Consider the following 139,400-nt stretch of genomic DNA (forward strand, 5'->3'; position numbering starts at 1 on the left):
GGACCCTCCTTTGCCTAGAACCCTCCTGCGGGTCCATCTCAAAACCAAGGTTGTCTGCATGTCCACAGATGCCCTGTACCTGGATGCCACACCTGCACCTGACATCGCACAAACTCATGCCACCATCCTTGCCTCAGCCTTGCCACCTGAGGGCCTTTGCACCTGCCACACCTTTGCCCTAGTCTCTGTGAGATCACCCTTTCCTTGCCTCGTGCACATCTTTGTTCAAATGCCTCTTCCTCACTGAGGCCTGCCCTGACTCCCCCAAGCCGCACCCCATTTCCTCCCTGTTTTAATTTCTATTGTAGAGAATGTCAAGCGCATCACCACTAATTTTTATCTCTGTGCTGCTGTCCCCCATTGCTCAAGGAAGACCTCAAGCAGCAGGAGAAGGAGGTTGGCCGTTGTAGGAACAATAGGTGGTTTGAAGATGTTCTTGAAAGAACAGGACTTGTTCTTGAAACTGACATCGCCAGAATCAAAGAAGCCCTTCTCAGCTGACTGCAACTCTGGAGGCTTAAGGAGTTTGCTCCAACGTCTTTGACTCAAGGCAGCCTGTTTGCATTTCTTAGTAGAAAATGACTTCGGAAAAGCACAAAAATGGTGACATCTGCTGAACGTTTTTCTTCCAACAAAAACACAAAGATGGACCTAGAGGGTATTATGCTAAGTGAAGTAAGTCAGACAAAGAAAGACAAATACCATATGATCTCACTTATATATGGAATCTAAACAAAATAAATAAACTAACAAAACAGAAACAAACTCACAGATACAGAGAACAAACTGATGGTTGCCAGAGGGGAGGGGTGTTGTGGGGGGCTGGATGAAAAAGGTGAAGGGATTGAGAAGTATAGATTGGCAGTTACAAAATAGTCGTGGGGATGTAAAGAGCATAGAGAATATAGTCGATAATATTGCAATAACTGTATATATAGTATCAGATGAGTACGGGAAATATAAGGGGGGATTACTTGTAAATTATATAATTGTACACCTGAAACTAAAACAGAAATGCAGAAGGGTTCAATCCAATTGGACCAATTTCTACTAATTCTGCCTGTCGCTTTAAAAGATAGTTGATAAAGCTTGGACTGTGGTGGCACAGTGGATAGAGTGCCGACCTGAAATGCTGAGGTTGCCAGTTGGAAACCCTAGGCTTGTCCTGTCAAGGCTCATGCAACAAGCAACGAGTGAACCCTCCTCTCTCTGCAAAAATCAATAAAGAAAATCTTAAAAAAAAAAAGTTGATAAAGGTATTTGGGAGGTTTCTCAATTCATTTATACCACGTTTGACTTCATAGGTTATAGTTTGTAAACATTAATCATTAATTGTGAGTTGAAAAAGTGACACTACACAACACCCCATGATTGGAAACTGCTATCTGCTCCAGCTTTATGTGGGTCTGTGTCTGAGGCACCAGTGTTCAGCATGCCTTAGCTCGAGCTGTGTGCACAAAGAGTCTGTCGCTGTGACTGTCGGGGTGCCAGCATCTCTGGGTGAAGTGTGTCTCTGGCCTTTTTCTCTGCTTAGTGAGCAGAAGTAAAGGGCACTGCAGGAACTCTGGGGCTGCCTGTGGGAAGGGACAGGCGAGTCCTGAAGGGGTCCAGGGCCAGGCTGAGCACAGATGTGTGTGTGTGTTTGCGCGCGTACACGTCATTGTGCAGGAGGTTTCCTTGTATGATTATGGGGGATGGGGAAAGGCTGCTTGAAAGGAGGTATAATAAGGCCTTTGAATAAAAAATTATGTCTCCAAAACCAAGCACTTGCTCAGCCTGCAGGACTCTGTGCTGGGGTATTCCACTCACACTTCTTCTGAGAAGGCTATCCTGGTGCCTGCAACCTCTCCGTCTGTCCTGCATGGGATTGAGGTGACCCCTCTGTTTCCTGGTGGAGTTAAGACAGGACCCTGTAAGGCTCCATGCCAGCAGTTACACAACTACATAGACGTTTTCAGGATCTGCTTCATCTCATTGAAATTCAGGACGAGGTTCTCCTGCTTTTGGCTTAAGTGCAGATTTGCTGAGCTTTTGTTCCTCTGTGAATAGTTGTTGCTGGAAGCCCCAGGCAGGATGACTGGGCAGCAGCGAGACCCTCACCCGGAGACCAACGCTGCCCCGCAGGCAGCTGTGAGGTGAGCCTGGTAGGTTCACGGCTGGGACCTGACACGGGGATGTGTTTGCCTGTCCAGTTACCACCTGGAGCAATATAAGGGCCGAGAGGAGCCAGTGCATCCTGGGAAGCAGGAGTTGAAAGGACCGAGGGCCAGTCTGTGGGCACACAAAGCCTAGCACTCCGCCCTGAATCCACACGGGCAGGTTTGTTTTGCTGGGAAAGTGGCTTTTTTCACTTGTTTATTGCTTGTTTTTTTCTTCAAACTCATGGTACTTCGGTATGAATGATATTTATTTTATTAAAAACAACTTATATATTTTCTTTTTGGGGGGAGAGGTGGTGGGTGAGGCAGGGAGAGAGAGACAGGAACACTGAGCTGCTCCTGTATGTGTCCTGACTGGGGAATTGAACCGGCAACCTCTGTGCTCTGGGACAACACTCCAACCATCCTGCCAGGGCTTATTATTATTATTTTTTTTTAGAGACAGAGAGAGGAAGGGAGAGGAGGGGACGGGGTAAGGGAAGCATTCATTTGTTGTTCCACTCAGTCGTACATTCGTTGGTGGCTTCCCGTGTGTTCCTGACCAGTACCCTCAACTTTGTTTTGAGACGAGGCTCTAAACCAACTGAGCTAATCGGCACAGACAACAACTTATTTTAGGAGTGTTTTCAGAGTGATCGAAGACACAGAGCTCTGGGCACAGCTGCTGTGTGACACTAAGATCAGTGTTGTCCCCAGCACCATGACACGGGAAGAGCCATGCAGGGAGGAGCTCAGCTATGACCGGATGCCCACCCTGGAGCGAGGACGGCCAGATGCAGGGAGCTACCCTGATGCCAAGCCCGGTGACCTGCAGCTGTCGTCACGGCTGCCACCATGCTTCAGTCACAAGACATGGATATTCTCTGTGTTGATGGGGGTGAGTAGCTGCACCAAGACCACAGAGGCATCGTCCCCATGAAGTGTCCCCTGGTTGATGTTGCTCCTAGGCCAAGTGAGACAGAGAAGCTGGTACTTTGCTCTGGAGGGCCCTGCAGGGCTGGGTTCTCCAAATCACTGCCCTCTGTTCACCAGTATCTATTGGCACCAGCCCCTCCAGCCTCTGAGTTCTGGCTGCTTTGTGTCTGCCATGGTTGGGACGGCCCAGGGTTGACCTGACCATCTCCAGGGTCATGCATGATGCTGGGGCAGCCTCCACAACCTTCAATTCCTAGGGAGAGTCTGGAATCAGCCTGCAGAGGTGGGGAGGAGCCTTTGGCAGAGTGGACAGTGGGACAATGTCCCAGGATGGTTGCCAGGCCCATGGAGACAGAGCAGGCCCGTTGGCCAAGGAGCAGGGTCAGCAGGGAGCTGGGGGTCAGACATGGTGGAGGACTAACACTTGAGGAGACTTGCCTGGGGTCCTGGGACATTGACCTTCAGATGTGCTTGGATAGGCCTCAGTGTGCACAGTCACCTGGCAACCCCAGGGCTCCATGCCACCCTGGCTGAGAACCGGGATCCAGGCCAGGCCCTCACAACCCCCCTAGGTCTCAGGACCTCCAGGTAGCACCCCCAATAGTCCTACTCACCCTCCCCTCAGCCATGACCCCATCCCACTGAGACTGGAACCCCTACTTGCGTGGGGCATTGAGGAAGCTCCTCTGCTTTCCAGCTCCTGGAGCCCTGGACTCTGCAACAACCCCAGCTGCCTGTGACCACAGCCCCTGATCCTGCTGCCCCCTCCTCTCACTTAGCTGTGGGTTGTGGTCTCCTCTGCCCCTCAGGCCCCCGGTCCCAGCACTGACATCAGAGTGGGGCATATAAGGCTCACTGCCCAGATCCTGGGTCCAAGTGACCTTTAACAATGATGTCCACTCTGTGAACTTTCCCTCTGCAGGGAGTTCCAACCTCTCAGCCCTGAATCAGAAAGGGCTTCATGCCTGGATGTGGGGATGGCTATCCTGAGGCCCAGAAATTGCACACATAGGAGTGAGGATGGTTTCTGGGGAGAGGTGCCATTTCTTGACTTAAATTTTAACAGGGCCCCTCCTTTTCTTCCCCAAATAAATGTTGAAATGCATTGTTTGACACTGTGGGGAAGGTGGGCCATGGCTGTCCTTCCAGCAGGAGTCAGGTCTGGCGGGATCCAGACATGACGTTGGTGCCTTAGCTCTGCTCCATGGTGTTCAGACAGCCATGCTGTCTCCTGAACTGTGCTGTGTTGCAGGGCTGCCTGCTTGTGACCTCGGGGTTTTCGCTGTACCTGGGAAACGTGTTTCCTTCTGAGATGGATTACTTACGTTGTGCTGCAGGTTCGGTAAGCAGCATCCTTGGTTGTGTCTTCTGGTACCAAAGTTTGCAGTTGAGCGTTTGGGTTTTGTGCTCTGAGATTTACCCATTGCTGTCACTCGCCATTCATTCGGAATCTCCTCGTGAGGTTTCAGCTTCAGTAGGGAGTATGGCTTTTGAAAATGACTGAGCCACCCCACAGACTCCAGGCTGGAACAGAGCCCTGGTCTCTGGCATCAGTGGCTTCGGGCTCTTTGTGACTTGAGGCTAAGTCCCTCCCCTCCTACAGCTTGTGCCCTGCCTGTGGGGGCTGCTGGTCATCACAGGGCACATCCTGGATTTTGGGGGGCCTCTCACCCACCTGCTCTCTCGCTCCAGCCCCATCATCATCCTCGAATGTCTGAAAACACAAACACAAGCTTTCCTCACCCCAGGCCCCAACTCCATGTTGCTGCCTTACAACAAAACTCCTTGAAAAAACTTGACCCACTCCTGCCGCTCTCTCGAGAACCTTCTAAGTGACCCTTTGTCGTCACCACTGGAGCAGCCCTTGTTGGCACCACAGTGACCTGACCTCTGACCCAGATGGCTCCAGGGCAATGCCCATCTAGGCTGGGTGTCCCAGCAAAATTCTTGGCAGTGCCCTTCACCCTCAGGTGACAGGCTGGAGAGACAGGCCATGGGGTCCCACAGGCTCCTTCTGGGCCCTCAATGGCCCAGCTCCCGCATCCCCTTCCAAATACTGCTGTGTGTTCTGTAGGTTCTGACCCCTCAAGTTGTGCTGCCCTCACTGTGGGGTCTGCAGGGGTTTGTCTCCTACAAGAGCAACTCCTGGTGTGACCCCTGAATTCCTCCCCCCCACTGATACCCCTCTGTCTACCACCTCACACCTTGACAGTCCCATATTTGCCCTTCCTTTGTGTTTCGCTCCTGTGGGGGTGAAAGTGGGGCTTCCCGACAAGAACCTCTGGGACTCTGGACCCCAGAGAGAGGGGGAAAGGGAGGTGTGGAGAAACAGATGACTGCTTCTCCTGTGTGCACTGACCAGAAATTGAACCTGGGCCTTCCACATGCTGGGCCAATGCTCTACCACTGAGCCAACCAGCCTGGGCCCCTTTTGGGTAATTTCTTAAGTGGAGATGAACCCTGCTCTTGAGCCATAGGAAGTTGCATTCCAGCTTCCAAGTGTGTCCACCTAGAATACTGTTCATTAGTAAATGTCTTTTTTACCTAGTCAGAAAAATTAAAACTTTTTCTATTTGTTTTTTATTCAATGGGAGGAGGGAAGGCAGAGAGACAGATTCCTGTATGTATGCACCCTGACCAGGATCCACCCGGCAAGCCCCCTACCTGGTGATGCTCTGCCCATCTGAGGTGTTGCTCCGTTGCTCAGCAACTGAGGTCTTCATAGCACCTGAAGCAGAAGCCATGGAGCCATCCTCAGTGCCCAGGGCCAACTCACTCAAATCAAGCTATGGCTGTAGGAGGGGGGGGGGAGAGAGAGAGAGAGAGAAGAGAGAAGAGAGAGAGAGAGGAAGGGTTGGAGAAGCAGATGGGCACTTCTGTGCGCCTTGACCAGGAATCAAACCCGGGACATTCACACACTGGGCTAACGCTCTACCACTGAGCCAACTGGCCAGGGAAAAACATTTTCCAGAATAAATTACTCTGAAAGACCAGGGGACTTTCAACATCCAGCAAAAATCGTGTCTCATGGGTCGGCAACACTGGATTTGCTGATGTGTCCTGGGCCATTGGGGATGGAGATTTACGGGACACATGGGTGACTGAGCACTACCCAGCAGACTCTGCTTTCTTTCCAGTGCATTCCTGCGGCTATTGTGAGCTTTGCTGTTTCCAGGAGGAATGTCAATGCGGTGAGTCCAGCCTTCTGTCCAATCTCTGTGCCTTGGGGCAACCACACAGCTCACGGGCTGTGGAGGAGACCCCAGGCCCTGTGCGCTGGCAGGCACACACATGTGTGTATGCACTCATGTATACTTGTGTGTGTGTGTGGGCGTACACACACGTGCCACTGCCCATAGCAGGAAACCCCCTGTGTCCCCACTGTAGGGCTTCCTGTGCCCTCCAGGAGCTCACAGGATACCTGCCCAGGTATTCTTATGTGTCCTAGTCTTTAGGATTTTTAATTAATGACTTGGAATTAGATTTATTTATTTAGTAAGAGAGAGAGACAGATAGGAACAGACAGACAGGAAGGGAGAGAGATGAGAAGCATCAATTCTTTTTTGCTGCACCTTAGTTGTTCACTGATTGCTTTCTCATATGTGCCACGACTGGGAAGCTCCAGCAGAGTGAGTGACTCCCTGTTTAAGCCAGTGACCTTTGGGCTCAAGCCAGCAACCATGGGGTCATGTCTATGATCCCACGCTCAAGCCAGCAACCCCGTGCTCAAGTTGGTGAGCCTGCTCTCAAGCCAGATGAGCCTGTGCTCAAGCTGGTGACCTTGGGGTTTCAAACGTGGGTCCTCTGCATCCCAGGCTGATACTCTATCCACTGTGCCACCACCTGGTCAGGCTGGAATTAGTTTTAATGTTGTCTTTACTTATTTAGTTACGCAAAGGAGAACAAAAATCTCTCGTCTTCTTTCGCAGATTCCCAATTTTCAGATGCTGTTTGTTTCCACATTTGCTGTCACCACTACGTGTCTAATCTGGTTTGGATGCAAACTTGTCCTGAACCCGTCAGCAATAGACGTGAGTCCCTGGAGCCATGTGGTCCCCAAAATGCTTGCTTGTCTATTTTCCCGGGGGTGTCTCCTGCTGAGGCTCTGCTGCGGGGTGCGTGGTTTGTCTCACCATGTGCCGTCTGTGGTGGGAAATCTGTAAATGAGTGTTGTGGCTCTCAAGTCTGACAAAGTTGGAGAATTTTATTTTTCCTTCTGAAGAAGAGAATTCTTTATTTTCATTGATTCCAGTGGACAGATGTATTGATAATATTTTAATGCCTCTTTCATAGCAGTTCTTAAAAATTAACAAGAGCATAGTGACGAATCACATCAAGTCTGTGATGGTGATGGCGGTGACATGCGCCTCTAAGAAAAATAGAAAAGCCTGTCATTTTCGTTTCAGAGGCAAGACAGGCAATCTCATAAAAGAGAGGACCTGATTAGAGACTCCTCACAGGAAGCTCTGGGTGCAATGCTAAACCACTTTGATTAAGACCAAGGAAATGATGAGGTGGCCCCAAAGAAGGCTGGGCCACGCTAACCAGGCACAGAAATGGACAGACATGCACGGTTCTGAGGGGAACCCCTGGCTGCCATTGTTTGCTATTTACATGACCTTAGGATTGAGGGCTCATACCAAGGTTGCCGGGTGTGAACATGAGTGTAAAACAATTGTCAGTGTTAACAACAGAAAAGTGAAAATGTAGTTTAAATGCAGATACTGTACTTGTAATTGTCCCCCTGACTCAACTCGACACATATGGTTAGACTAAATTTCCTTTATCACAGTTCTGGTCATATCACCCTCTCCCTTGCCCCTTTAAATACCCTCAGTGCCTCCAGGCCAAAGTGAAAACTCTAGAGCCTGACTCTCAAGCCGTCCACAAACTAATCCTAATCTACTTCTTATTTATTCTATATGTGGGATTCCCTTTTTTTTTCCTAACACTTTATAACGTGATCTTGTTCCATACAGTCCCACCCTCATGCCTTTGCTCAGGGTATTTCTTGGTGTCTCTTTCTTTCTAGCTCAAACCAAGTGCCAAATCAAATGCCATCTCCTTCCCAAGGTCCTCCTCCTGCTTCCTTCCGAAAGTGCTTCTCAACTTTTAATATGCATTGAGTCACTGGGGCATCATGTTAGAATGCAAATTCTGGTTCAGTATGTCTCAGTTAAGGTCTGACATTCTCCATGTCTAACAAGTTCTCTGTTGATGATAAGGTCCCCAGGGCACACTTGGAGTAGCGAGGCCCTGGAGAGAAGCATGTTTATTCACTAAATCAGGGGTCCCCAGACTTTTTACACAGGGGGCCAGTTCACTGTCCCTCAGACCGTTGGAAGGCCACCACATACAGTGCTCCTCTCACTGACCACCAATGAAAGAGGTGCCCCTTCCGGAAGTGCAGGGGGGCGGCAGATAAATGGCTCAGGGGGTCACATGCAGCCCATGGGCCGTAGTTTGGGGACACCTGCACCACAGGGCAAGATTCCAGAGAAGGGACTATGTATTATTCACTCACAACATTCTATAATCTTTAAAGTACCCATTTTGGCCTGACCTGTGGTTGGATAGAGCATCCACTTGGAATGCTGAGGTTGCCCCAATTCGAAACCCCCCTGTCAAACCCGCCTCATGCAAGAAGCAATGAGCTGATACTTCCAGCTACTCACCACCATCCCCCTGCCTTCCCCTCTCTCTCTCCTCTCTCTAAAATCATTAAATAAAACCTAAAAAAAAAAGTAAGTAAAATAAAGTACCCATTTTGTCTCCTCAAAAATAGGATTGGCTTGGCTCATTACTATTTTGGTTAAATACAGTGACTTGATAAATTTATGTTAATGGAATTGAATATGCTTTTTATATCACCTTTCCCCCCCCATGCTCTTTTTTTAGTTTAATTGCATTTCATATAGGTAAATATGTGGGAAGAAAGGGATCATCTGTAGGTTAGGATGCCCCAACATGTTTAGATAATGCTAATTTTGTTAAGATAATAGCTAGTCTTGTATAGCTGGGGTTCTTCAGTGCAAAAACAACCCTCCCTACCTCAAGCAGAAAAGCCATTTGTGGAAGTATATTAGGCAGCACATAGAATTGTCGAAAGGGTCAGAGACTACACAGCGAAAACAAGGAACCTGTTATGCCAGAGGACTCCACAGTCACACCCTTTGGGCATAGACTCTGCAGTTCACCATGTGCTTGAAGTCCTGAAACTTTGGCCACTACTGCTTCTGAAAGCTGTATGTATCTGCCACCACCCTTGCCACATGGAGTCTGGCTTCATTTTTCATGTTCGAATTAGTTTCCAGTACGTAACAAATTACCACAAACTGAGTGACTTAAAACAAAAGAAATTTATTCTCTCATAATTCTGGAGGCCAAAAGTTCAAAATCAGTATCATTGGGTGAAAATCCAGAAGGCATCGGCACAGCTACATTCCTTCCAGAGGCTCTAGGGGAGAATTTGGTCCTTGCTCCTTCCTGCTTCTAATGGCTCTGGCATCACTTGGCTTGTGGCTGCATAACTCCTCCTCAGGCCAGCATCTTCAAATCCCTCTTGGCCCTCTCATCCTATTCTTGTGTGTCAAGTCTCCCTCTGCCCACCTCTTATAAGGATACATGTGATTTCCCATACAGCCCACCTGGATAGTGCATGTTACTCTTTCTGGCTCAATAGCCTTGATTTAATCACACCCGCAAAGCCTTTACCATATAGGTAACAATCACAGGTTCCAGGTATTAGGGCCTGATATCTTTGCAGGCTATCCTTCAGTCTATTACAATGGGGTTTGCTTCTAAATTAAAGTCTCACCTGTGTACTTTCTGGTGGAGCCTAGTTCACATGCCTACTCCTGAGCTGCAAAGGAAGCTGGGAAGTGAGCTTATCTAAAAGATGTTCTGAGATGACAGGTGGCCAAAATATATGTCAAATATCAACTAAAAGTCTCCACAGCTCAAAAATGAACTTGGTGCCGAATATTTAAACCAAGAGAAGTTACCTACGGCTGAATGTTTGGGGAACCAAATTTCAAGCCATGCAACTATTGACAAGGAAAACTACCAATCTAGAAAACCATTTTCTTTGACTTCAGGGGCTTGGGATGGGTGGCAAAAACAGAACAAAACAAAAATGTCAGTATGGCCTTGGGGCTATGTTTCTCTTCTGATTACAGGAAAAATTTGCCCCAGGACACTAATATGGACAATTTAATTAGATCCTATACTATGGTACCTTGAGATACAAGCAGACCAACATATGAATTTTTTTTTTTAAGATATGAGCTGCGACTCAGTCTATATTTTTGTTCGAGATCCGAGCGAAATTCTTTTTTTTATTTAATATTTTATTTATTGATTTTTAGAGAGAGGGGAGAGAGAGAGAAGGGGGAGGAGCAGGAAGCATCAACTCCCATATGTGCCTTGACTAGGCAAGCCCAAGGTTTCGAATCAGCAACCTCAGTGTTCCAGGTCGATGGCTTTATCCCATTGCGCCACCACAGGTCAGGCCCGAGCAAAATTCTGAGATACGAGTTGTGATTCTGGAAGCTGCTGCTAGTTGGCGCGTTGGCACATAGATCCAGTATTGGCAGCACAACACCAGCATCTCGTTCTTTCTCACATGTTACCCACAGAATCAAGTCGAATCTCGTGCACTGTACTCGTTCTTGCATAATTTTTGCATTTTTTACTAACTATTTTTGTGTGCTATCATGAGGCCGAAGAAAGTGAGTGTAAAGGACAGTGGTGAGAAGAAGAAGAGAATGATGTCGATAGAAGTAAACCATGAAATAACAGAAAAACAGAGCGTGATGTTTGAGTGATTGAACTGGCAAGGCTGTATGACCACAATACACCTACAATTTGTACCATCCTTAAACAAAAGGATGCCATCAAAAGCACAAATCCAGGGAAAGGAACTACAATTCTGTCCCAATTAAGGACAAATATCCATGAAGAAATGGAAAAGCTTCTGCTGGTGTGGGTGAAAGAGAAAGAGCTGGCAGGAGATACAGTGATGAAGACTGTAATATGCAAAAAGGCACATATTATTTATGGCGACTTGAAGAAGAAGGAACCATCAACCTCAAAAGAGGCAGCAGAAGATACGTTTAAGGAAAGTCATGGCTGGTTTGAAAATTTCAAGAAGAGATCTGGCATCCACAGGGTGGTGAGGCATGGTGAAGCTGCAAGTGCTGACGTTAAGGTAGCTGAGGAGTACAGCGCACGTTTTGCTGTGCTTATCGCAAAGGAAGGCTACATCCCCCAACAAGCGTTCAACTGTGACACAACAGGATTGTTTTGGAAAAAAAATGCCCCGGAGGACTTGCATCACTGCAGAGGAGAAGAAGCTGCCAGGCCATAAACCCATGAAGGACCGTCTGACCCTTGCATTGTGTGCAAATGCTAGCAGTGACTGTAAAGTAAAGCCACTGCTAGTGTATCATTCTGAAAATCCTTGAGCCTTTAAGACTCACAAGATTCTTAAAGAAAAACTGCAGGTTATGTGGTGTGCCAATGCTAGGGCATGGGTTACACAGCAGTTTTTTATTGAATGGGTAAATCTCATCTTTGGTCTTGAAGTGAAGAAATATCTTCAAGAAAATAAACTCCTGAGAAAGCATTACTAATCCTTGATAATGCACCAGCCCACCCATCTGGTCTTGAAGATGACATTCTCGATGAGTTCAAATTCGTGAAAATCCTCTACCTTTCACCCAACACGACTTCAATCTTGCAACCTATGGATCAGCAGGTCATTTCCAACTTTAAAAAGCTTTACACAAAGCACTTGTTCCGCTGCTGCTTTGAGGTGACTGAGAATACAAATCTAACCCTTCAAGAGTTTTAGAAAGATCACTACAACATCGTGATATGTTTACGCATTATTGACTTGGCATGGCGAGAGGATATAAGAAGAACCTTGAACTCGGCATGGAAAAAGTTATGGCCTAATGTTGTTGCAGACAGGGACTTCGAAAGATTCAAACCAGAGACTGAAACTAAGGTAGAAGCGTTGGAGGAGATTGTGTCCCTCGGAAAGTCAATGAGTCTGGAGGTAGATGAGGGTGACGTAAATGAGCTCATCCAGGAACATGAGGAGAAACTCTCAACTGAGGAGTTGAAGGAGCTACAGATGATGCAACATACAGAGCTTCTGCAAGAGATTAGTAGTGAGGAGGAGGTAGAGTCGGAGGAAGTGATTTCTACAAGTGAAATTAAAGACATACTGGCAATGTGGGAGAAGCTTTCAAGTTTCATTGAAAAGAAACACCCAGAAAAAGTTTCAACTGGTCGTGCTTCAGCACTTTTTTTTTTTTTTTTTTGTATTTTTCCGAAGCTGGAAACGGGGAGAGACAGTCAGACAGACTCTGCATGTGCCCGACCGGGATCCACCCGGCATGCCCATCAAGGGGTGATGCTCTGCCCCTCCGGGGCGTCACTCTGTTGCAACCAGAGCCACTCTAGCACCTGGGGCAGAGGCCAAGGAGCCATCCCCAGCGCCCAGGCCATCTTTGCTCCAATGGAGCCTCGCTGCGGGAGGGGAAGAGAGAGACAGAGAGGAAGGAGAGGGGGAGGGGTGGAGAAGCAGATGGGCGCTTCTCCTGTGTGCCCTGGCCAGGAATCGAACCCGGGACTTCTGCACGCCAGGCCGACGCTCTACCACTGAGCCAACCGGCCAGGGCCTTGGCACTTTTTAATGACACTTGTTTGTCACATTTTCATAACATTTTATTTATTTATTTTTTACAGAGACAGAGAGAGGGATAGATAGGGACAGACAGGAATGGAGCATCAATCATTAGTTTTTTGTTGCATCTCCTCAGTTGTTCATTGATTGCTTTCTCATATGTGCCTTGATAGTGGGGCTACAGCAGACTGAGTAACTTTTTGCTCGAGCCAGCAACCTTGGGTTCAAACTGGTGAGCTTTTGCTCAAACCGGATGAGCCCACACTCAAGCTGGTGACTTCGGGGTCTCAAACCTGGGTTCTCTGCATCCCCAGTCTGATGCTCTATTCACTGCGCCACTGCCTGGTCAGGCCCATAACATTTTAAAAGGCAGGTAAAAGCAAACCTCTTTGGATAGATTTTTTATTCAAAAGTCCTGCAAGTGAAAGTGCCAAAGGTGCAGCCAAAAAGGCAAAAACAAGTGATGATTAAATGAAAAATACGTAATGTTAAGCTTAGGCTAAGATTAAAGTTAAGAAAGTGTATTTTTTTACAATTAAGTTTTTGTGGTTTCATTTTAAGTAAAGAAAGTGCAGTTTTAGTTTTGTTTAAAGTAAAGAAAATGCAGTTTTAGTTTACATTTAGTGTTAAGAAAGTGCAGTTTTAGTTTACATGTGTCTACAGTGCCTGCATCCCTTCCTCACTCCCTCCTCCTCCACCACTCACCTCCGTTAGCCGCACTCGTCAGTCTCCAAGGTAAGAATACAGTACTAAATAACACTTTTTTCTTTTATTTCATATATTTTATTATGCATTGGTAAAGTATGCATGTGTGTTTCTTAATTAAAAATATGTCTTTTTTCATAATTTAGGATGGTTTGGGGATGTTTCACAGGGCTGGAACGAATTAAATCTATTTCAGTTATTTTAAATGGGAGAAATTTGTTTGATATAGGAGTTGACTGACTTACGAGCTCATTTACAGAACAAATTAAACTCGTATCTCAAGGCAACACTGTACATTTTAGGGAAATAAACATAAAAAGTTCCCTGGGATAAATGTAATAAAAACCATGCAGGACTGTATTGGAGAAAATACCAACAGCTTGCAGAGGATGGTAACACTTCTTCTTGAAGGAAATCCTTACCACGTGGAGGTGGGTCTGGAGTAAACACCCCTGCTGCACCTGACAGGCTGAGGTGGTGACCAGGGCCAGGGAACAGGTCTCCTTGAAGAATAGGTTGGGGACTGGTTCCTGCAGCCTGGAGCTGTCACACAGCCATCCTGATGAGACAGGAGACAGGAGACAGGAGCCACCCTACGTGGGTCGGGCACAGCCGCCCTGCCCCTGCACACCCACTGCCACAAAGACCCAAACCTAAATGAGACCTAACCAGCTGAGGCACAACCAGGAGCGAGCGGTTTAAGGGCGTATGCTATAAGGAAGCCCAAATTCTCCCGGGATGAAGTGTCCCTGGGTGTGTGAAGGACCCTCCCTCCCCACTCAGAGCCACAAGAAAGAGTTACAGGCACCAGGAACTGGCTGTAGCCCCTCACCGAACAGGAAGCCACGCAGGCAGTCAGAGTGATGCTCAGCCTCATCAGGAGCCAGAGGAAGTAAATAAAAACCACAGGCAGAGGACAATTTCCAGCATCAGACAGGGAGAAGCCCCAGGGCACTAACCTCCCATCCAGGTGACACTGATAACAGGCTGTGGGCCTCTGGAAAAGTCTGGATTTTGAAGAAACATATGCACTGTGACTCAGTAAATATAACCCATGGTGCAACGCCTGGAAAAACTTGAACATGTGACCTGGAAGTGTGGATCCTAGCAGAATGTCCTTTTGAGCAAACACCCCAAACCAAAAGCAATAATCCAGTGTCCATTATCAAGAATGGTTTCCCCATCGTCACAGAAGGGGTTGATAAATTGTGAGAGGTACTTGACCACATGCTGCACAGCCCTCTAAAGAGTGGCTGGTGGGTCAGCAATATTGGTTTTATGTGGACAGTGTCCCTCTAGGCCCTCCCCCCACAGTCCTCTGTGCCAGAATCTGCAGGTAGCCATCGTCAGGTGCCTCCTGCCACATGGGAGTTTGAGCCATTCTAAATTGAAGTGCTGCCTGTTGTTCTAGGGTGTGATCCTGAACCACATGATCCTGAACCTCAGGACCATGATGTTGGGACCACATCATTTTTGGGTTAAAAAATAAAACACATCTGTCTGAGGACACACACACACACACACACACACACACACACACACACAGTGAAATAGAAAACCACAGCATGGGAGAGGACACACAGGAATGTGGCTCAATCACTTGTCCTGCCTGCTGGCACCTGTAAGCTGAGTTCCCTGTGCATCTGTCCCCAGGGCTGCCATTTGACTATTGGGCATCCTTTGGGGTTTGATTTACTTTTACTTTTCCCAAGTGGTGCTTGGTGGTAGAGCTGTCTGCTCTCTGCTTTCCCACCTGCACCTGAGGGTCTGCACCATGCCTGTCCCCACCCCCCACCCTTGGTGGCACTGCAACTGTGTCGACAGTGGGCACTGTATCACTCCTGCTTTTGTAGAGATGGATCTGGATAGGTCCCCTCCCACTGTCCACTCCTGCAAACATGCCAATGTGGATACACCCAAGAGTGAGGTTGTGGAGTCTACCTAATGCAACTTCACCGTGAGTGCAGCTCCATCCACACCCTCACCACCTTTCCTGCATTTGTCACCATCAGCCATGAAGGTTATGGTTTCTGGTCACCAGTACTTCTGAGCCCTCTCTACCTGCTCTTTCTTCTCGTCAGGTGCCTGGTCACATCTGTGAATGCAGAAAAAAAAAAAAGAGACATCTACTAAGTAGGGCTCCTGTTGGCTAACTGGCCTTTAAAGAAAACAAAGACAGACAGAAAGGAAGGGCAGAGCCTCACAGCCATTTCTACACTGGGGCATCTCACAGAAACTGCCCTACAAGGGAGGAGTCTGCACCTGCCCCCTTGCACTGTGTCCCTGTCAGCTGATCAGCCCTTATAAAGAAGCTCCTGGAGCCCCACTCATATTTCAGCTGGGACCTACTCCTAATTTAGAGCTCTCTTTCCTCCTTTTGCCAGCTTGTATTATGAATTTACCTTTGCCACCCAGCTTAGTGTATCCCAAGGTTCTCTTTACCAGGCCACAGTCACAGAGCTCCAGGGAAAAGCAACCTGGTCTCAACTCTCCAGGCAGAGGAGAACAGAAGCTCCATATCCACGCATGCTGCAAATGGTTTTTTCCAGTCTACCTGAATCATTACCAGCTAGCAGCAGCGGTCATTGGGACTTGGACATGAGCTGCAAAGTATAGAATGGTGACAACAATTCCAGTGCCATGCAGACTTTTCCTGTGGGGAACTTTCCTGGACTCCTGCTCCTTGTGACAGCTCCTAACAGACTGAACTGTGGTTGGGTTGCATTTTTCAGGGATTTGGCATGGTGATGGGGCCAACTTGGACTTGGTGAACATGTTAAGGACACTACTCTTTTAGGGATTCTTGCTGTATTGGCCAAGAGTTTGCTTCAAGGCTTTTAATCACTGTAAAAAAAAAAATAGAGGACTGGATGAAGAAGATGGGGCACATATACACCATGGTATACTATTCAGCTAGGAGAAATGATGACATCGGATCACTTACAGAGGAATGGTGGAGTCTTGGTAGCATTGTGCGGGGTGAAATAAGCAAATCAGAAAAAAACAGGAACTGCAGGATTCCATACATTGGTGGGACATAAAAGCGAGACTAAGAGGCATGGACAGGAGTGTGGTGGTTACAGGGGGTGGGGGGGAGGGAGAGGGGGAGGGGGAGGGGTACAGAGAGAACTGGATGGAGGGTGGCGGAGGATGATCTCTCTTAGGGTGATGGGTATGCAACAGAACTAAATGACAAGATAACCTGGAAATGTTTTCTTTGAATGTATGTACCCTGATTTATTGATGTCACCCCATTAAAATAAAAATTTATTTATAAAAAAAAAAAAAAAAAGAAGCTCCTGGAAACCCATTTCAACGAATAGGACAGAGGCTTTCTCCATCTGCACAGCTCTGACCAATCAGAGTTGCTCTATTGCGACCAATCAGGGACTAAAGGTGGGGACTCCTGTCTATATAAGCCAGCTCCCCTCTGGCTGGGAGACAACCCTTTCCATGAAGACTGCATTTTACAGCTGGAGCTGGAGATAAGCCCCAAAGAGATTTCTCCAGAGCAGAACAGACACACGCCACAGAACAGACCATTGCAGAATGGAGCTGCCTAGCTGAAGAGGGGCCTGGCCCTGGAACAGCCTCAGGGCTGTGCTCTTTTCATAGCTGTGCAGTAGCACTATGGAACTGTTGGTACTAAATAAAGGTTTCTTCTTCACTGAACGCCAACTCTGTGATTCCTGTTGGTGTTGAAACTTTGGTACCACCAACCATTGGTTGACACGTCCTTGGCTTACCTTTAATTGGGGTGACTGCACCTGATTTTACAGAGTGGATTAACCCTCCAGTGCAGACAGTGCTGCTGTTGTGGGTTAGTCTGTTATGGGCAGCCCCACACTTGCAATGGCTTCATTGTCTTCTGTCTTCTGGGAGAAGATCCCACCAGTTTGCTCTTCCTCACAGTTAGTTGACCTCTCTTATTTCAAATATATTTTAGAATAAGCTTACTGAGTTCCTTAAAAAATGCAGCTGGAACGTCATTGTGATTAAGTGCACAGAATAATTTTGTGAGAATTGATATTTTTATTATGTCATCCCATCTGAGTGCATAGACTGCCTCTCCACTTATTCAGATCACTATCTGTGTCCTTTACTACAATTTTAATGTTTTCTGTATTCTTTATTAAGTCATCCCTGGTTTCATAGGGACGAACAAGACAGGGGAGCAGGCTGAGGATGGGCTGTGTGAATAATGTCGGAGATCCAGCACAGGGGCTGCCCTTGGTTGTTGGGTACCTGTCCTCAGATGATGAGGGCAGGTGGAGGAAGGAATGGCTGGTTTGTACAATACATGGTTACATTGACTTTTTTTGTATATAACTATGTGAATATTAATTGACATTAAATTGGAATCTCTTAGGATATTACTCTATGAATATTAATATAGATGTAGATTCATGTAGCTGCCAACACAGGATATGGAATATTGCCCCCCAGAGTCCTCTGATATCCTCAATTATTGACAATAGAGCCACTATAGACGTGCACAGGTTTTGGGGTGAATATAAGTTTTCCTCTCTTCAGGAGGGGCAAACCACCAAGAATGGTTTAGATTGGGGCCAATAGCAGGGGCCAGCCCAGCCCTCCAGCTAAGAACAGTTTAAAAACAGATGCAGGTGAGGCATCTACCCCTGGACCCAGAACGCTGCTCGGAGCTGTGAGTTGGCATGGAGAGTCTGTGGTTAATGAGAGGAGGAAAATGAGCAGGCTTCACAGACCTTCGTTCTCCTTCCGCAGATAAATTTCAACCTGATTCTGCTCCTTCTGCTGGAGCTCCTCATGGCAGCCACAGTGATTGTTTCAGCGAGGTCCAGCGAGGCACCTGGCCGGCAGAAGGTGGGTGAGGCTGTGTGTGGACATTCCCAGACTGTGGGCTCATGCTGCCTCCTTGCAGGGCAACCCCCACCACCGAATGCTCACCTGCCCGAGGTGGGCTGGGCTGCCCCAGCTCTCCAGGATCTCAGAGGCTGGTGGCCTCTCCAATGCCCCTACTAGAAGTATTACACAGAGACCCAGTCTGTTGAAAGTGCCACCCTGGTGTGAAACTTCAGCACATGCACGGGCGCCTGTTTGAGCTTCTGCTCTCAAGTCTGATAGTCATGGCCGACTTCTAGCCGCTCCTATTGAGAAGACCCCTGGGGCGGACTGACCAGAGGGCAGAGGGGGGGGCACAGGAGGTCATGTGTCATTTCTTTTTTAGGGTTCCATCTCTGACAGCACCAACATTTTGTATGAGGTGACATTTCCTGCACGGGTCCTGAAATCCTATTCAGTAAGAAAACTTGCCTTCTTCCTTGTTATTTTATTTCATTTGGGGGAGGGGACGGTTCAGACTGGATTAGACTGGCACGTTTATTTCTGAAGATGACTGGGATATGACTGCATGGATGGTGCACATGTGTCAGGCCAAGAAATACCACTCTGATGGCAGCATTGGTGACAGAGCACCTTATCCTAGAAGCCGCCGGGTTCTTTCAGGGCCAAGCTTTCCACAGGTCATTACTGATTATGCTACTGGTGTGGCTATGGACATAGGTTGGAGAGGGTTACACACTGTCCTGGCTGATGCCTGCCACCCCTGAGGAGCCCTGAAGCACAATCCCTGTCACTCTCAGAAGTGTCCCAGTTTGAAGAATAAATTACATGGACACCCTCTCATTTAACCTGAAGTCCTTTTTTTAGGTCTGCTTGGGCTACAACTGAAAGCTGTTACCTCTCACTCTGAGTTGGCATCGTTGATTTCTCTTCCTGATTCTGTAGATTTCTGCTGTAGGATTTTAGAACCTGTGTTTTTATTTACAGACCAGTTTAGAATTGCTTCCTGGTGAATTTTTCTTTTCTTCTGTCATTACATAGTAACTCGATCTTTAGTAATGGTTTTGCTAAAGGTTTCAGATAAAATCTGTATCAACTGCTCTGAGTATATTAATTACCTTTGATTGCTGTTTGCCTGGTGTGGCTCTGTGCTTACTTTTGTTCTGGTTTGTCTCCCTGAATAAATGCACTGTCTGCCTGATTCCTAGCTCATCTGTCATTCTCTCTAGGGTCATTTGAGTTGAGCCCATTCCCTGGGAGAGTGACTGCGGGAGCCTGTGTGTATTTTCCTGTCCTTCTGTTTTCCGTCTGTGCCTTTCCCCACCTTGCCTGCCTGCCTTTGAATTGGTGAGAACATCTTCCCTTTCCCACTGATTTTGGGTTGGAAGGGATGCATTTTGGTACTCTTGAGGAGCATTTGACACAGTGTGCTGCTCCTTTGCTCCAGCTTTTCACACCTCCCCACCCTGCCTGCCTCATCAGCGACTCCTGTGCTCTGCAGCTCCAGGCACCCATCTGGCTGCCCCTGGTGACACTACCTCCACTGTCTGCCTCACAGGTTATTGAGGTGATCGCTGGCGTCTCTGCCGTCCTGGGTGGAGTCATCGCCCTGAATGTGGACGACACCGTCTCAAGCCCACACCTCTCAGTGACGTTCTTTTGGATCTTAGTGGCCGTGAGTATATCTAGTGTGGCCTTCATCCACCTGTCGTGGCTGGTTCTTGAGCTCAGTTCTGGTGGCACTCAGGCAAGAAAGCAGCGGAGAAGTGGGGGGGAATATGACGATTCAGTGAGTCAGTGTGGTAGCTGCTTTTATTTTATAGTTTTTGTTATTTTCTCCTGAAAATTACTTTGTTTTATATATGTAATTTCATAACCTGTTACATATTTATATTGTTTTATAACATACGTATTCATAAAATGTTTACTGTATGCTGTTATTTTATAGTGAGTACTACCATAGTAAATGCTTAGCACAACAGCCAGCACATAGTAAATGCTTAATATATGGTCAGAGTGGCCACGCCACATGCTGCCAGGCGCCTCCACATCCAGGAGGCATGGCATCTCCTGGGCTCCTGAGTCTGATCATGAAGAAATAGATGACCAGATGCTAAGGCCTGTGCTGTGGACACACTTCAGAGACATGTGTACCACGATGGGGACAGAGGCTGAGGTCTCCCTGCAAAGCAAAGCATGACCACTTATAGGGTCCTGAGCCAGGAGCAAGAGCAGCTGTGAACGTTGTTGGGGCAGCTGGAGAAGCTGAGCACAGCCTGGACCTGCGCTCATGCTGCTGAGCCGTGTTACGTGTCCATGTGCACTGCACAGGATGGTTCAGGACACGCATGCTCAGCCACGTACACGTGTTTGGGGCAGGCGTGGGCCGCAGAGAGGAAATGTAGGGGACGTAGTGATGCCAGAAGTTGCGCTCGGGGAGCAGAGCGGAGAGCCTCGGAGCCCGTCTTCTCCTGGCCACAGGAGGACGCAGTGGGATCTGACCTCTCGGCTTGTCCCCTCTGAAATCTTCCTTTTCTCTTTTCTCTTAGTGTTTTCCAAGTGCCATCGCCAGCCACGTGACAGCAGAGTGTCCCAGCAGGTGTCTGGTAAGTGAAGCCCTGTCCCCAGGGTACAGGGGCCCGCAGAGCAGTGTCAGGGATGGTGAGACCCTTCCACACTGCCCTGTGGGCACCAGGTGGCAGGCTGTGGGGCGTCTGTTGGGGGGACATGGCGAGTGTGTCCAGTGTGACTCAGGAGGAGGTGCTGACTTAACAGAGGGAGGAGCTTGCCTCTGGCTTCATTCTGCATCTGGCAGGTGGTCATTTGTTCAACAGTGACAGTTGCCAGGCCTGGGCCTGAGTGCCCCGCGCTGATGCGGAATGTGGCCCCGTCACTTGGAGTCACATGGCCTCTCAGGCTGTCAGCATCTCTGTATGGTGTGGGGATGGGTGTCAAGGCAGTGGGAGTGAGCCAGTGACCCACAGTATAGTTTTTCACCAGAGTGGACAGTTGTGCCCAAATTGAGAAAACTCGTGACAAACAGTGCAGTTGGGATTAGTGGGCAGAGCAGGGCAGACCCTTAGCAGGAGCCGCACACTGAGCAGATGCATGGATTCATAATCGTTGTGGTGGGCTTGGGCCGGGGCCCCGAGCGCCGTGATGGCTCCTTCTGCTCCTGCAGGTGGAGGTGCTGATGGCCATCTGCAGCCTCACATCACCGCTGCTCTTCACGGCTGCGGGGTACCTGACCTTCAGTGTGAGGAGAGCCGTGGACGCATTTGAGGGTTACCCGCCAGCCATCAAGGTGCGTGTTGTAATTTTTTTAAATTTTTTTAAATTTATTCATTTTGAGAGGAGACAGAGAGAAAGAGAGAGAGAGAGAAAGAGAGAAAGGGGGGAGGAGCAGGAAGCTTCAACTCCCATATGTGCCTTAGACCAGGCAAGTGCAGGGTATTGAACCGGCGACCTCAGCATTCCAGGTCGATGCTTTATCCACTGTGCCACCACAGGTCAGGCACGTGTTGTTCTTTTAAAACCATAGACACCTGTGCCTCATGCCTGGAGGTGTCTCTGGGACAAAGCTTTGCTCACCATCTGACCGCACTGGGGGTGAGGCCAGCTCCACGTACTTTCTGTGTGGACTGTTGAGTATTTGAAGCTCTGTGTCCTTTTGCCCTGGGGACCAGCACTGCTCCCAGCCCGCTGTGCTCAGGCTGCATGATCTCATTGTCATACCCCTGTGACATCCCTGCTGTCCTATTCAAATTCACTTTTCATAAATCATCCCAAGAATGTGGCTTGGGGCTGAGCCCCATCAAGGGTTGAACTTGCATTTGGCTGTAAGTCACAAAACAGTCTCTTCCCTCCCTCGTGCACTGACTGTTTGGAGTCCTGGCTGGATGGGAGACAATCCCATCTGTGAATTTGTTTTGTGTAGTGTCAGTGGGAGTGCAGGTGTGGCCAGCCAGCACGGTTCAGCAGCAGCTGCCAGGGGGCAGGAAGGAAGTAATGAGGTAGCAGGCTGGGTACCATGCAAACATCTTGTCCAGCACCTTCTCCTGAAGGTTAGCAGTGATGGCTGGTCCTGGCCTGGGTCATCCTTACATCAGAAAGTAAAACAGGTGATCCTTGGGCCTCTGCTCTGCCATCCTGTGTGGGCCAGGAGGCCTTGTGAGCCAGGATGCCTGTGTAAGGGGGCTTTTCTGTTGAGTACTGCTGAGATATTATTATTTGTACAGTGTTGCCCGTTATCCTCTGACGCCCAGGGACGCCCAGGGGCCTGCCATGATGCAGAACATGGTCGCGCCCTGTAGGCCTCTCCTGCAGACGCTCCAGATGCCCAGGCTCCCTGGTCCTACCCTGGCCCCTGTGGAGGGGACCGTGCGTAGAAGTTGAGATCAGTGGGCTGGTGGGCTCTTTCCTTCTAGGGTGCCACTGCTTCTATAAGCCCTTTCAGCAGACAGAGCTGAGAAGAGTGTGTACACAGGGTGGGGCAAAAATAGTTTTACATGGGTGAGAGCACATGAAACTCTGGTTTTATTCTTGTATTACTATTTATTAATTATTGTATTATTTTCCATACAAACAACTGTAAACACCAGCCTGTGTTAAAAAACCTCTCAAATTTTATATTCTTGGGTTTTCTGTTAACTTGCAGCCCTTTTCCTCTTACTGCAAAAGTCTTGTTTCTTGATAGTTTTGGGGCACTGCTTTATTTTACCTTGCAATGTACAGTTTTCATCGTCTCCTCCCCAGTGCTCACCCAGTGCACCCGCTGAGTCAGCTCCAGCCTGACCTCCTCTCTTACAGGCCGGGCCCCAGGAAAGGAAGAGCCTGTCTGTACTGGTAGTCGATGCGGTCACATTTAGCGGTGTCTGTTTATACGCAGCCTTAAAGTTTGAGGCATTTTTCCTTTTTAATAGTGTTTTTGAATATATGAAACCTTTACATGGTTCAGTAGTTGGACACACCCATCTTGCGGGAAATCACATGGGTCACTGTGCTCTTCTCTCCTTACAGAGCAGGCCACACACTGTGGTCACATTTCCACACCTGGCTTTTTTATTTTTATTTTTTTTAACTGAACAATTTTTTCTGGAGTTTCCTTGGACTCTGTTTGACACATGTCCTTCAATGACATATGTACAGTCTGTGTGACCCAGGTCACCAGCCAGTCCCCAGTGAAGGGATGGGCTACTTTGGGTCATGAAACTGTGATCCACTTCACAGGGTGTATCCGGGCTGTGTGTCCCTGGGACAGTTAGCCAGAGGGCAGTTGTGGGGTCAGAGGGAAGAGTTATCTGTATTATTAGATCCTGACAGTTACAGGGCAACGGGGGGTTCGTCCCTCCTACCGCTCGCGGGAGCAGCTGTCACCTGAGTTTTGAAGCAGGTGAGAGGGTCCCCAGTGTACACTGTGGCCACATCTGCCTCTCTTTCCCGTGAACTCTGTCCTCTGTGCCCTTCACTCGTGGGCTCTGACAGCACAGGGACGGGCCTCACACCATAGTTGTTTTCATTCTGCAAGTGGTGATTTCTGTCATTTGCACACTTCTGTGTGTTTGTGTAGTCACACTTACTGTGTTTTCCTTCATTGCGCCTGGACTTTCAGTTGTAATCAGAATGGCTGGTGCTGTGTCTGGAGCTTGTCCTAGAGCGAGGCGCAAACTGGGAGCAGGCCCGTCTTTCTCACATGGTCTTCCATGGAGCAGGGACCTCCCTGGAGGGCTGCCATGAAGGCGACTGGAGCTACTGAAGGTTCGGGTGGGTCTGCCTTCCCCGGGCCCTCCGTCACAGGTCTGTGCATGTGCACGGTCCTGCCCTGGACACAGAAGCTTCCAGCAGGCATGCCAGTGGCCCAGCGCCCAGTCACCAAGGGCTCCATTCTCAGGGCAACTTGCCAGCGGCCAGACTCTAGATGGCAGTGTAGCTACAGTTGTGCCCCCTGTCTGCAGGGACATGTCCCAGGACACCCGGGGAGGCCTGAGGCCACAGGCAGTGCAGACCCTGGACAGGCTGTGGTTCCCTCCCTGGTCAGCTCCTTCAGCTGCACCTGGGGTATTGTTTGTGCTAACATTTAGTAGCTTGTATTTCAAGGCAGAAGGACATCATGCAGGGTGGGAGGTATTGGGTAACTTGCATTTATCTTTGTAACCTTGGGGCTTCCTCTGTCCATGTGCCAAGTGCTTCTGTGCCCTCTGGTCCTGGCTGCTTCTCAGACCCCTTCTTCCCGGCAGCCTATGTCGGACCCTAGCCTCCAGCCTGAAGATGAGAAGAATTTGTTGGGGTGTCTGTGTTGCTCTGCCTAGGACCTTGTCCCTCTGTTTCCTCCAGAGCAGACTCTGCCAACCTTGAGAGCATGTGTCCAGTATACACACAACTGGTCACCTTCCCTAAAGGCTACCTCAGTGTGGCCACAGTGGTTTTCATGGCTCCCTCACTGACCCGTGTGGTGGTTGGGGTGCATGAGAGACTTGACCGTGAGCAGCCTGTGCTATCCACAGGGTTGTCTTCCTCTGGGTCATTGTGTGTCCGTTAAACTGGAACAGCAGAATTCAGCAGAACTGATACCTTCATTGGGCAGAGGGATCCTGCTCAGGTTACTGAGATGACAGTGAGATGGATGTCAGCTCGAGTGCCTGGGCCTGACGCTGCTCCATGCTAACCTGCTCGTGAGCTGAGGGACAGGCACTGGGAAGCTGGCTGCGTGGTCTCCTCAGCTGGCAGTGTCACAGGCTGGAGGTCATGGGGTGGGGTTCCTGAAAGCCAGGCTCTCCCCCTTCCAAAGGCCCCTGTGCTCAGGCTTGTTTCTGCTGCCAGCAGTCCTATGACGTGCTCCTGCTGATGCTGATGCTGGAGCTGCTGCTACAGGCCAGCCTGCATGTGGGCACTGTCATCCAGTGCGCCAGCTTCAAGGTGGCCAGTCCGCAGGAGCGCCCCGTGGCAGCCGAGGTGAGTGCTCAGAGCCTGTGACCTCCCTGTCCCGGCAGGACCCTTCCAGGGCCTGTGCTGAGTGACTCCCACCCTTGCTAACTTCTGTCAAGACCCCCGAAACATCTTGGAGAAGTAAAATATGGGCTTTTTTTTTTTTAAGCCAGCTAGGCAAACACAAACCTACCCTGAAAAAATATGCGAGCCCAAACACTTTCAGTTTTACTCCTGCCAGGATTCACGCAGATCACGGCAGTCCCCTCCCTGGCAGACGTGGTGGTATCCATAACCTCTGGCCGGTGAGCTCTCGAGGGTCATGCCAGCCCCTCGGCCAGGCCCAGGCTCAGGCTTCCAGGGCCTCTGCTATCCCCATACCTGAAAGTCTGGAGGTCTGCCTCTCCTCTCTGTGGGCAGCCCACCCAGCGCTGTGTTCATGGGGACACTGGCCCACTGCCCTTCAGGTATATGATGCCCTGTGCAGGGTCCTGCAGAGCTGCCCGGGGTGCACAGGACACTCCTCCCGCCTGAGGATCCTCATGGTCTCACATCCTGTGTTCTGTACACTCTAGCATTGTGTCCCCACCTGGATGCTCCTAGTCCTTGTGGGGGATTCGCTCCTACCTGTGGCCCCATCCTAAGTGACCCTGACCTTCTCCATCCAGTCTTGGTGCTGTTCCTCCCATCATACTCCTCAGATCCACTGTTCCCTGTTGTCACCTGGTTGTGGTCAGTTCCTATGGGGACGGCTCTGTCCCTGGGCTGTAAGTGCGATGGACCTGGTTCTGTGTCAGATGCCAAGGTGCAGGGATAAAGACTCAGAAGCTGGGCCCAGCAGCTGCCTCCCAGTTTCTGCTAGTCTGGGTGACCACTGATTTGAGCATCCTCCTTCTCTGGGTATCATGCCCCTGCCAATGCCGTCACAGTGCCTCAGGCTTGGTCTAGACCCCTCTTCTGTGGGGGTGTCATCCTCGGCCCCCTGTTTATATCTCACTGTGGTATGTACCATTCTCCCATCAGTGAGTATTTGTGGAGAACCTGCTGTGTATAGATGCTGGCCCCTGAGAACTGGAAGGAAGAGGCCTCATGAGCATGTGTGGGTACCCCAGAACCCCAGCCTCCTTGGCCAGCAGGCCAGTGGCCCACCCCTACCCAGAGCCAGAGTGTGGCCATGTGGAGCACTCACCTCTATCCCCGGCTACATTCCTACAGAGGGCAGATGCAGGAGTCTCCTTCCGGTTCTTGGGTCAGTGCAGCTGCCTTCCTCCACATGGGTGGTTAGAAAATTAACCTTTGCCTGCCTTGGTTGCAGGTGGCCAGAAGCCCCCTAAAGGAGTTTGACAAGGAGAAAGCCTGGAGAGCCGTGGTGGTGCAGATGGCCCAGTGACAGCGGGAGGGGAGATGGAGGCGTGGGCCGCTGGCCCCAGCATGCGACCGTGCACAGCCACTAGTGTCCTTGAACTACTGCTTTCTAACCCCTTTCCCATGATGAGGGTGGGCCAGGCTGCAAGGTGGACTTCTATTTCCTTCCTTCCTTCCTTCCTTCCTTCCTTCCTTCCTCCCTCCCTCCCTCCCTCCCTCCCTCCCTCCCTCCCTCCCTCTCTTCCTCCCTTCCTTTGTTTAAGTGAGAGGAGGGAAGATAGATAGACTCCTGCATGCACCCCGACCAGTATCCACATGGCAACTCCTGTCTGGGCTGATGCTTGAATCAACTGAGCTACCCTCAGCTCCCAGGGCCGATGTTTGAACCAATCAAGCCACTGGCTGTGAGAGGGGAAGAGAGAGAGAAGAGGGAGAGGAGGGAGGGGGGAGAAGCGGATGATCGCTTCTCTTGTGTGTCTTGACCAGGTATTGAACGTGGGACATCCGCGTGCCAGTTCGATGTTTTATCCACTGAGCCATGGATCAGGGCCGGACTTCAATTTTCAAATAGGCAAATGCAGTTTTGTGCTTATGGGTTAGTCAGTTCAGTGCCTGGGTGAGGAAAGGGCTCGTGCTGGGACTGGGCTCCAGGTGCTGGTTTAGGTGGGTTTCCTCTCCACTGTGACCTGCTGCCCCTCACCAACTCCCTGCTTGCAGACAGTACATACACACTGACTCAGCCCATTTCAGTGTTCCTCTTCTGAGTTGTGCCAGACTGACCCTTCACTAAGCACTGTTTTCTTGACCAGAGTGGGCCTGAGTGCTCTATCCTGTGTCCAGACCCTGCAAAGCTGCTGCTCCCTGGAGCGTGGGTGCAGGGCAGCCCACACCCACGCTTCTCTCACGCGATGTCTACCTGCCACACTGCTGCCCTCTCTCTACTCAATTCATGCATTGCAGAAGGACCCTGCCTGCTCAGGGCACTGGTCCATGTCCAGTCAGCTTATATTCGTCACAGGTCATTTCCAGCTCCTAAGCTCTTTGTCAGCACCACGTGGAGATTGACCTGTCCACTGGGTTCTGGCTCAGTGATCTTTGGGGTGGGGCTGCATAGAAGACCACATAGAACTGACTGGGTCAAGTCTCCATGTCTCTTTAGCTTCCGTGACCTGAGCCAGGCCACGCCCCTCCTTCCTGCCCTGTTGGCTCCTTTCTCCCCAGGCCAGGCTGCTGCCATTACCTTCCAGATAGACTGCCCCAAAGTCCTCGCCATCTTTTAACATGTAGTTCACCTTGATCCTCACTCCGGAGGTCTGGCTTGGGCTGGGGGGGTCTCCTCCTCTGTCACTGCTGCCCACCTGCCAGACTGCAGGGACAGATTGGGTGTAAGAATAACATTTGCTTTGATTAAAATCATGGTGAAGAAGCAGTTTATATGCCACCTCTGTCCCCGAGCACACCTGGAATTAACTGTTAGCTTTTCCTCATTGACATGGGCACCAATGAATCCCCATAAGGGGGGCACTGTCTCAAAGTGGGGGCATCGCTTATTTAGGAGTTGTTTTTAGGCCAGTACCTTCTCTCACAAGGCTACAGGTTCAAGGGGTTTTGTTGCTTCAGAGCAAGGAGTTGCTGGGAGAGTCTCAAGTTCCTGCTATCTTAGCTCAGGTACATCTCTCAGGTCCAAGGCTGACGGAGAGGCCTTAGCCACTGGGATCAAAGAACCATTAGCCCCAGGAAATGAGGGCTGGTTGGGGCTGGCCAGGGGTGGACCTGAGGGAGACGCATCCAAGCTGCCTCTCCAACAACCCCCTTCTGCTGTCCTGGGCAACTCTGGCAGTCAAGGGCAAGCAGGGACCTGTGGGCAATGCCGCAAGCAGGTGAGTCTCACCTGCTCCCATGTAGATCCCACCCAGCCACAGCCGCAGCCCGGGACACCTCCCCTCCCTGCAAAACCAGGGAGGAGGCCAGGTGGGGACGTTCTTGAGCTGGGACAGAAGCCACAGAGACCGCCCAGGTGGTGATGTCATCTTGGGTGTCCAGAAAGTCTCAGTCTTAGAGCCCTAATTGGGTGCCTGTGGACTTAATTATAATTTTATCAGTTTACATTTTCTTTGATAGTTAATAATGCCTGAGAATAAATATTAATATGTAAATGTGACCTGTGGCTATTCAATTTGGGGTGTCCAAGTGTCTTCTTGCTCAGGTTCTGAAAAAGCTGAGAGGTAAAATGTAGGTAGGCGGATGAGGTGAGAGCTTCCATTCAATTCATTCGTGATTTAGGTAACGCCTGAGGCCACTCTAGGGGGCGCTGGTGAGAGCCCAAGGGGGTGTGAAGGACCCTACGTCACCGAGTCCTCCACAGCTACTTCAAAAGCGGAAGCAGAACATTGCTTTGGGTTATCTTGGCAAGTTTAAGTACAAAATAAAGATGATTGAAAGACAAGTGAAGCTGACATCTAGGTTTCGTAAATTTACTGCAAGTATGGGCACTGGTGGGTAGGTTGGTCTTACCCACTCACTCTTCGGTCCACAAAGATGCGGGAGCAGAGAGGTGGGGACCAAGAAGGACACGAACTTAGGAAAGGAGTGCAGGAGGCCTGAGTGAGGGAGACCCTGGTGAGCACCGGCCCACGGGAGATAGACGCAGATGCTGCTCCGGGTTCCTCCACTGGACTGGGCAGCTGCCCCGCCCACACCCCGCGGGCAGCCCCCGGCTCTCATCCTCGCGTAGGGGCAGCTGTGAGCCTCACTCCCATTCCCAAGCCGGCAGCGGGACCCAGGGACGTCCCGCTGGGGGATTTGGAAGTAAAGTGAGTGGAGGCGAGAAAACCGCACCCAGAGAGTGGCAGGGCAGACCTTGTCTAGTCTAGGCAGCCCGGGCTGGTGCTGGGGGGCGGAGGCCGGGGGCCGGTTGTGACCCTTCAGTCTTTATGACTTGGGGGCGCTCTGCCAGGGAGGGTGTGTGTGACCCTAACAGCGGGCACGGGCGAAACCGCGTAGCCCGGGGTGGAGGTGCTGCAGCCACTCGCGGACTCGCGGACCCTTCTCCCAGAGGACACCATGGAGCGCTCGGCTCGGCGCCCCGGGCCCCGATCCGGTGCCAGCCCCCTACGTTCTGCTGACCGTCGCCGGAACCCCAACCCCGCCTCTGGCCCCGCACGCTGCCCACCTCGCCCCGGCAGTCAGAGCCGCTCCCATCGCCCCACACCCCCAGCGAGACCGCGCAGCCCCACGCCCCGCGCCGGCCGCCGTTCCAGGCGCTCGGGGCCCCGCCGCCGGCGCCGCCCGCGCCCCACGCCTGCACAATGCGCCGCGCAGCCCCCGCCCGTCTCCCGGGGCAACCGCAGGACGTCCGGCGGCGTCGCTGGGGGCGGGGGCCCAGCGCCAACCTTGGGGCCACTCCCGGGTGAGCGTGGCTTCCATCTCCCCAACCCGGCCTGTGCTCGCGGGTCCGGACAGGGCTCCGCGCTCCGCTTCACTGCGCTCGGAACTCCTGATCTGGCGTTCCCGGTGAAATTCCAGCGCCCCTCGCCCGCGGAATTCTAACCACGCCGGCTTGAAACTGCGGACCTGCTCTAGCCCTAGACTGGCCGGGGACCTCAGACCTGCCCCCAGCCTCACACGTACCCCCAACCCCTCACCTGCCCCTCCAACCCCAACACCTGATCCCAGCCCCACACTTGCCCCCAACTCCACACCTACCCCTGCTCCAGGCTTGGAATCATCACTGATAATCCCCCTCCTCACAGTGGCCAGAGCAAGAGGGAGGAAAGGCAAGCCGCTGGAGGCTGGGATGGAGCCTGGAGAAAGGAAGAGGGTCTTGTCTGCTTCATCTGAAGACTGGAGAGAAGAAAACAGTCAGTATTGCCCACCGGTTGTCTTTTCACCTGTCCCAGGGTGGCTGAGTCCACAAAGCTAGGACGCCCACGTTTCCCTGTGCCCGCGGTGTGTTTCTGTGAAAGTCATGTACAGGTGTCATTAGGTTTTCCATTATGTTGTACTGACCTGCTGCCATATTTTAATTCCAGTGCTTTGTAATGTCTTAATATTTCATGTAAATCTTATGATTTTGAACTTCAAGACCTGTTTAGGTCTTTTTGGACTTTTGCACTGCCATATAAATGTTAGTGTCAAATTGTTGATTTGCACGAATCCACAGACACAAATCCTGCTGGGGTTTTGTGATTGCATTGACTATAGATCTCAGTTTGGGTGAGAATTAACATCTTTAACAATATTGAGTCTTTCAACCCATAAACATTTAATTAATTCTTGTCAGCAATGTCTTGTGGTTTGCGTGAGGTACACAAAACCATTTCTGTTAGATTTGCTCCTAGATATTTGATGTTTTTTAATGCTGTTGTAGATGACATTTTTCAGTTTCAGTTTCTAATTGTTTCTAGTATATAGGAATACAATTGATTTCATTTTACTGACTTGGTGTTTGGTGACTTTCCTAAACACACTTATGAATCATAATAGCACATAGATTCCTTTGTTACATGAACTGTCATCTACAAAACTTTTCAGTCTTTGTTACTTTTTCTTGCATTATTGTTTTGGCTAGCTCTTTTAGTATAACATTGAATACAGGTGGGGTAGTGGACATCTTTTTTTGTTGTTCTTGTTCCCAAACTCCGGTGAAGTGCTCAGTATTTCACCATGAAGTATGATGTTGCTATAAGTCTTAAAGGAGATTCTCTTTTCCTGGTTTATTAACAGCTTTTAAATGAAGAGTTATTACATTTTATCACACGCTTTCTTCTGTAACTATTGAGATAATAATATAATTATTTTCTTTGGTCTATGGGTGTGGCAGATTATGTTGATGGATTGTTAAATACTAAAGCAACCTTGTTCTCCAGGACTAAATCCCGTCATGCTGTACTGTGTTTTATATGTCACTGGATTTGATTCACAATTTTTTTGTTTGAGATTTTTGTGAGGTGGGACCATCCTATGCACTCATGACCTTAGCATGAACATGTCTGGTGGAGCCTAGCAGACAGGGTGTGGAGAGAGGGCAACAGAGAGGTTGGTGGCAGGAGTGTGGAGGGTACAGCGGGGAGTGTTTTTATTTTAATATTTAAGATGTTTACTATGAAATGTGGTGTGTTCTGATGGGACTTTCATGGCTGGGGCCACAGGAAGGAACTGAGAGGGGGCTGGGCTTGGGGGGCTGGCACAGGTGAGGGGATTGAAGAGGATCCATTATGTGGCCGCAGAGCAGGTGGGGGACTCCATGAGGAGAAAGGGTGTCCCAAGGTCGTGCTGTGGGGGAAGGGGGCAGCATGTGGGGAGGAGGTTGCTGTCAGGGGATGGGGCTGGGGAGATGCAGGAGGAGGGAGTGGTGGTGAGAACTAGAGGTCATAGAGCTGGGGAGAGGGCATAGGGTGTGTTTGTGGAAGCAGGGGTGGGGCTGCACCTGCTGCTCTGGGTGGCAGGGCTCCTGGGTCAGTCCCTGAATTGAGGACAGATGGTGTGACAGGTGTGTTTGGGCAAGCTGGTCAGGGGTGGTAGAGGGGCTGGACCTCTGTGATTCCACCTGATGTCTACCCTGTTAAGAGCATACATTTGCCTTCATGTCTGTTTTCTGTTTAGCAGAATTAAAACAAGGAATTTCCCAAGACTTGTCTTCTTCCCCCAAATTAGACAGATTCAGAACAGCGAGACAACTGACGGAAAAGGCAATCAAGGTAAATGCTCTTGGGGTCTGGTTGGGAGGGGGCACTTCTTAAAAAATGGAAATTGAGAAGTGGTTGCCATGGGGAAGGGCGTAAAGAGGGACATATATATAAGGCAACAGAAAATGATTTTACTTTGGGTGATGGGCACACAACATAATCAATAGTTCAAATGCTATAGAGAGGTTCACTTGAAACCTATATACTCTTATTGATTAAAGTCAGTCTATTAAATTTATTTTTAAAATATTTTTAAAAATGGAAATTGATTTTGGAATTTGGGGAGTGAGTCCGGAGCTCTGCCGCCCAGCACCCCACCCCCATTAGCCTTGGTCCCAGCCCTGCCCCCCAAGCCTGACCCCCACGTGCAGTCTTGTGCCAGGTTTACTTTTTATTTAAGCTGGATGTTGGAAATAGGTAATACTCTCAAAATTGGGAACATGCAGACACATAAACCATAGGAGTCTGTCCCGTGTGCCACCGTGTGACCTTGGGCCGTGGGCACACTTCTGGACCAGGGTTCTACATCTGGGACAGGCTCATAATGACTCATGGAGTCCCTTGCATGGGTCCCCCACATCCCAGGCCCCATCCAGGGGACATAGTGAGGACAGACGCCTCCTGATCTGGGGGAAAGACTGTACTCTCTGTCTCTGTCATGCACTGATGGCCTTGCTCAGGAGGCCGGGACCATGGGAGCCCCTAGCAATTCAAGGCACATTAGTACATGAGCCCATGCTCAGCCCTTTCTCTTGAAGCACAACACACACATAGTCAGCCAGACTGCTCAGGTGCTTCCTGGGGGGTGGGGAAAGTGTGGGAGGCCTGTGTGTGCAAGGCCCCAAGAGGATGCAGACATGCAGCATGTGGGCCCAGCTGGCTCACATCTGGATATGTGTGTCCTTGGAAGTTCTGGGTGATTGTCATGGAGCAGGTCATGGGTGTCTTCACACCCTTGCCATCCATCTTATTGTGTTTTAAAAACTCCTCCTACAGAGAAAGAGTTCACTTGTTTTCAGTTCTTTAATTGAAAATACGCTCTCTCCTTTGAGGAAAAGAAGATCTTCTCCATCTATGGACACTACCCAGTGATCCGGGCTTACCTGCGGAGGAAGGGCTGGGTGGAAAAGAAGCTGCACTGTCTGCCTAAGGTCACTGCCAATGACAAAAGCGAAGGCGAAGGAGCCACTGGTAGATATTGAAGCCTTTGCCTTTTATGTCAGATGTGTATATGTCTGTGCTGAGGACCCGGATGTGTGACAGCCCCACCGGTTCTGTGATTGGGCCTCCCTTAGGGGTGGAGGACCCAACTGCCCACACCAGAGCTAGCTTCCGCCTCCATACCCTGGGTGTCCATTCACTGTGTGAGCATGATTATACCCTGGCTCTGGTCGCTTGTCAGTGTTTCCACTGTGCATGTCCTGACCATCTCTCCTCTGGCCTCAGTTACCACAAGGTCCTCAAGACCCATACCAACCCCCCCACCATCCTCAACCCCAGTGTCCCTCTCCACTACCACACCCCCAGGCCCTAACCCTGGCCCGTGCCTGGACTCTCAGATGGGTCGATAGCCTGAGCCTAACTACTCCCTGTTGCATCCCAGGACCCACAAAGCCACCTGCAGACAAGGTTGCTGGGAAGGCAAATACAGTCTGGCCACGGTCATGGCTGCGCTAAAGCAACTATTCATGCTTAGGCATTCGAGCTGTGATGCCCTGACGTCTCCCACGTTGTGTTTGCAGAAAGGAAACATGCTGAAGGCAAAGAAAACCAGGAAGTGGCCGGGGAGGAAACAGATGACATCTACGATGTGATGGTAGGTCTTCCGTGTGATGCCCTGGGACCCTGGGGCTGAGCCATGACCTCAGTGCCATCTACTGTGTCCTGGGGGCAGGGGACAAAGGCAGAACCACACCAGGCCTCTTGACCAGCCACTGCAGAGCCAGGCAGGATGCATGTGCATGTGTGTATGTCCATGTGCCTGCTGACACATCGTGCCTGTGATAGACTTACAATGGGGAAGGACCAGAGCAGCCCAGACTCTTGAGGAGCAGGTGGAGCAGAGGCCGTGATAGCGAAGGCTGGTGTGCTCACCGCACACCGACCACACCAACCACTGAGTGAAACTGAACCCCACAGGGCCAGTGTTGTGACCTTGACTGGGCCAGGGTAGCTCAGCCTGCACTGTGGGGCCTGAGAGCCGGTGTAGAGACATGAGGCGTTTACGCAGGGGAGAAACGAGCCAAGACAGTGAAGGATGCATGTTGCTCTGTGCCTCTGAGGATGGACAGATTTAAAGCAAGATTGTGAGCAGTCACTGGACACACCTGACTACGTGAAAGTGACCAGGGCCTGCTGCTCAGATGCCGTGAAGGGCCAGAGGGGAAGTTGGAGTGGGGAGCTCAGCAGACTGTGTGATGTCAGAGCTCTGACGCTCAGAATGTGGAAGGAATTCACAAATCAGTCCCAAACTGTAAATAAGAAAATGGACAGAGATAGCGGGCACATTGTTTGATTTGTTTCTGCAGAAGTTGACCCTGGGTGACACTGGTGACATGCATGTGCCGTACGGGGTGGGGTGGGGGCTCCAGGTCCAGGTGGCTCCGTTCTGGGTGTGGGTCTCACCCTGGTGCCTGAGTGGTCCTGTTTATACCTTGTCTGAGGCTCCACTACAAAGCCACAAATCCCTGCCTAAGCCCACACTCAGTGAGGGGTTAGGATGAGGTTAGGAAATGACCCTGAGGGTCTTCACAGGTCAGGGGTCATATCTGGGGGGTAGGATTTTGGAGACAGCTTTCATTTCCTTGAATCTCTTTGGTAAGAATTTTTGACCAAACACATGCTATTGTTTGTAAACACAGCATGGCCACCAAGGGCACCCGTCCAGCATCAGCCCCTCTCTTGCCCCGCTCTTGTGGGCCCAGGGAGAGGGTGCAGCCATATCAGCAAGCACTGCATTCACCTGACGTCCACACATCCCTGATCCCACGTGGACACCCAGAGGCAGGTTGCTCAAACAACACGCGCAGCCCCAGGTCCCCATCGGTGCCCCTGAAGCCAGAACCCTGAAGCCCCACCTCCCCTGAACTTGCTTCTTTAGAGCAGGCAGCTGTGTGCTCCCGGCTGCCCCCAGCCCCGCACACAGTGGGTCTCCAACACACAGCAGTGCGATGAGAAACGCACAGTCAGAATCTGCATGTGGTCATTGGAAGTCTGACTTCCTTTGCCCTCAGTTATATCCTGCCTGACCAAGGACATGGACCTTGAAGGCTGGGTCTTGACAAAGCTTCTCTTGCCAGTCCAGGTTGGTAAAAAATGAGGTGCCCTACTTCCTGTGGACGATCAAAAGGGACGCCATCGACTACCACAGCTTGAGCTGTGACCAGATGCTGAATCACTATGCAAGGACAGCATCCTTCACCACTAAGGTGAGTGGCAGAGGTGGGGGCGGTGCCGTGCAGGGCTGAGCCCCTTCGGGGCTCTTCCCCAGGAAGCCTTCTGGTTGGAGGCCACACCCAGTGCCAGTGGCCACAATTGCTAACCCTTGTCCCATGCACCTATCCCTGGGTACCCTGAGGCCTCCTCTGGGTACACAGGCCAAGCTTAAGACGGGCTGGGCCTTGGCTCTGCAGAACCTGTGTGTACCCACTGGGGAGAGGTTTGGTAGAGGGCTTCCCTGGCACCTAGGGGACCACCCCCTCAACAGGCAAGGATGACACAGGAAGGGGTCAGGGAGGAGGCTTACCACTGCCCCCATGGCTCCCTGTGAGGGTGTCTCCCCCACTATGTCCTCATAAAGCTTAGAGCCACTGGTGTCTTTTTAATGTGGCCGATACTTGTGGGTGCTCCAGTCAGGTTGGGCTCCCTGCAAAATCCCCATGTAGAGTGGTTGTGAATGTGCTCAGCTTCTTTCCAAATGAGGCATGAAGTGGACCCTGGGGTATAGGATGTCCCAATCATGTCCATGGGGCCAGAGTGGTGGGTGTCGGCTGCATGGTAACCCCTCCAGCTTGTTCCTGCCTCTCTGGACCTGGTCCCAGGCACCGTTATAGACCTGGGAGGCGAATACTGTGCCCACTACCCTGGGTGCCCTCAGATAGCCCTCTGCTCCTACCTTGGCCCTGCCAGGCAGCCCAGAGGATGAGCCGAAGGCCCTGGTAAGCACCTGGCCACCATGAGCAGCTTGCCAGAGGGTGGGTGGGGCTGGAGAGTGGGGAGAGTATAGTCCAGTAGATGCCTCAGGCATGCAGGCTGGTCCAAGGTTGTGCCTGACTCTCCACTGTCTCTGGAGATCGGGCTATGCCTGAACATGAGGACCCTGCCATGGTACATCCAGGACAACCCCGACACCTTCTTCCCACGCTGCTACGGCCTCTGCTCTGACAGTGAGAAGCAAGACTTTCTGGGTACGTAGCTGCCTGTGCACCAGGAAATCCGCAGGACCTCTGGGCTGCCTCCCTGCTGACGCACTGCTGGAGCCTTTTGAAGGGAGATGGGATGGGCCTTGGCTAAGGGGCCGGAGAATGGAGCCTGGGACTGGGCTGGGTGTTGGTGGAGTGTCTGATCCCTTCCCATGACCTGAGGGCTCAGTTCTGTGCATGTGGTGAGAGCTGACTGGAAATGTTCACGAGCAACCTGGGCAAGGAGGAGGGGCGCCTGGCGGAGGACACAGCTGACTGTCTGCGGCTTGGAGAGGACGGACTGGCCAGGGGGTGGTGCTGGGACTGGGTCTGAGAATCTTGGACAGTCAGGGGACCATGGGCTCCAGTCCAGGACAAAGAGAGGGTTCCTGGTCAACCTGCTGAGAGGCCACAAGACAGAAGGCGGTCAGGGAAGATGGGGATGGATCTACTGAGGGGTGATTGTGTTCCCTTAGCACCTAATATGGGGCTGTGGAGATGCGGCACATGCTTAGCACTCCTGCCCTGTGCCTTCACCCCACCCGGGCTCTTTGGAGCAAGTAACCAGGCAAGACCCATAGGAACTAGAGGTGACAAGTGCAGTGCTAGGCTGGCAGAAAGGGGACACTGGATGAAGCCCTGGAGAGGGGAGGGTTGCAGAGGGGCATAGGCCAGGAGCTGCCAGGCCAGCTAGGTATGGGCAATGTGTCTGGGTGTTCTTGGGCAGGGGTCGGGGGTGGTGTCTGAGCTCCCGGGTACTTGTTCTGAAGGAGAAGGAGGCTTGGGTGAGAGGCCCTGGGGCTGTGGGTGCAGCCAGAGGAGCTTAGGTTCTGGATGCTTCCAGAGAGGCAGCAGCTTCAGGGTGGGTGGACATCTGGTGGGATGGCCTCTGTTGAGGTGAGGAAGGAGCAGGTAGCTGGGCAGAAGGTGCTGAGACTTCCTGCCAACCCCAAGGAGGGCACAGGGCAAAGTCTGAGTGAGGTGGGGACAGGACTCAAGGCATTGGCTCACTCACCATTGTGCAAACCCTAGAGCTGCTTTCTGTGCTGGGTGGACACTCACGACCCCAGCCAACAGCACTGAGTGCTGTGGGGGCTGCATGGGCAGGAAGTTCAAAGAGACTCTAGAGGGGAGGGTCCTGGTGCTGTTCGCAGGGGGCTGTCCAGGAAGAACCCTGTGATGCAGGGCTGAGGACTCAGAAGCAGGGAGAGGCTGTGGGAGCCCTTGGATGGTGGTCTTGGGGTATGGAAGGAGGGCATGGCTTCTATCTCTGATCCTGTTACTGGGTGTGTTAGACCCCTCTCTGCAGAGGAGTGGGAGGGAAGGCTGGGGCTAGCGCCTGGCCCCAGAGGGCTGTGAGGGTGGGGCCAGGCCCCCCACAAGACGTGGGACGCGTGGTCTGTGGACAGAGGGCACTGGCCCAGGTCCCTGGTCCCTAGCATGGGCAGAGGGGCTAGGCCTCGGTGCCCTTTCAGATGACTTCCGGCGCACGGTGGCCTGCAGCATCCTCAAGTGGGTGGTCAGCCACCAGTACAGCCACAAGAGCCACACCTGGAACCAGAGGGAGGAGGTGGCCAGGGACAGCAACCCCGATGACCAGAAAGGTGAGTGTGGAACAGTGGTGCTCCTGTGAGCCACAGGAAGTCTGGTTCTCCAAGGATTTGGGACTAAAAACCCAAATAAAATCTTGGTGGTGGTGGTTCACGTAAATGAAGCAGTTTTAGGTTCACAGCAACATTAAGGGGAAGGTGCAGGGTCTCATAGGTCCCCCCACCCCCACCATCCGCACACCCCCAGGCAGAGTGGGTTGTCAGTTGTGACCGATTAATCTACATGGACACATCATTGTCACCCAAGGTCCATCGTTTACAGTGGGTCACTGTTGGTGTGGTATATCCCATGGGTCTGGACAAGTGTGTAATGATGTGTACCCATCATTATAGTATTGTATAGTATTTTCTGCCCTAACAATCCTCTGTGCTTTGCCTGTTTGTCCCTCTATCCCCAACCCCTGGCCACCACTGACTCGTCTCTGTGTCCATAGTTCTGCCTTTTGCAGACTGTCATAGAGTTGGAATCATACAGTGTACAGACTCAGATTGGCTTCTTTCACTCAGTCCTATGCATCTAAGGTTCCTCCGTTTCTTTTTATGACTTCATAACTCATTTCTTCTTCTTCTTCTTCTTTGTGTGTGTGTGTGTGTGTGTGTGTGTTTTGTACTTAAGTGAGAAGTGGGGAAGCAGAGTGCCAGACTCTCTCATGCACATGACTGGGATCCACCCGGCATGCCCACTAGGGGGTGATGCTCTGCCCATCTGGGGCGTTGATCTGTTGCAACTGGAGCTATTCTAGTGCCTGAGGCAGAGACCATGGAGCCATCTTCAGTGACCAGGCCAACTTTGCTCCAGTGGAGGCTTGGCTGCGGGAGGGGAGGAGAGAGATAGAGAAAAAGGAGAGGGGCAGGGGTGGAGAAGCAGATGGGCGCTTCTCCTGTGTGCCATGGCCAGGAATTGAACCCGGGACATCCACACGCCGGGCCAACACTCCACCACAGAGCCAACCAGCCAGGGCATAGCTCATTTCTTCTTATTGCTGAATAATATTCCACTGTCTGGATGGACCATGATTTATCTCTTAGCCACTGCGCAATGTCTTGGTTGCTTCCAAGTTTTGAGAATTTATGAGTAAAGTTGCCAACTTCAGTGAGGACATAAGTCTTCAACTTTTTTTCATAAATAGCAAGGATCAGGACTGTGTGTGCTTCGTTTTGTAAGAGACAGACAATTTGTCTTCCGAAGCGGCTGCGCCATGTGCCCCCCCCCCCAACCAGCAGTGAGCTGTGACTCCACGTCCTTGCCAGCATCTTTGTGGTCCGTGTTCCTCTGTCTCTTCAGTCTGTGTTTTCACCTTTGGTATTCTGGGTCATTTTTTGTTACAGGCCAAACAAAGTGTCCTGGGTAGAAAGAAGTGCAGTAAATAGGCCTTGGTGACATGGTGTAAGATATGGGGAGGGGTGTTCAGTGCTCCCACAGCTAGGCGGTGTTCTGGTGTTCCATGGGCCAGTGCCCTGGACCAAGGTTCCAAGTGCTTCTCAAACTCCCCTCTTTGGTGGTTCAGGATGGCTGGAGGGGCTGGAGCAGAACACTGCTCCTCCCCCAGGTTGGTCAGGCTCTGGCTAACCTGCCTCCCGAGGGCGTTTAGAGCAGGACTGTGTGGCTGTTTAAAGATAGCTATTTCTATTGAAGGGATTTTTGGTTGTTCCATGTCTTGGCCACTGTGAACAGTGCTGCAATGAACATGGGGCTGCATGTGTCTTTACGTACCAATGTTTTTGAGTTTTGGGGTATATACCCAGTAGAGGGATTGCTGGGTCATATGGTAGTTCTATTTTTAGTTTTTTGAGGAACCACCATACTTTTTTCCTTAATGCTTGTATTACTTTACATTCCCACCAACAGTGGATGAGGGTTCCTTTTTCTCCACAGCCTCTCCCAACACTTGCTATTACCTGTCTTGTTGATAATAGCTAATCTAACAGGTGTGAGGTGGTATCTCATTGTAGTTTTTTGATTTGCATTTCTCTAATAGCTAATGAAGATGAGCATCTTTTCATATATCTGTTGGCCATTTGTATTTCTTCCTGGGAGAAGTGTCTGTTCATGTCCTCTTCCCATTTTCTATTGAAATGTTTGTTTGTTGTTGAGGGTTTGTTTTTTTTTTGTATTTTTCTGAAGCTGGAAATGGGGAGGCAGTCAGACAGACTCCTGTATGCACCTGACTGGGATCCACCCAGCGTGCCCACCAGGGGGCGATGCTCTGCCCATCTGGGGTATTGCTCTGTTGCAACCAGAGCCATTCTAGCGCCTGAGGCAGAGGCCATAGAGCCATCCTCAGCACCCGGGACAGCTTTGCTCCAATGGAGCCTTGGCTGCAGGAGGGGAAGAGAGAGACAAAGAGGAAGGAGAGTGGGAGGGGTGGAGAAGCAGATGGGCGCTTGTCCTGTGTGCCTTGGCCGGGAATAGAACCTGGGACTCCTACATACCAGGCTGACACTCTACCACTGAGCCAACCGGCCAGGGCCTGTTGTTGAGTTTTATGAGTGGATAAAGAAGATGTGGTACATATATACTATGGAATACTACTCAGCCATAAGAAATGATGACATTGGATTGTTTACAACAACATGGATGGACCTTGATAACATTATATGGAGTGAAATAAGTAAATCAGAAAAAACTAAGAACTGCATGATTCCATACATAGGTGGGACATAAAAATGAGACTCAGGGACATGGACAAGAGTGTGGGGGTTACGGGGGGGGGAGGGGAGAGGGAGGGAGAGGAAGGAGGGGAGGGGCACAAAGAAAACCAGATAGAAGGCGAGGGAAGACAATTTGACTTTGGGTGATGGGTATGCAACATAATTAAATGTCAAAATAACCTGGAGATGTTTTCTCTGAACATATGTACCCTGATTTATTAATGTCACCCCATTAAAATTAATAAATAAAAAAATACGATAAAAGAAAAGATAGCTATTTCTCCTTCCCCTGGCCAAAAGCACAGGGAGGTTTTTCTTTGATATTCAAGCTCTTGGAGGTAAAAATGAAAAAAGTGTGTGTGTGTGTGGGGGGGGGTTACTCCTCAAATTGATCCCTTGAAGGTTCTTTTTTAAGTGAGAGGAAGGGAGATGCAGAGAGAGACTCCTGCATGCACCCCAACCAGGATCCACCTGTCAACCCCTGTCTGGGACTGATGCTTGAACCCACTGAGCTATCCTCAGCGCGCAGGGTGAACACTCAGACCAACAGAGCCACTGGCTGTGAGAGAGGAAAAAGGAGAGAAGGGGAAGTGGGAGGGAAAGAGAAGCAGATGGTTGCTTCTCATGTATGCCCTGACCGGGGATCGAACTTAGGATGTCTACACACCAGCTGACATTCTATCCACTGAGCCAACTGGCCAAGGCCAACCCCCTAGAGTTTTTGACACTCAGCATTTTCACTCTGAGCCTCTAGCAACCTGTCATTACAGTGCGGTCTCTATTGGGTCTGGTCCTAGAAGGCTCCTGCTCATGGTCAGCTGCCATCTGCTGTGCATCTGTCTGCTTGCCAATGTCTCCTGCGTTGGGGACATAAGGTGCCCTGTCACCTCACTCTTCTGAGGGACTCAACGAGAGTCATTGATTTCTCAGTTTCCTCAGTATTACTTGTTAAGATGGGCCAGTGACATCCAAGCTCCTTACGACCTAGACCAGGAAACTAAAGTGCCATTTTTCATTTTAAAATGGTCATTTTATGTTATTTTCCACCTTAGTACGGTTTTTAAATGCATGTTGTGATGTTCATAGCCAGCACTGGTTCAAGCCGAGCTGTCTCCTAGGGCAGGGCCTGGGCTGGGCCTGAATCACTGGAGCACCGGGTCCACTCCCCTCTGGGCTGCCTCCCACGCAATGCCTACTCTGCATGCGCTCAGGGCCTGACCCTGGGCTGCGCAGCTGTTCTCAGGCACCTGCCCAGCAGCCCTGTCTGGGCTCACTTTCCTTGGCTCCTGCTGGACCCTTTGACGGTTGCTGGTTCTCAGCCCAGTCCCCACATCTGGCTTTGGGCTAGTTGCTTTGGTGGCAGCCAGGCCGCCTGGTGAGACCCCTGTGGTGACCTTGACCCTGGGCTTCCAGAAGGACAGTGAAATGCTGAGTAGGGGCACACAGGCAGGGGGTGCCGAGCTCACACGTGTGAGCATTCTGAGAAGCACACACCAGAGCTGGCACACCAGAGCTGCTGCCACGACCCACTGGGCTTGCCAGTGTCCCTGGTGCACAGTATCACAAGCAAAGCGCTTACTCAATGCCAAGTGTGTGTTCAGAAAAGAGCACGTTCTGGGGAGAGTTCGTAAGAAGTGCCACCTCATCCCCACCCTGAGGGCTGAGTCTCCCTGGAGAGTATGAGGGTGCTGGGCATTCACTGACCAGTGGGAGGACCCATGGAAGGGGGCGGGTACCCACTCAGATGGGAATGGCACCCAGGTGGCTACCCAGGGAAGCATCACCTGAGAGGCCTGGCGGCATGTTGGCAGGCGGGGCCGCACTTCACGTGCCTATGCTTGGGTTTCAGACCCTGAGAAGGACTCGAAGCTCATGGGCCTGTCAGGGCAGCTCGTGGACACAGCGTGCAAGGTGTGCCAGGCCTACCTGGAGCAGCTGGAGCATGAGGACATCGACGTCTCTGAGGGCACCGCCAAGGGCCTAACGGAAGAGGAGTGGAAGGAGCTGACCCAGCAGTACTATTCCCTCATTCAGTAAGAGCACTAGGTTGGAGGAGATGACTGCAAGACTGGTCTAGGGAGGTCAGCCTCTGGGACATTGAAGGCACCTGTCTGAGCATGTGGGTTGCTGTCTGGATGTTGGGGTGCCTGAGTGTTGGGGTACCTTTCTGCACCCCAACATATGGATCACCGGATGGGTGTTGGGGCCCTCGCCTGTTCCTCAAGGCCCCTGTTGGCTGATTAGAGGATGACATCCCCATCAGGAAGCCTTTGCATAACATCACCTTAAGCACCTTTCACACCCCTTCATGTCTTTCACCCCATTTGAGCCCCTCGATGGCTGTGGAGGCAGGCAGGGCAGGCCTCCTAACTCCCCCAACTTCATTGCTCCTGCTGCCGGGACCCAAAGGCTGAGTCTGGCTTTCTTTCCCCGTCCTGATGACCAAATCCACCCCAGAGCTGAGGTCCAGTGTCCCCTTCACAGTGGAAGCTGGAAGGGGTGGTCCAGGTACCCCTGCAGGCTGAGCCCCTGTCAGCCAAGGGGACAAGTCAAGAAGCTTGGAGCCATTGTTTTGCAGGGCCTGCCCGAAGCCTACACGCACCACCTGGGGTCGTTTCTGGTCCTCCTAACCTTCTTTTGGATAAAGAATATTTTCTTTTCTTTTTTTTTTTTTTTACGGTGACAGGAGTGCATTCCTGCCCCTTCCCAGTCAGAACCCCTCGGAGGACACACCTGCTATGATCCTACCTTCTCACAATGACGGGATCCAGGCCAGTCATTGAACTTACATTCACAGGGTTGTGTCAGCTGCCCGCTCGCTGTGCGTTCCACCCAGGTCACCACGGGTGGGAAGCTTGCCCTTTCCCATGGCTGTGTAGGGTCTGATGTGTCCTCACGTCTTAGCGATGTTTCTGATGAAGCCTGGCTCTCTGATTTTTCTGTCCTGGAGGGGTGTTGAGAGGCCTGCTGCAGGGACCCATGCTTCTCACAGGTCACGGAGACTAGCTCGACAGCTTCTTCTGGAGGCCCCACTGGTTTTTCTCACACTTTTGTTTTTTGCGTTTGATTATCTCTAAGGAATTTTAGTGTGAGGTAAGAGACGGGGCCAAGGTGCTTCTTTATGGATAGCTATCTACTGTGAATGAAGAATGGGAAGTTGCTGTGGTTAATGTTTGATGCAGGGGTGACTGCGGTGTGTGCACACTCACTGGGCACATTCATTTAAAAACGTCACAGTTGTCAAGCTGGTTGCTCAGGTCCTCATCCTGACCAGCCACTTTATTAACTGGTCCTCTGAGATGTGGAGAGAGAGGCGTGAAGACATCTGAACTATGTCTGAAGTTTTGGGTCTGTTTTAGTTCCGTGGCTTTCTATATTTGGATGCAGGATTATTTTGTCTTCCTTTGAATGGACCCTTTTATCATTACAAAATTTCCCCTCTCTCCCTGGCCAGTTGGCTCAGTGGTAGAGCATTGCCCAGCATGTCAAAGTCCCAGGTTCGATTCCTGGTCAGGGCACAAAGGAGAAGTGACCATCTGCTTCTCCACCCCTCCTCACCCCTTCTTGCTCTCTTTCTATCTCTCTCTCTTTCCCACTCGCAGCCATGGTTCGAATAAACGAGTTGGCCCTGGGCCCTGAGGATGGTTCCATGGTCTGCCTCAGACATTAGACTATCTTGGTCGCTGAGCAACAGAGCAGCAGCCCCAGATGAGGAGAACATGGCTCCACACTGGTTTTGCTGGTTGATCCCGGTTGGGGTGCATGCAGGGAGGAGTCTGTCTCTCTGCCTCCCTGCCTCTCACTTGATAAAAAAAAAAATTTCCCTCTCAGTCAATACTGGTGGCCTTAAATTCTTTGTGGGGTGGTGGCATAGCTATACCAGCTTTTGGTTGGTGTTGGCAAGATCAATGTGTCCTTTCAGGCTTTTGCTTTGCTTCTGCTGGTTGCTTTGTGTTTTGAAGCAGATCTCGTACAAAGAGCATGTGGCTAGGTCTTGCCTTTGCCCCGTCTGTTTCTGTCAGTGGCTGCGCCCTTTTACCTTCCCACCAACAGTGCATGGTGGAGGGGTGCTCCAGGTTCTCTACGTCCTCGTCAACACTTGGGTTTCGGTAGCAGCTATCCTGTAGGGCACTAGGTGAGAGCTCACTGTGGTTCTGATGTGCATTTCCCTGATGACCAGTGATGCTGGGCATCTTTTCATGGGCTTGTTGTCCATTCATATATCTTTGGAGAAGTGTTTATTCAAGTCCTTGTCCGTTTTTGGATCAGATGGTTTTCTGTTGCTGTTGAGTTTTAGGGACCTCTGTTTATTCTGGATACTCATCCCCTGTCAGATGCACTATTTGCTGATATTTCCTCTAATTTTGCAGGTTGCCTTTATACTCACTTGATGCTGTCTTCTGAGACACAAATCTAAAATTTTCTCATGAAGCCCAACTTATTTTTTTGTTGTTGTTGTCTGTGTTTGGTGTCATATCCAAGAATTCATTGTGAAATCCAACATCTGAAGCTTATGCCTTACGTTTTTTTTATTTCTCAGAGTTTTATAGTTTTATAAGTATGTGTGTATACATATATGTATGTTTAAAACTTATAGGGTTATAAGTCTTAAAGTGTTTGGTCTTGTGTTTAGGTCTTTGATCCATTTTGAGTTAATTTTTGAATATGACATGAGATAAGGGTCCTTTTTTATTCTTTTGAATGTGGATATCCAATTTTCCCAATGGTACTTGTTTTGAAAAGATTTTTCCTTCTCGTTGAAATGGTCGTGGCACCATTGTCAAAGCACATTTGACTATATATGTGAAGGTTCATTTTTGGACTTTCCATTCTAATTCTGTTGGTCTACATGCTTTTATTTATTTAATTTAAGTGAGAGGAGGGAAGATAGTGAGACAGACTCCTACATGAACCCTGACCAGGATCCACCCGGCAACCCTGTGTGGGGCCAATGCTCAGACCAACTAAGCTATCCTCAGTGCCCCGAGGCCAATGCTTGAATCAACTGAGCCACACTGGCTGTGGGAGGGGAAGAGAGAGTGGAGGGGGGGAGGGAGGGAAGAGAAGCAGATGGTCAGTTCTGTGTGCCCTGACTGGGAATCAAACCTGGAACATCCATACGACAGGCGAACACTCTATCCACTGAGCCACCAGCCAGGGCCTATGTGTCTGCCTTTATATCAATACCATTCTGCTTTGATTAGCTTTGTAGTAAGTTTTGAAAATGGGAAGTACGAGTCCTTCAACTTTTTTCTTCTTTTTCAAGATTGTTCAAGCTATTTGGGGCTCCCTTGACAGTCCATATGAATTTCAGGATAGGTTTTTCTATTTCTGCAAAAACATCATTGGGATTTTGATATGTATTGCATTGAATTTTATAGATTGTTTTGGCTACTATTGCCTTTTTAACAATCCCCCAGGTCCTAGGTGGACGTGCCTGTTCTCTGGTGATTACGGAGGTGTCTGAGCCGTTACCATGGATGGCTGCATCACCTCTGCTGCATCCATCCACGGTGGGGCCAATGTGCATGGGGTGGGGTGGGGGGCGGGGTTCCCTGTGCCAGGATTTTATCATGTACTCCTGAGCTCTAAAGGCCACTCAGAGTTCTACCATCTTCCCTCCTTTATTCCCGTACACTGTGATGGCTTCTTGGGCTGGCCCATTGTCACCATCACTGTGCAGCCACCACCCTGACCAATTGACAGTCAAGCCCACAAGATATTAAGCTGGTATCCAGCCCACATTATCTTCAGGACACAGGTCAGCTTTCCCATCAGCAGGTCCCCATAGATGAGACACCAGCCTGGGCACCACCTACTGCTGGACTCATGGGCCTCCATGGGCCACACTGATTTGGGGTCCCACACAAGAACCCCACCTTTGTCTCCTTGCAGCCTTTACTTGGCCCAGGCATGGTACTCCTGGGGTGTATGTGCAGTTGAGGTCCACATGCAGGGTCCCCAGTTTTCACACACCCAACCAGGAATAGCCTTGCAATGTCGTGTTCCAGGTGCCCTCGGCACACAGAAGTTCTAGACCTGCTACCAGGGGACCCCAGGCGCTGCCCTCAGAACCTCACAAGCTTCCTGCATTTTGCTTTGTAGTGGTGACGCTTTCATCTCTGATTCAAGAAATCACTTTTCACAGTGCCAAGCTCTGCTAAATAAAATATCGTCTGTGAACCCTCAGACTGAGATCGACGGGCTTCAAAACATCTGGATTGTGAAGCCCGCAGCCAAGTCCCGGGGCCGAGGTGGGTCCCAAGGCTGCACAGCGCATCCTGGGCTGGGGCCTGCGGGACTGTCTGTGGGAGCAGTCTGTAGGGGCAGCCCGCTGGGAATGTGGAGTGGGCTGGATACCAGGTCTGTGGAGGCTCAGTTCTCTCAGGTAAATGGCAACCCTAGTCCCAGGAACAGGCATCTCAATAGGACTGGTCTTCCTGGCTTTTGTTCTGAGTTCTGCTAGTTAATTAGGATGTTCCCATCATATGCCCGAGTTGAACAGGTCTACAGTTTTCTTTTTCATATTGATCTTGACAATAGGCTTATGCTAGCTGCTGAATGAGAGGAGGACCACCGTCCTTGGCAGCAGGCGGGGTCCCCAGTTCTTTGGTATATTACAAAACCTATTTTGAGCCCCAAGCATGCTCAGAGGCACTGAAAAACTTGTAAACTCTGTTCATGGTGACCGGTGTGCGTGTTTCCTACCTCATCTTCTTGCGTCACAGCCATCACCATATCCTCTTTTTTACTCCTAAGGGTGAACATGGTGGGTGTTTTTTTGTTTGTTTTTCTTCTAAACAAAATTTCATATGATTGTCTAATCTTATTTGTGCTTCCAAAAAACCAATGTTTGGTTGCATTTTTTTTCAATGTTCCTATGAAGGACTTTTCTGCCCTTGGCTCTGACTTAAATGGCAAGCTTATTTATTTCCAAGCTTCCTTGTACAAAAAAATCTTAAAGGCTATGAAATTTCCTCTAAATATGGCCTTAGCTTCATCCTCTTTTTTTTTTTTTTTTTTACAGAGGCACAGATAGACAGGGACAGACAGGAACGGAGAGAGATGAGAAGCATCAATCATCAGTTTCTCGTTGCACGTTGTGACTTCTTAGTTGTTCATTGATTGCTCTCTCACATGTGCCTTGACCGTGGGCCTTCAGCAGACTGAGTAACCCCCTGCTGGAGCCAGGGACCTTGGATCCAAGCTGGTGAGCTCTTTGCTCAAGCCAGATGAGCCTGCGCTCAAGCTGGCGACCTCAGGGTCTTGAACCTGGGTCCTTTCGCATCCCAGTCCGACGCTCTATCCACTGCGCCAACCTGGTCAGGCTCCTCTTGTTTGTTATATAATGTTCTCATTTTCCTGAGACTCTAAAGTCTACTTTTCTTTTCATTTGTATTTTTGCCCCTTGAGTTATTTTTTCATTGTCATTGTTTTAAATTCAGTGGCTGGGTTGCTCAGTAGTTAAATGGTGTCCCTGTGCACCAAGTTCATGGGTTTGATGCCCATTCAGGGCATGTATGAGAAGTAATCAATAAGTACACAACTAAATAGAACAACTAAATGGAACAATGAATTGATGTTTTTCTCTCTCTCTCTCCCCTCCCCTTCCTCTCTCTACCTCTCTCTCAAATCAATGGAAAAAATATTTTTAAATTCACAAGTGGTTAATTTTTAGGTTATTTAAAAATATATTAATTCGATGTTACTACTTTCAATCCTAAACATCATCTGTCCTGAAATGTTCCCTCTCCTGGGCTGCTCTCCTCCAAGTGCTGCCCACCCAGCTGGGTCAGTGCTACTCCTGGGTCTGTCTTGAGCCCACTCCTCTGGACGGCAGTGCTGTCTGTTGGTGGCTCCCTCCTCCCATCCATTAGGCCAGACTTTCTCCCACTGCAGACACATGCATCCCACTGACCCACCTGTTCAACACTCAATGCATTGCTTTCTACCTGGTCTCTGGCTGTGCCCCCCTCATGCCCCTCCCTACTCTTGGCTCAGGAAAACTTCTGTGGTTTGTTGCTTTGTATTAGCCTTTTATTTCAGGACTGCAAGGTCTCACCTTCATGTAACTGGAGAACCTGGTCTTGTATTGTTGTGAGGAAAGCTCACCTTCTGTCTTGTGCTGTCATGTCTTCGGGTGTCTGCAGAGGGTGCTCTCCTCCACCCTCATATCTGTCATGTTGGGCCAGATTGTGCCAAGTAACCAGCAGTCCCCAAACCTCAATGGGCCTTCAACTAGGCCATGAACATCTCTTACCAAGTTCATCTTTTCTTATGCTTGCTGCCCATGCAGGTTGGCATGGGAAGATGGTGTGTGGGCACGGCTCTGCCCATCAAAGTCCCCCCACTATCTTGTGATGTGTTCCCCCATAGTCCCTTCAGGCTTCAGGGAAAGAGAGAGTTGCAGGGTCTCTAGGTGACATTAAATGCTGCAGCCCAGAGAGGTGAACATCGCTTCTGCTCAGACGCCATGGGTCACTACTAGTCATGTGGCCTAACTTTGGGGGCAAGCTTGAGAAATTGTAAACCCTCCTGCAGACTGAAAGACCAGTTGTGGGTGAACACTAGTGTACCCTAGTCCCGCCATCCCCTGGCCCACCCCCATTCATCCAGTCACCCTTGGGCATGAGGCCTCACTCGACCCTCACAGTTGGCAGAACACCCCATTGTACCTGCCTGCTTGTTTCCCAAGACAGGCCATGCTTCCTTCAGTCATACCCACTGCTCACAGGCTGCTTTCTGAAAGTGTCTCTGTCCCCATCTCTGTCCCTCCCCATCTTCATGTCCTCTCTGGGGCTGCACTGGCTATGCCTGGGCCAGAAGTCAAAGCCTTCCATGCCCTCCCCACCCCATGCTGCCGAGGTGGCCTCAGGGCTGAGTAGTGGCTTCTTACAGACATCATGTGCATGAACCACGTGGAGGAGATCCTGGAGCTGGTGGCTGCAGACCATCTCTCTGCCAAGGACAAGTGGGTGGTGCAGAAGTACATCGAGACCCCACTGCTCATCTATGACACCAAGTTTGATATCAGGCAGTGGTTTCTGGTCACCGACTGGAACCCCCTGACCATCTGGTTCTACAAGGAGAGCTACCTGCGGTTTTCCACACAGCGTTTCTCTCTGGACGACCTGGATGGGTCAGTGGGCATCATCTTGGCACTATGGGGCGTGGGCAGGGTGCCCAGGCAATGTCTGCTGTTGCCTATCACCATGTGAGGCATAGAGGTGTGACCAAGGTCCAGGGACATTAAATGAATTCCCTCCCCAAGGGATGGACCCAGGCCCGCTGCCCCTCAAAGCCAGTCCTCTGCACTCTCATAAAGTGTGAAACTTCAGAAACTCCCGGAAGCACCTCTCTTCTTGTCCCTAAGCCCTGAGTCTAGTCTTCATATGGGGCCCCTGCCCTCACCCCAGGCTGAAAGGGGTGTCCCTGAAATCATTTCTGAACAGGTGTGGCCCAGCTGGATGGGCAGTGTGAGCACTGGGGGCCACCACCCCAACACAATGGGTTTGGTGTCTAAGACTCTTCTATGTGCCTATATCTTGTTGCTTTTCTCCTTTGGTGTCCTACATAAGTAGTCGCAAGCGTGGGTGTCAGCACCTAGAACCTGATACAAATTCCCAGATACACGTAAATGAAAATGACCTCGAGAGGATTCATAGTGTTTTATAATCTATCAGTAGCTGTTATTCTGTTTCCTGTTTAGAATGTGGCCCAAGTCTAAATAAATTAACTCAGGGGTCCCCAAACTTTTTACATAGGGGGCCAGTTCACTGTCCCTCAGATCGTTGGAGGGTCAGACTATAAAAAAAACTATGAACAAATCCCTATGCACACTGCACATATCTTATTTTAAAGTAAAAAAACAAAACGGGAACAAATACAATATTTAAAATAAAGAATAAGTAAATTTAAATCAACAAACTGACCAGTATTTCAATGGGAACTATAGGCCTGCTTTTGGCTAATGAGATGGTCAATGTCCGGTTCCGTATTTGTCACTGCTAGCCGTAACAAGTGATATGACGCGCTTCCAGAGCCGTGACGCGTGAGTCTGGCGTCACCGGAGGTAGTACTGTACATGAATGACGCAGCGCTTTGCAGTGCCGTCACATACAGTACTCCAGGAGCACAGGATGCATCACTCACTGACCACCAATGAAAGAGGTGCCCCAACAGAGCGACGCCCCAGAAGGGCAGAACATCGCACCCTGGTGGGCATGCCGGGTGGATCCCGGTCGGGCGCATGCGGGAGTCTGTCTGACTGCCTCACCGTTTCCAGCTTCGGGAAAAAAAAAAAAAAGAAAGAGGTGCCCCTTCCGGAAGTGCGGCAGGGCCGGATAAATGGCCTCAGGTGGCCGCATGCGGCCCGCAGGCCGTAGTTTGAGGACCCCTGAGTTAACTGAAGAGTTTAGTTAGTGAGTCTTTATCATCAGACCAGCTCTTCAAGGACTCATCTCTATTTTGCTATGTACAGTGGGGAAACCAAGGCTCAAGGAGGTTGTTACTTGCTGGAGGCCCCTGGTTGGTGGCCTGGACTGGTGGGCAGTCCATGTGGCCTACCACGCAGGATGGGGAGCTGTCAGAACCCCTCCTGCATTGGCCTTGTGCCTGTGGCAGGGCCTGGGGTGGAGTTGGGTTGTGGGCTTGGGTCTGGGTCTGGGTCGGGAAATGGCCCTGGGGTGGCTGCTCTGACCATGCATGGCCTTGCCTCACAGGGCCATCCACCTTTGTAACAACTCCATTCAGAAGCACCTTGAGAATGACAAAGGCCGCAGCTCCCTGCTGCCGCACCACAACATGTGGACCAGTACCCGGTTCCAGGAGTACCTGCAGAAGCGTGGCTGCGGGTCCCTGTGGGGCAGCGTAATATACCCTTCCATGAAGCGGATGATCACCAACACCTTGAAGATGGCCCAGGACCACGTGGAGCAGCGCAAGAACAGCTTTGAGCTCTACGGCGCCGACTTCATCCTGGGGTGTGATTTCAAGCCGTGGCTGATAGAGATCAACTCCAGCCCCACCATGCATGCGTCCACGCCGGTCACAGCCCGGCTGTGTGCGCAGGTACAGGAGGACACACTCAAGGTGGTCGTGGACCGTAAGGTCGACCGCAACTGCGACATCGGCAACTTTGAGCTGCTGTGGAGACAGGTGAGGGGCAGGCGGGTGGGAGCACTGCGCATGCCTCTGCTGCCCGGCGCAGCCAGGGGACCAACATCCTGACATCGGGTGGGGCACTCTGAGAGCTTGCTACCTGCTTGCCACCGCACACAAGCTGAACACGGGGGTGGCTGGACTGGTGGATGTCCATGGCCTCCAGGCCCTTCCAGGTTGTTTCTTTCTGGACCTGCATGTCCTTCCTTGTCTCCTCAGGGAACACTGTGCTCTCCTTCAAGGGTCTTCCTGTAGGTTGGGCAGCCAGGCTGGGTGGTGGCTTTGTCACTGGTCTCTGGCTCTGTGGGTGGGACCCTGCACCCAGGCCTCCCTGGTGGGGGGTACCCAATGGGCAGCCCAGCCATCAAAAAGTGTGGCCAGTGCTTCTCTTTGAGGACATATACTTGACCAGAAGACCAGGAAAGTGAGGCACTGGTCTGTGGCGAGGGGCAGCCCAGCACCCTTAACCTCTCCCACCTGCCCCAACCCCCAGCCTGCTGTGGACCTGCCACCAGTCCATGGGTCTGACCTCTGCGTAGAAGGCGTCAGTGTGAGGAAAGCCAAGAAGCAAATACCACCCATTTCCAACTTAAGTTTCTCATCTACACTCATGGACATTCAGCAACTAAAAGCGAGAGGCCCTTTTGCCACGCCACATTGGGCACCCGGACCCTTGTGGACACCTCTGCAGCAAGACCGGAAGCTGAAAGACCGAAAAATACGCGCTTGCTCCATGCTTGCACCCCTACAGAGGCCAGCCGCTGGGAGCTGTAAGGTCAAGGCTGCTCACAGAGTGTCTGGCAGAAAGATACCGTTCTCCGTTTATGATTTTCAGCACATAGACAATAAGATCCCGAAAACCTGTCTTCCTGAAGCCGAGTCAGACAAACGCTCAGATACAAATGTGGTTACTGTGCACCCACTGCCATCAGTGCTTCCGAGCGTGAAGACAGTGGAAGGCGGTCTGTTTCAGTTGCCCAGGCCATCAGGTAACCGCAGGTGCTTGTGCCTGTCCTCACCAGCCTGCTCGGGCTGCCTGCTCTGCAGCTCTGGGGCCAGGTGGGGCCTCTGCTTGGGGCAGGGAGCCTGTCTTGATGCGGGTGCTGGCTTGAGCTCCTAGCAGGGGTTGGGGTACCCTGGCTGTATCCTGGCCAAGTTGTCGGGAGGGTAGGGGTTCTGTGCATTACTTTCAGTGGCCGGCCAAGCAGTAGGATCTGTTCCACAGGACAGGACCGGTGCGTGATGGCCTTTGTCTCACTGTCTCATGGGGTATAGTGCGAGTCAGGTGGGGAGGTGGGGGGTATTGAGGTCAAGATTTGAACCATCCCTGGGCTCTCGCATTTAGTTTTCTGCAGGAGCAGACCATGGGTGGCCTGGGACCTGTCCCAGGCCTGGGCTTGGAGCATGGGTAGGCAGAGCAGTCCGATACTCTGGTGCTGGCACACAGCAGTTGCCCAGAGAGTGCATGTGACAGGCACACCAGGCCAGGCCCTGGATGCTCTGCCCACTGCGCTCACCTCCGTGAACACACTGATACCCACACCTGCTATGCAGGGTCTGGTGGCTCTCGCTTTCTCTCTCTCTGACATCTTTCTCTTTGCTGGTTGTCTGTCTCACTCAAGATTGTAAGCTCCTGAGGGCAAGGTTCTTTCTGCGCCCAGCACCTGGGACTGTGCCTGCACACAGCAGGTCTCAGTGAGTATTGTAAGATAAACTCATGTGTGACGCTCCACCCAGGGCTGCCACGTGTCCTTGGAGGACAACTAAGTGTTGCCTGCCCTCCTCACCCCACGTCCACTCTGTCAGCAAGGCCTGGCAGTCCTGCCACTTAGCAACTTGCCTCTGGAAACCTGGTGGTTTCCAGATTTTTTGCTATTTTGAAAGTGTCTCCCTTTCCACATACATGATGCAGCTTTGTTCAGACATCTTCCTGGGAGCAAAATGCCGGTCAGCCAGGTGCACACAGCATCGACATAACTGGATGCCTCAGCTGCAGACGTGGCAGTTCTCATGACAGAAAGTGCTCCTCTCCCAGAGCTGGCAGCAGGGACACAAGGAGCCACAGGGCCACTCTCTCTCAAAGGCTGCAGGGAGGAGTCCTGCTTGTCTTCTGCGGCTTCTGGTAACCACTAGCGATCCGTGGTGTCCCTTGGCTGCTGGAGACATTGCTCTACACTCTGTGTTCATGTGTGGTTATCTCTGAGTCTAGGTCGCCCTCTTGTAAGGTCCCCATTGTTGGGTCAGGGCCACCCTCCTGCAGGTCCCCACATCTTAACTTCACTAAGTGTGTAAACACCCCATTTCTAAACAAGGCCATGTTCACAGATTTCAAGTGGCTGTGGATTTTGTGGTGGATAGGGCATACTGGGTGCTCTGAGGGATACCATGTGGACCACAGTGGCATGAGTGAGTGGCCTATGGCTCACTATCATAGACACTGGGCATCCACAGCCACCCGACGTTTGCCTCGGGAGAGCGTGGCAAGGTGCTTATTGGCGTTTTTCTACTTCCCTGTAAAATGGCCAGTTTCCCCATGTGTGATGACCATTTAGGTTTTCTGTCCTGAGAGGGACAAGTCTCTTTTCCAAGTGTCCTGGCTTCACAATCTGTCTCTTGGTGTGTTGGAGGGACGCCCATTCTGGAGCCACCGCCTCTCTCAGTGACCCGTGCTGCAGGCACCTCGACCACGTGTGGTTTGTCTGTGCACAACTTTGTGGTACCTTTGGATGTAAAGCCACCTTCACGATAATAAAATCAGATCGGGAAGCCTCTTCCTCTGTGGTTGGTGGCCTTTATGGCTGTGACCCCACCTGAGATCATGAAGATAACCTCCAGGGGCATCTCCTCGAAGCATCATTGTTGCGCATCTGTTTGGGTCTTGAAACGGATTGTAAGCTCCTGAAGGCAGGGTAACTTTGGTAACTCCCTGCTTGAAGAATCAATTTGGCCAAGTGCTGTGAGATGTGGGTGCCCAAGACCTCCTAATGGGAAGGCCCTCCCCACTCCTCTGGAGGTGACCACTGTCATGTGTGGTATCTCTGGGCTTCCTGGTCGGCTCTGTTGCTCTGTCATCTGCTTGGGACCAATGCTGCTTGTCTCCATCACTGTCACTCTGTAAGATGTCCTTGCACTGGTCCAGCAAGTCCCACAACCTTGTTTCTCTTTTTTGGAAATGACTTGGTCCTTCTTGACCCCCACCCCCAGCCCTTCACAATACTTCCATTCAAGTAGTATAATTGGGACAAGAGAGTCTCTAAAAATAAATAAAAATAGAAAGGTGTAGTTGGATAGGAAGTTAAATTCATGTATTGGTTTGGGGAGAACCGACTTCTTTACACTATGGAGTCACAATCTATGAACATGATCTGTCCGTCCATTTGTCTTGTTGTTTATTCAACTCCTAGAATTTTTTTTGTATTAGTCTTGTATGTTTTAACATAGATTTAGTTCATGTATGTTTTCTTTTTTATTCTATTTTAAATAGTATCAAAAATTTAATTCATTTCTACAAGATGTGGCCAGGAATAATGTGAAATTGTTTTTTAATGCAGCCGTCCAGTGAACATTTCTATCAATTCTGTTAATATGTTTCAAATTCTTTCAAGATTTTCATGGATGCAGTTGTGTCATCTGAGGATTCTTCTTCCTTGAAATTATTAGACCTTTCTCTTCTTTCGCTGGTTAGGACCTTATTTCATGCTTTTGTCATCTTGTTGGGTCTCAGGTGCATGTACTCTGAATTCATCATAATCCTTGGTTCACGACAGTCTCGTTGTTTGTCCTTGAGTGGCTCACCTTTATTCAGAGAGTTTTATTTTATTTTTATTATTATTATTTTTTGTATTTTCTGAAGTTGGAAACGAAGAGGCAGTCAGACAGACTCCCCCATGCACCCGACTGGGATCCACCCGGCATGCCCACCAGGGGCGATGCTCTGCCCATCTGGGGCGCCGCTCTGTTGCAACCAGAGCCATTCTAGTGCCTGAGGCAGAGGCCATAGAGCCATCCTCAGCACCGGGGCCAACTTTGCTCCAATGGAGCCTTGGCTGCAGGAGGGGAAGAGAGAGACAGAGAGGAAGGAGAGGGGGAGGGGTGGAGAAGCAGATGGGTGCTTCTCCTGTGTGCCCTGACCGGGGATTGAACCCGGGACTCCTGCACGCCAGGCCGACGCTCTACCACTGAGCCATCCGGCCAGGGTATTCAGAGAGTTTTAATCATGCAGTTAGAACCACACACGGTGACCCGCATCCCTCCCTGACCCCTATCTCCCTGTAACACTCCCTGAAGTAACCATTATCCTTAATCCCATGTTTGTCAGCCCCTTGCTTTTATTAATTCATTTTTTTTAGTGAGAGAGAGAGGGATTTGGGCAGGGAGTTGCCAAAGTTACCAAAGTCTAAATTTAAGGAAGTCATACTTCTACCTGTTGCACCCAGATGACATGATGACCTAAAGGCTTGTAAACTTGATGTCCCTGACTCCGAGTCTTGCCAGTGTCGTTGTGCAGTTTAAATGGAGGTCTTTAAACCCCAATAGACATTTTCATGACCAGAGCTTATGCCATGGGTGATTTTTAGGTTTACGCACACACGTCTGTGCCGTTCACCCCTGCACGTGTCTCAGACCATCAACGAGGGATCACTTGAGTCCTGCTGGGGACATGCTCTTGAGAGTCTCCCTTGGTGAGGGGGCAGCTGGTGGCACACTCGGATTAGTTTCCGGTCTACAAATGTCTTTTCCACACTTATTTCTGGAAGGGACAGATTCTCTGAGGGGAGTCCAGGGCAAGGTCATTGCTCTCAGCACCTGAGTCACCTGCTCCTGTCGGGCTTCCCTGCTGCTCTCTATGCAGGAGCTGTCTGTCTTGTTTGCCCGCAGGTCTGGGGTGCGGTCCACTTTCATTTACTCTAACTGGGGTCCTGTGAGTTCTCCAATCTGCGCACTAGGTCATTAATCAGTTATGAGAAATCATCAGCCATTCTGCGCCTCACCTGCTCCTTCCCTCTGGGACAGACTGGATGTGCCCTTGTCTCTCCCGTATCCCTGACTGTTGCTTCCTGCGTGGCCCCCAGTCCCTCTGTCTGCACAGGGGCCCAGAGCACTACCCATCCCATCTTGGAGGCTTTAATTTTAGTTAGACCAGTGTCATGTCTTTAGAGGGTCCATTGAATGAAGCTTTTGGTCACCTTTGTGTTCCTCTCCCTTGCCTGTACTTTCTCAGCAGCGCTGAGGTTTTACAGTTCGTGCGTGGTCAGTGTCTAATTACGTTGTACAGTAACACTTGATGTCCTGTCATGCTTGTGCTATGGCTCTGCTGGCACACACACTCGCTTTCGTGTGAACAGCTTGTCTTCCGTACACAGTCAACTGGGGATTCTTTATTTTATTTTTATTTTTTAAATTTAATTTATTGTGTTTACATAGATTCTAGTGTCACCCTGAATGCATCCTGCCCTCCCCTATAGTCCCCTCAACATCCCCCTTGCCCCCTTCCCAACATCTCCTTCCCCCCTTCCCTTCAGGTCTATCTCATCCTATCATCCCCTTTCCCTCTGTCCTCTTATCCTCTAGGGATTCTTTGTGTTCCTTCCAAAGTGCAGGTCTTTGTCCCTCCAGGCCCAAGGAAGGCGCTCGGCGTCACTGAAATCCACACCAGACACTGTGTCCCAGCACTGGGACAGGAATCTGTCCTGCACACGTGGGCTAATCAGCTCGGACTTCTCTGGGGTTCACGGTGTTGCTCAGCATGGGGGCAGTCCTCTGACCCCTGGGCAGGGCGGTGTAGCTTTCCAGGTTGCTGCTTCATGGAGGGTGGGAGTCTCTCCCCGTCTTGGGCTGACTCTGCCTGCACCTAACCCCAGGCAGGGAATCCTGAGCTCCAGCCCCCAGGTGGGCAAAGCCTGGGAAGAAGTTGGGGGGGGAGGTTCCTCGGGGCTTGTGTTCCTGTGTGTTCCTGCAGTGGAGACCGGGCCATTCCTTATTCCTTGCTCTTTGCCAGCATGGTGTTGCTTTAAGAAGATGTTTTTCATACGTTATGCCTGGGTTTGGCAGTTTTCTCCAGAAGGTTTGTTTGGATCCCAGAGCACCAGTTCCTGCACACACCACACCATACCCACCTGGTACCGCCCCTTTTACCCCAAGATCCAACACAGTCCCTAACGGGACCAGGGCTCGAGCTCCAGCCTTTGCTGCCTCCATCGCACACCCTGCGGGCACCATGTGTGTGCAGCTAAGCAGGAGCCTTGACTCGAGCACATTTGCTGCTCTGAACACTGGGGCCAGAGCCGATCTCCTGGGTGTGGAGCTGGCCCAGCCTCAGCCCTTCCAGCCCATGGGGGCCCTGTTTAGTGCACTGAGGGACAAAGAACTGCCCCGCTGAGCTGCCACCCTGGGCCTCTGTGCCTGCTACCCCCAGACTCAACCTCCCACCTAGCATCTAACCCTGGCCCCAAGCCCCTGCCTCCCACACCTTCCTGTGCGCAGGCCCTGGGGTGCCCACAGGGAGGCCATTGCCAGGATCTGGCTCAGCGTCTTCTCCAGGCTCCAGGAAGTTGCAGGCTGCTTTGCATAAGCACCCCGTGCCCCACAGCCTCCCTCTCCACCCAGACCCACCTGAACCCCAGGGAACATGACTCAGCCAGGCCCCTGGCAGAGGGTAGCACTGGCAAGAGTGGAATCCAGACCCTGCCTGAGGCACTGCTGGGATCTTGCTGCTGGGGCGTACCTGGGCCCTGAGGCCGGATGTCTGGGGAGCCCCCGTTTCCTCCACCTCCTCTTCCCCCATGGGGGCCTGAGCAGCCTGAGGAGGGGGCTGGGCACAGGCCCACCCCATTCTCTAAGGAGGGTTGGCCAGAGACCTGGGAGGTGTCCTGGAGCAAAGGCAGCGGGCAGGGTCAGAGGATGAGCAAGAGGCCTGTGGAAGGCTGCCCAAGGCCTCGGCTTCTAAGGGCCCAGATCCCATCTGCCTGCAGGCCAAACCTGCCCCGGGTATATGAGGAACAGTGTGGAAGTCCTTGTGAAGCAGCAGCTCCCATCTATCCACTAGGCATGAGGCTGGGGCAGGGTGGCTCGCCTTTCAAAGCCTCTGCTGGGCTTCCCATTGCATTGCCAATGGCCACAGCACCCTTACCCAACAAGGGCCAACACACAGCCGATTCTACGCAGCACACCTTCTGCAAGTGCCTCCCAGGTGGCCAATGGGCAAAACAGCCTTGTGCTGGTGCCAGTGGGGATAGGCCTCAGCTCCAGGGGTCTGAGCTCAGGCACAGCACCACGTATAGGAGCTGGGTTTTCCTGGGTGTGTCCTGCCTTAGGAGGGCCAGGGTGGGGTCAGGGCCCCTCTGAAGGGGGCCAGAGGAAGAGCTGGAGAAAGTGGCATCAGTGGGAGAGCCCAGGGGATGGTCTGCAGGCCTCCTCTGCTCTGGCCTCCTAAACACAGGTCGAGGCACAGTCCAGGGACACTGGGTGGACACTGCTGGGCCCTACTCCTGAGGGTGGACACCCAGGTTGGCTTTGGGGCAGGTTTACAGTGGTAATGAGGCTGTGGTATCCAGGGAGTTTGAACTTGCTCATTGTTTCCTACAGGGAGCCCCCTGTCTGCCTCCCCACAGGTAGAGGAGCAGCAGGACCAGGGCTGCTGCTGTGCACCCAGCTGCTCCAACTGTTTGGGACCATCCACAGCATCAGGGGTGGGAGAGCAGGCAGAGGACAGGAGGACAGATGAGCAGGGTATGAGAGACCTCCCTGATCTTACTTACTGCCTTTACCCCAGAGACACAAGGCTCCAGTACCTTACCCCTTGCATTGAGTGGAGGTTGGGGTTTTCTAGCGCTGGGGAAACCAGGGTGAGGTCTGTGTGGGAGTAGGTGAGCTTGGGAGTCAGGTGAGACTATACTTCAGCCGGTCCTGGCCTTACAGGGGATGAGGGTGACCCTGTGAGTGTGGGGGACAGGTGTCCTCTCTGGGGTCAGTGGGCCTGGCCTGGGATGGTGGGAGTGGTGTTAAGGACTGAAGAACCAGAGTCTGGGGCTGGGGCTTGGCCTTGGTAGTGTGATCTGGGCAGGTGGGTGTGGTGTGGGGGAGGAGGACACAGCCTGGCAGGTGTGCAATGTCTCAGGCCTCTGTCTCTCCCCAAGGGCTGCGGAGGGACCTGCCTGCACCATGTCTAGTGTGCTGCAGCCAGCTGCTGCCTGTCCAACCGTGCAAACGCTGCTGCTCCTTCTGTGCCACTGTCCTGCAGGGCACTTCATTCCTGCCTCTCGGCCGGCGGGGTGGCCCGTGGACTTCATGATGACAGGGACCCAGATGTGGATGGATGTGCCCAGGCCCGTGGCCTCCAGAGTGTGACTCATTTTTTTGGAAACTTAAACACAGATGAGGACCCTTGTATACAGAGCTATTTTAGCGAAACAGTACAATCTGAACCATGGTATTTCTTATGGAGTCCCACCCAGTCCTGGTGCCTGCATCCCACAACCCACCCCCTCACCCTGCGTCAAACCCATACCCACACCTCTTCCTACCTCCCACACCTCTCACCGCTACAAGACCCAGCCAGATGAGCGTGAGTCCTTCCCAAGAGCCCACCTTGCTGGAAGCCCCCAGCGCGCAGCCGGAGATCTCAGAGAGGCAGCTGCTTATTCCCTCATTTATTTGATGAAAGGTTTGCTGCCTGGTGCAGGCTCTTTGTAGCCCCCCACCCCCGTCACCTTCCAACCTGGTGCTGAGCGAGGGCTGACCCCTCAGATGCCATCACAACTGGACTTCTGGGTCCTCTGGCATCAGTGGGCAGTGCAGACTATTGAGACCCAGAGCAGGGGAGCTCCTGAGGACTCTTTGGGCTCAGACCCAGGTGTTCCATCCCCCTAAGCCCACACAGGATGGGGGGCTGCGAGGAGAGCTCAGGGACCGTTCTTTGTGGACATTAGGAAGGTCTGGAGCCACCAGCCCTTAAAAACAAGACAGGAGTCCTGGAGGTGAGGGGCCTAGTCCCACCATGTTTCTCCCCCACAGGCCTGTCCCTTCATGAAGTCATGTGGATGGATCTGCTGTCCACCTCTAGCCACACTTGGCACTGGGAAGCCATGTTCCAGGAGCAGCAGTGTCACCTGGCGGGGTGGGCCCATCCTAGGGCAGCCATGGTGGGGGCCTTCGGGTATGAGTGGGCTCACTGGGTGTCTCAGATCATGTGGGCCGCCTTTCTCTGAGGAGACTGTGCCCATACAGTCACCTGGTATACTGTCACCTCCACCCCCGCACTGTGGCCACAGGTGAACACTGCATGGGGTGGAGGCTCCATCCCCATTTGCTTTGCCTCACGGGGGTGACCGCAGACCAGGCGGGGGCTGGGTTGGGGCACGGGCTCTGGAGGGAGGTTGGGTGGGTCTCTGGCACCTTGGCCAGTGGCAGAGGGGTGAGGACCATGCCCTGGGTGAAGTCTGCTGAAAGGACCCATCTTCTGCAATAACACCCCTCAGTGTGCCTCAGGTCAATCCTGCTGGGGCCTGGTCCATGTCATGAGCCCTCATGTGAGGAGGGACACCCCAGGGACCTGCCTTGCCAGGTGCCCGGCTAGGGAATGGTGCCCCTCTCAGTCAGCTCTCCTTCCCCGTGGGGTGTCCTACTGGGGTTGCAGGCAGATCCCTAGCCCGCCAGCATACCTGGGGGCTCCCCAACACTACACCCCTTCCCATGCCCCCAGTCACAGGGCAGTGCCTGCCTGGTGCCAGAGGAGCTCACACCTGCTGGGGAGGGAGAAGGCCGTGGGGCCCAGAGCCGCAATGGGCTCTCTCCTTCCCACAGCCCTGCTCTGGCCAGCCAGGCAGAAGTGGACTATGCCATGAGCCCCTGCCTGGAACTTTTTACATGCACAGGAAGAGTCGGAAGCAAAAAAGAGCCCGGGGTGTTTCTGGGGCTGAAGCCAGACCCCAGCATTACAGGCCATGGAGCACTGCCCTCTGGACTGAGGGACAGTCACTAGAGGGCCCAGCAAAGGGGTGCAGCCTGTCGAATCCAGAGAGGTGACAGGGGCACTTGGACCTTGGGGTAGACCCAGGTCCCACTCCAGGAGAGAGCTAACCCATGGGAGTAGGAGCTAGCAAAAGCGGTTGTGGGGTGCACATGCACCCCATCAGGATGGATGTCTGAGAGACGGGGGTACACTCAGGAGCTGAATGGTGGGGGGATGGCTTGCTGGTCTCACAGCCTGCAGGTTGCCCTGCCCCTGCTGCTAGCCTCAGGGAGAACCCAGTTACCTGGGATGCCAGTGACTCAAGTATAGGAGTCTGACAGCCTAGAAACCCCACGGGCGTCTGGCCAGAGTCTGCAGACCTTCACTGCAAGCAAGGATAGGCGGAAAGCAATGGGTCTGTGGTTTCAGCCTGCCCATTTGGGCTCTATTCCACCGGGAGTCAGTTAGCGGGAGTGTCCATTCCAGTTTCCTTTTGGGGCTAGACCTGCAGCAGGAGTGGCAGGAGCAGCTGCCACAGGGCACCCTGCAAGCTCACCCCATCCCCTCGCGTGCGCGCGCGCGCGCACACACACACACACACACACACACACAATCTTTTCCACATGAGCCATGCTCGCTGGGCAAGCTATCACACTCCTGTCCCTGACTTGGAGCATCTACCAGAGCCTGGCCATCTCCCAGATCATGGAATGTGGCCTCTCCTGTTCTCAGGTGAGCCTGTTCCCTCCAAGGTTCTCATCCTGAGGGGGCTCCAGTTCCTCCACAGGTAAGCACTGGCCTGGCACCCTGAGCACACAAGTAAGAGTGACAGGTGGGGGTGCAGGGCCCCAAGGGTACTGAGTGATAGGAGGCTGAGGGGGACATAGGGATCCCTGTGAGGTGCTCTCCTGGCGCTGCAGCATTGGTCCAGGAGATGTTTGCTGAAAACCCTGAGGGGCAGGGTGAGCTGACACAACTGTGACCCTGCCTGTCTGAAGAGATGAATTAGGGGCAGCCTGGAGCCCAGCCTCCCAGAGCCACATTGCATCATTCAGGGCACTAGCTCTGGCGGTGTTGGGCTTGTGTGGACACTGACAAGGAACTGCTTCGGGGAAGAGGCCCATGCCGGGAGGGAAGGGGCCGTCGGGTGAGGACACAGCTCAGAAACGGTGGTTTCAAGAACATACTGTCTTGATCGTGATCCAACCCAACTGGTTGTTGGTTTTTCATAAAGCATACCCCACTCTGTGCTCCTATCCTTCCATCGTCCCTGGAGATGTTGGTAGCAGTGTGGTCTGGATACCTGAATCCTCAGATACCAAAAGAGCACAAGATATATACTAAAGTGAGGTGCTCACTCTCAGCGCCCCAGGAATGTGGCTTGTCAGCACCTGTGCAGCAGGGGAACCCATACAGACAAGCAGAGGAAGCAAGGAAAGCGAGAGCAGGGCTACCCTACTGCTGTGGTCAAAGGGAGGGTCGGCCGCACTGCCAGCACCAGGACTCACCTCATGAGATGTTCAGACAGAGAAGCTTGGAGTGACGTCAAAGCTGAGCAGAATAAGGATGAGAGAGGCCAGAAAAACAGAGGTTCAGACAGACGCGAATGAGAGGAACAAGCTAAGAAACTGGAAAAGCCAACCACCCTGTTTTCAAACACTGCACAAGAACAGAAGAGGGCGCACTGTGCAGTAGAAAAGTTGCCAGAACTAAGCCACCTGCCCAGAGCTCAGGGAGAGGACATTCATACAAGTACAAGCAGTGGCATAGAGTTCCAGACCAGTAATGACAATGAGAGAATAAGGCATAGAATCACATCCCGACAGACAGTGGACATGCACCAGCAAAGCATGCTAAACAAACCCAGGACTTGTAGCACTTCACTTCAAAATGGGTTAGAACAGTCAAGAAAATGATGCAAGACATTAAAGAATAATAATATGAACAAAAGTAGATTCAGAAATGAGGCAACAACACTCAGAATTAAAGGAAAAAACCATTTTAGGAAGACCACAGAACACAAGAGTGAGGAGACCCATTATTGAATGCTTTTAAGACAAAAGGAAGATGAAAAGAAGGAAATTATTGAAATTTTTTGAAAAAGAGATTAAAATGACATGTGAGAAAAGCTAACGGCTGCATTAGGCAAAAATGTCGTCCCAAAACAGATATTCATGAAGAAACCAAAGCCGTAGAACAAATACTAAGAACCACTGTTCAAGATTATTAAAAAATTTTTAATTTAAACTAGACACTTGAGAGGGCAAGCAACACGTTCGAGAAGATCAACCCTGAATACCCAACCCCAAAACACATTCTGGTAAAATCACTGGATTTTTTTTTTTTTGTATTTTTCTGAAGTTGGAAATGGGGAGGCAGTCTGACAGACTCCCACATGCACCTGACCGGGATCCACCCGGCACGCCCACCAGGGGGCGTCGCTCTGTTGCAACCAGAGCCATTCTAGCGCCTGAGGCAGAGGCCATAGAGCCATCCTCAGCACCTGGGCCAACTTTGCTCCAACGGAGCCTTGGCTGCGGGAGGGGAAGAGAGAGACAGAGAGGAAGGAGAGGGGGAGGGGTGGAGAAGCAGATGGGTGCTTCTCCTGTGTGCCCTGGCTGGGAATCAAACCCGGGACTCCTGCATGCCAGGCCGACGCTCTACCACTGAGCCAACCGGCCAGGGCCTAAAATCACTGGATTTTAAAGAGAGAAAGAAAGGTCTTTTGGCATCTAGACAAAAAGTATACAGTTTATAATGGAAAGAAAAGTGTATTATGTCAGACTTTACAATAGTGACATTTTTTGTGTGTGAAAAAATGGGACAGCAAAGCTCTAACGCACAGTATAGTGAATATAAACAATGATATTGTATTATAATCATGAAATTTGCTGAGAGACCAGGTCTTAATTGTTGCAACCACAGATTTCCAGCCCCATCTTTTCAGCATGACTGGCTGTAGTTCATGCCTGTCAGTGTGTTATGGGAGGACTCTGTGGTCAGCTGTCTCCGCTGGGTCTCCCTTTTGTCGACCCTCTTGTCCTCTGCCTGCTCAATGCCCTTGAAGGACGATTCTTGGAGTTCCCTGAGGCCTAGGAGGAAGGAGCCTCCCCCAGACTGGGTTTATCTTTGTTCCTAAGTGGTTCCCAGTATAATGTGTGACTGTCAGGACCGTTCCTAATGAAACCACAGATTAAGGTTTCTTGGATCACCACAGATAGAGGTGCAACCAGTGATGAGAACCAGCACTAGACCCAGAGAGCTCATGGCTCTCCAAGACCTCCAGTCATCCATGCCATCCCACTGTCCCCAGGGTTTCTGCTGGTTCCCCACAGGGCAGATTTATGACTCCCCTACAGCCCTTGGATTTGGCCTAAAGAGGCAATGCTGAAGAGGAGGGGTTTGTGGAGGCTGTGGGAGGGTGGGGACCATAGCAATGAAGGGCTCTGGGCAGAAGGGGGGCATGGACTCACCTTACAAAATAGACTAATAATGTTGTGTGAATGACTTCTTTTTTTTTTTTTTTTTTTTTCATTTTTCTGAAGCTGGAAACAGGGAGAGACAGTCAGACAGACTCCCGCATGCACCCGACCGGGATCCACCCGGCATGCCCACCAGGGGCAACGCTCTGCCCACCAGGGGGCGATGACCTGCCCATCCTGGGCGTCGCCATGTTGCGACCAGAGCCACTCTAGCGCCTGGGGCAGAGGCCACAGAGCCATCCCCAGCGCCCGGGCTATCTTTGCTCCAATGGAGCCTCGGCTGGGGGAGGGGAAGAGAGAGACAGAGAGGAAAGTGCGGTGGAGGGGTGGAGAAGCAAATGGGCGCTTCTCCTGTGTGCTCTGGCCAGAATCGAACCGGGGTCCTCCGCACGCTAGGCCGACGCTCTACCGCTGAGCCAACCGGCCAGGGCGACTTCTTAATCATTACATTTATATTTACAAAATGAACACACCTGTCATTTTCATACAAACTAAGATGTAATCCACAATCTGCATTAGGAAACTCTACATTACACGTACAGACTGCTTACATATACTGAAAGAGGGACCGAGTTTCATGTGGTCAGCACCTGCTGCCTCTGGGCCTTTCTACCCGAGGGGCTACTTGGAAGACACAGCCCGCTACCTCAAGGCCTCCCTGGTGCTAATCACCGCTGTATGAGGGTCTTTCTCCTTGGCTCCCACCAGAGTTAAGTTTTAATCCTAGTTCTACAGTGAACAAGGCTGCGCGTGGAAGCACCTTATCGCCTTAGATCTAAGGGCTTAAGTGCACTCAGCACGTGGCTGCAAAGCCTTCGGAGCCCCTGTGTAAGCAGCAGGACACTCGGCACCGCTTCTGGGTAAGCTGGCCTCGGACGCTGTGTTACGCAGCTGGGACAGGTCGCCCGCAAGTGGGCTCCAGCCCCCACGGCTAAGGTACAACATGTCCAGGCGCACTTGGTGTCGGGCCCACGATCGAAAAACGGGCAAATGGACCGCGATAGGCGCACCTGCACGCACCAAGCCCTACGCCTAACGGCGACATCAGGGGCTCAGGACCCTCCATTGATAGTGCGCCTGCACCGTCGGTCAGGCCGGGCACGGGTCCGAGTGCGAATTTGCCGGAGAACCTAGTCTGGAACGCGGGGCGGGTCCGAAGCATTGGGTCTGCGCCTGCATGATCGGTTCTCTCGGATCTGGCGGCGGGGCCAAAGTGAGAATGTGCATCTGAGTAGTCGAGGCTGACCAGCTAGGTCGGGGCCAAAAAAAATGAGGACTGCGTCTGCGTACTCGATCCTGTCCAGCTCGGGGGCGGGGCCAGAATGAGAATCTGAACCGAACCTGAGTAGTCGATCCGGACAAATGCAGGGCCAGGCCGAAGCAGTGGGACTGCGCCTGCGTGATTGGTCCTGCAGAGCCCGGGGGCGGGGCCAGAGTAAGAACTTGCACCTGACTAGTGGTGTCCGAACCAAAGCAGGGGCGGGACGAGCGCTCAGTCTGCGCCTGCGCAGTCCGCCCTGGGCCCTCTCTTCAGCAGCACCAGGAACCTCCCGCTCAGCGGGTCCCTGGGGCGAGAAGAGCCCGTGGGCACTGCGCCTGCGCGCTCCGGCCCCGCCCTCCGGCCCCGCCCCGCGCTGCGCGGGGCGGAGGGGCGCAGCGTCCGGCGGCGTCGCGGGCAGGCGGGCGGCCGCGGCGCCGGCGGTGGCAGGAGGGGCTGAGGGGGCAGACAAAGCCGCTGCTAATGAATGGGAGTGTGTCTGTCTCCGCCGTACGGGTCCTCAGCCGTCGGGACCCTGAGACCGAGCCCGACTCCCGAGGTGAGTGCGCCACCTGAGCTGGCTCTGCTTCAGCCGCGAGCTCGCGTCCGGGCCCGGCCGTCCTGTCACGCCGTCGGGCCCGGCCTGGGGTCGGGGTCGGCCCGGGGGTCGGGGCCGGGCGGGACAGTCTGCGCTGGGCAGGGAGCCGGGCTTAGGCCGGGGGCGGGCGGCCCCGATACTCTCTGCGCCTGGCCAGGGGTCGGGGTCGGGCGGACGCGGCGTCCCCGTGGTCTGGACCCCGCCCGCCGCCGACTGGGCCGCGGTGCCCGCAGCGCCGGCCTGCCCTCGGCCCTCGGCCCCGGCCCCGGCCCCGGCCCCGGCCCGGCCCCGGCCCGGCCCCGCTGACAGCTGGCGAGCGGCGGCCCGGACACTCAGCTGGCCGGACGACCGGCGCCGAGGCGCGTTATCCGGGCAGTGGGAGTTTGTGAACGAGGCAGCCGAAATGGTAAAGTTGGTGCGGTCCCGTCGCCGCCGCCGCGAGACTCGGACAACAGGGGCGTTAGGTGCGGACGGAAGGGCGCGGACCGGCGTATTCGCGCTGGTGCCCCCTGGGTGCCGCCGTGAGGGCGACCGCACATGGGTGTGCGCGCGGTGCGTATGGTTTCTGCGGGGTCCGGCGGGTCCGCGGGGACGAAAACCCCCGACCCGGGCGTTCTCGGCGCGGCTTGCAGGCCGGGCGGCTCGGCGGCTCTTCCCGCGGAGACAGGTGCCCAACGGCGTCCTCCGGGGACTCTGCCCGCCGCCGCCGCGAATCGCCTGGGACGTTGTGTGTTTAGGACGCGTCTCCGGGTGGAGTTGGTTTCCAGGGGCATTTCCAGGAAGAGCGATCAGGGGTCCTTGTTGAAATGTGCTAACAAGCGGGTGAGACCCTTCGTTGTCACTACGTGCTTTTGAAGCTTTTCTGTTACTGTATGTGTTCCTGGGTGTGACTATTCAAATTTTGTTGACAGAAATAGGATTCAAATCGCTAATCGTGATTTCGGATGTTTTTCCAGTTGCAGTTGCTCTTTTAGGCCCAAGTGAACTTAGAGTCCTCTGTCTTCTCTCCTCGTTTTGTGATCAACACCCCCATTGCTTAAGAGAGGTGCTACCCTGGCTCCCGTGCTACTTCGTGTTCCGGTGACTATGGGGAGACACTTGCATCCTGTGAAAGAGCCCCTGCCAATCTGAGCTCTTGGAGAAGCCCCTGTTGGCATTCTGGGGTTTGTAGAAAGGGGAAGTTATTTGTTTTGAAGTTAACTGTGATCAGATCAAGTACATAGTTTTCGAAAGTCACTTTAGACTGTAAGGAGGCCAGTTCCTACATAAAGCACGGGTGTCCTTGTGACTTATAATATTCAAGTGTTAATTGTTGATATTTATAACATGCTGATAAAATTAGACTAGGACGGATTTAATAGGAGATTTTTTTTTTTAAGTGCTAAGAATCAAGCATATTTCAATTGTGAATTAATTTTGGTTACTAACCAAAGTTCTCTTAGGAGAGGAAACTGCTTACAGGGAGTTTGACACATACTCTAGTTTCCACTGTGATGTCCGTGAGGAATGTGCTGTCTGTCATCCTTAGATTATAGGCATATACTGTATGTCACTATATACTGTATGTTTTCTCAGAAAAAGTTCTAGAACAGGTTAGAGAAATTCTGTGAATCTTCAGAAAGTTTCAAAGAATACAGTTCATCTCCTATATAGGAAGAAAGCTCATACTTTTAATCCGTTTGACAGGTGATTACTTGACAGCCCCCATCCATCCCCATGGCCTACACACAGTGTTCTGGTTAATCCCTGATGTGTTTGGAGGTGAACATTCTGCTGTGTTCTTCTTTAGTGCACTTGAAGAGGTTCCCAAGCCTCTCAGGCTGTGCAAAGAATATTCTCAACACCTTGGCAAAAGTAAATTATTAGGGTTGTTGACTGAACTCTGTGCAAAGCACTATGCAGTATTTACTCAGTGAAGTTAGTAAGTTGGTCCTCTCTATCTGGGGGCTCCACTTCTGTGGGCAGGTTGAAAATATTAGTGAAACAGTTACATGTTGCTGATATGTACTTTGTACTTAGGCCTGTGATGCTGCATGTGTGTCTGTACTGAACACATACAATTTTTCCTTGTCACTGTTCCCTAAACACTACTGTGTAACTACTATTTATATCAATTAGGTATTATAAGGAATCTATAGATGATTTAAAGTTTACAGCGAGTCTACATAAGTTATATGCAAATACAGTTGACTCTTGAGCAACAGGGCTTTGAACTGGGAGGGTCCACTTATACATGGAATTTTTTTTTTTTTGGTATTTTTAAAAATTATTTTTATTTATTTATTTATTTATTTTTAATTTTTCTGAAGTTGGAAAACAGGGAGGCAGTCAGACTCCCGCATGCGCCAGACCGGGATCCACCCGGCATGCCCACCAGGGGGCGATGCTCTGTCCATCTGGGACACCGCTCTATTGCAACCAGAGCCATTCTAGCGCCTGAGGCAGAGGCCACAGAGCCATCCTCAGCACCTGGGCCAACTTTGCTCCAGGAGTCTTGGCTGCGGGAGGGGAAGAGAGAAACAGAGAGGAAGGAGAGGGGGAGGGTGGAGAAGCAGATGGGCGCCTTTCCTGTGTGTCCTGGCCAGGAATCTAACCCCGGACTCCTGCACACCAGGCCAATGCTCTACCACTGAGCCAACCGGCCAGGGCTTTTTTTGGTATTTTTTTTGAAGTGGGAAGTAGGAAGGCAGAGAGACTCCCGCAGGTGCCCCACCAGAATCCACCCATAGGCCCACCAGGGGGCGATGCTCTGCCCATCTGGGGCGTCACTCTGTCACAACCAGAGTCATTCTGGCGCCTGAGGCAGGGGCCATGGAGGCATCCTGAGTGCCTGAGCCAACTTTTGCTCCAGTGGAGCCTTGGCTGCAGGAGGGGAAGAGACAGACAGAAAAGTAGGGGGGAAGGGTGGAGAAGCAGATGGGCGCTTCTCCTGTGCCCTAGCCAGGAATCGAACCTGGGACTACCACATGCTGGGCCGATGCTCTACCACTAAGGTAGCCAGCTGGCCAGGGCGGATTTTTTTTTTTTAAATAAATACTGTAAATGTACTTTCTCTTATAATTATCTTAGTATTTTCTCTTCGCTGTGTAAGAATACAATGTATAAATACACAGGCAAAGTTTGTGTTAGTGGGTTGCTTATATTACTGGTAAGGCTTCCCGTGGGCTACTAGTAGTTAATATGGCAGAGTCAAAACTTACAATTTTTTACTGTGTGGAGGCAGGGTGTCCCTAACCCTGCATTGTTCAAGGATGAACTGTACTACCGCCCTTTATATAATATAAGGGACTTAAGCATCTGTGGATTTTGGCATCCAAGGTAAGTCCTGGAACCTGTGCCAGGTGGACACTGTGAGATGACTGTGTGTGTATCTCTGTTTCAGAGCCCTGTCCTGTGCAGCATTTGGAGAGTGACCAGACAGGGACATGAGCTTCTGGAGCATGAAGAACAGTGATCATGGTCAGTGCTGTCCTTTTCTTTACTTTGTACCTGATGTTTTTTTCTTGGCCCAGCTTCAGCCCCTCAGTTCAGTTTCTTTCTCGCTTGGCATGATGATTGCCTTGCAAGGGGACTAAAGGGGACGAGTGACCATTAAAAGAGACCAGGGCTTCTTGACAGGCTTGCTTGTCATTGGACAAGAACAGGTAAGTCTGGGACATGCTGGTGTACCAGAGAGCAAGGAGCCATTGAGAGTGTGCTAGAGTTCTGTCAGGAGCCAACTTGTACAGGCTCCCACTATTCAAAAATGAGACATTTTGAACATAAAAAGCCTGTAGTCACATTAAAACTCATCCAATATGTTCAAGTCTGTGAATTCGTAATACCAAAGTAAATCAATTGGACACCTTTGGATGATGATAGAAAAATGATACGTTATTTTGAAAATTGATAGTTTTTATCCTTGAAATAATATTTTACTTTATTTCTAATATTTTCCTAGGATCCATAATATCATTTCAGTGTTTTTCTATCATGATTTATGTTGTCCTTTTGTAATATCTTTTAATATCATTAGCTTCTTTTGAAATAAGTGACAGTTTTTATTTAATTTGAGGTTATAGTTTTTTTGTGTGCTTTCATTATCTATATATATTTTTCTTATTCTTTATTGTTTTTTCTCATCTTTTTGTGAGATTTGACTTTAATTTTTTTCTGCTGCTTCTTGTGTTCACCAACCTAGAAGTTCCCCAAACCCTCTACATTTGGGATTTTTATGGAGGCTTTACCACATCGGCACGACCAGTTGTTACTCAGTTTTCAGCCCATCTCCCCTCCCCGAAGGATGAGGAAGGGTGTACGGTGCTAGGTCCAAGCTTCTAATCATGGCTTCATTTTTCCAGTGCTGAGTCCCCATTCAAGAGATACCCAGTGTTGCCTCATTAGAACCAGAGATCCTTCCATCATTCAAGAGCTCTGTGTCAGGAACTGGTGTCAAAGACCAAATATTAGCAGGAACTGGGGGCAGAGATTCATAGATATATATTATATATGTCATATTAATTCACATTAGCTGTAATTGACATGTAATAAGTTACACAGTTTGGTAAATAAATATACACGTACTCATGCATTTGTGTCATGTTTCTATATGTAAACAACTGATGTCAACATTTGGGACAAGCTGGAGTCCCAAGGCGCTTGGGCTGCCCAGCAGCTGCTATGCTAGTGAATGAAGTTGGGCAGCCTGTATTCCTCAGTGTGTCTGGGCCCAGACCCTGTGGCTGGCACTGCTTCTTGCACCAGGTGTTCATCCCTGGGAATCTAGTGCCCTTCAGTGGCCACATCCGAACCATGCTGGCCCTGGATGGGCATTAGGTGGCAAGGATGCTGAGTCTGCATTCTGCATGGCTGCTGGAGGCACGGAGAGAGTCTGCAGTCAGCCTCTCGCCATCTGCTGGGCCTGAGGCAGGTACTTTGTTTGAGCCCATGCCTATCCTCTGCATGGGCCACCTGAATGCAGACCCCAGCACAGCCACCCTGGCAACTGCCATCTGCTCCAGGAGAGCATAGCCTTGTCCTTGGCCTGGCCGAACCTCCCAGCTGGGCAGGGCCCCCATGCACCTGGGGCAGCTCAGGGTGGTGAGGAACCTGGCCCTCCTCCCAGTGCAGGGCCTGTCCTGACCTCCTGACCTTCCACAACCTTCTTTCCTCCCACAGCCGAGAACTGCCCTCTCCTTATTTTTTGATCTGTCCTCTGATGGGATTTTATTTGGAGGCTGGCTGAGCTAAGGGTCAGAAATCTGCCTTTTGTCCCCACCTCATGGCATTCTGGTTTTGGCTTATGTATAGTTTTGAGTCTTTTCTATTCTGGTTGTATCTCTATTCCCCTGCTGAATGTTGTATCAAAAATAAATAAATGTTTTGTAGGTTATATAGAGTCTAGTTTTATTATCATAACAGGCATGCGCTTTCTTGTATTTGTGCTTCAAAGTTGCCAAGAACGGGTTTTTGTTGCTTTTTTATACTTTTTTTATTCAGTGCTCCGCTCCTGCCTCACCTCTTCATCACCCCATGTGCCTCAGCTCACCGCTGTGCGGCCCATACCGGCTCCTGTCCCACGTGTTCGGTTTGCTCCCACATGCCTTTAGAACATCATGTGTCCTGGTCTGCTGGTGGGCACGGTGGAGATCTTAGTTCTTGAGGATGAATAGACCATGCAGGCTGGACGCTGCTTGCCTCTCGCAGGACTGACCTTCGTTCTTGAATGTAGGACCTCATTTTCTATACGACATTCAGTGTTTAGTCTGTGAATTGGTTATTTCAGAGGTTACCTGCAGGCTTGTCACTTTCTATTTTATGTGTCAGTTCTTATAGCAAAGTGGAATGAAATGGATTTCAGGGAGTTCAACTTGCTGATTGCAGCATTATAAGTGCCTCTGGTACACTCTGGTGGGAGGGTATCAATTCTAGACGACACTGACCCCTGTATACCATTGTAGGGCTTTTCCATGTTCCCCAATCCTTTATTAATAGGCCATTTGAATTTAAACTTCTATCTTTATTTTTTCACTGATTTTGCAGTTTTAGGGTATCTTCATTTTGTTAATAGGTTGTAAAAAACTCTAGGAACAAGCTTTTTATTTTGACTTACCATTATGGAATTTTAATCTGTGCATATTGAGGCTAAGTCCCTGGCACTAAAGGTTTGTAATGTGTAATTCAGTTAAGAGTTTTACCCAATTTCATCTGTTGTAGGTAATACAGAAGGACCACCGAGATGGCAGCAATCCTGTTTCCAAGACAACGAGCAGGTCCACATGGTGTGAATTTATGGCTCCACCACGAAGTACATTGTAGAACTCCTGGAAAGCAATGGTTTATACATTGAGATGACATATTCATGAGTTACACGTTCCGTTTATCAGTGAGGTTTGTGATTGGCTGTATTCATAAACATCCCAAAAGATAGAATCATTTTTAAAACACTGAAGATAAAGTACATTTGGGGGCACAGATGAGCGTTTGGATCATTTTTTTTTACCAATCTGTGATATCAACATGGTGGTACAGCCAGAATAGTTATGGTCAGTCATGGAGAATGATCAGGACACCCATCCCAAAAGAGATGGTGCTTTTGTTTCTGACAAAATAAATTTTAAAATAGAAAAGGAAGATGATGGAATTTCGAATCACAGTTTGGAAAGAATGGACTTTAAAATTGAACATGAGGACAGGAAGGCAGCCGACAGTGGTGACGAACTGGCAGAGATTGGAGAAGTGAGCTATAGCTGTAGACCCCCAGGAAAGTGTTTTCCCTCCGACCACGAGGACGACTACGGGGCTCTGTTCTCCCAGTACAGCAGCACGTTATACGATGTTGCCATGGAGGCTGTGACACAGAGCCTCCTGTCCAGCCGCAACATGAGCTCCAGGAAGAAGTCCCCAGCCTGGAAGCATTTCTTCATCTCTCCTCGGGACAGCACGAAGGCGGTGTGTGTGTACTGCATGAAGGAGTTCAGCCGCGGCAAGAACGAAAAGGACTTGAGCACCAGCTGTCTCATGCGGCACGTGAGGAGGGCGCACCCCACGGCGCTCATCCAGGAAGATGGCAGTGTGTCTGCCTTGGCCTCCCGCACCCCCTCTGCATTGCTGCTCCCACCACAGCCAGCACACGTTGGAGACCTAGACACCAGAATGTCACCCATCAAACTTGTCCAGAAAATGGTCCCTAAGATCTCATCTCCTGATCAGGTGGTGCTGGAAGAATCTGTGTCTGTCGTGTCTTCTGAAATCTCCGACGTGTCCATCTCTGAGAAGTACAGCCAGGAAGATGCCCTGGTGGGGCCATCCCCACCCACCCCTGTACCCCAGTATGATGACTCTGTGGAGAGTGGGCCAGAAAAGAGCCTCCCACTTCCCAAGAGCACCTCCGGGTCCCGAAGGTGGTCTGCGGTCTGGAAGCACTTCTACCTGTCACCTCTGGACAGTTCCAAGGCCGTCTGCATTCACTGCATGAATGAGTTCAGCAGAGGGAAGAACGGGAAAGACCTGGGCACCAGCTGCCTCATCAGGCACATGTGGCGGGCACACCGTGCCATCGTGCTGCAGGAGAAGGCTCGGGGTGCGAGCATGCCGCCCCACTACTCTGCGCCCCCCACTCTGCTGTCTATCCTCCCACCTCCCGAAGGAGATCCAAGCTCCATGTCCTCATCGCCAGGAAAGCTGGTCCAAGAGTCTGCCTCGGCATCCTCCTCCCCAGATCAGCTGATTGAGGACCTGCAGGTGTGTCTGAACCCTGAGGATACACTGAGGGAAGATGCATCGGTGCTGTCGTCTTTTGATGACACCTCAGTGGCGTCGTCTCCTGAAAAGCAGCAAGGTTATGGGTCGAACCCTCACGTGTTTGAGTCTGGTGCTGTATTCCAACAGAATAAAAAGGTGATGAAGAGACTGAAGTCAGAAGTTTGGCATCACTTTTCGCTAGCCCCTATGGACAGTCTGAAGGCGATGTGCAGACATTGCGGTTGTGTCATCAGTCGTGGGAAGAAGGGTGATGTGGGCACTAGTTGTCTGATGAGACATCTCTACAGACGCCACCCGGAAGTTGTTGGGAACCAAAAGGGCTTCCTGGGGTCCAGTTTGGCAAATTCTCCGTATGCCACCTTGGCTTCTGCAGAAAGTTCCTCCTCCAAGTTAACTGACCTGCCAACAGTGGTCACAAAAAATCCAGTACTATTCCCCGTTCACAGCAAAAAGACCTCCAAGTTGTGGAATCATTTTTCCGTCTGTTCTGCAGACCCCACGAAAGTTGTGTGCTTACACTGTGGTCGGACGATAAGCAGGGGGAAGAAGCCAACTAACTTGGGCACCAGTTGTCTTCTGAGGCACTTACAGAGGTTCCACGGCAGCGTGCTGAAGACCGATGTCCCCAAAACCACGCTGCCCTCTCCTCCGGGCATCCATGTGCCCCTGAGTACAGAATTGTCAGGAGCTTCTTCCTTTGATGACACCGATGAGAAGTTTTATGATTCTCATCCAGTTGCCAAAAAGATAACAAGTCTCATAGCTGAAATGATTGCACTTGATCTTCAACCATATTCTTTTGTAGACAATGTTGGCTTTAACAGGCTGCTCGAATACTTGAAACCTCAGTACTCTTTGCCCTCCCCTTCCTACTTCTCCAGGACAGCTATCCCAGGAATGTACGATAATGTGAAACAGATCATTCTGTCACACCTTAAGGAGGCTGAGAGTGGCGTGGTCCACTTCACGTCTGCAATATGGATGAGTAACCAGACCCGGGAGTACCTGACCCTCACCGCTCACTGGGTCACCTTTGAGTCGTCAGTCCGGCCGCACTGTGAGGACTACCACTGTTCAGCACTGTTGGACGTGTCCCAGATTGACTGCGACTATAGTGGGAACAGCATTCAGAAGCAGCTGGAATGTTGGTGGGAGGCCTGGGTGACATCCACTGGCCTCCAGGTTGGCATTACGGTGACTGATAATCCCAGCATAGGAAAGACGCTGAATGAAGGGGAGTACTCCAGCGTGCAGTGCTTCAGTCACACGGTGAATCTCATTGTCACTGAGGCCATTAAAAGCCAGAGAATGGTCCAGAATTTACTCAGCATTGCTCGGAAGATATGTGAGCGGGTTCTTCGCTCACACAAAGCAAAAGAGAAACTGGCCGAGCTGCAGAAGGAGTATGAACTGCCACCACACCATCTTATTCAGGACGTGCCGTCCAAATGGAACACATCATTTCACATGCTTGAACGGCTCATTGAACAGAAGAGGGCAATTAATGAGATGTCCATTGAGTGTAATTTCAGAGAACTGATTAGTTGTGACCAGTGGGAGGTCATGCAGTCCGTGTGTCACGCGCTGAAGCCCTTTGATGCTGCGAGTCGTGAGATGAGCAGCCACATGTCCACCCTTAGCCAGGTCATCCCCATGATCCACATCCTGAACAGAAAGATTGAGATGCTGTTTGAGGAGACGATGGGCATCGACACCATGCTGAAATCTCTGAAGGAAGCCATGGTGAGCCGATTGTCCGCCACCCTCCACGACCCCAGGTACATCTTTGCTACACTGTTGGACCCTCGTTACAAAGCCTCCCTGTTCTCCGAGGAGGAGGCGGAGCAGTACAAGCAGGATTTAATCAGGGAACTAGAAATGCTGAATTCTACCTCTGTCTCCTATGGGTGTGATCCAGTCTCCCCATCAAGAGACTCTGATGGGGATGAGAGCCTGTGGTCCCTTATGGCCAAGATAAAAAAGAAAGACCCTAGAAAAAAGACAAAGATGCCTGAGGCCATGGTGCTCGCATACCTGGAGGAGGAGGTGCTTGAACACAGCTGTGACCCGCTCACCTACTGGAACCTAAAGAAGTCGGCCTGGCCGGGCCTCTCAGCCTTAGCTGTCAGGTTTCTGGGCTGTCCCCCAAGTATCATCCCTTCAGAAAGGCTGTTCAGCACACCCACCGAGAACGGTAGCTTTGGCCAGTCCAGGCTCATGATGGAACATTTTGAAAAACTTATCTTTTTGAAAGTGAATCTTCCGTTAATATACTTTCAGTATTGACATCACAATGGAGCCACCAGGTGAAAGATGTTGCTCACGAGGCACCAGCTATTTGTCAGGAGCTGGTGGCTTGCTCCTCTCGGGGCCAAGGATGACAACAGACCAGGCACTCTCAGGTTCACGCTGAGTTTCTCTTCCAGTCTCACCGTATTGTCTACATGTGCCTTACTCCTAGTCCTTCAGGCCAGGTACCATGGTGCATTTCTTAAGAAGCCACTAGAAATAGGCTGTCCTATCAATTATGAAATATGATGATATGGTTATAATCCGTAACTGTAAAGTTTTTTAAAGCTGGAGGTTAGTTAGTTGTTTTTCTAGAATGACAGAGAAGATGTAAACAAGTTTATTCTGTAGGTGTTTTACTCAATTATGTAAAAACCACAAATCAGGTACTGTGTTTTAGTTAAAAACTGCTTTAATTGCAACAAAGCAGCTTTTATGGCTGTCCAATAAAATCTGTAAATAGGAGGTGGAGTTGAAGCCATCCTGACCAAGCAGTTTTCAACTGCAGCTCTAACGTTTGTGAGGAGTCAGAAAATAATCTATTTTGGAAGGTAACTTCACTACGACAGAGATGTGGCATTTGAAGACTAAACTTAGAGGTACCATGGACTGTCACCTACATGGTTGGTAGGACAACTCCCTGATGTTTTGTTTGTGTTCAGGTTTCACGTGGTCAGTTAACTCGCAGTAGTCCTGACTGTTTATAATGAGCTCCTTGCTACCTGTGGTCCAGCAGGTTTGCAGCACAATACGTTTACAGCAGTTTGGTGATTGAACTCCACGCCTCTGACTTAGTGTCTCTACACATTGAAACTGTCTTTTGAAATTTGTGTAGTGACCCCCAATTTGATCAAATCACACATAAAATACTTTTTAGAAGAGGTGGCTTAATAACAGGGAAGAAGATTGTTATTTTACCCTTGTAAGAATAGCCTTAGGTGTTTGGATTTTTTTTATACTAGGGAAGACTCAGCCATCACGGGTAATTTAGAATCCCAAGGACATCACAGTGAAGTGTCAGTTGTCAGATTCTTTTAATAATAATATGTCTTCAGAGTTTTTGCTTCAACATCTAGGAAAGTGTTAATATTCTATTTGATACTATTTAAATATGCTTAATGAAAGAAGTCACTCATTGCTATGACCTTTAGAAAAGTTTTGTCAAAATACTGGATCTGTTATGAATATATTTTTTAAATTTATTGATTTTAGAAAGAGAGGGAGAGAGAAAAAGAGAGAGGAACATTGATTTGTTGTTCCACTTATCTATGCATTTATTGGTTGATTCTTATATGTGCCCTGACCGAACCCTCAACCTTTGCATATCAGGACGATGCTCTAACCAACTGAGCTATCCAGCCGGGGCCAGTACTGTATTATTAATCTGATTTTGCATTGAGTATGTTTTAGTGTATTTATAAATGGTGAACTCAGTTTCTGAAATTAAACTTTTTATTTGCAATTTTCTGTTGGCAACACTTTTTCTTAGGATGATAAAATAGTCATTGTCTTCATCTGCTAATATAGATAGAAACTGCATTCATGCAGCCTTTGGATTTTCTTCTTTTAAATTTTTATGTATTAATTTTAGAGAGAGGAAAAGAGAGAGAGAAACATGACTTGTTGTTCCACTTATGCATTCATTGGTTTATTCTTGTACATGCCCTGACCAGATATCAGACCCGCAACCTTGGCATATTGAGACAATGCTCTAACCTACTGAGATACTGAACCAGGGCTGCAGCCTTTGAATTTTTCCCTTAGTTCCCAGTAGGATGCAGGAGAGGTGATGTGTTCTTACCACAGCATTTCTCACAGTGGTGCTCACTTGTATTCAGAGTGAGCGCTATGCCATATGTGTTGCCCGAACAGAAGAGCCCATGGGCAACCTCACAGTTGCCTTGGCCATGTAATTTCTCAACTGGGTTGCTGTGTGCATGTTCCAGAGACCAGCCCCTCCAGATGCCCAGGGAACACCAATTGGGGAACACACTAGTGAATCAAGCTGACATGGTTTTCCCATGACTTACATGAGAGTCCCTATAAATGTGTGCTCAAGGCAATAACACGGGTCAAGACTTCACCAGGTTGCAATTCAGGCCATCATCAGTCTTCCCTGTGTTGAGTCTAACCAGGTCCAGGAAGTGACTGACTCCAAGTGGCGAGAGTAGATGTAGAGATTTGGTGTTGGGCCCACGGCTAGTCTGAAGGGAGACACCCTTGGCTTTTTATCTGGGGCCGGTAGCTGTCCTGCCTCACAAGATGAGGACAGCTATGAGTGGCCTTCTGGCTGGGGGCTCTGGGGTCTCACCTGAGTGCCCAGCTGGACTTGAGATGGGGAATGTGTCCTTGACAGGTCCATACATCTGGTGCTGGGCTGATGCTCTAAATCATTCAGGTTTCTAAACCATTCATCTGCCTCCAGTTCACCAGTTATAAACTGGGGCTCCCTGTCCTTTGGGGTTCTGCTGGCCATATAAGGCTCTGTGCGTTTTCACACAGATGTGGTGGTCACCCAGCTCATGTCAGAGACAAGTGTTGATGTACTTTCCTACTTCTCTGTGTTTATGCTTCAAGGGTTATATTTAGGTTTACACAATAGGGGAGGGTTCATCATGTTAAGGACAGTGAGCTGTGGGAGAGTAGTGTGGCCCAGGACTCAGCCAGTTTGATCCCTCCTGGAGCTCTGCTGCTCCTTGTCCTTGACACCAGCACAGGCTGGGATTGGCCCCAATGAAGGCCTCCTGGGCCCCACACTCACCAGTTTGGTTCTGTTCCCAACAGAACAGTACTTGTGCTATCCTTTTGTGGTGCCTGGGCAGTCCTGGTCAAGGCAGCTGGGCTGCAGAGGAGTTGGGGGCTCCCATGCCACCAGCTCTCTTACTTTGTTGGGGGGCTCTGTTTGGGATAAGAATTGGGCAATTCCTGCTCAGCTGTGTCAGTACCAAACTTCAGCCTTGCATGTCTGAGAGTTCTATTTTGAAAGTCAGTATCCCAAGGATTGGGGTACTGAGCTTCATGGCTTTCCCCCTAAAGCAGATCAGCACAGAGTTCCTGGCAGAGTGTCCAGTTGTCCTTAATCCTTTCTGCTGGCCCAGAGTATGGTTAGAGTGGAGCCAACTGTCTTGACTGGTCTCACCGCACCCTTGGGGCCGTCTGCCAGGTACCTGTTTGCTAGGTGTGGTTTACTCTGTATGCTGTCTATACCAGTGTGTTTTAACTGCCCATCTGCAGACCAGCTGTCAGAAATTTTGTGCCGGTCCATTAAAGAGTTAACCACCCTGGTGCTGTATGAAGATTATAGAACTAGTGATCTTAGTTGAATTCACTTATGCTCAGGGTGATTTCTGCCTTAGCAGTCCCTGAAATAATTCTTCTATTTTCACAGGTCCCCAAGTGTAAGAAGGTTGAAAACCACTGGTATATACTGCCCTTGAACTGTGGGGCAGCCCTGACTGATTGTCACAATACTAGACCCATGAGCTGCATGTTTACTCTAGGACCCTTTCCAAGACAAGTTTGCTGGCCCTGGTCTACTCTACCTTTCTGTTCCATTTCTCCTGTTCGGTCACAGGCTCTTGTGTCATGGGTGAGACACGCTGTCGTAGTCACGTATGAAAGGGGATTGCAGACATCAACAGAAATCCAGGCTCACATCACTGGGCAGAGAACACGGCCCGAGGGATGGACCTTAAGTGACAGGCATGAAGCGGTTCTTCGTTCCTCATACATTTGCTCTTGTTGATTACTGAAGCAGGCCCTGTGAGCACTGTGAAACAGTCAACTGTCCTCACGCTGCTGACAGTCCTGCAAGAAGAAATAGGACCGATGCTGACAGCTGTACGGTGCTGCTCATCGCTGGTCCTGACACCAATGTTTGCCTGACAGAGGGTTGCTGGGTGCAACTAGAAATTGTATCTGCTCTTGGCCGTCCCCCCATAACTTGTTCAGACCCGAGTGCCTAGCTGTTCATTTCCTAGCTATAGGTGACATTTGGGGCAGGTGTCTTCATTCTTCTGATCACTCATAATAAAAAGAAAGCCCTTTGTGTCAGCCTCAGGAAGTGTCTCATTTCAGTGACCGAATCCTGTTTTATGTTAATAAAATGCTGGAATTCACTTCCAGTTAAATTTTTCTTCTTCTTTTGAAGCAGCATCAGGCCAACAATTGTTGGGGACAGAGAAAAGATAGTTTTATTAAAAAGAACTTTTTGAAGACGTCAAGGAGCACCCAACAATTTGAGGAAGTGCAATACTAGTGAGGAGACACTTGCATGAACCCAAGTCCTGTATTCACAACTCTACCTCTAGAGACATTGGCTGGTGTGCCGAAGTGGCAGGCAGAGCAGGCAGCAGTGACATTGGTCTGGGGAAACCCACAGTTAACATCAATGAGGACTCCAAGAGCTGAGGTCTTGGGGAAGAGGGGACCTCAAGAGGGATTTACTCAGGTACAGATGCCAGTCCCTGCTAGGTGCTTGTGTACAGGGTGAGATGCTGAGAAGTTAAGTGTACACCCTGTGCAGGCAGCTGTCCAGACTCCAGTGCCTGCCAGCAGGAGGACCCTATGTTTCCAGCCGCAACCTCTGAAGGACAAATGTGTGTCATCTCTACCTTGAGTGCATAATAGTGCCCTACCCTATTCCATCTTTCTGCCCAAAGGAAAATTAAATTTTTTTTTTGTGAAAAGACCCAGAGCCTCTACAACTTTATCTACATATATTTTGACTCTTAGTAAGAAGTTATCCAACTCTAAAAGTAGGACCAGAGACTGAAAGTAAGAGAATGGACAACCGAAACAGACACACAGGAGAATACCAATTTTCAGGCATGGATGCTAATTGTGGTCAATGCATTCAAGAAAATCGATAGGTAGAGTGTGTCACTGGAGAGTAAGAATCTATAAACACATTCTAAAACTGAAAAATCAAATAACCAATTAAGAATTCAATAGATGGACCTAATATAAAGTTGAATGAGAAGATTGCTGGATGGAAAGCCAGATCAGGAGCAAACCTCTGACTCAAGTGCAGAGAGCAGGTGGCGTGTGACAGTGGGAGGTGACAGGTCCCAGGAGTCCTAGAGGAAGAGGATGTGCACAGGCAAGACCTGAAGGAGATAGTGGGTTTCTGAGGGATTTCCCAAATTGACAGTGGGTGAAGCCACAGATGTCAGAATGTCAGAGTATATTAAAAATGACACACAAACCCTGGCCAGATAGCTTGGTTGGTTAGAGCCTCATCTGGAAGTGCAGAAGTTGCTGGTTCAATCCCTGGTCAGGGCATATACAGGAACAGATCCATGTTCCTGTTTCTCTCTCTCCCCCATTCTTCTCTCAAAAATCAATAAAATAAACATTTTAAAATGACACGCAACAACCTACACCTAGGCACATCACAGTAAAGTTCTGAAAACCAAAGACGAGACATCTAAAAGCAGAGGAAAAATAGACACCTCAGAGGAACAACTCAACTAGCAGCTTACTCTTTTTTTCTTAACAGAAACAATTGCAGTTATGACAATGCAACGGCATCTATAACGCCAACCCAGATTCACATGCCTCACAATGATACCTCAAAAATGAGGGTGAAATGACATTTTCGGACAAAAGGAAACTGATTGGATTTGTCACCAGTAGACCTTCCTTGAAATACCTCCTTTAGGGCATTTTTCAGGCAAAAGATAGATATGTAATGACGCCAGAGGAATGAGGGACATTTCTGGGAAGGGTAAGAAATGGGGAATCAGAATGAGTATTGGCTATTTGAGATGGTGGTATCATTTAGGGTAGACTGAGATCTATACAATAGGCAGGACAGGGTGGCAAGCAAAGGCTGACTGGATCCTTGTGCCGTAACTAGGAATTCTGAAGGATACTGAAGGCTGTAGCTACCAGGGGAAGACTTGGAGGGTGAATTTGCAGTTAATTTTGCTCAATCTGAGCTCTTAGCAGAGTAGCAGCTTCCAATCCCCCACAGCCAGCCAAGCAGCTGTGCATGTATTCCTAGAGCAGCTCTTACACAGTCGTGTGTGGGAACAGGGTTGTCTAAAAGGCCCTTGCCCTTAAAGTGCCTGGGATCTATGCTAATTGCTACTTCTGATTACAGAGGTGCAGACAAGGTCATGGACAGTCATGTTGCTGCCCCTTCCTCCACTGAAGTGACTTTCAGTGTATTTTAAATGTCAGCACCCTTCTCCCCACTGCTACTCCCCACCTCTGCTGACCCCTTTTTCCCTGTCAGCAGCCAGACATTCAAAACTAACTGCATATATGGGGAATGGTAGACAGTGATGTGAATGCCCATGTTCAGACACTGAGAGGACAAATTTATGTCTCAGGCTGATCCATGACACAGAGCCAGCCCACAATAATAATATAAAATGTAGTAACAAAAAACAACCACCTTTGGGGAAGAGGTAGAGTCTGATTTTCATACTACAGAGTTACTACATTCAAATGTTCATTTTCAACAAATAATCCCAAGACATACAAAGAAACAGGAAAGTATGGCCCATTCAAAGAACAAATAAACAGCAACTGTTCCTGAGAAACACCTGATGATGGGTCTACTAGACAAAGACTTTAAAACCACTGTCTTAAAGATGCTTAAAGAGAACTAAAGGATAATCTGGAGAAACTGATAGAAATGATGTGTAAAGAAAATGAAAATACCAATAAAAACAGAAAAACTAAAAAGAAACCAAAAAGAAATGTGGAGCTTAAAAGAATTGTAATGGAAAATCCACTAGAGGGAATCAAAGGCAGATTCAAACAGAAGAAAGATTCATCAAACTTGAAGATAGAACCATTGACATTGTTGAGTCTGAAAAACAGAAAAAAGATTAAAGGAAAGTGATCACCGCTTACAGGACCTATGGGAAATCAATAAGTGAATTGACATACAGATTATGGGAGTCCCAGAAGGAGAAGGTAGAAAGAAAGGGACAGAGAGAAATTGTGAACATACAAAGACTAAAAACTTTCCAAATTTGAAGAAATACATTAATAAAAATATCCAAGGAGCTCAATGAACATTAAGTAAGATGAACTCCAAAAGACTCACATTGAGACATTATATAATCGAATTGTCCAAAGACAGAATCTGGAAGTCATCAAGAGAAGTGACTTGTCAAATAAATACAAGGAATCATCAGTAAGATCAGATTTCTCGCCAAAAACCTTGGAGACCAGGAGACAGTGGGCAAATATGTTCCAAAGTGCTAAAAGAAAGAACTGTTGTGACGTCACGGAAATGGCGCCGTGAGAAGCGCGACCAACAGCTCTCCCCTAACTCACAACAAATTTAGCAACTAGAAACAGAAAAATTTATCCTCGGAGCATTCCGGAGTTCCACACAAACTGAAAGCAAAAGGACTGTTATCACTTGAATCTGAGAGACGAGGGTGTGAAGGAAGCTACCGCAGCGACGCTCATTCAAGCCGCCAGGGAGTGCGCCTGCGGTGAGTCAGCCCATATACTTGGGAACCACAAGCCGCCGCGAGCGGCCGACCGCGAGCCGCGGCGAACCCCCGCGAACCGCCACCGCGAGCTGCCGCGAGCCCCCGCGAACCGCCACCGCGAGCGGCCGCCACGAGCCCCCGCGCGCGCGCCCGGTCCGGTTGAGCACCGCTGACGTTCCCAGCGGCCCGCACACTGCGAGTGGGGGTCGCTGGCCACCAGTGCCCGGAGCGCGCCATTCGCGCGTGTGCCTTGGGCATTCCACGCGCCCAGGGCGCCCTACTGGCCCGCACACCCAGGGGGCTCCATTATCCTGCGCCTGGTGCGGTCCAGCCGCCAGCGGCGGGGCGAGCGGGAGAGGCTTGGGAGATTCTCTCCGTGGGCGGGGCACCTCACCCAGCCATTCAAGCTAACAATCAAGCGTTGGGGGAGGGGCGCGTGCAGGCAGCCTAAAACACCTTCGGAAACACAGCTGCGACCCAATCACTGAAATTAGCTTAACCCATAAAATCTGCGCACCCTCGGTTCTAATTGATAAGATCTCTCTCAGTTCAGCGATCCAAGACAAGAGGCGTGATATTTTTTAGTGCCTCTCGCTAAAGGGGCGGGGGCAACTTCTGATTGATAGAGCCTCCATATTCAGGGATAAACGCTAACAAGAAGGACTTGGCAGATAATAAGGTCTATACTACACTAGTCGTAAGCAGAGACTAGTGCCTCTTCTTCCCTGCAAAAACAGGCTACAAAGTGTGGAAAGCCTGGGTTGAGAGGTCCAACTAAATGATAGGCGCTGAACAGTCACCTTGACAACAATTGACTCCCACCCCCGCCTGATTACACTGGAGGCCCTGACTGTCAGAGCCTTTCCCAAAGCCTTGCACTGAGTGGGGATAGAGTGGGGATTTCCCAGCTCTTTGAGCCTCTTACTCCCCAGGCAGAAGCAGTTGCAGCCTTATAGCTGGATCACCAGGCTGCTAATTCAGAAAGGGGGGACTAGGAGAGAGAATCCAGGAAAGCAAACTCTCTCATCGTTGGACCCTGCAAACGCCAACAAGCCTTTACTTCCAGCAAGACTAAAGCCAATTATATGACATTGCCATAGAATCCCATCAACTGCAAATCCCTACCTAAGAGTGACACAGGGGCAGAGCCTGGGGTACAGAGTCACCAACTAGGAAGAGGGAGAGAAAAGAAAAAGGAAGAAGTTAACCTCTCAAAATCAAGAAAAACCCACAGACTTTACAACTTGATCCATTAATTTTTTGTTGTTGTTGTTGTTGTTTGTTTCTTCTATCTTTTTGCCTTTTTTTCCTCCACCTCGGTCCTTCTATTCTCTGCCCATCTTATGCTTCCCCTTTCTTGAACTACACTACCCATGAGTGTTGCATTTTATTTTTCTTCTTCATCCTCACCCTCCTTTAAGGTTATACTCCAAAACACTTAACTCTCACTCTCTCCTCTTTTGTTTTTTTTGTCTTGCTTTATTTTGTTTTTTTCTCCTCCTATTTTATTTCTTCCTTCGTTTTTCTCTTTTTCTTATTTTTTCCTTTCTATTCGTTTTTTCTTTTCTCATTTTACTTTCCTCCCATATAATCCTCAATCACGAACAAATTAGTTAATTTGGGACTCAAGGCTTTTTTTTGGCTTTATTTCTCTTTTTTGCTTTTGTTTTTATTTTTTTTCTCTTGTTTGTTTATTTTTGTGGCATTTTGGGTCCTCCCAACCCAAGGTCTCCATTGTATTTAGTCTTCGCTCCACTTAATACAACAGATTTTTACTTATTAATTTTATTTTTTCTTCTTTATTATTCTTTTTTGGTCCTTTTTTCTGATTCCCTCTTATCCCTCTCATTATATCTCTTAGTTGACCATCACTTACAAGCAAATCATCTTATGCTTGTCTAAGATTTTCTTCTTCTTTTTTTTTTTTTTTTTTTTTTTTGCATTTAGTAGATCCCTACTCCCTTTTTTTGCCCCTTGAACTCTTCACCCCAAATCAGGCCCTCCATTATAGGCACGATATTTCCCTGAGGAGGGGAGAGGAGGGAAAGAGAAGAGAGAAAAAAGGGGGAAATAATAAATTATTACTGGTTTTTTTTTGTGGGGTGTTTTACCTTTTTTTTTTTTTTTTTTTTTTTCTTTTTACTCCTTATTAACTCTAATTAGTGCTATCAATAAGACCACCCTCAGATGCCGATAAGAAAGAGGAAATCGAATATTATGGATACAAAAGAAAGAGAGGTAACACAAATAGATGTGGAAAAATCTATGGAGAAAAGACTTAACATATTGGAAGCCTTGGAGCTAAATGACAGAGAATTTAAAATAGAAATCTTAAAAATACTCAGAGATATACAAGAAAACACAGAAAGGCAATATAGGGAGATCAGAAAACAGCTCAATGAACACAAAGAATATATTACCAAGGAAATTGAAACTATAAAAACAAATCAAACAGAAATGAAAAACTCAATTCACGAGCTGAAAAACGAGTTAACAAGCTTAGCTAACAGAACAGCCCAGATTGAAGATAGGATTAGTGAAATAGAAGACAAACAACTTGAGGCACAACAGAGAGAAGAAGAAAGAGACTCAAAAATAATAAAAAATGAGAAAGCCCTACAGGAATTGTCTGACTCCTTCAGAAAGAATAACATAAGAATAATAGGTATATCAGAGGGAGAAGAGAAAGAAAATGGAATGGAGAATATACTCAAACAAATAATAGACGAGAACTTCCCAAGCCTGTGGAAGGAACTAAAGCCTCAAATTCAAGAAGCAAACAGAACACCAAGTTTTCTTAACCCCAACAAACCCACTCCAAGGCACATCATAATAAAGATGACACAAACCAATGACAAAGAAAAAATTCTCAAGGCAGCCAGGGAAAAGAAGAGTACAACATATAAAGGAAGGCCTATTAGATTATCATCAGATTTCTCAGCAGAAACTCTACAAGCTAGAAGAGAGTGGACCCCAATATTTAAAGCCCTGAAAGAGAGGAACTTTCAGCCAAGAATACTATACCCATCAAAGCTATCCTTCAAGTATGAAGGAGATATAAAAACATTCACAAATACAGAAAAGATGAGAGAATTTATCAACAGAAAGCCCCCACTCCAGGAAATACTAAGGGGGGTTCTCCAACCAGATTCAAAGAACAAAAGAAAACAACACCACAAGTAACAGCTCCACCAAGAACACAATAAAACCAAACTTAAACTGTGACAACAAAGGAAAAAAAGGGGGGAGAGGATGGAGATTAACAGTAGCAAAGGATGATGAAGTGCAGAAATACTTATAAGATAGGGTACTACAATGAATATGGTAGGTACCCTTTTCATTACTTAATGGTAACCACCCTTAAAAAAACCACCACAAAAACACTTGACTTAAAAAAGGTAGCAACAGAGGAAAGAAGTATGGAACACAAACAAACAAAAACAAATGATAGAAAAACAAAAGAGAAGAATCAAACTAGATACAAAACTAACAGAAAGCAATTTATAAAATGGCAGTAGGGAACCCACAAGTGTCAATAATTACACTAAATGTAAATGGATTAAACTTACCAATAAAAAGACACAGAGTAGCAGAATGGATTAAAAAAGAAAATCCAACTATATGCTGCCTACAAGAAACACATCTAAGCAACAAGGATAAAAACAAATTCAAAGTGAAAGGCTGGAAAACAATACTCCAAGCAAACAACACCCAAAAAAAAGCAGGTGTAGCAATACTCATATCTAATAATGCTGACTACAAGACAGAAAAAGTACTCAGAGACAAAAATGGTCATTTCATAATGATTAAGGGGAAGTTGAATCAAGAAGACATAACAATCCTTAATATATATGCACCAAACCAAGGAGCACCAAAATATATAAGACAGCTACTTATTGACCTTAAAACAAAAACTAACAAAAATACAATCATATTTGGAGACCTCAATACACCGCTGACGGCTCTAGATCGGTCATCCAAACAGAGAATCAATAAAGATATAGTGGCCTTAAACGAAATACTAGAACACCTGGATATGATAGACATCTACAGGACACTTCATCCCAAAGCGACAGAGTATACATTTTTCTCTAGTGTACATGGAACATTCTCAAGAATTGACCATATGTTGGGCCACAAAGACAATATCAGCAAATTTAGAAAAATTGAAATTGTACCAAGCATATTTTCTGATCATAAAGCCTTGAAACTAGAATTCAACTGCAAAAAAGAGGGGGAAAAACCCACAAAAATGTGGAAACTAAACAACATACTTCTAAAAAATGAATGGGTCAAAGAAGAAATAAGTGCAGAAATCAAAAGATTTATACAGACAAATGAAAATGAAAATACGACATATCAGAATCTCTGGGATGCAGCAAAAGCAGTAATAAGAGGAAAGTTCATATCACTTCAGGCCTATATGAACAAACAAGAGAGAGCCGAAGTAAACCACTTAACTTCACACCTTAAGGAACTAGAAAAAGAAGAACAAAGACAACCCAAAACCAGCCGAAGAAAGGAGATAATAAAAATCAGAGCAGAAATAAATGAAATAGAAAACAGAAAAACTATAGAAAAAATCAATAAAACAAGGAGCTGGTTCTTTGAAAAGATCAACAAAATTGACAAACCCTTGGCAAGACTCACCAAGGAAAAAAGACACAGGACTCAAATAAATAAAATCCAAAATGAAAGAGGAGAGATCACCACAGACATCATAGAAATACAAAGAATTATTGTAGAATACTATGAAAAATTATATGCCACCAAATACAACAATCTAGAAGAAATGGATAAATTCCTAGAACAATACAACCTTCCTAGACTGAGTCATGAAGAAGCAGAAAGCCTAAACAGACCAATCAGCAGGGAGGAAATAGAAAAAACTATTAAAAATCTCCCCAAAAATAAAAGTCCAGGCCCAGACGGTTATACTAGTGAATTCTATCAAACATTCAAAGAAGACTTGGTTCCTATTCTACTCAAAGTCTTCCAAAAAATTGAAGAAGAAGCAATACTTCCAAACACATTTTATGAGGCCAACATAACCCTCATACCAAAACCTGGCAAGGATGGCACAAAGAAAGAAAACTACAGACCAATATCTCTAATGAATACAGATGCTAAAATACTAAACAAAATACTGGCAAACCGAATACAACAACATATTAAAAAAATAATACATCATGATCAAGTGGGATTCATCCCAGAATCTCAAGGATGGTTCAACATACGCAAAACGGTTAACGTAATACACCATATCAACAAAACAAAGAACAAAAACCACATGATCTTATCTATAGATGCAGAAAAGGCTTTTGATAAAATACAACACAATTTTATGTTTAAGACTCTCAACAAAATGGGTATAGAAGGAAAATATCTCAACATGATAAAAGCCATATATGATAAACCATCAGCCAACATCCTATTAAACGGCATAAAACTGAGGACTTTCTACCTTAAATCAGGAACAAGACAGGGTTGTCCACTCTCTCCACTCTTATTCAACGTGGTGCTAGAAGTTCTGGCCAGAGCAATCAGACAAGACAAAGAAATAAAAGGCATCCATATCAGAAAAGAAGAAGTAAAGCTATCACTTTTTGCTGATGATATGATCCTATACATCGAAAACCCGAAGGACTCCACAAAAAGATTATTAGAAACAATAAACCAATACAGTAAGGTCGCAGGATACAAAATTAACATACAAAAGTCCATAGCCTTTCTATATGCCAACAATGAAATATTAGAAAACGAACTCAAAAAAATAATCCCCTTCACGATTGCAACAAAAAAAATAAAATACCTAGGAATAAACATAACAAAGAACGTAAAGGACCTATATAATGAAAATTACAAAGCATTGTTAAGGGAAATCGAAAAAGATACAATGAGATGGAAAAATATTCCTTGTTCTTGGATAGGAAGAGTAAATATAATCAAAATGGCCATATTACCCAAAGCAATATACAAATTTAATGCAATTCCCATCAAAATCCCTATGAGATTTTTTAAAGAAATGGAAAAAATCATCAGATTTATATGGAACTATAAAAAACCCCGAATAGCCAAAACAATCCTAAGGAAAAAGAATGAAGCTGGGGGCATTACAATACCTGACTTTAAACTATATTATAGGGCCACGATAATCAAAACAGCATGGTATTGGCAAAAAAATAGACACTCAGACCAATGGAACAGAATAGAAAGCCCAGAAATAAAACCACATATATACGGTCAAATAATCTTTGATAAAGGGGCCAACAACACACAATGGAGAAAAGAAAGCCTCTTCAACAAATGGTGTTGGGAAAACTGGAAAGCCACATGCAAAAGAATGAAACTCGACTACAGCCTGTCCCCGTGTACTAAAATTAATTCAAAATGGATCAAAGACCTAAATATAAGACCTGAAACAATAAAGTACATAGAAGAAGACATAGGTACTAAAATCATGGACCTGGGTTTTAAAGAACATTTTATGAACTTGACTCCAATGGCAAGAGAAGTGAAGGCAAAGATAAATGAATGGGACTACATCAGAATTAAAAGTTTTTGCTCAGCAAGAGAAACTGATATCAAAATAAACAGACAGCCAACTATATGGGAACTGATATTTTCAAACGACAGCTCAGATAAGGGCCTAATATCCAAAATTTACAAAGAACTCATAAAACTCAACAACAAACAAACAAACAATCCAATAAAAAAATGGGAAGAGGACATGAACAGACACTTCTCCCAGGAAGAGATACAAATGGCCAACAGATATATGAAAAGATGCTCAGCTTCATTAGTTATTAGAGAAATGCAAATCAAAACTACAATGAGATACCACCTCACTCCTGTTAGATTAGCTATTATCAACAAGACGGGTAATAGCAAATGTTGGAGAGGCTGTGGAGAAAAAGGAACCCTCATTCACTGTTGGTGGGACTGTAAAGTAGTACAACCATTATGGAGGAAAGTATGGTGGTTCCTCAAAAAACTGCAAATAGAACTACCTTATGACCCAGCAATCCCTCTACTGGGTATATACCCCAAAACCTCAGAAACATTGATACGTGAAGACACATGTAGCCCCATGTTCATTGCAGCACTGTTCACAGTGGCCAAGACATGGAAACAACCAAAAAGCCCTTCAATAGAAGACTGGATAAAGAAGATGTGGCACATATACACTATGGAATACTACTCAGCCATAAGAAATGATGACATCAGATCATTTACAGCAAAATGGGATCTTGATAACATTATAAGGAGTGAAATAAGCAAATCAGAAAAAAACAAGAACTACATGATTCCATACATTGGTGGAACATAAAAATGAGACTAAGAGACATGGACAAGAGTGTGGTGGTTACCAAGGGTGGGGGGGGAGGGAGGACATGGGAGGGAGGGAGGGAGAGAGTTAGGGGGAGGGGGAGGGGCACAGAGAACTAGATAGAGGGTGACGGAGGACAATCTGACTTTGGGCGAGGGGTTTGCAACATAATTTGATGACAAAATAACCTAGACATGTTTTCTTTGAATATATGTACCCTGATTTATTAATGTCATCCCATTACCATTAATAAAAATTTATTAAAAAAAAAAAAAAAAAAAAAAGAAAGAACTGTCACCACCAATCTTAAATCTAGCGAAACCATCTCCAAAAGTGAGAGATGAATTCAGACAATCCCAGATGAGCAAAAGCTAAGGGAGTTTGTGACCACTAAACCTTCCCTGCCAGAAATGTTCAGGAGAGTCCTGCAGGGTGAAATGAATGGACACAAGTCAGGAACTTGAAGTGTGAAGACAATTAAAAGAAGGGTACAGGAAACACAAATACATGGCAATTATAAAAGTTAAGACTTACTGCAACAATGCTGTCATAACTCCACTTTTTGTTCCTGTGTGATTTAAGAGAATAAAAAGAAAACTATTGACTTTAGGTTTGGGGTTTCTCATGTAAGGAATTTGCAAGTCATCACTCCATCCCAACAAGTAAAAAACCAAACAAACTGAAAAGTCAGCAACTCTTGTCAGATCTCTAAGAGAAGGGAGGACACAGGGCAAACCCCTGCTTCCAAGTCTAGATAGAAAGACAGGCAAACACAAGCCATCATGGCTTCCTAGACCAGAAACTGCCAGGAGAACTTGTGCCTAGGGTTCCCCAAACTGATAAATTTCTGAAGGCTCAGTGTAGAGTTGGCCGAAAACTACCTCCATGAAGACCCAGTCATAGGGAGCCCTACCTTATTGTGAGATTTTCCTTTAGGAGCGCAAGCAGGTTCCCACAGTAAGTATCAGACAAGTCCCCTTGTATTCCCCACAGGAGCAAGGGAAAGGAGCTATTAAAGACACCAGAGCATTCTATTCTTAACAAGGTCTGCCTTGGGGAGAAATTACCACACCAGAGCCCAACTGAAGGGAGGAGGGAAATACTCAATTGCAGCTCCTTCCAGCCATCTGTCCCAGCCAAGGGTGGAGAAGAAAACAAATTCCTGTGAAGGTCACAGCCAGAGGCACAGACTTCACTAAAGACCCAGCCTAATGGTAGAACCACAGAACATTCCCTTCTCCAAACCTCCCCACCACATCACTAAGTACCACAGCTTCTTTCACCTGAGGCACTGTGTCCGGCTATTAAAGGAAAAATGACAAGGCAAAAAACATATTGAAGAGACAAGGGCAAACAACACCAGTTGGTGAGAACTTGGAGCAGCAGAAACCCTCACTGCTGGTGAGAGTGCGATACAGCGTAGCCATTCTGGAATACAGGTTTTCAGTTTCTTAGAAAACTCAGCACCATAGGATCAGCAGTCTTGATCCTTGGTATTCACCCAAAGGAACTGGAAACGAATGTCCACACAAAAACCTGTACAGGGATATTTAAAGCAGCTTTATTTGTAATTGCCAAAACATGATACATAGGTTCGGTTTGTGACTTCAAATCTTGGAGGCAAAGATGGACCTTTAAGTACACAGCCATGTGGAAAAGATAAAATTGCCCCACTCCACCCTCATCTCATGCCCCTAGAGGAAAATCAAAATCCAAACAGACATGAGACCTACACGTGAACAAAGAACAGAAGCCTGGAGAAAACAAGGCTTAACTCCTGCTTGGTAAACCTCCCAACTATGATGCAGGAAAGAAAAGACTCCTAGACACAAATACCTCAAGTTGAGAACCCTTCTTCAGAGTCAAAGACAAATGGAGGAATTACTTATATGTTGTAATGCTGGATGAATACCTTACTAATTAAAGAATTTTTAAAACATGGTAAGAAAATGACTAAAAATGCTAAGGAGTATGGAGAAGAGATGTGAACAGTCAACTTGTAGAAAAGACGGCCTTAAAGTTATGAGAAGATCCCCTCAGGGAAGGAAGAGCCCACAGATTGGCAAATTGGCGAGGCTTAAAAGACATTCAGCTCTGCCCTGTGGAGAGGAATTTGGCATGACCGAGCCAATTAACATGCACTGATCCTGACCAGCAACCCACCTCTAAGAACTTATATCGTAGATGCCCCTTGAGCAATATAGAAATACAAATGAGCAGTTAGTTGTTGCAGTATCATTTGAAGTTTGAAAATATTGGCAGCCACCTAAATGTCTGGAAACTAAAGAAATGGCTGTCCACACAACACCAAGCTGAGTGTCCCAATCATGAAAACATGGCAGCTCTCGAGAGACATATGGAGTGATTGCAGATGCTCCAGAAAAGCATAGATGTAGATAGAATGCCACCTTTGGTGTATGAAAGGGAGGTATTTGTTTATCTGCCAAAAAGTGCATGAAAGACAACCCAGGAAACTAGGGCATTAGTGACAAGAAACAGAGGGAGTGATGTCCCAGCACAGACTTTGGCCATGTTCAACTGACTGGACAAGATGGGATGTCAGACCCTAAGACTGAAAGCAAATGGAAAGCATGAACCCAATGACAAGTCAAATGAAAAGCACAACCACAATCAAAGGTGGACTAACAGTAGAGCTCTGTTCTGCGGGTTTGTTTCCACAGTCATGGAAAAGCCATTCCGAAGCTAGTTAGCCTGCTGAGCACTGTCACTATTGTTGAGGTGACGGTCTCACTGTGGGAGCCAGGACAGATATGGACCAGAGGAGGCAAACAAGCCATAGACAGGTAGGATTGGAGGTGTCAGCACACACTGATTTCTGGTAAATGTGCACGTGTGTGCAGCACTGTCTTCCCAGTTCCATCCATAGGAAGGGTGTAGAAATGGACCTTCCAATAGCAAGGAGCACATTTTGCACCAAATCTTGGTCTGAAAAATTATTCCCTGTCAAAAGGAGCCCTCAGAAACGCAGTTCCAGGGAAGGGACAGAGGCCAAGAGGGGCATGAATGGGACACCTATGCCTAGAAGTAGGAAAGTGCTCCAGAAATGAACAGTGACAGGGTGTGTATCAAGACAGAGCAGCCTGGTAGTCTCCCAGAGTGAATCTTGCACAATTCAAACACAAGATAAGTAGACAGGGCGACTCTCAGACTATCTGGTTCAGCAGCAACCCACTCCCATGTGCCAATAATCAATGACAAATATTTGAATGCTGAGGAATTATCAATGAGTGATAAATGCTGATCGTAGATAAACAAGTACTGATCAGAGATACAAATGGGGTAGGCAGGAACCCATACACACACAATGCCCAGTGCCGACTGGCAGACATGGAGCCCTGCAGACTTCTGGTAGCACTGTCAGCAGGCATGGAGTGGGGCACAGCTGTAGGAGGTCCTGGTCTGAAGGGTCTGCAGACTGCCTATCAGTCACAGTAGAGAAACCAGTGACTATAAGGTGTCTTTCCCAGGATTCAGTGGGGTACTCAGGAGTCCAGGCCATGCAGTAGGCAACTCACTCTTGAATGCTCAGACAATAGCCTGTTTTTATTACACACATGTGTGCACGGTGTAGATGCATGTGGTATGTATGTGCACTGTGTGCAGTGGCACCCTGTGCTTTGCATTGACTGGTGTTAGACACACTTTGGCTACTTAATAAATGTGGTTTGGTAAAATGTTTAAGTGTCAAAAATCACATAGGCCCTGGCCAGTTGGCTCAGTGGTGGAGTGTCGGCCTGGCGTGCAGAGGTCCTGGGTTCGATTCCTGGCCAGGGCACACAGGAGGGGCGCCCATCTGCCTCTCCGCCCCTCCCCCTCTCCTTCCTCTCTGTCTCTCTCTTCCCCTCCCGCAGCCAAGGCTCCATTGGAGCAAAGATGGCCCGGGCACTGGGGATGGCTCCTTGGCCTCTGCCCCAGGCACTGGAGTGGCTCTGGTCGCAACAGAGCGACGCCCTGGAGGGGCAGAGCATCGCCCCCGGTGGGCAGAGCGTCGCCCCCTGGTGGGCGTGCTGGGTGGATCCCGGTCGGGCGCATGCAGGAGTCTGTCTGACTGTCTCTTCCCGTTTCCAGCTTCGGAAAAATACAAAATAAATAAATAAGAGAAAAAAAATGACATAAAAATAAAAGGTGAAGGCACAGTCTGGAAATACTGCATACACAAGACTGCTGGTAAGAAACAGTTTACAGACTTTAATTCTCATTCCATTTGAACATGTGTATGTTCTGACACTTCCCCTGAAATGGAACCATGTCCCTGTGACTACAAAGGAGGACTTGCCAGCAGCTCAGGGTGCAGGTGCGGAGGTTCCCATTTCACAGCTACACGTGCTCATATGACCTTCTCCAAGGGTGCACTTTGTTAGGTACTCTGAGGCCCAACAGCAAACGTGCGTTAGGTTGGGCATGCTGCCCAAACGCAGCTCCCTAGACAGCTGACTGTCCCTGTGGCTGTGCCCCAACCCCCTGTATTCACAAGCACAGTGCAGCGTGGACGTGGGCCCATGCCTCAGGTGTGGTGGTAGGTGAGCTCGGCCAGCCCCCTCAGGCCTGCAAAGGGATACGTCACAGTTCTGTGATTGTTTCTTTGTGCCGTCTTGTGTTGGATGCTGGCGAGAGCCTGGCAGACGCTGTGAGTTCCCCTCAGGAAGGCCTGAGGAGTCTCTCCAGAAGCACCAGCTTTGTCTGCAGGTTGATGTTGAAAGGAGGCAGTTTGGTCAGGTTCAGACTCACACCAGTGGTGCCTGCGATGCTGGCCACAACCCGGTGTGTGTCTCTGTAGAGAGCCAGGTGCTCAGGGGTTGCCTCCATGAGCAGGTGTGTATAGAACAGCATGTGCTTGGACCCGGGCTGCACATCCTCCCTCTTCTCATACCTGCAAGACAAGAGCATGTGTACAGCTGTGCCTCAGCCCCATGCCAGCCCCACACCACCCAGGCTCCCCCCAGGGAGAAGCACTGCCACCTGCAGTCATGCAATGGTGGGCACATACCTCCAGGCGCCATTGACCTCCATGAACCGAGACACGCCTGTCTGTGCAGCAGCTACATCGATGTGCAGGACAACATCTGCAGGAAACAATGTGTGTTTGGTTAGAACTGTGGCCATGTACCTCTGGCCCCAGCAGTGGCAGGTCCCCAGACAGCCCAAGCACCTACCTGTCTGGGGGGACACCACCTCGTGCAGCCTTTGCATGGCCACGCCACCAGGGTAGTTGAAATGGGACACGTATAGGGCTGTGGCTGAGTAGGCTGCATTTGCCACAAGATGCCCTATCACAAGGAGGGACCCTGCTTTATATAGCCAAGACTTCTTGTAGTTGTTCAGTCTGGAAAAACAGCAGTATGTTTCAGGGAAAGTATGTGACAGCAATAGGTGGAAAGTATGTCACTGGGAACACAAACCTGCTGATCACCTTCACTGAATCATAACAAAGTTAATCATCTGGCAGATAAATTACTAAAAAGTGAGTAAAAACTACCTTAAAACTTTTCTCTGTGAAATTCCACCCAAGATGACAATTTAAAATTGATACTAAATTTTGAAACATCCTGAGTTATGATGCAGATCGCAGCACAGCCCCCAGGCCAATTGTTGCTGGGCTTATAAGAGAAGCCGACCAGAGATGGCAACGCGGAGGCCACGACAGTGACCATGGGGCCCACATAGACAAAAATACTGACTGATTGGTCCTTTACAGAGGGTGCTGGCCCATGTCAACTAAGGAGACCCTTGGCCAGACTCTGGTCAGTCCCTGCTGAGCACTTCTCATAGGCCTTGGCCTATGAGGACTGCAGACCCTTGGCATGAACAATGTCACCCACTGCTAAGCAAGACTGCACCCCTGAGAAGGCACCAGCCATTTAGATGCCTGCCTGGGGACACCCCATGCTGCCAGAATTCACTGTGTTCCAGCCAAACCTGGTGATGTGAAGGTGACCCCTGGATTGCTCATGGGCAAGTGACCACAGATAGTTTGCCAGTCTAAGTCCTGTCTCTGCCCTTACAAATTTATTTATTTATTTATTTATTTATTTTGCATTTTTCCGAAGCTAGAAACAGGGAGGCAGTCAGACAGACTCCCGCATGCACCCAACCGGGATCCACCCGGCATGCCCACTAGGGGGCAATGCTCTGCCCCTCTGGGGCGTTGCTCTGTTGCATCCAGAGCCATCCTAGCGCCTGAGGCAGAGGCCATAGAGCTATCCTCACTGCCCGGGCCATCTTTGCTCCAATGGAGCCTCGGCTGCGGGAGGGGAAGAGAGAGACAGAGAGGAAGGAGAGGGGGAGGGGTGGAGAAGCAGATGGGCGCTTCTCCTGTGTGCCCTGGCCGGGAATCGAACCCAGGACTCCTGCACGCCAGGCCGACGCTCTACCACTGAGCCAACTGGCCAGGGCCTGCCCTTACAAATTGACCACCTAAACTTTTACCCAAGGACCTGGGATCAGTGTTCAGGGAGTAACTGCTACATCCCTGCTGGAGGAGAGTATTATGTGCACCACTGCCTCCTGCCACACACAGCTTGCCCCTTTCTCTCTGGTGCCCAGCTGACCTGCTTTTTCACCACAGGCCAGGTCTTTTGAGTCTCCTGCCCTTGGTTCGGGAGAGTGAGTTCAGCGCACCAGCACCCCCTCCACTAGCACAGGGCTTTATAGGGACAGGATGTGCTCCATTTTCAGGAGGGCCTGGCTTTGCTGATCTGATGCCTACGTTTTCTGTGAACAAGGACCTGTCCCTCTCAGCCTTTAAGAGTGAGCCAGCCTGCCACTCTAAGCCCTTCTTCACCTGACCAGCCAGCCTCACAGCCTCCCTGCCCGGCCACTATTTCCTAAGTGTCCTGCCCCTGAATGACTGAACACTGGACACTTAGCACAGCCATGTGCAGGCAGGCCCAAGCAGAGCCGTTGGGTCAGTGGATGGCCCATCCTGACCTGGTCTTGGCCCAGCAGCATTGCCATGGAGATGGCCTGGGCTGCCCTGTTTCCCTTGAAAATCATGCCCTTTGAGAATCAGTAGACCTGTGTGCAGAGGAACCGTGAAGCTCATCCCAAGTGCCAGCACTCACAGGTAGGCACAGCCCCGGGCAGCCACGATGTTGAGAAGGGGGAAGGTGTAGATGATGAAACGTAGCTCCTTGTGCGGGAGCAGCGAGTACAGGGCCACAAAGCCCAGTGCCGGCAAGAGCAGTGCCACGATCCTCCTGTCCACAAGGCCCAGAGGCACGAAGAACAGGCTGCCACCCAAGCCGCGGGGCAGGGCCGAGTAGAAGTACCACAGCAAGGGCGAGGTCTGGGTGGAAAGGGTTAAGGAGGCCATATGTCAGTAATAGTCACAAGTCCTCTCAACTGGACCCAGGCTGGGAGCACAGCCGGCACAACCCTAACAAGACCCTGCTTGGGTGCCCAGGCCCTCCTGAAATTCCCTTTCACCTGTGGACAGAGGCCAGGACCCGGCGCCTGAGTACCAGCAGCACCGAGTCTAGTAGGCAGTGACCAGGGCTGTGTTTCACCTTCCTGTCCTTTTTCTCTGTGAAAACAATTGTCTCAAGGTGATGGGTGCACTGGGGACTCAGTACACTGTTCTTTCTACATGGGTGTTTAAATGACCCACAATTAAACATTAGAAAGCAGAATATCACAGGACTAAGGGAGAAGCCCGGGCTCCAAAAGCAAGGTGGTCTGCAAGGTGGTCTTTCTACAGGGTGGGCAGGACACCAGAGCAGGGAGACCCCCCCCTTGCAGGCCCTGCACTTCCTGGGGTCTCCTGTGTGGACAGGGCAGAAGGCACCAGTCCTGGTAATACAGCAGCTGCAGTAGCCACCATGCCCCCTCAGGCATACCCATTTCAAGTGTATCCCCATCAGATATGTCCCCATCACGCTGGGAGAAAAGCAGCTCCTAGCATCTTTCTGTCCTGACCTAAGCTGGGGCTGCTGGCACCCTCTCTGCCAGGCCATCCATGGTGACAAGTAAAGGATACTCCCCAGTTGGAGCTTTTGTTCTGGATGGTGTTGTACCAAAGCACAGTTCCTTCCGGCCATACAAGGTAGCGCCAAAAATAAGAGTCCACAATAACCGTCAGTCCTAACAGAATAAAATGGAGCTCCTCAGGAAGGAACACAGCACCTGAAAGCTCAGTCAGTAGCTCAGGCTGCTGGGTGAACGTGGCAGCCCAAGGCCCAGGTCACAGGTCAGTGTCTCCATGGGACTGCCCCATTGGCCAAGACACCATGAGCCATCAACTTCATGGAAAGGAACTGGCACATTGGGGCCTTGGTTCCCAAGAACATCTTCCTGCAGAGTCTCATGACCTGGGCACAGCAGGAGGGGAGCTGTGGAGGGAGGCCAAGCAGCGGGGGGAGCACCCTGTGGGGACACTTAGGCAAGAACAGCAACATAATGCTGCTCAAAGTTCACATAATTTTATTTAATGAAAAATAAACCCAAAACCCCAATTTCTCTTCATCTCTGTGAAACGAGACCAAGCATCAACTCACCGAGGCAGAGCAGGCCAGCAGGCACAGCATAGGACAGAGCCTTGACCACAGACAACCGCCGGGTGCAGAGCAGCAGTAGCAGCACAAGGCCCAGGAGCAGGCTCAGCTCAGCCCTGAAGACCAGGATGGCCAGTGCCGAGAGCCAGATGAAGCGTCCCCACCTCTGCTGCAGCCAGGCTGTGAGGGCCAGCAGCACTGTGAACACGGCAAGACACAGGTGATTACTTCTCACGGAAAGCCATGCAGAACCCCACAGGAAATAGCAAACACTGTTTGGGACCAGTTCCACTGACACGGGCTGGGCTCCACCCAGGGATGTCCTGCCCCAACACAGCCCAAACACCAGGGGCTGTGTCCAGCCACCTGTTCCCTGCTCCGTATCTCCAGAGCCTCAGGTGCCCATGTGCAGTGCCCACCTTGGCCGTCCTCCACTCTAGTCCTGCTGGCTCTGTCCACAGTTCATTGAGAATGATGCACTGCTTGCCACCTCCTCCCACCATGTCCAGCAGGAGACCCCTCCCCAGGCAGGGTGAGTGTCAGGCTGTGCCTCTGCACTGTCAGTGCTGATTCCCAAACCTGCATCATCCATGGTCTCCCTGGGGCACCCTCACAACACCCAGAGCAAGCTGCCCATCTGCCGAGTCACTCCAGCACCCACATGAGCGAACCCTCCCAGGTGGTGTCTGAAACAGACTCACACCCACCTGCGCCCTTTACTGGAAAGGGCACCTCAGCCCAGTTGAGAACAGATACCACTTCCCATTGCATGCTGCCCGGTCACTGGGCATTTCTACAACACCCCATGAGCAGCAGCTATTGTTGGGCAGCTGAGCCTCAAAGGACCCCCACTCATCTGTCACCTGGCAGGTGTGCCTGAGCTCAGCAAGTGGCATGGGGACCATCGCAGGGCCTGATGGCATGAGAAGGACCAGGAACCTGGCAGGATTCAGTCGAGGTGGTGGGGAGGTGAGAAGAGGCTTTCATAATCAGAATCACCAAAACAGTATGCAGTGCACCTCAGCAGCTACGTACCCACGGGCAGGGCCAGCACGTTGGGGAGTGTCCGCGTGCAGTAGAACATCAAGTGGAACTGTGTGGCCGTCATCCAGCAGAACATGGTGGCTGCTGTGGCCCCAAACTGCCGTCGCACTTCTTTTTGCAAAGTCCACAGTCCAAAAATCACTCCAAGTCCCAGGACAGCTCTGACTAAACAAGGATGGTGACATGTGTGTGACCACCAGTGAGACAGGTGCCTTGGCCAAGTGGGTCTTTGACACTGTAACTTGCAGTTGTCAGTTAATGACCAGGTGACAGTGAAACAACCCTAAGAAAGGAGATCTTTGGTATTCAACAGACTGGGTGTGGGGAACAGACAGCCTAGACCCCAGCACCCAACCCTAGTCCTTCACTGTGACTGTGAGACCCAGGGCAGGGTGGGCAGTGTCTGTACCACAGTATGATGAGCCCAGCACTAGTACCAGAGCCCAACCCCACATGGCCGTGACGGCTCCAGGGCCACCTTTATGAGGGCCAGAGGTTCAGATGGCTTCCACTCTCCCATCTAGGGCTCCCTGGTGGCCCCATGACCAGCATGGCCTGTCTAGCTACCCTGTGTGATGGTGCATCTCCTAAGCTGCCCTTTTGAGAGTTCAGCTGCTCCTCCTCAGGAATCTGATTCTGTCACAGCTCGCACCAGGCCAAACCCGGACAAGCCTAATGTGAGAACATATTTGTGTCTGTTGGGAAAATGAGAATGCAGTCTGGGTTTAGATGCAATAAAAATGTACTGAAATGGAAAGACAGTGATTATTAACTAGAAAGTGAGATTGCAGAGCTCTATGCAGTGAACCTAAACTGGGCCCAGAGAAAAACCCAGAAGGATCCTGTACAAGCAATCTCTGGGCAGGAAGTGCCAACACACTTGTTTAAAAGTCATGAGAGGTGCTCAGTTCCCTGTGTGGGGTCACATCCCAGAAAGGGCTGATGTCTAACCTCGACCAGTACTCTGAACCACCAGCTAAATGGCCAAGGACAGCCAAGATCCACAGGCAGCCACTGCTGAGTGGAGGAGCCTCAAGCAGGCTGACCAAGATCACCAGGCCTCAGAATTCATCTGTCCCCATTGGAAGACCCCTGTCCTTACCTATCAGCTGAGAATAGAACTTGGACGTTCCCAACAGTGAGAGCATGCAGACTGCAGGGCTGGAGAGCACTGCAATCACCAGTGGCCCGATGAATGTCCTGGGGACCACGCCCGGGAACTCCAGGTGGTCATACTGCAGGGGGAGGGCAAGGTCAGCAGAGGCCTGGGACTTGGGGACAACAGTCAGTCATAGGTGTGGTCCTCACCTGCTCCATGGCCAGCCGGTGATAGAGCAGATCATGCACAGCCTGCAGGCTGAAGCTCTCCTCCACCTTGGTGTAGGGGCAGGTGACCAGGTGGATGGAGGCTACGGCCACCAACAGTCCCAGCAGCTGGCGCTGCCTGCCCAAACCTGATGGCCTCTTTCTAGCCATTCTGTGCTTCAGTTTCACAGACCGTCAGCACTGCCACTCTGGGAGCATTTCAGAGAATGAAAACAGATTCCCAAGTTTCAAAAATCAGGCTTGAGGCAACATCTGGGAGATCTGGGTGAAAGGTAAGCAGGAATGCTTGTTGCAATTTCTGTAAGTCTAAAAACACATAAAACCAGAAAGTTTTTATAAAAACACTTGAGAAGTGTTCTCATTTTACCCAGCTACCTTACACTAAGCTGAGTAACTATTTCTCCAAAGAGAAAGACTTCAGTTGCAGAACCTGAGTTTAGTCCTGTGTGCAGCCCAGCCCGAGGGCAGGATGGCCCCTTTGCTGCAGATTCTCAAACCCAGCTTGGCCCCTATAGTCCCAGTCAAGAGACTGAAAGGAGGCTGAGAGGTAGGACCACAGGAGGGGGACACAGGGCAACCAAAAGCCCCTGCGCTCAACATGGTGGGTAAGCCTGTGGAAGCCTGTCCCACTGCCTTCTCAGTTGTCCCTAGGTGCCATGCTTAACCCCTAGGTGGCACCAGACTGGTCATGAACGTGAATATGTGGGTGGCAAAAAGGATGATGTGTCCTTGAGGAGTTCAGATAGACGTGCCTGCAATGGTTCCTCAGATACCAACAGGATGACTGGGGTACATGGAAGTGTCCAGTCGGCTCCTACCTGAAAGACTGTCTGTTGAGGGGAAGGAAAGGTGGCAAGTTCTTGTTCATGTTTTTGGCTTCTCTTTAAACAGGTTTTTTTTTCCTTAATATGGAACAGATTTGCGTGTCATCCATGAACGGGGCCATACTAACCTTCTCTGTACTTTCAAGTTTTAGTATATGTGCTGCTGAAGTGAACACTAAACAGGTTTGATTTTATTTTATTTATTTATTTTTTTTAAGTTTGATTTTATTTCGTCAAAACCAGAAGGGCCAGAAGCAAAAGAAGTGTACCACAGTGCTGCTTGTTAAAGCTACTCTTTGGTTAGAGGGAGATCTAAGGAGTGTGCAAGGAAAGCAAATGGGGGGGACAAGTCAGGGAAACCTGCAGATGAGAAGGACCAGGAACCTGGCGGGATTCAGTCGAGGTGGTGGGGAGGTGGGAAGAGGCTTTCATAATCAGAATCACCAAAACAGTATGCAGTGCACCTCAGAACTTGCTTTTCTCTTCCAAATATAACCCCCTCCCCCCAAGGAAAGAGGTGCTGCTACTCTGTCTCCTTTTTTCTAAAATGTAAGCTGCTGAAGGCAGGGATTTTTCCAGTTTGTTTCTACCCCCTTGCCCTCACTGTAACCTCAACAAAGAGAACAGACCCTGGTCATCACAGAAGTGCTCAAATGTTCTGGAAGATGTCTTTGTCCTGCGGCTGGGTTCACATCCCATGGGCAGGGCCACTAAGCTGACTCACAGCTGTTATTAGCAGAGCCTGGCGTATAGAGGTGCTCAACAAATTAGCAGAAGACAAAATCTGCTAGACGTTAAATCTCTTTAGATGTGAATGTTATCACACCAGCTTCCATTTTCACTAAAAGTACACTTACGCTTTAATCCCAGTAAAGCCAAGACCACAGAACATGCACTTGCTACGTTCTAGTTCCTCTTACTGGCTTATGTGAGATAAAAGTTTAAAGAAATAGAAAGCATCTATGCAGCGGAGCTGTAGAAGCAGCTGCACAAGGGCTGCCTGGCAGAAACCTGCTACAGTTCCTGGAGGGCTACCTCTCCATTGTCAGCTAAGAACAGACCTGTCCCTTCAGATCCCACTCTACACCTCTGCCTGGACGACACTCCCCTGGGGGAAAGTCCATTCTGTTATCTACGGGGAGGGCTTCTCACCCAGATGAGGGTGTGAGCAAAGGCAGAAGCCAACTGCCAAGCAGCTCTTTTGGAAGACACTGGCAGCACCAAGGCTCAGCCAGATGCTCCCGGGACGGCGGGAAGACTCAGTGCACTGGCAGCACAGGACCCATCACTAGGGCTCCAGAGAGTGGATGACGTTTGTCTGCACTGCTCCACGCTGCCAGATCTGTGAGGGGTGCTAAGCATCCTCAGGTTAAAAACGGCCATTGCCCTGGAGGGATAGATCCGTTGGTTAGAGTCATTCGGAAGCACAGAGGTTGACGGTTCCATCCCCAGTCAGGGCACACACAGGAGCAGCTTGATGTTCCTCTCTCTCTCTCTCTCTCTCTCTCTCTCCCTTTTCCTCTCTCACTAAAATCAATTAAAGTTAAAACACACACACACACACACACACACACACACACACACTGCCCGTCCATGACTCCAAAATGTGTGGTTTATAGAACCATGGCATTTCAGACCAGGAATGAGCTCCAGGGGCCTCTGTTCCCTCAGGAATCAACCGCCTCTACTGTAAATGGTCAAATCAGACATTCAATTGATTAATCCCTCAGTTGCAAAGACAAGCGATTTGGTAAATATTTGGCTGGCGGCAAGCCCAAAATCAGGAAAAACTTTGTATCATTTGTACCTCTCCCTTCCGGGAGAGGTAGGTCCTAGAATCCAGGTAATGCTCATCTTAATTCTCCTCACTGAAACCACGGCTCAGGTGCCAATCACCCGGGGCACCTGGGATAAGGTAGACTCCAGGGCCTCCCAAGACACTGATCAGGCCCCAGGTGAGGAGCCCAGTCCCCCAGTGAAGAGCCCCGGCCCCCAGAGGAGAAGGCCTGGTGGCCGTCCCACGTGAACACGCACCGAAAAGCCAGAGGCAAGCTACGGAAGCTTCGGCTCGAGATCCCAGGCGCTCGCACCAAGAGCTTCGACTGCGACACCATTCCTCTGAGTGCTGCCGTCTGGGGGGGGGGGGGGCGCCTCGGCTGGAAAAGGGGCAGTGAAAGCCGAGAACTGAGGCGAAGCCCTTGCCCGAACCAAACATGGCCACCAAAACCCAGCTGCCGTCACGGCGGGTGCCTTTTTGCCCGAAGTAAAGATGGCCGCCGCAGGTGCCGCACGCGAGAGGAGGGAGTGAGGGGCGGGATCCGACCACCGCGCCCCCCTCCTCATCCGTTCCCAGCGGTGACCCGGTGCCTTCCTATTGGTCACTTTTCGTGGCGATGCCTGATTGGGCCACATGAGGACGGGGGAGGATCCCGCCGACCAATAGCAGTGCGAAAAATGTCGGGGGGCGTGCCCTGGACGGGGCCTGCCCGGTGCCGTCAAGTAGCCAGGGGAACTGCCGGCGCCGCTGAGCCGGTGGGCGGCCAGAGGCCGGAGTGTTCCGCTGTTCCCGCGCCACCTCGGCCAGTGCCCTCGCGGCCGCGTCCTCACAGCGCTGCCCGCTCAGCCCGCAATGCACCCACAGGCCCCGGCCGCGCTGGGGCTGCTGCTGCTGGGGCTGCTGCTGCTGCCCAATGAAGCTACTAAGAACACGACACCCTGCAACCGCTGCCGGGAGCTGGTGGACAAGTTCAACCAGGTGGGGCATGAGCTGGGGACGCAGGACACGGAGGTGGGACGGCGGGGCGGGGAATGGGCCCAGGGTCAGCCCACGGTGGACGGGGGTACAGCATCAGGGACCTGGCATCACCCCATGTGGCCAGGGTCATCGTAGAGATGGACCCGGGTACCCCCACTGTGGACGGGCCAAGCGTGGAGCCCCATGCTCAGCCTCTCCTTGCAGGGAATGGTGGACACGGCAAAGAAGAACTTCGGCGGTGGGAACACGGCTTGGGAGGAGAAGTCGCTGTCCAAGTATGAATTCAGGTGAGTGCCCACCCTGTTCTGAGCACTTGTGTGTTCCTATGTGCATTGTCACCCACGTGGAGGACAGAAACAAAGGGTCCCTTTAGCTGGGTCACCTGTTTTCTGGCCTGGCACTGACCCACTGGCCCCTAACTGGCCTTTTGGCTTCCTCACCTGTCTGTGTACCCACTGTCTGCACAACAGACACTGTGGTCTTTCAAAGATGCAGACTGGGCCGGAGTCCCACCCACACAAACTGATGGTGGTGTCCCCTCTGTCCAGGCCTGTGGCATCCTACCAACTTCAGGTTTTCTCTGGAGACACCACGCTTGACATCTGTCACCCTGCAGATAGAGAAGCCTCCCTGACTCTCAACACCCCCTCAAGTTCAAGACTGCATAGCATGACAACCCCCATCCCCAGTTGATGTGTTCGTTGAAGGCTTTTTTCATTAAAGTGGTCCCGTAGCTCTAGCCTGGCACCTGATGGGGACTCAGGACATCCCTGTGGGGTGCACACTGACCTCCAAGTGCTGATGGGCTTGTGTTGCAGTGAGGTCCGCCTGCTTGAGATCATGGAGGGCCTATGTGGGAGCAGCGACTTCGAGTGCAACCGCATGGTAGAGGAGCATGAGGAGCACCTGGAAGACTGGTGGCTGCGGCTGTGAGTGTCTGCGGCCACAGGGTTGTGTCCGGGGGTTCACGAAACTAGCACAAGTAGTTTATTTTTAGTATATAACCTTTAAATATACTGCTCACAAAAATTAGGAAATATTTTATAGCTTCATCTTCATTTTGAAATATCCCCTTATTTTTGTGAGCAGTGTAGTTTCAGGTTTAGAAAAGTTACAAAAGCAGTACAAAGAGTTTCCATGTAACTGTTGTCTGTCTTTCTCCCCTTACTATCTTTTACGACCTTAGTGCAGCAATCAAAACGAGGAAGTTAGCCAGAAGCATGTGTTCACATCTGGCTGTCCCTCCCCAGGTCTCATGAAACCTGGAGCACATGTTACAGTAAACTGCGTTTTGCTTTGAAGAAATCTCTCGTGTGAGTTTTAATGCACACTTGTTAAATTCTCAGGAAGAAGAGGTACCCTGACTTATTTGAATGGTTTTGTGTGAAAACATTGAAAGTTTGCTGTTCTCCAGGAACATATGGGCCAGACTGCCTTGGTATGTTCTTCTGAGAGATATCCTGAGTTACCCCCATCGTGATTCAACAATGGACAGAGCACAGGAGGGAACCTGGGCCGTCCACTCCCATAGGGTCTGGGGTGCTGCCTTCTCTGAGCCTAATTTAGGGTTCCTCCTAACCCACCTGCCTGGGTACTGCCATGAGTGCAGGGAGGAGGCTTCTGTGGCCCCTGGCACAGCTCTGCTCACAGTAAAGACCTATCTGTGAGAGGCCAGGGCCTGTGGGCTTCTGTGAGGCTGCATACATTGCATTCAGCCTCAGTGAGTGAGTCAGGGCTAAGCCACTGCTTGCCCTTGGACAGTACCAAAGTCAGTCATGTGGTCAGCTTGATAACATGGCAGTTTTCAAGGTAAGATCCCCTCACTGGCCACAGACGCCTCCTGCTTGCCTTTCCTTTTTTCGCAATGACATGTAGCCATAGAGGGACAGTCTTGCTGTCCCATTGAGTTCACACACCCCAGGTGTGAGCATCCTCATCCCATGTTTTAGGTGACTTGCTCAGATACTCTCGCCAAGCTCTCAGGCTCCCATGTTCCTCAGATAGTCATGCTCATTTTAGGAGGATTTGGATTTTAGCAAAATATCCAAAAAGCTATTCTAATTGTGCGTCAAGTGAGTAAAATGGTGTTTTTTTGTGTGTGAGAAAGTGCCTTGGCTGCCCCCTGGGTGCACGCTGATTGTGGTTTGTGTTCCCACAGCATGCCAGGGAGGGTCTGAGAGGCCCTGCAGCGGGAACGGCCATTGCAGTGGAGATGGCAGCAGGCAGGGAGACGGGACCTGCCAGTGCCACTTGGGGTACCATGGGGCTCTGTGCACTGACTGCATGGACGGCTACTTCAGCTCACTGAGGAATGAGACACACAGCGTGTGTACAGGTACTGGGGCAGTTTCCTTGTCTGTGAGGTGGCAGAATTAGCCTGTCCCAGACCCCCTGCAGAGGTGGGGACAAGGGTCCTATTAATCTACCCCAGATGTTCAGGGATGTGAGAAGAGACAGACTAATTAATGCACTGTGATAGTTGCACTTCCTGTCCCTAAACAACCCCCAGAGAAGAGTGTCACTGTTCTCCTGACCCCCTCCTGAAAATGATCTTGTGGGATCAGCAATTCTGTGACATCCATGGCAGTCTTATTCTCATGACCTGGCACCTGGTGTGTTCTGGCACAGTGCTTGCTCCCCCTGTGGCTCTCCGGCAGGATTGTGGCCCTTGAGTGCCCCTGCTGAGTGTCCATGAATGTAATGGGCGGTGCAGAGGCTTGATGTACCCACTGTCACTCAGGTCTAGTGCCTTGGAGTGAGCAGAGGTGGTGCTGAGCCCCAGCCCATATCACTGAGGAGACAGGGTGGAAGAGTGGCACAGATGAGAACTGGAACACATAGAGACCACATGGTGTGACCTGGCACTAGGTCCCTTCTAGAGGACACACTGTCATGGTGTTGGGTAAGGTGGGTCTTCAAAGGCCACTACCTGGTCTTCAAAGGCCATCATCTGGGCTCCCCTTCTCAACGTGAGTTTTGCACAGACAGACCCTCTTAGCTGTGACCATTCAGGTTGTATGGGTGTGTGCCCTCCTCTGATGCATAAGCCCAGGGCATGTGCCTAAGGTGGCACTCTGACCAGCTTGCTCAGGGGTGGATTATAAATCCATGGCCAGCATCATGAGTGGTGGCCTTGTTGATGTGTTTTTTCATTGGTCTCTGACCTCTGATGTGCAGGAAGCTAAAGGCTGGTCCACAGCGGCCCTTGCTATCCCGTGTGGTCAGTCTGTGTGGCTGGGACGTTGGTGCGGAGTGGACCATACCAGCCAGTATAGAAAGCTCTCTTGCAGTCCTTGTTAGCTGAGAATTTATCACTAGTGGGCAATGAAAGCCTTGTGGGCTATTATGAATCACGTGAGTACGTTTCTCTGTCATTGAATGAATCTTGCTTTCCTGGGTTTTTTTTCCCTAGTTTTGGGTTTTTATTTTCACCATGCTGAATGTGAATTCATCATTTCTGAAATGACCTTTGCATTGCGTTCACACTGAGAACAGGGTGCCCCACTCTGCCTTCCAGCCTGTGACGAGTCCTGTAAGATGTGCACAGGCCCGACCAACAGAGACTGCACCCAATGCGAAGTGGGCTGGGCACAGGAGGACGGCGCCTGCGTGGGTGAGGCTGCTGGCCAAGCCTGGCTTTCCCCCCTTCCCCCTCCTCCACCCTGTATCCAAGGTGACCGGCTCTGTGGTCCTGAAGGTGGCCAGGGCCTGCCACTCACAGCTGTGTGTTCTGTTCCAGATGTGGACGAGTGTGCGGCAGAGACGCCTCCATGCAGCACCCAGCAGTACTGCGAGAATGCCAATGGCTCCTTCCACTGCGAAGGTGCTGGGCCTGCTCCACCTCTCACTCAAACATTCCTGGGGCTTCTCAGCACCACTCTGTGTGGCCCACCTGCTTTAAAAAATGTAAAGTAGAAATATGAGTCATAGATATTTGCTGGAGAAAAGTCAGGACGCTTGAATAAGTCGAAAAGAAGATACTAGAAAAACACATCGATCCCATGGAGAGAGCCTGCATGCGTTGGATGCACTCTCCCGACTTCCTACTGGTCACATCTGTTGGACATGGTGCCTCGGTTGTGACCATCTTGTGCGTCACCTTTTTCTACACCGTATTTCTGATTTTGGAGTGTGCCATCACATCCTGGTTTTCTTCAGCAATCCATCATGTTGGGGTTTCCCATTATAAACTGAATGCTCTTGCTGGTAGAGTTCTCACATTCTTCACTGCAATTTGAATTAGTTTCCAAATCGCTCAGTTAGAAAGGTGGGTTTTAGGGCCACAGGGTGCCCTGAACGTCTACTAATGTGAGAACTGCCTTTCCTGGGGTCTGGGACAACATGGGGTGCCTTGCTGTGTTTGAGAGTGAGATGTTGCAGGGTTTCCCATTGTTATTGCTAAGCTCCTAGCAGGGCAGTTGAGCAGTATCACCAAACTTGAGGTGGGTGTGTTTTAAGGAAAGTACCCTGCACAGAGTTCACAGGAGGTTTACAGAGGATGGTGCCAGCTGTGCTCCCTGCCCTCCGTCCATGCCTCAGCTCTTTCAGGGCACGTGGCATGTGTCTGGTCATCTGTCCTTTGCTGGGAGACAGGTGGGGTGTTCATAGCACTCTGTTAGCACCCCTTGTGACAGATGAGGGGACATCCAGTTCTTGGGAGTCAGGGCCACCTGCATAACCATGCTGTGGTGTCAGACCCTGTGCTGCTGCTTCCAGGACGTTGGTCTGCTGTTGTCATGGTCTCTTCCTCTTTCTAGAATGTGACTCTACCTGTGTGGGCTGCACGGGGAAGGGCCCAGGACAGTGTAAAGAGTGCATCCCTGGCTACACGAAGGAGAACAGCCAGTGTACAGGTCAGTATGCTCTCATGCTGGACTAAGACAAGACCTTTCTCAGGGACCACAGCGTGAACGACCCATGTGCTGTTGGGGATGGAACATGGGGCTCAAGCTCTTCCTGCAGACCCTGCTTCTCAAGTACCTGGGGGTCTCGTGAGACACAGAAGCAGTGGGTGGGGATGCAGGACCAGCCCCGGCTGCTCCCAGGTGCGCACACTGCTGGTGACCAACAGCCAGCCTTGCACCCTTGTGCTCTGGTCCAGCCTTGAGCACTCACGTTTCCTGTCAGCTCTGGATGACACGGCCCCAGGACTAGGTGTCGGCCTCAGTCGAGGCCCAGCTGGAATCTACGGGGGAGAAGGCAGCAGGCTGCCGGGCTCCCTGCCTGATCTCTGGGACAGCATGTTAGATCCTCCCCTTGCTCCTCTCTGGTTGATGTTCTGAGCTTTGTGCTTCCATGTGTGAGCAAACCTCACCTCTGGTGTGCCTGCCAAGTGCGGTGATTTATTAAAGTGGACTTTCTGTTTCAGACATAGATGAGTGCTCACTGCCAGAAAAAGTATGTGTGAGAAAGAACGAGAACTGCTACAACACCCCCGGGAGTTACGTCTGTGTGTGTCCTGAAGGCTTCGAGGAGACTGAAGATGCTTGTGTGGAGGCTCAGCCAGTGGGGGACGGTGAGTGGTGTAGGAGGTGGTCTCCATGTAGCCGGCCAGCTGCCCGCTATGGTGGGGTTTGCCCGGGCACCGCCAGGAACTCCCAAGTTAAATTCACACAAAAAGCAGCCCTGGGCAGTGACAGCTGGGGTTCCTAGAAGAAGAGGTGAAACCTCTCTGGGGGAACAAAGGCCTGGAAGAGCTCTCTGCACAGACGGGAAGTGAGGTGATGCAAAGTGATGTCACTGAAATGTGGGGAAGTCACCAGATGCTGCACAGAAAGACCGGTGTGCTGGGGTGCAGAGGACTGAGTGGAAGGTTCACGGGTTATCTCCACCAGAACTTCCTCGGTGGTCATTACACAGCACACAGACTGGGGCCTCCACAGCAGAATGTGTTGCCTCGCTGTCCTGGAGGCTGGAAGTCTGATGCAGGGGTCCGCAGGGCCATGCCCCTCTGAAATCTGCAGGAGAGGGTCCTTCCTGCCACCTCAGCTCCTGGTGGCTGGTAGTCCTTGGCTTGTAGCTGCATCCCAGGGGTTGGACATCAACATCTTTTGGGGACACAGTTCTTCCCATGACAGTCTCATAGAAGTTCTAGAAGAATGTGGAGAGTGTGAAAGAAGCAATGTTTTGAAAGACACTGGTTAGGAGTTTTCCAGGATGGGTAAGGTGTGACTCAGACTCTAGAAGCTCTCAAGCCCTGTACAGGACACAGAAAAGCAAGTCCATGTGGCAGCAGATCATGAAGCAGCCAAAACCAAAGACCCTAGGTCAGCAGAGCCAAGGACATGCAAGGGGCAGGGCTACCCCTGGCCTGTGCCCACCTGTCCCTCATTTGCTGCTATGGCCCCTCCCTGTCCCAGCTCCCATGTTTGCTCAGGCTCTTGTCTCATCCAGGCTGCTTTTTGGGGGCAACTCTCCAGTTCCTGACCACTGTCTTCCACACCCAGAGCAGTGTGGTGGCTCTGGAATGCCTTCTGACCACATGTCCTGCCTGTGCATCTCTACCTGGGGGGCTTGGGGCCTGTGTGTTCCCCGGGGCCGTGGGTAGGCAGTCCACGTCAGAACGTTTGTGCCACACACACTGCCATGGCCCAGTGAAGACCTCATGGCCCCATTATTGGGTCCTCCCATACTGGTACTTTACCAAATGATCTGTGTTTGTTTTCTTGCAGAAGTTACAGAAGAAAACCCAGCTCAGCTGCCCTCCCGTGAAGATCTGTAAGGTGCGTCCAGAGTCGGAAGCCAGACCTGCCCTTTAAGTTATTTGTACTGACGTCCTGGAAGCAGCCCTGTGCACATATCCCCGTGTCTCCAGGTTGGAGGGAGAAGCTGCCTTCAAAATGGTGGATGCTCATTTGGCCCTTTAAACAGCTGCATTTTTGGTTCTTAAACAGATTTGTATATTTTGATACCATTCTTTATAATAAAATTAACCACTGAAGGTAGGTATAGAACAAAAAAGTACAGATGCTTTAAAATGGAGTTTGCCCTGTTTAGCTTGCGCCTGTCCTCCCGGAGTGGTGAGTATGCTAGACTGCCAGGTTCTGCAGGGGAAACTGAGGCAGGCATAGCCCTATTGTCTCAAGAGGCTCCTGTGCCCATGTTCCCAGTGCCTACCTCCTCAGGTGCCCACTGCAGACCTGAAAATTCATACAAAATCTTAATTGGATGGTTTCAGGGCTCAACCTGTGGTCCCCCCAGAGTGAGTTGTTGAGGGACCCACAACGTACGGGCCCTCGGGTAGAGGCAACCACTTTGGGAGTTGAGCTAGAGAAAAACGTCAGTTGTAAACTCTAGGCCAGTTCCTCAGTGAGGAATGAAGAAATTATGTGGGGCACGCTGTAGATTGAGAGGCTGTGGCTTTTGGGGGAGACCCACAGATTCCCTCCCCCAGCGTTTGGAGAGGTCAATGTGGTGGTCAGGCCATGGCCTCTGCTCTGGTCCTCCAGGGTTCAGGCCCAGCCTGAGTGAAGGCCAGTCTGCTCCCACACAGGGGCTGGCCATGCCCTACTCAGACAGTCTTGTACCTGCCTGGCTCTTGATCTCTGTGTGTCCCAGCTTCATGTCCATTTGTCTGTCCATCTGTGTGGTGGACATGAGGAACTTCTAGTCCCAGGCCAAGTGTCCCTGAGTTACCAGAGAGACATGGAGTCCAGTGTGCTTGGCTAGGATGATGCAGCACAGGCCAGGGGTGGCTCTTGTTCAGTTCATGCCTATTGGGAGCCCACACTGGGGACACAGTCATTAAGCATAGTCTTCTCTTGGAAACAGATACCATGGTACAGGCCGAGGGGCAGTGCTGTATCAGTCCATAAGGGCACAGGGAATTGGTGGGAGAAGTCACCAGCAGATGAGTAATGGTGGTGGGTGTGGAGAGGAGTGGGGATCAGGGCTATGGGTCCCCGATGAGCCTGAGTGAAAAAGAGCCATGTGGTTGGGGACCCCTCCATTGGAGGAAGAAGAGCCAGCCCGAGTTGGTAGCAAGCAGGAGGGTCTCAGGTGGGTGTGATGGAGCCTGGTGCTGAGGGAGGTGCTGACAGGTGGGTGGACAATAAGACCCAGAAGGTAGGGCCCTGGCTTGGGTTTCCTTGAGGAGGAAGGTTGAAACAGGTGACTCCCAGGAGGGGAGAGAGAAGCCACACCTGTGCAGCAACTAAGACAGGTGGGAGGACAGCCCAAGGCCAGTTCCCAGTGGAGGTCCAGGCCAAGGCAGGCACTCAAGCCCAGGTCTGGGGTGCCAAAGCCATCCCATAGGCAGGGCCTCGCAGCCCAGGGCCTACAATTGACACCCCACCACCCTTCCAGCTGGAACACTGTTTCAGGTCCTTGTAGAAGACCACAGAACTGTGCATGTGGCCACCAGGGGGCGCTATCTCCACACATGACAGGGTCACCCAGGAGCCACTCTTCCCACCTGGGTTCTGAGGGTATAGGTGCCCCTTTCCCCACACAAGTGCCACTCCAGTGTCCTAAAGGGCTGGGCAGTCCAGCTCTGGCAGTGAAGAGGGTACCTGTGTCCCTGCAGGTAGCTCCGCCCCCCACACTGGTCCACCAGTGGCTGGGGCCCTCTATAGGCACCTCCCCTACTGCCCTACTGCCCCACAGCTCACCTAGACCACCTCCATGGGCACTGTGGGGCCTGGGAAGGGACAAAGCCAGGATAGCTCTCATTGGCTCTGCTCTGGGCCCCCCACCTTGGGCCTCACCAGCCCCTTCACTGCTCCTCCCCAACCAGGGCAGAGAAAGAATCAGGCCGACAGATTCCTGCAGTTCCCAAGCATGCTTCCACCTCAGATCCTTCCACGGTCCCTTCCACCAGGGACATCCTGGGTCTGGCACCTCTTGCTCCTTCCCTCCCTCCACTGGGGCCTCTGCTTAGCTGTCCTCCCTCAAGATGGCCCTAGCCCCTTCCTCAAGTCACACTCCTCTGTTAGCCGTGTCTCATACTTAGCAGGGGACACAGCTCCTTAGAGAAACCCCAGCCTAAGTTTTCTCATCTGAATATGAAGGGTGTTTCCAGATGAGGGAGGGTCCATCACCTAGCCTATGGTGGAGGGTGAGGGGGTAGGCAGTGGTGCAATGGGGCCAGAAGGGTGACCATGACCCCAGTAGGACTTTGCCAGGTCAGGGAGGAGGGCACAGGCAGGGCCCCTAGGACCATGGTGGCTGAGGGTCTGTGGACTGCAATGCAGGGATATGGGTTCTGGGGGCTTGAATACTGGGGCTCTGGCCCTGACTGAGGGGTGCAATGCAAGGGGAATTCCCGCCTATGGCACCAACCCCTGCTGAACTTGCAGCCTCCCCTCCAGCCTGGGGGCAGGGCATAGTGCATATTTCAGTGGGGACCACATGGTGTGGATCCTCAGTGCTCCAGGGCCAGAGGGATAGGTGCAGCTGACAGGTGGCGCTGTGGGACCATGTGGGTGGCCCCTCTGCCTGAACTGCCAGCCTGGGCCTGGGCTCTGCAGGAATGAGGTGGGAGGGAGAGTGCTGTGGGGTGATTCCCTGGTTCCGAGGGCCCAGTTCCTGAGACAGGGCATGCTGAGTCTGGGCCCAGCCCCCAGTGTTGACAGGAGTATCCTATTCCCAGCATCATGACTGTGGAAGGGACAGCCAGGCAACTGCTACCTAGGTCCATGAAACCTACAGCATTGGAGTGACCCATTGTCAGCCAGGAGCTGTGCCTTCCCCCTCACCCACCTCAGATGCACCCAAGATGGAGCTACTGGGCAGTGAGGCACGGCACCCACCAAGGCCTACCTGTCACTATTTACTCAGGTTGCTACTGCAAATAAGTTCCCCTATAGGGTCTGCAGCCCACTCCTGCTGGTCAGCATCAGATCAAAGACCCCCACTCCAGGGGGGTTTCTGCTCACCCTCTGGGCTCTGTTACAGGGGCCTGGGATTCTGGCCAGAGGTCTTTGCCACATCCCTTGGGAGAGCCAGGACCTCCCCCTACAAACACCCCCCACTCTGCAGGGTCTGGAAGCTGGAGGCCAGGCCCCCAGGACTGCTTGCGCCCACCCACAGTTCCTGGACTCAGAAGTGGTGCTTTGGGGACATAGCACCACAAATAGGTCCTGAGTTGGCTTCTATCCAAAAGGGTATGGTCCTCCACCTGGCCTTCAGCTACAAGCTTGGTCAGGCTAGAAACTTCTGGAAGTATGATGTGTGAGTTGCTGTGGTCACTGGCCAGCCCTGGCCTGGCTTTGCTGTAAAGGGGGCCCTTGGCCCGATGTATCATTGGGTGCCATCCCATGTCACAGAAGAAAACGTTTTGTAAGCCAGCGTTTTCAATAGACAGCCCAGGGGACACTGGCCAGTGTCTGGGGACATTTGTCATGACTGGGTGAGTGGCTGCTACAGGTTCAGTAGAGGCCAGAGATACTGCTAAACAACCTCCAGGGCCCAGGACATCCCCCACCATGACATGACCCCAAGTGTCAGCAGTCAGTAGAGGTGGGCGCAAGGGTCCGTAGCCTGGAGAGGTACTGAACTGAAAGTGCTGTCCACTGTTTCTGGTCCTCCTGCCTGTGGGGCTGAAAAGAAGGCACCCCCATCTGTGCCCTAGACACTGTCTGGTTGCGACCATGTGTTTTGCAGTGTCCACTGTCATCCTGGACCCACTACCTGCCTGCAGTAGTCAGAACACATGGACATGACTGCACTACCGCCTCGCATCCTTAGGTCTCTCATGTCACTAACCACTCAGATGTCACGTTGCTTTGGACTTCCTCTTGGTTTGGGCAGTTGCAGAGGCTCCCCTGGACTTGCCCATGATGGTGGCCAAGAAATTGATGCCCACGCTCAAGGATGTCTGCTCTGCCTATTTGAACCTGGGGAAATGACCACTGGTCAAGGATCAGATCTGGCTGGAGTTCCATGTTCCCTGGCCCCTGGGAGCCCTGAACTTTCACAGGGGAGCCCCAATGACACCATGTGCCTCCAGGTAACTCTGATAACCCCTGTCCAGCAGTTCTGAGTGCTCAGGTACTCCCCTGCCATATTGTTTCAGGGTCTTGGTGCACACCTGTCTGGTGGTGTACACTCTGCCTCTTGGGGACCAGCCCCTGCTTGAGACGGTAGGTTCTGGCTGGTTCAGGCCTGGAAACTGGGTGAGGAGTTCACAACTGTTCACTGAGGCCTCCTGGTCACACATTCCTTGAAATCTCCCTGGTTACTGTACTGGGAACACGCGCTCTGCCATTCACAACCTGGGTGCCTAATGCCCATGGGCCCACCCCAACCTTGCTGCTCTTGAGAGCTGTGTCTACCTGGCCCCAGATGGCCAAGTGGCATCACTTCTGTCCTTGTTAGTTCTGTGATGGCCTTTCCCCATCATCAGGGACTGCAGGAGCCTCTCCGGTATGTTCCTGACGGCCAGCCCTGTGGCGCATCCTCATTCTCTGGGCTAACACGTACTGCCTCACTTGACCAGCCCAAGTCCTTCTCCATATCTGCCATGGCCGTGTGACACTCTTGTCTTCTTCACCAGTCCCCATGCTTCTAGGGGCCTCCTAGTGTTGTGACCTCAGAAAAGGCTTCCCTTTGGGAGCACAGTCCCTTCTGTCCTGGGCTAGCATGTCTCTCCAGGGCATGTCTCCACTTAATCCAGAAGGGAGGTAGACGGTCCTGAGGTGTGACGGCACTGTTGTCTTCAGGGAGGGTGTGACCCACTGCGTGGCCCTAAGGACACAGGGTTAGCAGTCACACCCTGCGTGCTCATTCCCTCCAGCAGTGCCCTGGTGGGGGCACAGCATCCTCTAGGCTGGGGTTTTTGCCCTCTTGACAGCTGGTCCTCTGATTACCAATCTTCCTGGCCCCTCCACGCACCTTTATCCTTTCCCAGAACAACGGGGGACAAAAGCAGTCCCCACAATACCATCATCCTGTACTCTAACCCCAGACCCTGCTCAGGTAGTGCGGGCCCTCCCATTCCCCACAGAGACAGCTCTGAGGACTGGACTGTCCACTGGGCAGAGTGGCCCTCTGTCTCTGCCTTCTCTACCACAGCTGCTCTGGCTCCACCCGTCCAGTTGGTTCCCAGATGGGCAGTGGATCCCAGCTGACTCCACTGGGAGCGTGAAGCAGGTAACCCTTCAGTGATGTCCAAACTGAAGGGCCAGATTCCCTGCAGAGGCTGAAGGTGAGGTCCCAGCAGCTGGAGATGTCCTGCTCCTCTCACACGAAGCATCAGGTGCACCTCCCACCCCACGCGACACTGCCAGCACTCTTCACTTCCCCATGGAGAGCCATGCCCGCCTGGCCATACAGCTGGCTGCTCCCTCACCACCCCACTCCTACTCACCAATGTGTGTTAGAGCTCCTGGGGGTGCAGGACTGTCTCCACAGCAGCCCTCAACTAAAGCCTGTGCCTCCCCCACCCCACCCCACCCCACTGGCTCTGTGGGCAAGTCCCTTCCTGGCCCCTCATTCCCCACTGCCCAGATCCTGAAGAGTTCACACATGCTACCCCACCAGCTTTCCCGACCCTCACTAGGTCTGCTCTCAGCCCCTTCAACACTGCCCTACTCCCCACTCTGCTCTGCCTGCTCATTGCTGATTCCGTGGGTGCCAGGACCAGGGAGGAAGGCTGGCTTGTGGGTGGGCAATCCAATCCCCCATTTGAGACAGGATGGCCACAAGAGGGTGACCGGGGTTCATGACCTGGCTGTGCTGCCAATCTTTACTCCACAACCAGACTAAATGTGTCCTGGGTTGGGAGCATGCCAGGGACTACCGGGAGGGTGTACTAGAGCCTGGGACAGGCGAGGGGGTGGGGGGCACAGAGGCTCTAGGTCCTGTGCACAGTGATGGGGCCAGAAGGCTCCACACTGTGGTTGAGTGGAACCAGCGTTGGGCCTCTTTGGGGACAGGCTGCCATTCAGGCCATCTGCCCCCTCCCGCTCCAGGGGCCCCTCAAAGCCCGCATTGTGGCTGGGATCATCCCAGACGCCAGGCTGGCTGGCTCCACACCAGTGTAGGGCGAGGGCCCAGCTTGCTCTTGTGGGGCTGCGTGGAGGATAAGGTGCTCACCTTTTCAGAGACCCCTCCTCCCAATCCAGTGGGCTCATGCTAGAGAGGTTTCCAGGTGACACCCCCAGGCTGGGCCTCAGTGACTAGCATTGGCTGTACCCTCGCTCCAGCCTGGCTACCGTGTGCTCCCAGACACCAAACAGCATCCACGGCCAGGGTATTTCTGCGCCCACCCACTGAGGGGCTGAATGGATAGGGAGGTAAAGGGTATCTGACCAGATTCCTCGCTCAGTCACGAAGGCTAATGGGCTCTCATCGGGGTCTGGGCAGCGCCCTCCGGGGCCTGCAGACCGAAGGGTGCCCCGGCTCGCCTCTGCCCCGCTTTCTAGGGGTCTCCCCGCCTCGGTGTCCCCGGTCGGGATCTGGGAGCGTGGCCCGCCGCCCCGCGGAGTAATGTTGAGGAGGGGGCGTCCAGGCAGCTCAGCCCCTCAGGGGCACCGCGACGCGGAGGGGGCAGACTCGGGCGCCTCTCCACCCGCCCCCCCCCCCCACGCGGCCACTCCGACTCCCTTCCCCAGGCCCGCCCCCACCCTGGGCCCCTCTCCACCCCGCCTGGCCCGCGCACTCCGCCCCTGGGCCGCCCCCTGCCCGGCCCGCGCCCGCCGCCGCCGAGGAAGGGAGGGTTGGCGCCGTCCCCGTCCTGCCCGGGCGTGAGCAGTTACGGCGGCCGCGCGGGGAGGGGTTCGGCCCGCGGGCTGGAAGGAGGGCGCGCCTCTGCCGGGAAGGGGGAGGTGCCGGAAGCGCCGCCCGGGCTTCCCCTGCGGGGTGGGGGCCTCCGGGGGGAACGGGAAGGGAGGGGCGTCCTGTCGTTCCGCGGGTCACGTCCTGGAGGGCGCCGGGGGCCGCTCGTGTACCCCCTGGCGCCCGCCCGCGCCACCCTAGTGGTGTGCGCCCCTCCCCGCGGCCTCGCGCCCCCGCGTTTGGCTGGGAACCACCGCCCCCATTCCGGGAGCTGTAGTAACGCCGAGGTGATGACGATGGTAAAACCCCAGGTTTCCGACGTTGTCGCGGCGCGTGCGCGGTCGGCCACGACCTTCTTGGAAAGCGCTTGGCGACAGGTGGCCGCCGGCGGGTTGCTCGCGCACCTCGTGACATCATTGCTGGGTAGAGGCGGGTGTCCCGAAGAAAATCAATCCCGGGGAAGGAGCTGGGGAATGAGATGCACATTCAAGGGTAGAGAGCACTGGAGGCCGCCCCCAGGCTCCCACCGTGTGGTCTCAGTCCCGGAAGGCCTGGCTTTTGGGGCTCACTCCCTGCTGGCTGGAGGGGTGTGGGGTCCAGGACTCCTGCCTGATGTGTGGTAGAGGATCCTTCCCTCCTACTCTCTGGGCCTAGATGAAGGTGTCCCAGCGCCTTACTGACTGGCCAGGGGTGCGCCCTTGCCAGTCCAGCCTGGCAGCGCCTGTCTAGGCACTGAGGTTCACTGTTCTTTCCTGCCTGCCCACTTCCCAGGACCTTAGGCTCTGCCTCTGAGGGGCTGGGTAGTGGGGGGAGCCGTGATGGGGACAATCTCAGCAGGTCACAGCCAGTGAGCTTCCTCCCCTCCCCAGGGAGGTGGCCCTGCTATGTGGTTCACTTGACACCTCCCAAAGGAACCTGGCGGGACCTCTGACAAAGCTTGGGAAAAGAGGGGAGCACCCCCTTCTAGTGGATCTGGGGAGCAGGAAAGAAGTGAAGGCTGGGAGGAGTGTCTGATACTTTACCTGCACTCTTATGGTCTGAGTGCCACCAGCTGGGTACTCCAAGAGAATGAACCTCAGTCAACAGGGAATGATCCACTAGCCTGGACCTGGGGAAGTTGGCCCACCCCCTCCACATCCATCCCCCATTTAGTCCAAAGGCCCAGCTGAGTACCCATTTACTGCTAGGACACCTGGTTGTCTTGGCTGTCAGGATCCTGTGTCAAGTTCACTTCTGACCCCAGACTAGAAATGGGGTGCTCACCAAAGACACATGGATTGAGAGTGAAGGCTCTAGGTCCCCCATGGCCCCATAATCATTTTTTCATCACTCCCCTACCTCTCCTGTGCTACCATCTGAGAATTAGGGTGGGAGGCTGACCTCAGGGCCCCTCTTTCATCCTGGGTCCCTCTTGCCTAGCCTTGCCTTAAAGTGAAGAGTGGCTGGGAGAGTTGAGGGGGGGCGCCAGCTTAGGCCAGACCCTGCCTCAGCTGCTGACCAGAAAACAGTGGCCCTTGTCTGGCCACCTGGGTGAGGGCTGGGGTACCAGCCCCGGGTGTCTCCAGCAGAGAGAATGGCCCCCACCCCACCCAGAGGCTTATTGTCCATTCACCCTCCACCCTCTCTATTAATAGCTCCTGTCATCAGCGGAGCTGCTATAAATAGCACCCAGCCCCTCACACAGGCCTGCAGGCGCCTGCTGCCTGGGCACACACAATCACCCACACACGCCCGCACACTGGCCCACTCAGAGCCATGCACACCCAGGCGCCAGGCCCACTCCTGCTCTGCTCCACGGCCAGGCACGGAGGCCTGCACACACTGCCCCAGCTGCCCTCTGCTAAGCCTGGCCTTGCACCCCTCACAGGTCCTCCCAGCGCCAGGACTTGAAGGCAGGCAGCTGTTTCCATCCCCAGTTTGATTGCTCCTCAAGGCCATGAGGCCAAGGGGCCTGGAGCAGGCATTCTGGCCTTGTTTTCTTCCTCTGCTGGATCCGGCCTGGCCTCCCTTCCTGGGGATGCGGACACACTTGGGCCCTACTTGGGGGCTTTGGCACATCAGAGACCCATTCTGTGCAGCAGACAACATAGCATCTATCTGGCTGGGCACCCAGGGGCAGTCCACCCAGCCAGCCTGGAGGGAGAGCCACCCAAAGGGGTCCCTATCCTCTTCTGCCTTCCCCCTCCCAGTAGACCCAGACTCTGTGTGGACTCAGGCCTGGCTCTCTGCTCTGGGTCAGGCCCTGAGGGTCACAGAATCCTGTCAAGCCCCAAGGAGGCATCAGCTCAGGATAACCCCCATCCACCCTGACTCTCTGGCTCTAGTGGTCCCCAGGGTTGGTCTCAGGGCTGGTCTGGCCTCCTATGAATTCGTGTCGCGTGCTTACTCTGGGGGTCTCATCCCAGGATAGTCTCCCCTGCAGGACCTCATGGCTGGTGGTACATGGGCCAGCATGGGGGCTTTGGAAAGTGCTGTTACTGTGCCAAGAACAGAAAAGGAAAATAACCCTGTTTATGGAAAAGGCGGAAAAGGCGCGTCTGCTGCTGCTGGCCAGTGGCCTTCCTGGGGTGACAGAGGCCCTTTGTTGGAAAAACAGGAAGTGAGGATTTCCAGGACCCATTGGGTCACCCGCCGGCAGCCTGCCCCAGCTTCCGCGGATTCTCAGAAGCTTCTGCCGGCCACCAGCTGCCTGTCTGTCCATCCACTTGTCTATATGTCCCTCTAACACAAGACCCAGGCTTCCAGGTTTGAGGCAAAGCTGCTGTCTATGCTAAGTCCTGCAATGGCCGCTCTCTTCTGCACAGGCCCCCTGGTTACACAAAGACAAACATCCAAAAGCACCTGCTGCGTGCCTGGCCGGGCCCTCTGAACACTGTTACTCTGGAGCCGAAGTCCCATGGGGAAAACACAGAGAGACCAGCCCCATGCTGTGGGCAGATCATAGCCAGGAAGTACACCTGTGGGTAGGGGGCTCAGTTAGGTCACAACAACCTGGCCTTGGACCCAAGATCCAAGGAGCACAGTGAAGAGCAGTGCCAGGCAGGTGTAGGGAAGGGAACAGGGTGAGGGGTGGGGCAGGGATCAGCAGGAGAGCCAAGATAGCCTAAAGCCCCCTCCCACTCTCATGTACTGTCCCCTCCCTGCCTGTGGGCCAGGTAGGGTCTTGGCATCAGTGGTCCTCATATCACTGCTACCTAGGCCAACGTTCAGCCTGTGGCTCACATGCTGCTCACTAGCTGAATCTGTCACAGTGTATAGGCAAGTGTGCACATGTATGTGCTCACACATACACACACATGTGCAGTCACACACATGCAGCCTACCAACTCAGACACATGGGCACCATTCATCAGCACAGTCACCTTGTCCCCGTGTGTAGGATAAGAGCAGCTGCGCCTCCCTCCTCCCTCTGCATCTGCTGCGGGAGGTAGCAGAGGCTCACTTGGCTCACCCTCCACGCCTGCTTCGGGCACTGGCCCCAAGCTGCCCTGCGTGGGTCACCCTGCATGGTGCAGCTGGGAAGTGCCATAGGGTGCCTGGCACTGGGCACAGCTGGGCCAGCACTGTGGCAGGGTGATATTTCCCTGCCCAGGGCTTCTCTGACTCCAAGTAGCCTCCACCTGCTGGTGCCTCTGAGACTCCCATGGGCCAGAGGCAGTTCCTCTGTGATCTCAGTCCTTCAAGGTGGGTGTGGGTGGGCACAAGATTGCCTAGGAAGGGTGTTGGGGGCAGTGAGGGCGAAAGGAAATCAGGTACACAGGAGGCTGGGCAGGCCCTGGGATCTGGTCCCTGGCAGGTACCTTTCACCCTGTATGTAATCCAGCTACCGCCTCTCTGCTCACCTGTCCTCACCTGTCCTTACCTGTCCACACCCAGCTGGGTTACTGGGGGTGGGGAAGATGTGACATTGTTCAACGGGGGGGTGGGGGGGGTGGCTTCTCCTCCCCACAGACACATTTGTGGCATCATCTCTCCTCCCACAGGCCTCAATGAAGCCCCTGCCCGGTGGCTGTGGTACTTCATAGCCAGATTCCTTGAAGGCCAGTCCTGTTGCTGTCCTTCTGCTCCCTTGAACGCCATGGGCTCAGGCCAACCCTCTGGAGTTGACCTCTCCTTCTTGTACACCCACAGCTGGCTCCACCTTTGACATGGGGCGGATAATCTCTTGCTGTGTATCAATGACCCCAGCCTGACCATGCAGTGGCACAGTGGATAGAGTGTTGGACTGGGACGCAGAAGACCCAGGTTCGAGACCCGGAGGTCGCCGGTTTGAGTGTGGGCTCATCTGGTTTGAACAAGGCTCACCAGCTTGAGCCCAAGGTCGCTGGCTCGAGCAAGGGGTCACTCAGTCTGCTATAGCCCCCAGCCAAGGCACATATGAGAAAGCAATCAATGAACAACTAAGGTGCCTGCCCCACATGTCATAGTACGGCACCTTCCTCGGCCTGGTGGGGGCCAGTGTTTGGATCCCCATCCAAGTTGTCCTGGGGTTTTCTGTTGTTTTCTTGTGTTCAACCAACAAAAGAAGAAGGGCGTTCAGCTGATTCATGCCAGGGAGATGGGAGACTGAGGCCTGGAGAGTGACCCTCCCAAGTTCATGGGCAGCTGAACACCAATGGTTTTCATGACCCGACACCTGGGTCTGCACCATCAGGGATGGCCCTGGGGCACAGAAGACAGGTAGGCCTGAAGGAGCTGAGGCTTCCCTCAGGAGACCTCTGCCCCACACCTGCTCACCCTCTATTGTCTCTCTTGGTCTCTGGGGAGTGCTGGGTGCCAGAGGTTCCTGGTGGGGGTGAAGGAGGGACCCCGTGGACATGGGACATTGATGGGGACAAGAGAATGATCAGTCCAGGACCCCACATGGCACTGGGTGCCGTGTTGGAGGCCAAGGTGTCCAAACATTGGTAGGAGACGTCAGAGAGTGAATGGGGCTGATCCAGGAAAAGCATGGTTTCTCTTCTGTGGTGTGGGAGCCTGGCGAACTCTGCGCACAGGGGCCATGATCTGACTGAGGCTAAGGGCCCCCTCTGCTGCATAGTATAGCATGGGGGCTGCTGTGAGGTTCCTGGCCTAGGACGAGGGCCATGGATAGCGAGGAGGGTGAGCAGCAGTTGGATTCCAGGTGTATTTGATGTGGCGTTTGCAGAGAGACGGGGGATGGGTGTGAGAGAAGCATGGCTCCAAGGGTGGGCCAGAAGGCTGAGTTTGGGGCAGAGTCCTCAGTCTGGACTTGTTGCCTATGGTCTGGGTCTCCAATGTCTGGTCCTTGTGTTCAGGCTTTGGCATGCTGACATGGGCATGTCCTCTGCAGGCAAGGGAATAGTCATAGTCTGTTGAGGTCCCCCTGAAGGTGCCAACTTGGCCAGCTGGACACTGCATGTGTCCAAGCAAGGAAGAGGGGACGTGGGGGCCTGGATCGGGTGACTGCTTTAGAGACACCTCAGCCAGAACCCCAAGCCACCTGTGTCCATCTATGTACGTGTATGTCCATCTGTCCAGCCATCCGGAGTGCTACAGATCCACACTCATAAGAAAGGTGTCCACTCTGTTTAATGAGTAAATACTTAAACCTGTCTGTCCAGCTGCTCCCTCTCCCCCTGCAAGCTGACCACCAGCCTGGCGCACAGTGGGCACTCAGGAAAGAACTACGGGTTGAACGATAAATGCATGAGGGAATTGGCAAGTGAATGGATGGATGGACACGTGGGGAACTGGCGGCCCTGCCGGTGTCTGCTTGCTGCTGACTCTGGACATTCCGGGCCCGGCTCACCCTCCCCTGCAGACAGAGGGCTGCCTATGGGGAAGGAGAAATGGCCAGAACGCTGTGCCTGTAACTTCTTGAAGCCACAGGCAGCGCCAGGGGTTTGGGGTGGTGAGGCCGCCTGCCTTTGCCTGCCAAGGACACAAAGCTGCAGCTGTTCCTGCTGGCGGCATCTGAGTCCTACCTAGAGCAGCTGGGCCAGGCCAGTTCTAAGGGGTACAGGGCAGCCCGGGACCAGGGTGCATGCAGGCAGTGTGTGAGCCTCCTCACCCACCAAGCCCCAGACCCAGAGTCAGCCTCATGCTGGCCTGGCTAGCTGTTAGTGGGAGGTGAGGTCAGAGGAGGCAGTCCCCATGTGGGATCCTGGTTTCTGCTACCCCCAGGTGCAGGCCGGGGCTGGGGGGCTCAGGGAGACCAAGAGCCTGGAGGGGTGCAGGGTGGGGAAGGCTCCTCAAACAACCTCAGGAGATTTGAACACTTAGCCTGAAAATCCCTTTTCCTAAAAATCACCCTTAGGTGTTTGCCCTCAAGCCACCACACCAGAGCAGAGCCCGTGAAGCAGCAGCCCCCATGGGGGCTGGTCAGTGGGTGGGGCTGTGTGGTTGGAGGGGCACATGGTCCTCAGCCACCTGACTCTCCAGTACTTCTCTGCCTGTGACCGTCAAGCCCTAAGCCCAGGTCTTAGGAAAGGACCCACAGGCATGTCAAGAAGGGAGGGTTTTCACCATGAGCCCCTGCCCTCAATGTGCCCCGGTGACTCCTCCTTGACCCAGACCCTGAGGAGTATGGCCTTTTCAGTCATGTCCATTCATGGCCACGCTGGGGCATGGGTGAAAGCAGCCCTACCTCCTGCTGGTCAAGGCTGGCCACTCTGTTGACCTGCTGCTGCTTGTGGGCAGCTTGGCCTGTGTTCCTTGCTGTGTCCCCAGGATAGACTGGCCTCCTTGGGACCTCTGCAGGACCTATCATGTGCAGAGCCCAGACATGTGGGGCCAGGAGCACCGGCTCCCCTTGTGGTGACTGGGAGAGACCCCTCCTGCTCCCACCCTTCTCCCTGCGCACAGCACCACCCTGGTCCCACTGTGGACAGAGCAGTGACACCATCGGCACGTGGCTCGAGCAGCTCCTCCACTGAGCCTGCAGCCGTCCAGCCACCACCAGGACCTCCCAGTTCTGTGGGGGCCAGCCTGGTGAATTAAATGAGGCTGAAGCAGAGACTTGTACCCTTAGAGCTATAAGGGTGGCACCCATCTCTGACACATCAGCACCCCAAGATGTGGCATTCTATCTGTTTATGATCTCGGCTAGGGTATGGAGAAGTTCCTCAATTTCCACTGGGATGTCCCCACCATAATAGTTTTTACCTCATGGGCTGAGACTCTAGCTCAGGAGCCACACAACTGCTGAACACGTAACCTGGTTACATGGTCAAAGACTTGGGTAATGGCCACTGTGGTCCATGGACTGGCCACCGTAACCAGGACTCCACTGACTGGCTGAGCCCATGTGTGCTTCAGCTCTCGGAGCCATGATGTGGCTTCAGGTCCCCAGACCCTGGTCCTGTCCCCCAACCACAGTGTAGGATTAAATAGCCATGGTCCCTGCAGAAGGGCCCGAGAGTGGTCAAATGTGGAATCATGCAGGGCTGCCCTGTCTTCCCGCTGCCTCTAGTTGCCTCTTCAGTTGCGGGCCAGAGAGGAAGGCCCCTGGGGGGGACCAGGGCAGAGCAGTGATGGGACAGGACTGAGGTCACCCCAGGCCTCTCTGGCTGTCTTGCCAAGGTGGAAGCAGAGAGGTCAGTGAGAAGGGGCACTACATGAGACAGAACAGTGACAGGGACCAGGGGTGGGCAATGAACACGGGGTAGGTCTGGATCCCCACCTCCTCGTTTCATGCCCTGTGCTGCGCCTGCCCCCACAAGTTTGGACCTGGCATCAGACTTAAAGGCTCCTACAGAAGCAGCCCATGGAGAGGCCCCCGCAGTGCAGGCTGAGGGAAGCCCACTAGTGAGGACCCGAACCCACCACCCTGTGAGTGAACTTGGAAGCCAGCGGCCTCGGCTGACCCTCTGATGAGATTGAAGCCCAGTTGGCACCTTGAAGCAGAGAAAAGCAGGACACAATACACCTAGGTGGTTTTAAGCCACTAAAGTGGGTAATTTGGGGTCATTTGGGTTTTTTTTTAAATGCCTTGTCTTTATTTTATTTATTTATTTTTGTGACAGAGACAGGGTCAGAGAGAGGGATAGATAGAGACAGAGAGGGAGGGAGGGAGGGAGAGAGATGAGAAGCATCAATTCTTCGTTCCAGCATCTTAGTTGTTCATTGATTGCTTTCTCATATGTGCCTTGGCTGGGGGCTATAGCAGACTGAGTGACCCCTTGCTCGAGCCAGCGACCTTGGGCTCAAGCTGGTGAGCCTTGTTCAAACCAGATGAGCCCACACTCAAACCGGCGACCTCCGGGTCTCGAACCTGGGTCTTCTGCGTCCCAGTCCGACACTCTATCCACTGTGCCACTGCATGGTCAGGCTGGGGTCATTGATACACAGCAAGAGATTATCCGCCCCATGTCAAAGGTGGAGCCAGCTGTGGGTGTACAAGAAGGAGAGGTCAACTCCAGAGGGTTGGCCTGAGCCCATGGCGTTCAAGGGAGCAGAAGGACAGCAACAGGACTGGCCTTCAAGGAATCTGGCTATGAAGTACCACAGCCACCGGGCAGGGGCTTCATCGAGGCCTGTGGGAGGAGAGATGATGCCACAAATGTGTCTGTGGGACAGTCATGGGGAAAGCTAATGGTGGGGAGGAGAAGGCTTAGAGGGACTTGATGAGCACGTGGGGATCAGGGAAGGGACAGCTGTGGCAGGGCAGGCAAGAGAGGCAGGGAGTGGGAATTAGGATTTGGGGAGGGAGGAGGACATAGCAGAAGGAGCCGGCTGCTGGGCAGGCATTTGTCCAGCCACGTCCAGCTGCTCCCGGTCTGTAGATGTGGCCATGAGAGGGGCTGAGGGGGAAATGGCTGGACCCTGGTGGCTGGTGATCTCAGCTGAGTGAGAAGGACAGGAAAAGCTGGGACACTGCAAATCAAGGCCACCCTGAGACCCCACTTCACCCCACCAGAATGACTACTACCAGAAAATGAAAAACTCCAAGTGTTGAGGAGGATACGGAGGCACTGGACCCCACGCACGGCAGACAGGCGTGTGAGATGCTGAGCCACCGTGGAGAACCATGTGCAGGCCCCTCAGAATGCTCAACATGGAGTTACCGCCCACTCTGGTCTCCACTCCTGGGAATATGTCTAAGAGCAGAAAGCAGGGACTCAGACAAGTATCTATACACCGGTGTTCACAGTGGCGTTACTCACAGTAGACAAGAGGTGGACACAACCCAAGTTTCCATTGACGGATGAATGCTTAAAGAAGATGTGGTCTGTCCATACAATGGAATGTTATTCAGCCTTAAAAAGAAGCAAATCCTGTCCCTTGCTCCAACATGGATGAACCTGAGGACATAGTGCTCAGTGGCATAAGCCAGTCACAAAGGGACAAGTACTATAGGACTCAGGTATATGAGATCCCAGGGAGTCACATTTAAAGAGACAGGCATTAGGAGGGTGGGTGCCAGGAACTGGGGGAAGGGATGGGGACAGAGTGTTTACTGGAGATAGTTTCAGTTTGGAAGACAGAAAGCTCAGGAGATGGTGGTGGTGACGGTTGCACAACAGTGTGAATGTAGCTAATAATGCTGCTGAGCTGAGCACTGAAAAATGTGGAAATGGCAAATTTTATGTGAAGTGCGTTTTACCACAATGAAAAATGAAAACAGCTGGGTCCCCTCGGTGCTGCGTTCCACTGTTCCGACAAGAACCAAAGGCACAGCTCCATGAGCTGATCTGCCGACACAAGCTGGGCGACTTCAGTGTCTGCGACGCCTCCACGCTCCAACATCTGCCTCCACACTCTGACATCTGCATCCACACTGGCCCTGCTCCGTGCAGAGACAAATGGTTATGTGCATGATGATGGTCTTGAAATTTAACGTTTCTTTACTTAGAATGACATTAAAGAAGAAATAAAGGATGCGTTGAGGAAGAAACCACGGGAAAAGGGGAAAACTTCGTAGTTTAGTTCCTTTGGGGTCACTTCTTCCTGCGTTTTGAGTGAGGGGCCAGGCACTGATCCTGTGGCCATGGTCAAGCACAGGGCTAGGAGGTACATGTTCCTCCAGGATGCAGTTCTGGGAAGGGGTCCTGTGGGGCCACATTGACAAGGCGCACTGTGTACACACAGGTGGTAAATATAAGAACTGTTGCCAGAGGGGGCTCGTTGGGCCCCAGAGGCCCCGGGAAGACCCGAAGGGGTGACCTGGGGGTGGATACGCACTGTTGGTGTCTTCACTGTTGGTTAAACTGAAGCTATGTGCTTTCCAGTGTGTACTTTGCATTTAACAATTTAAATATTAAATTATGTGTATTTTTTTAAAAAGACATTATTGGGCATATCTCCTCATCACCTTCCAAGGCCCATTAAGCCCCAGGCTTGGGAACTCAAAGGTGCCCTGGGATCACGAGGCTATCCTGTGGGATTTCTGGAGGCTTCTGCGTTTCTAACAGCCTCTGGGATCCCGGTGAGGGCCCAAAGCTGCGCCACCCCCTTGGGGTCCTTCCTGGCCTGTCCTCCCTGTGGGAGGTGCAGCGGGGTGAGGACTTAGCAGGAGAAAACATGTAAACTGGCTCACAGATGCCTGTTTATATTGACTGCATGTTAAAATGATAATATTTTGGAGATTTCAAGCTAAATAAGATCAGTCATTAAAATTGATTTCATTTGTTCTTTGTTGCCTTTTTTTTTTTTTAAGTGAGAGAAGGGGAGATAGAGAGACTACCGCATGTGTCCCAACCAGGATCCACCTGGCAGCCCCCTGTCTGGGCCGATGCTCGAGTCAACTGAGCCACTGGCTATGGGAAGGGAAGAGGGAGAGAAAGGGGAGAAGGAGGGAAAGAGAAGCAGATGGTTGCTCCCAGAGGGTCGGCACGCCAGGCTGACACTCTATCCACTGAGCGGACCGGCCAGGGCGCATCCACTGTTTATCAGGGTGTGCGGGTAGCAGGGCTCTTCCACCAGCAAGGATTACAGTCACTCTGTTCCTGTGTTTCACATCAGATGGGCCAGCAGAGAGGAGGGAGCTGGCAGGATGGTGGGCCCTAGTGCCAAGCCCACTCTCCCCAGAAACTCAGCAGGGACTTTACCTCCCCATAGGTCCCCCAGTCCTATCTGGCCACACCCCCTAGCCAGACTGCCTCCCAGTGACATCCCATCTGGGCTTACCTTCTCCCCCACCAGGTGCCCCAGCCAGGCAGGTATCCTCCCCAGCCTGGGTCTCCCCGGGTCCTGCCTCCACCCGCGCACTCATACTCTCCCCACCTTCTCACCTCCCTCGTCTGGCCAGGTCTGCCCGGTCTAGCCCATCCCAGAAGTTGGGGACTGAGAATTTGTGAGATGTCTGCTCAGAATCCCCTCGCCTGCCTCACAGCCCTGCAGGCCCACAGACAGCGGCAGTGGCCCTGTGAGGGAAGGCCTGGCCGAGTCGCTGACCCGCAGAAACACCACCAGGGCGTAGGGACATGGCAGCTTTGGGCAGGGACATCTCTGGCCTGGGCGAGGTCTTGCTAACAGATGAGGAAATGCTCTAAGGCCTAGCTGGGGTAGGGCCTCCCTGCAGCTGGGGATACAGGCCTGAGGGGCACAGGTGTGGGAGATCCAGTCTGCAAGGATGGCCTTGCCCGGGGTAGCTGCACAGTCCAATGCGGGCTGGATGCTGTGTGTCCCTGCAGAGCGTGGTCGGGCCTACAGTCCCACTGGCATGCATACGTACATACATGTGTACACATGCATACACGCACATATAGGCCTGGACGCTCTTCCTCTTCCTGACCAGCCACCTACCAGGGAACCCATTTGTCATGCAAATGACCCCTTCTGGGGCCCTACCAGCCTCCAGAGTAGGTTCTGGAGCTATTACCTGTCCAAGGTTGGATCTGGGCTTGAAACTGCACCTTGCTGGGCCCCTTTGGGCCATGCAGCCCACTTTGCCACAATGGCTGGCACCTATGAAACACCCCCCTATAGAGGTGCCCCAGCTGCAGACCCAGACTGACCTGGGGCTTGACCCCAACTGCAATCTTAATGTGCAGCCCTACCCTCGGAGAGCCAGGTCAGCTGTGGTCCCTCCTAGCTTCCGATACCACCTCTGGGTGTGGGTGGGGAGGGCCAGGCCTCTTTCTTGGCTGCCCCCACGGCTGTGAGCCAAGAGAAGGTGCTCAGCCTTGTGCCCATCCCACACATTGGGCCAGGATGCAGCCCACCAGCCCTCGGTTTGAGCCTGCAGCCTGTCTGCCCACTGCTCCTGCCCTCCAGGGCACAGACCAGGGTGTCTAGGTGAGCCAGTGCTACCCGGGGTGGGGGGCTCTTGCTAGGGTGTTTGGCCTGTGGGTGGGTCTCAATTGCTTTGTAGGGCCACGATGGCCAGGCCCTGGGACACTGGCTGAGTGATAGAGCCCATGGCTGTCTTCTGAGAGAGACTCCTGCGAGGGCCAGGGGCCTCAGGGACACCTGGACTATGGAGTGGCCACAGCAGGGCAGGAGTCCAGCAGGGCACACTAAGTGGACCTGGGGCCACAGGCAAGAACTGCTTTGCCCCTGGCCCAGCGCCATGCCTGCCAGTCCCAGGACACTATGTGCAGCGACACAGGGTGTGTGTTTGCTCAGGGTGCTTAGAGCCAGCACAAGGGCCTATTGTGTCCCTGGGTGACCCCAGCTCTCACTGTGGTTCACCCCACCCCCAACCAGCAACCCACACACACTACCCCCCCACGGACCCCCCCTCACTGCCTGCCTCCACTACCGCCACCCTGTCCACACCTCCTACGCTCCCAACCATCTTGCCCCTTGCCGTCATCCTCTCACCTGGGCCATCCACTGCCCCTCCACCACACTCCCTGCCCCAAGTCTCCCTAGCCTGCCGCCATCCTGGTTTCTCCTGCCCGCACTGTGACTTTACACCCCTGCCGCCCTCTGGGCCCAGGTCTCCAGGGCTGAGGGTCAAGGTTACTCGATGAGCCTAGCTCAGGTTTTTGAGCTTGATTCGCCAGACCAGGTGTCCCCAGGGCTGAGACCCTCTCCACCAACCATCCCAGGGAGGAGGTCTAGACAGCAAAAAGCCTTTTGGGCCGCAGGGTTGGGTTTCCCGTCAGAGGGGTCCCGGGAGGGTGGTCCATGGTACAGAATAGCTTGAGTGTTGTCTAAGGGTTGTGGGAGCAGGTGTGGGCCCTCGTCCTGGCTGTCAGGCCCAGGGCTGGGCACGCTGCTCATTGGGCTACTCTGCTCTCCTGGTGGGGGGGTGGCCAGCTGAGGCCTGTGGGGGAGGTTGGTCACAGGCCATGAGAGCTGCAACTGTCTGAGTGTCCAGGCTACTGGACTTACCAGTGGAAAGTTGGGTTCAAGGAGGGCCACGTGCACCCTTGTGAGGAGATCAGCTCCCAGGCCTGTTGGTCAAGCAGAATACAGGCACTGGTCAATGCACATGGGTCCATACGAGTCCACATGGGTCCTTCTAGGTCATGACTTAGCACCCATGTGGGCCCTCAGGCATCCTCACACTCGCCATCCTCACACTGGCACACATGGGCTTGCAAACACCCATCCATGCACACACACCCTCGTCGCCATGCATGACTATACACTCTACCCTGCCCACGCTGATGCCCACACTGTCCAGCCAGGAGCACAGAGCTTCCCTAGGTGTCTCTCGGACAAGCCCAAGGGAACAGGTATCCCCATCAACCGGGGGGGACACGGGGAGCAGGGTGGGATGTGGGGGCTGGTTCAGGCTGTGCTATTGATGGGTAAGTAATCTGACCAGCTGACCACATAACTGAGTAGTCGGTCTCCGTCAGCACCCGGTTGGAGGCTGCCATGGAGCGTGTAGGGTACCTGGCTACTCAGGACCCTCAGAATCCCCTACTCGTCCCCTCAGGCTGAGGGTCAAGGATGAGTGCCTTACCGGTTGGATGGGCCCACATGCAGGGGAGGAGGTAGCTGAGGTGGCTGTTGCACCTGAGGGACTTCACAACCTCTTCTTGCTCCTCACTTCTGCCAGCTGTGAGACTCCTCCAGGGCCCAGCTCCAAAAGGGCTTCAGGTGAGGAAACTGAGGCTGGGCCTGGGGGAGGGGCCCTATGTAAGCCAAGAGCCAACCAAATAGAACCGGTCTGACCAGGTGCATGTGCGGGCATGTGTGTTTGCGTGTGTGTGTGTGTATGTATGTGTTCACATGTGCAGGTGATCTGGGACCTTGCTAGGAGGCAGGAAAAACAGAGGAATGCCTGCCCAGCATTGGGTGGCAGAGCAGGGACCAGCAGCACCAGAGATTTGAAGTCTGGGTCACTGGGTGTGGGGGAGGGCAGACATTTGGGTGCTGCCAGAGACATAAGTGTAGGTACTTGGGAGGCCAAGACCCAGCTCTGTGGTCTGCCTGGCTCTGCCCACCCTACCTTCCGTCCCAGGGAAGCCTGGCCAGTACCCTCCAGGCGCTCGAGCCAGTCAAGGCTGGGCCTGTCTGGTGTGCTGCCCCAATGGCCCACCCTACTCCAGCCTCCTGAGGGCACAGCGTCTAGGCTGACCAATGCTGCCCCCAACACACACTGAGAAGCTCTACACCCAGGCAGACAACTGTCATCTGTACTGGGAGCCCCAGGGTCCTGGCAGGTGGACTTCAAGAGAGCAGACCCTCCTTGCCCCTCTTCAGCCTAGCCTGCCCCTCCTGCCCACAGAGCAGGCTCCTTCCTGCCCACTATGCACTGTCCCAGCAGGCCCTCCTCTTCTGAGACTGCTTCTCTAGGCACTCTTGGCCGGGCCTGCATAACCCCTCTACTCCAGCCTCTACACCCCACCCTCTTGACCTCACAAGAGACATCCCAACTTCCCTCCTGATGGTGCCTTACCAGGAAACTGGCACAGCACCCACCTGTGGGGATACCCCCAGGCTTCCTGCCCAGTTTCCCAGTCCTGGACTGAGCCCAGGCCCAGCCTTGGGTTCCAAGCCACCCACCCCTAGCTCTCCTTCTTCCCCCTACCCCTAATCTCCCTCTTCCTCCCACCCCTAGCTCTCCCTCTTCCCCCCACCCCTAGCTCTCCCTCCTTCCTCACCCCTAGCTCTTCCTCCTCCCCCCACCCCTAGCTCTCCCTCCTCCCCCAACCCTAGCTCTCCCTCCTCCCCCAACCCGTAGCTCTCCCTCCTCCCCCAACCCTAGCTCTCCCTCCTCCCCCCAACCCGTAGCTCTCCCTCCTCCCCCAACCCTAGCTCTCCCTCCTCCCCCAACCCGTAGCTCTCCCTCCTCCCCAACCCGTAGCTCTCCCTCCTCCCCCAACCCTAGCTCTCCCTCCTCCCCCCAACCCGTAGCTCTCCCTCCTCCCCCAACCCGTAGCTCTCCCTCCTCCCCCAACCCTAGCTCTCCCTCCTCCCCCCAACCCGTAGCTCTCCCTCCTCCCCCAACCCTAGCTCTCCCTCCTCCCCCAACCCGTAGCTCTCCCTCCTCCCCCCAACCCGTAGCTCTCCCTCCTCCCCAACCCGTAGCTCTCCCTCCTCCCCCACCCCTAGCTCTCCCTCTTCCCTCCACCCCTAGCTCTCCCTCTTCCCTCCACCCCAAGCTCTCCCTCCTCCCCCACCCCTAGCTCTCCCTCCTCCCCCACCCCTAGCTCTCCCTCCTCCCCCAACCCTAGCTCTCTCTCCTCCCCCACCCCTAGCTCTCCCTCCTCCCTCACCTCTAGCTCTCCCTCCTCCCCCACCCCTAGCTCTTCCTCCTTCCTCACCCCTAGCTCTCCCTCCTCCCCCCACCCCTAGCTCTCCCTCCTCCCCCACCCCTAGCTCTCCCTCCTCTCCCCACCCCTAGCTCTCCCTCCTCCCCCACCCCTAGCTCTCCCTCTTCCCCTCACCCCTAGCTCTCCCTCTTCCCCCCACCCCTAGCTCTCCCTCTTCCCTCCACCCCTAGCTCTCCTTCTTCCCCCCACCCCTAGCTTTCCCTCCTCCCCCAACCCGTAGCTCTCCCTCCTCCCCCACCCCTAGCTCTCCCTCCTTCCTCACCCCTAGCTCTCCCTCCTTCCTCACCCCTAGCTCTCCCTCCTCCCCCTACCCCTAGCTCTCCCTCCTCCCCCACCCCAGCTCATGTTGACCCCAGCCTCAGTTTTGTTACCTATGAGCTGGGCAGTACTGCCCAACCTGAGCCAGCAGCTGGAGCCTACCTGGACACTTTGCAGTCCTGAGTCTCAGTTTCCCCATCTGTAGATGGGTATAGGAGAAGGGCCATCTTCCCCATCCCTGCCCTCAGAGAACCACGTGGGAGCAGTGTCAGTGGGCAGAGCCTGAGCATGACAAGCAGAGGCATTAGGAGGGACACCAGTAGCTGGGACCCACAATCTGGGAGGGCACCCCCAGTCCGGATGTAATACCTGTAGCTTCTCCGAGGCCAGTTCAGGCCACCACACACCCTGTGCTTGCCCAGCCAGCCCTGACCCAGCTGAGGGACACAGGGCCCAGCATGTGTCAATATCTGCAGGCGAAGAGGTTGGCAGACTTCTGGTGGAACAGGGTGGGAGAGACACCTGCCAGGTATCCACCACCATTCAGCACGCAGGGCACCTACCTCCCTGACACCTACATCTTCCCCCAGAAGTCCTAGGGCTCAGGTGGTTCTCCCAGAAGACCCATTTTGCAACTGAAAAAATAATATCTGAGGTCCACGGCTCTGTCTTCCTCCACAGGCAGGAGGGAGCCAGGCGGGGTCTCAGTGGAGTGGGGGTGTTGCTCAAAGCAGCCTCAGAGGGCAGGGTGCAGAGGACTCCAAGGGCTGTGGGTGGGAGCCATTCAGGTGGGGCAAGATGGATACCAAGGTCAGTGCAGTGGGGAGGTGGCCACCTCAGGCCCAGGTTAGAGTAGCTGACTCACCTGCCTAGGAGGGAGGGACTCCAGGGCCGGGCCGAAACCCTGAACTGGTACGTCCCAGAAACCACAAGTCGGCGGCTCTTCTCCTGCCCAGGCCACCGTCCAGAGAAGCCTCTGTGGGAACACACAGACGGGGTGTAGGCGAGACCCAGCGATGGTGGGTCAGGGGCAGAGGGTCTGTATGGAGCATCATCACCTGAGGTCCTCAGAGAAAGACTGGGCCCCTGAGTGGGGCCCTGGCTCGGGGACAGGACAGAGGCACAGGCACACACATGGGGGAGGGGCAAAGGTGTAGACCCCCTGACCCCATGACATCCCCACCAGCAGTGCTGGGGACTTCTCCACGTCAGCCATCAGCCACTGTCAGCCAGCCACCCGATAGAAAGACACTCAGCATGGAACCCTGAGGTCCCGCACTGCAATGCTGCTGATCTCGCAGACACATGGGTGTCTGAGCACAGCTCACACTGCACCCCTGCCTCTGAACCTGGGAAGAGGTAAAGGGGGCTGGCTCACCTGGCACCCCCACCCAAGCTGTGGGGCCCCCTCTGGGGTCATGAGGAAACTCGTCCCCCCACCCCCCAGGAACCAGAGCTCAGTGGACAGGAGGGTGACTTGTGGTCTGCAGCCTCCAGCACCGGGGCTCGGGCCTATAAGACCCTGACACTCCACCCCAGGTCAGGCCCACCCTGCCCCCTGAGGGGCAGGAGGCAGGAGGGGTCTGGACAGGGGAGGTGCTGCTGTCTCTGAACTCAGGGAGCCTATCCTGAGCTCGGTGCCGGTGCCGAGTTCCTGCCATGGTTCCCATTCCTCTGTGGTGACTCAGCGCTCTGCCCGCAGTACCACCACCCACAGTCCTGTTCTGCATTGGGCCAGGAATGCACCCAACCATCAGGGTGTGTGGGTTGTGTGCCCTGCCCCCACTTCCTTACCCTCAGGTGTGGCCCTGCCCTGCCCTACACCCAGCCCAGCCTTCTCTCCCAGCTTCTGGGGGGAGTTTGGTCCCATTGTCCTAGGACGATCCGGCCCTGGATCCCGACATGGGCACCTGAGCCTGCCCCCAGCCCCACTGTGACTCAGTTATCCCATTGTGGGGTGTGGGTGGAACAGAGCCTTGTCTCCCCCGTCTGGATGGTGGATAGGTTGGCCAGACCCTGAGTGGATGGTGGATGGTGTGGCCTTTGGCCACACCAGGGGCAGCTCACTGGTCTCCTTCCTCCAGAGGGGCTAGGAAAACTTCACCCTTGCCCTTGGGGGAGCTGAAGACCAGGGTTGAGAGGAGAGGGAAAGATGGACCACAGAGTGGCACCCGTAGCGAGGGGTGGTGGCATGAGCATGCCTGCCAGGGTGCTTGCTGGGTCTGCACCACCTGTTCGGTGTTCATGGGCCAGCTGGCTGCTGTGCATACACCTGAGGGCTCACCTGTTTGAGGTGAGCCCACAGGTGTGTCACTGCCCGGGCCCTGACCTGGGCTGACCAGCCAGTGGGAAGCTCTGGGCTGTCTGCCAGGCCAAATTGGGCCCCTCCCAGCTCCTGGCACCTGGAGCACCCATGTCACTGCCACCTCCTACAGGGAGCCCTTCAACATCACAGTCCTGCTTGGGGGCCACAGGGACTGAGCATGGGGCATTTAGGGATTAGCTGAGTAAGAGTTGGGGGCATCTCCTTGTCAGAAGACCACTTAGCTTCTGGGCTGACCTGGGCCCTCCCCTTCTCCCCCATTCCCACCCACTGTTACTTCCCAGGAATAAGGAAGTGGCTCTGAGGTTGGAAACTAGCGGCTACCTTTGAACCGATGCTCTGTTTAGGCCATCTCACAGCCTGGGGTCAAGGCCCCTGAGGGAACCCTAGGCAGAAACACAAAGAGGGCAGGGCCACTCCTTCAAGGCCTCAGTGGGCTCTCTGCACTGTCCACTCCCTGTTGGAGCCTAGAAGAAGGGAGCTGGCCCAGAGCTCCAGCATTCCTAACCTTATTCAGGTGTTCTCAATACCTGCTTCCTAGAATAATAGGATGAGATGGAAAAACTTCCAGCCTGGGGAGTGGTCAGGGCCAGCAGCCTCCCCACTTCTCCCACACAGGCCGGGCCAGCAACCCCTGAAAACTGACATTTCCAGTAGTCCCTGCGTCCTCAGCTGGGATCCGGGTGGCCCCCCAGCCTACTCTCCCTGCTGCATCCTGGGATCTCAATGCCCAGGTTGGTTGGCAGTGGGGACGCTCCCAGGAGCCAGACCTGGATCCTGCCAGCAAAAGCCACAGTGA

General features: G+C 51.7%; 5 protein-coding genes and 1 long non-coding RNA gene across 15 annotated transcripts; 4 read left to right on the forward strand and 2 right to left on the reverse strand.

The window, feature by feature from the left end:
- The first annotated feature begins 1,997 nt into the window (after window positions 1-1,997).
- Window positions 1,998-28,714, forward strand: MLC1 (modulator of VRAC current 1). Of its 4 annotated transcripts, none has more exons than XM_066254878.1 (12): window positions 1,998-2,135; window positions 2,856-3,036; window positions 4,327-4,416; window positions 6,212-6,265; window positions 7,004-7,105; window positions 18,220-18,318; window positions 18,683-18,754; window positions 19,856-19,972; window positions 20,847-20,903; window positions 21,479-21,601; window positions 25,117-25,248; window positions 26,537-28,714. In XM_066254878.1, exons 1-12 carry the CDS (start codon window positions 2,074-2,076, stop codon window positions 26,609-26,611), a joined length of 1,164 nt encoding a protein of 387 aa, XP_066110975.1. In that variant the 5' UTR covers window positions 1,998-2,073; the 3' UTR covers window positions 26,612-28,714. The 4 variants fall into 4 exon arrangements, with proteins under 4 accessions (XP_066110975.1, XP_066110982.1, XP_066110993.1 ...); XM_066254885.1 differs by having other exon boundaries at window positions 25,120-25,248; XM_066254896.1 differs by having other exon boundaries at window positions 2,072-2,144.
- A 1,632-nt stretch (window positions 28,715-30,346) lies between these two features.
- On the forward strand, window positions 30,347-67,244 carry TTLL8 (tubulin tyrosine ligase like 8). The gene is made up of 14 exons (XM_066252588.1): window positions 30,347-30,446; window positions 32,194-32,285; window positions 33,326-33,464; window positions 34,034-34,089; window positions 35,573-35,701; window positions 36,565-36,679; window positions 38,149-38,277; window positions 42,785-42,968; window positions 47,041-47,189; window positions 49,834-50,074; window positions 51,657-52,092; window positions 52,589-52,865; window positions 61,108-61,249; window positions 67,061-67,244. The coding sequence occupies exons 1-14, from the start codon at window positions 30,383-30,385 to the stop codon at window positions 67,242-67,244; spliced, it is 2,337 nt and encodes a 778-aa protein (XP_066108685.1). The 5' UTR covers window positions 30,347-30,382.
- Window positions 67,149-84,645, forward strand: LOC136323084 (zinc finger BED domain-containing protein 4-like). 3 transcript variants are annotated; one of them, XR_010728913.1, is made up of 4 exons: window positions 67,149-67,343; window positions 70,765-70,841; window positions 73,578-77,599; window positions 80,803-84,645. XR_010728913.1 is itself a non-coding variant. In XM_066254907.1 (4 exons), the coding sequence occupies exon 4, from the start codon at window positions 73,914-73,916 to the stop codon at window positions 77,409-77,411; it is 3,498 nt and encodes a 1,165-aa protein (XP_066111004.1). In that variant the 5' UTR covers window positions 67,149-67,343; window positions 70,765-70,841; window positions 72,861-73,088; window positions 73,578-73,913; the 3' UTR covers window positions 77,412-79,554. The 3 variants fall into 3 exon arrangements, 2 of the variants coding, with proteins under 2 accessions (XP_066111004.1, XP_066110997.1); XM_066254907.1 differs by lacking the exon at window positions 80,803-84,645 and adding an exon at window positions 72,861-73,088 and having other exon boundaries at window positions 73,578-79,554; XM_066254900.1 differs by lacking the exon at window positions 80,803-84,645 and having other exon boundaries at window positions 73,578-79,554.
- An 11,742-nt stretch (window positions 84,646-96,387) lies between these two features.
- Window positions 96,388-106,070, reverse strand: ALG12 (ALG12 alpha-1,6-mannosyltransferase). 4 transcript variants are annotated; one of them, XM_066254916.1, is made up of 10 exons: window positions 105,943-106,070; window positions 103,067-103,390; window positions 102,861-102,993; window positions 101,750-101,923; window positions 100,718-100,912; window positions 100,201-100,304; window positions 99,287-99,510; window positions 97,379-97,548; window positions 97,213-97,288; window positions 96,388-97,095 (listed from the first exon to the last, which is right to left on the reverse strand). In XM_066254916.1, exons 2-10 carry the CDS (start codon window positions 103,232-103,234, stop codon window positions 96,864-96,866), a joined length of 1,476 nt encoding a protein of 491 aa, XP_066111013.1. In that variant the 5' UTR covers window positions 103,235-103,390; window positions 105,943-106,070; the 3' UTR covers window positions 96,388-96,863. The 4 variants fall into 4 exon arrangements, with proteins under 4 accessions (XP_066111013.1, XP_066111026.1, XP_066111018.1 ...); XM_066254929.1 differs by lacking the exon at window positions 97,379-97,548 and adding an exon at window positions 99,651-99,747 and having other exon boundaries at window positions 100,140-100,304; XM_066254921.1 differs by having other exon boundaries at window positions 103,067-103,345; window positions 105,943-106,063.
- A 318-nt stretch (window positions 106,071-106,388) lies between these two features.
- On the forward strand, window positions 106,389-113,621 carry CRELD2 (cysteine rich with EGF like domains 2). The gene is made up of 10 exons (XM_066254939.1): window positions 106,389-106,663; window positions 106,868-106,950; window positions 107,482-107,592; window positions 108,010-108,101; window positions 108,822-108,998; window positions 110,181-110,276; window positions 110,403-110,486; window positions 111,421-111,516; window positions 112,032-112,178; window positions 113,335-113,621. Exons 1-10 carry the CDS (start codon window positions 106,538-106,540, stop codon window positions 113,382-113,384), a joined length of 1,062 nt encoding a protein of 353 aa, XP_066111036.1. The 5' UTR covers window positions 106,389-106,537; the 3' UTR covers window positions 113,385-113,621.
- A 16,033-nt stretch (window positions 113,622-129,654) lies between these two features.
- On the reverse strand, window positions 129,655-136,825 carry LOC136323133 (uncharacterized). Of its 2 annotated transcripts, none has more exons than XR_010728921.1 (4): window positions 136,648-136,825; window positions 136,441-136,560; window positions 134,205-134,362; window positions 129,655-130,127 (listed from the first exon to the last, which is right to left on the reverse strand). It is a non-coding gene; the product is annotated as an uncharacterized lncRNA (long non-coding RNA). The 2 variants fall into 2 exon arrangements; XR_010728920.1 differs by lacking the exon at window positions 129,655-130,127 and adding an exon at window positions 133,070-133,686.
- Window positions 136,826-139,400: the final 2,575 nt, after the last annotated feature.

This window comes from Saccopteryx bilineata, chromosome 1, assembly GCF_036850765.1.
Source record: "Saccopteryx bilineata isolate mSacBil1 chromosome 1, mSacBil1_pri_phased_curated, whole genome shotgun sequence".
NCBI classification, from domain to species: Eukaryota; Metazoa; Chordata; class Mammalia; order Chiroptera; family Emballonuridae; genus Saccopteryx; species Saccopteryx bilineata.

Bases quoted from the DNA above. Each gene is read 5' to 3' on its own strand.
- MLC1 (XM_066254878.1), top strand. From the start codon at position 2,074: ATGACTGGGCAGCAGCGAGACCCTCACCCGGAGACCAACGCTGCCCCG. The intron at 6,266-7,003 runs GTGAGTCCAGCC...CTTCTTTCGCAG, and splicing joins CCAGGAGGAATGTCAATGCG to ATTCCCAATTTTCAGATGCT. The intron at 7,106-18,219 runs GTGAGTCCCTGG...CTCCTTCCGCAG, and splicing joins TGAACCCGTCAGCAATAGAC to ATAAATTTCAACCTGATTCT.
- LOC136323084 (XM_066254907.1), top strand. From the start codon at position 73,914: ATGGAGAATGATCAGGACACCCATCCCAAAAGAGATGGTGCTTTTGTT.
- CRELD2 (XM_066254939.1), top strand. From the start codon at position 106,538: ATGCACCCACAGGCCCCGGCCGCGCTGGGGCTGCTGCTGCTGGGGCTG. The intron at 106,951-107,481 runs GTGAGTGCCCAC...CTTGTGTTGCAG, and splicing joins CTGTCCAAGTATGAATTCAG to TGAGGTCCGCCTGCTTGAGA. The intron at 110,487-111,420 runs GTGCTGGGCCTG...TCCTCTTTCTAG, and splicing joins TGGCTCCTTCCACTGCGAAG to AATGTGACTCTACCTGTGTG.
- ALG12 (XM_066254916.1), bottom strand. From the start codon at position 103,234: ATGGCTAGAAAGAGGCCATCAGGTTTGGGCAGGCAGCGCCAGCTGCTG. The intron at 100,305-100,717 runs GTGAGTTGATGC...TTATTCTGTTAG, and splicing joins TGCTGGCCTGCTCTGCCTCG to GACTGACGGTTATTGTGGAC. The intron at 97,096-97,212 runs GTATGTGCCCAC...CTTGTCTTGCAG, and splicing joins GAGGTCAATGGCGCCTGGAG to GTATGAGAAGAGGGAGGATG.
- TTLL8 (XM_066252588.1), top strand. From the start codon at position 30,383: ATGGAGCCTGGAGAAAGGAAGAGGGTCTTGTCTGCTTCATCTGAAGAC. The intron at 30,447-32,193 runs GTCAGTATTGCC...TCTGTTTAGCAG, and splicing joins AGACTGGAGAGAAGAAAACA to AATTAAAACAAGGAATTTCC. The intron at 34,090-35,572 runs GTAGGTCTTCCG...TTCTCTTGCCAG, and splicing joins ATGACATCTACGATGTGATG to TCCAGGTTGGTAAAAAATGA.